This window comes from Meriones unguiculatus, chromosome 14 (genome assembly GCF_030254825.1).
Source record: "Meriones unguiculatus strain TT.TT164.6M chromosome 14, Bangor_MerUng_6.1, whole genome shotgun sequence".
NCBI classification, from domain to species: Eukaryota; Metazoa; Chordata; class Mammalia; order Rodentia; family Muridae; genus Meriones; species Meriones unguiculatus.
In genome coordinates, this window is record NC_083361.1 from 33,300,266 (window position 1) to 33,444,444 (window position 144,179).

Here is a 144,179-nt window from a genome sequence, read left to right on the forward strand (position 1 = left end):
CTTGTTTCTTTGCCGTACAGTTCGATATATCACTTTTCAGTTTTCCTGTATTCCTAATTGAGCGAGCGACACACATTTGATTCTGTTTAAAAGTAGTGCTTTGCTTTTCTGTTATTTTGTTTGAAATTTCTTCCTGTGCTGTACAGTGCGTTATATCACTTTTCAGTTTTCCTTTTATAATAATTGAACAGGCGACACGTATGTGAATTAGTTTACAAAGTTGTGTTTGGCGTTTCTGTTCTTTCGATGGAAACTTGTTTCTTTGCCGTACAGTTCAATATATCACTTTACAGTTTTCCTGAATTCTAAATTGAGCGAGCGACACACACGTGATTTATATTACAAAGTAGTGTTTGCATTTCTGTTCTTTCGATGGAAACTTGTTTCATTGCAGTACCGTGTGATATATCACTTTTCAGTTTTCCTGTATTTCTAATTGACCAAGCGACACACATGTTATTTAATTTTTAAAGTAGTGCTTTGCTTCTCTGTTATTTTGTTTGAAACTTGTTCCTGTGCTGTACAGTGCGTTATATCACTTTTCCGTTTTCCTGTAATAATAATTGAACAAGCAACACGTATGTGAATTAGTTTACAAAGTTGTGCTTTGCGTTTCTGTTCTTTCGATAGAAACATGTTTCTTTGCCATATAGTTCAATATATCACTTTTCAGTTATCTTGTATTCCTAATTGAGCGAGTGACACACATATGATTCATTTTACAAACTAGTGCTTTGCGTTTACGTTCTTTCGTTGGAAACTTGTTCCTGTGCTGTACAGTGCATTATATCACTTTTCAGGTTTCCTGTTATAATAATTGAAAAGGTGACACGTATGTGAATTAGTTTACAAAGTTGTGCTTTGCGTTTCTGTTCTTTCAATGGAAAATTGTTTCTTTGCCGTACAGTTTGATATATCCCTTTTCAGTTTTCCTGTATTCCTAATTGAGCGAGCGACACACATGTGATTCCATTTGAAAGTACTACTTTGCTATTCTGTTCTTTCGTTGGAAACTTGTTCCTGTGCTGTACAGTGTGTTATCTCACTTTTCAGTTTTCCTGTATTCCTAATTGAGCGAGCAACACACACGTGATTTAGGTTACATAGTTTTGTTTGCATTTCTGTTCTATTTTTGGAAACTTGTTCCTGTGCTGTACAGTGCGATATATCACTTGTCAGTTTTCCTGTATTCCTAATTGAGAGTGCGTCACACATGTGATTTAGTTTACCCAGTATTGCTTTGTGTTTACGTTCTTTCATTGGAAACTTGTTCCTGATAAGAACAAGTTAGGGTTCGGTAAGGGTTAAGTTTAGGGTTAGGGTTAGGGTTAGGGTAGGGTTAGGGTTAGGGTTAGGGTTAGGGTTAGGGTTAGGGTTAGGGTTTAGGGTTAGGGTTAGGGTTAGGGTTCGAGGGTTAGGGTTAGGGTTATATCACTTTTCAGTTTTCCTGTTATAATAATTGAAAAGGCGACACACGTATGCTTTGAATTAGATTACAAACTTGTGCTTTGCGTTTTTCTTCTTTCGTTGGAAACTTGTTCCTGTGCTGTACAGTATGAAATATCACTTTTCATTTTTCCTGTATTCCTAATTGAGCAAGCGACAACATGAGATTTAGTTTTCAAAGTAGTGCTTTGCTTTTCTATTCTTTTGTTCAAAACTTGTTCCTGTGCTGTACAGTGCGATATATCACTTTTCAGTTTTCCTGTATTCCTAATTGAGTGAGTGACACACATGTGATTCATTTTACAAAGTAATGCTTTGCGTTTATTTTCTTTCATTGGAAACTCGTTCCTTTTAGGAAACTTGTTCCTGTTAGGAACAAGTTAGGGTTAGGGTTAGGGTTAGGGTTAAGGTAGGGTTAGGGTGTTAGGGTTAGGGTTAGGGGGTTCGGGTTAGGGTTCGGGTTAGGGGTTAAGGTTAGTGTTAGTGTTAGGGTTAGGAATAGGGTTAGGGTTATATCACTTTTCAGTTTTCCTGTTATAATAATTGAACAGGAGACACGTATGCGAATTAGTTTACAAAGTAGTGCTTTGCTTTTCTGTTCTTTCATTGGAAACTTGTTCCGGTGCTGTACAGTGCGACATATCACTTTTCGGTTTTCCTGTATTCCTAATTGAGCGAGTGACACACATGGGATTCATTTTACAAAGTAGTGCTTTGTGTTTACGTTCTTTCGTTGGAAACTTGTTCCTGTTAGGTAAATTATTCCTGTTAGGAACAAGTTAGGGTTAGGGTTAGGGTTAGGGTTAGGTGTTAGGGTTAGGGTTAGGGTTACCGCGTTAGGGTTAGGGTTAGGGTTAGGGTATGGTGCGTTAGGGTTAGGGTTAGGGTTAGGTTTATATCACTTTTCAGTTTTCCTGTTATAATAATTGAAAAGGCGACAGGTATGTGAATTAGTTTACAAAGTTATGCTTTGCGTTTCTGTTCTTTCATTGGAAACTTGTTCCTTTGCTCTACAGTGCGTTATATCACTTTTAAGTTTTCCTGTTATAATCATTGAACAGGAAACACGTATGTGAATTAGTTTACAATGTTTTGCTTTGCGTTTCTGTTCTTTCGATGGAAACATGTTTCTTTGCCATATAGTTCAATATATCACTTTTCAGATTTCCTGTATTCCTAATTGATTGAGTGACACACATAGGAATCATTTTAAAAAGTATTGCTTTGTGTTTACGTTCTTTCGTTGGAAACTTGTTCCTGTTAGTAATCTTGCTCCTTTTAGGAACAAGTTAGGGTTAGGGTTAGGGTTAGGGTTAGGGTAGGGTTAGGGTTAGGGTTAGGGTTAGGGGTTAGGGTTAGGGTTAGGGTTAGGGTTAGGGTTAGGGTTATATCACTTTTCAGTTTTCCTGTTAAAATAATTGGAAAGGCGACACGTATGTGAATTAGTTTACAAAGTTGTGCTTTGCGTTTCTGTTCTTTCAATGGAAACTTGTTTCTTTGCCGTACAGTGCGAGATAACACTATTCAGTTTTCCTGTATTCCTAATTGAGCGAGAGACACACATGTGATTCCCTTTAAAATTATTGCTTTGCTTTTCTCTTCTTTCATTGGAAAATTGTTCCTGTGCTGTACGGTGCGATATTTCAGTTTTCCTGTATTCCTAATTGAACAAGCATTACACATGTGATTTAGTTTACAAAATGGTGCTTTGGCTTTACGTTCTTTCGTTGGAAACTTGTTCCTGTTAGGAAGAAGTTAGGCTTAGGGTTAGGGTTAGGGTTAGGTTTAAGGTAGGGTTAGGGTTAGGGTTAGGGTTAGGGTTAGGATTATATCACTTTTTAGTTTTCTTGTTATAATTGAAAAGGCGACACGTATGTGAATTAGTTTACAAAGTTGTGCTTTGCGTTTCTGTTCTTTCAATGTAAACTTGTTTCTTTGCCGTACAGTTCGATATATCACTTTTCAGTTTTCCTGTATTCCTAATTGAGCGAGCGACACACATTTGATTCTGTTTAAAAGTAGTGCTTTGCTTTTCTGTTATTTTGTTTGAAATTTCTTCCTGTGCTGTACAGTGCGTTATATCACTTTTCAGTTTTCCTTTTATAATAATTGAACAGGCGACACGTATGTGAATTAGTTTACAAAGTTGTGTTTGGCGTTTCTGTTCTTTCGATGGAAACTTGTTTCTTTGCCGTACAGTTCAATATATCACTTTACAGTTTTCCTGAATTCTAAATTGAGCGAGCGACACACACGTGATTTATATTACAAAGTAGTGTTTGCATTTCTGTTCTTTCGATGGAAACTTGTTTCATTGCAGTACCGTGTGATATATCACTTTTCAGTTTTCCTGTATTTCTAATTGACCAAGCGACACACATGTTATTTAATTTTTAAAGTAGTGCTTTGCTTCTCTGTTATTTTGTTTGAAACTTGTTCCTGTGCTGTACAGTGCGTTATATCACTTTTCCGTTTTCCTGTAATAATAATTGAACAAGCAACACGTATGTGAATTAGTTTACAAAGTTGTGCTTTGCGTTTCTGTTCTTTCGATAGAAACATGTTTCTTTGCCATATAGTTCAATATATCACTTTTCAGTTATCTTGTATTCCTAATTGAGCGAGTGACACACATATGATTCATTTTACAAACTAGTGCTTTGCGTTTACGTTCTTTCGTTGGAAACTTGTTCCTGTGCAGTACAGTGCATTATATCACTTTTCAGGTTTCCTGTTATAATAATTGAAAAGGTGACACGTATGTGAATTAGTTTACAAAGTTGTGCTTTGCGTTTCTGTTCTTTCAATGGAAAATTGTTTCTTTGCCGTACAGTTTGATATATCCCTTTTCAGTTTTCCTGTATTCCTAATTGAGCGAGCGACACACATGTGATTCCATTTGAAAGTACTACTTTGCTATTCTGTTCTTTCGTTGGAAACTTGTTCCTGTGCTGTACAGTGTGTTATCTCACTTTTCAGTTTTCCTGTATTCCTAATTGAGCGAGCAACACACACGTGATTTAGGTTACATAGTTTTGTTTGCATTTCTGTTCTATTTTTGGAAACTTGTTCCTGTGCTGTACAGTGCGATATATCACTTGTCAGTTTTCCTGTATTCCTAATTGAGAGTGCGTCACACGTGTGATTTAGTTTACCCAGTATTGCTTTGTGTTTACGTTCTTTCATTGGAAACTTGTTCCTGATAAGAACAAGTTAGGGTTCGGTAAGGGTTAAGTTTAGGGTTAGGGTTAGGGTTAGGGTAGGGTTAGGGTTAAGGTTAGGGTTAGGGTTAGGGTTTAGGGTTAGGGTTAGGGTTAGGGTTCGAGGGTTAGGGTTAGGGTTATATCACTTTTCAGTTTTCCTGTTATAATAATTGAAAAGGCGACACACGTATGCTTTGAATTAGATTACAAACTTGTGCTTTGCGTTTTTCTTCTTTCGTTGGAAACTTGTTCCTGTGCTGTACAGTATGAAATATCACTTTTCATTTTTCCTGTATTCCTAATTGAGCAAGCGACAACATGAGATTTAGTTTTCAAAGTAGTGCTTTGCTTTTCTACTCTTTTGTTCAAAACTTGTTCCTGTGCTGTACAGTGCGATATATCACTTTTCAGTTTTCCTGTATTCCTAATTGAGTGAGTGACACACATGTGATTCATTTTACAAAGTAATGCTTTGCGTTTATTTTCTTTCATTGGAAACTCGTTCCTTTTAGGAAACTTGTTCCTGTTAGGAACAAGTTAGGGTTAGGGTTAGGGTTAGGGTTAAGGTAGGGTTAGGGTGTTAGGGTTAGGGTTAGGGTTAGGGTTAGGGGGTTAGGGTTAGGGTTCGGGTTAGGGGTTAAGTTTAGTGTTAGTGTTAGGGTTAGGAATAGGGTTAGGGTTATATCACTTTTCAGTTTTCCTGTTATAATAATTGAACAGGAGACACGTATGCGAATTAGTTTACAAAGTAGTGCTTTGCTTCTCTGTTCTTTCATTGGAAACTTGTTCCGGTGCTGTACAGTGCGACATATCACTTTTCGGTTTTCCTGTATTCCTAATTGAGCGAGTGACACACATGGGATTCATTTTACAAAGTAGTGCTTTGCGTGTACGTTCTTTCGTTGGAAACTTGTTCCTGTTAGGTAAATTATTCCTGTTAGGAACAAGTTAGGGTTAGGGTTAGGGTTAGGGTTAGGTGTTAGGGTTAGGGTTAGGGTTAGGGTATGGTGCGTTAGGGTTAGGGTTAGGGTTAGGTTTATATCACTTTTCAGTTTTCCTGTTATAATAATTGAAAAGGCGACAGGTATGTGAATTAGTTTACAAAGTTATGCTTTGCGTTTCTGTTCTTTCATTGGAAACTTGTTCCTTTGCTCTACAGTGTGTTATATCACTTTTAAGTTTTCCTGGTATAATCATTGAACAGGAAACACGTATGTGAATTAGTTTACAATGTTTTGCTTTGCGTTTCTGTTCTTTCGATAGAAACATGTTTCTTTGCCATATAGTTCAATATATCACTTTTCAGATTTCCTGTATTCCTTATTGATTGAGTGACACACATAGGAATCATTTTACAAAGTATTGCTTTGTGTTTACGTTCTTTCGTTGGAAACTTGTTCCTGTTAGTAATCTTGCTCCTTTTAGGAACAAGTTAGGGTTAGGGTTAGGGTTAGGGTAGGGTTAGGGTTAGGGTTAGGGTTAGGGGTTAGGGTTAGGGTTAGGGTTAGGGTTAGGGTTAGGGTTAGGGTTAGGGTTATATCACTTTTCAGTTTTCCAGTTAAAATAATTGGAAAGGCGACACGTATGTGAATTAGTTTACAAAGTTGTGCTTTGCGTTTCTGTTCTTTCAATGGAAACTTGTTTCTTTGCCGTACAGTGCGAGATAACACTATTCAGTTTTCCTGTATTCTTAATTGAGCGAGAGACACACATGTGATTCCCTTTAAAATTATTGCTTTGCTTTTCTCTTCTTTCATTGGAAAATTGTTCCTGTGCTGTACGGTGCGATATTTCAGTTTTCCTGTATTCCTAATTGAACAAGCATTACACATGTGATTTAGTTTACAAAATGGTGCTTTGGCTTTACGTTCTTTCGTTGGAAACTTGTTCCTGTTAGGAAGAAGTTAGGCTTAGGGTTAGGGTTAGGGTTAGGTTTAAGGTAGGGTTAGGGTTAGGGTTAGGGTTAGGATTATATCACTTTTTAGTTTTCTTGTTATAATTGAAAAGGCGACACGTATGTGAATTAGTTTACAAAGTTGTGCTTTGCGTTTCTGTTCTTTCAATGGAAACTTCTTTCTTTGCCGTATAGTGAGAGATAACACTTTTCAGTTTTCCTGTATTCCTAATTGAGCGTGAGACACACACATGTGTTTCCGTTTAAAAGTAGTGCTTTGCTTTTTTGTTCTTTATTTGGAAAAATTTTCCTGTGCTGTACAGTGTGATATATCACATTTCATTTTTCCTGTATTCCTAATTGAGCAAGCATCACACATGTGATTTAGTTTGCAAAACAGTGCTTTGATTTACATTCTTTCGTTGGAAACTTGTTCCTGTTAGGAAGAAGTTAGGCTTAGGGTTAGGGTTAGGTTTACGGTTAGGGTTAGGGTAAGCATAGGGTTAGGGTTAGGTTAGGGTTAGGGTTAGGGTTAGGTTTAGAGGGTTAGGGTTACGGTTAGCATTAGGGTTATATCACTTTTCCTGTTATAATAATTGAACAGGCGACACATATGTGAATTAGTTTACAAAGTTGTGCTTTGCGTTTCGGTTCTTTCGATGGAAACTTGTTTTGGTGCTGTATAGTGCGAGATAACAATTTTTAGTTTTCCTATATTCCTAATTGAGCGAGCAGCACACATGTGATTCCGTTTAAAAGTAGTGCTTTGCTTTTCTGTCCTTTCGTTGGAAACTTGTTCCTGTGATGTACAGTGCGACATATCACTTTATAGTTTTCCTGTATTCCTAATTGAGCGCGCGACACACATGTGATTTAGTTTAAAAAGTAGTGGTTTGCGTTTCTGTTCTTCTATTGGAAACTTGTTACTCTGTTGTACAGTGTGACATATCACTTTTCAGTTTTCCTGTTATAATAATTGAACGGGCGACAAGTATGTGAATTAGTTTACAAAGTTGTGCTTTGCTTTTCTGTTCTTTCGATGGAAACTTGTTTTTGTGCCGTACAGTGCGAGATAACACTCTTCAGTTTTCCTGTATTCCTAATTGAGCGATTGACACACATATGATTCCGTTTAAAATTAGTGCTTTGCTCTTCTGTTCTCTCCTTGGAAACTTGTTCCTGTGCTGTACAGTGTGATATATCACTTTTAAGTTTTCCTGTATTCCTAATTGAGCGAGCGACACGCATGTGATTTAGTTTACAAAGTAGTGCTTTGCATTTCTGTTCTTCTGTTGGAAACTTGTTCCTGTGCTGTACAGTGTGATATATCACTTTTCAGTTTTCCTGTTATAATAATTAAACGGGCAACACGTATGTGAATTATTTTACAAAGTAGTGCTTTGCATTTCTGTTCTTCTGTTGGAAACTTGTTTCTGTGCTGTACTGTGTGATATATCACTGTTCAGTTTTCCTGTTATAATAATTGAATGGATGACATGTATGTGAATTAGATTAGAAAGTTGTGCTTTGCTTTTCTGTTCTATCGATGGAAACTTGTTCCTGTGCTGTACAATGCGTTATATCACTTTTCAGTTTTCCTGTTATACTATTTGAACAGGCGACACGTATGTGAATTAGTTTACAAAGTAGTGCTTTGCTTTTCTGTTCTTCTGTTGGAAACTTGTTCCTGTGCTGTACAGTGTGATATATCACTTTTCAGTTTTCCTGTATTCCTAATTCAGGGAGCGACACACATGTGATTCAGTTTTCAAAGTAGTGCTTTGCTTTTCTGTTCTTTCGTTCAAAACTTGTTCCTGTGCTGTACAGTGCGTTATATCACTTTTCAGTTTTCCTGTTATAATAATTGAACATGCGACACTTATGTGAATTAGTTAACATAGTTGTGCTTTGCGTTTCTGTTCTTTCGATGGAAACTTGTTTTTGTGATGTACAGTGCGAGATAACACTTTTCAGTTTTCCTGTATTCCTAATTGAGCGAGCGACACGCATGTGATTTACATTAAAAAGTAGTGCTTTGTGTTTCTGTTCTTCTGTTGGAAACTTGTTCCTGTGCTGTACATTGTGATATACCACTTTTCAGTTTTCCTGTATTCATAATTGAGCGAGCGACACATATGTGATTTAGTTTTTAAAGTAGTGCTTTGCTTTTCTGTTCTTTCGTTCGAAACTTGTTCCTTTGATGTACAGTGCGATATAGCACTTTTTAGTGTTCCTGTATTCCTAATTGAGCGAGCGACACACATGTGATTTAGTTTAAAAAGTAGTGGTTTGCGTTACTCTTCCTTTGTTGGAAACTTGTTCCTGTGATGTACAGTGTGATATATCACTTTTCAGTTTTCCTGTTATAATAATTGAACAGGCAACACGTATGTGAATTAGTTTACAAAGTTGTGCTTTGCGTTTCTGTACTTTCGATGGAAACTTGTTTCTGTGCTGTACAGTGCGAGATAACACTTTTCAGTTTTCCTGTATTCCTAACTGAGCGAGCAATACACATGTGATTCCATTTAAAAGTAGTGCTTTGCTTTTCTCTTCTTTCGTTGAAAACTTGTTCTTGTGATGTACAGTGCGATATATCACTTTTCAGTTTTCCTGTATTACTAATTGAGCGTGTGACACAGATGTGATTCAGTTTACAAAGTAGTGCTTTGCGTTGACGTTCTTTCGTTGGAAAGTTGTTCCTTTTTATGAACAAGTTAGGGTTCGGGTTAGGGTTAGGGTTAGGGTAGGGTTAGGGTTATTGTTAGGGTTAGGGTTAGGGTTAGGGTTAGGGTTAGGGTTAGGGTTAGGGGGTTACGGTTACGGTTACGGTTAGGGTTAGGGTTATATCATTTTTCAGTTTTCCTGTATTCCTAATTGACCTAGCAACACACATGTGATTCCATGTAAAAGTAGTGCTTTGCTTTTCTGTTCTTTCGTTGGAAACTTGTTCCTGTGCTATACAGTGTGATATATCACTTTTCAGTTTTTCTGTATTTTAATTGAGCGAGAGACACATATGTGATTCCATTTAAAAGTAGTGCTTTGCTTTTCCGTTCTTTCATTGGAAAATTTTTCCTGTGTTGTACAGTGCGATATATCACTTTTCAGTTTTCCTGTATTCCTAATTGAGTGAGCGACACACATGTGATTTAGTTTACAAAGTAGTGCTTTGCGTTTCTGTTCTTCGGTTGGAAACTTGTTTCTGTGCTGTACAGTGTGATATATCAATTTTCAGTTTTCCTGTATTTCTAATTGGGTGAGCGACACACATGTGATTTAGTTTTCAAAGTAGTGCTTTGCATTTCTGTTCTGTTTTTCGAAACTTGTTCCTGTGCTCTACAGTGCGTTATATCACTTTTCAGTTTTCCTGTTATAATAATTGAACAGGCGACACGTATGTGAATTAGTTTACAAAATTGTGCTTTGCATTTCTGTTCTTTCAATGGAAACTTCTTTCTTTGCCGTACACTGCGAGATAACACTTTTCAGTTTTCCTGTATTCCTAATTTAGCGATTGACACACATGTGATTTAGTTTTCAAAATAGTGCTTTGTTTTTCTATTCTTTCGTTCGAAACTTTTTCCTGTGCGGTACAGTGCGTTCTATCACTTTTCAGTTTTCGTGTTATAATAATAGAACAGGTGACATTTTTGTGAATTAGTTTACAAAGTAGTGTTGGGCTTTTCTGTTCTTTCATTGGAAACTTGTTCGTGTGCTGTACAGTGCGATATATCACATTTCATTTTTCCTGTATTCCTAATTGAGCGAGCGACGCGCATGTGATTTAGTTTACAAAGTAGTGCTTTGCCTTTCTGTTCTTCTGTTGGAAACTTGTTTCTGTGCTGTACAGTGTGATATATCACTTTTCAGTTTTCCTGTTTTAATAATTGAACGGGCGACACGTATGTGAATTAGTTTACAAAGTTGTGCTTTGCTTTTCTGTTCTTTCGATGGAAACTTCTTTCTTTGCCGTACAGTGCGAGATAACACTTTTCAGTTTTCCTGTATTCCTAATTGAACGAGAGACACACATGTGATTCCGTTTAAAATTAGTGCTTTGCTTTTCTGTTCTTTGCTGGAAAATTGTTGCTGTGCTGTACAGTGCGATATATCACATTTCAGTTTTCCTGTATTCCTAATTGAGCAAGCCTCACACATGTGATTTAGTTTACAAAATAGTGCTTTGCCTTTACGTTCTTTCGTTGGAAACTTGTTCCTGTTAGGAAGAAGTTAGGCTTAGGGTTAGGGTTAGGGTTAGGGTTAGGGTTAGGGTTAGGGTTAGGGTTAGGGTTAGCTTTTTTGTTAGGTGTTAGGGTTAGGGTTAGGGTTAGGGTTAGGTTTAGTGGGTTAGAGTTACGGTTAGCATTAGTGTTATATCACTTTTCAGTTTGCATGTTATAATAATTGAACAGGCGACACGTATGTGAATTAATTTACAAAGTAGTGCTTTACTTTTCTGTTCTTTCGTTGGAAAATTCTTCCTGTGCTGTACAGTGCGTTATTTCACTTTTCAGGTTTCCTGTTATTACAATTGAACAGGCGAAACGTGTGTGAATTAGTTTACAAAGTTGTGCTTTGTGTTTCTGTTCTTTCGATTGCAACTTTTTTCTATGCTGTACAGTGTGAGATACAACTTTTCAGTTCTCCTGTATTCCTAATTGAGCGAGTGACACACATGTAATTTAGTTTACAAAGTAGTGCTTTGGGTTTATGTTTTTCGTTGGAAACTTGTTCCTTGGGGTTAGGGTTAGGGTTAGGGTTACGTTAGGGGGTTAGGTTTAGTGGGTTAGGGTTAGGGTTAGGGTTAGGTTTAGGGTTAGGGTTAGGGTTAGGGTTTGGGTCCTATCACTTTTCAGTTTTCCTGTTATAATAATTGAACAGGCAACACGTATGTGAATTAGTTTACAAAGTTGTGCTTTGTGTTTCTGTTCTTTTGATGGAAACATGTTTCTGTGCCATACAGTGCGAGATACTACTTTTCAGTTTTCCTGTATTCCTAATTGAGCGATCGACACACATGTGATTACGTTTAAAACATAGTGCTTTGTTTTTCTGTTCTTTCGTTGACAACTTGTTCTTGTGTTGTACAGTGCGTTATATCACTTTTCTGTTTTCCTGTTATAATAATTGAACAGGCAACACGTATGTGAATTATTTTCCAAAGTTGTGCTTCGCGTTTCTGTTCTTTTGATGGAAACTTGTTTCTGTGCCGTACAGTGCGAGATTACTCTTTTCAGTTTTCCTGTATTCCTAATTGAGCGAGCGACAGACATATGATTCCGTTCAAAAATAGTGGTTTGCTTTTCTGTTCTTTCTTTGGAAACTTGTTCCTCTGATGTACAGTGCGAGATAACACTTTTCAGTTTTCCTGTATTCCTCATTGAGGGAGCGACACACATATGATTCCTTTTAAAAAGAGTGATTTGCTTTTCTGTTCTTTGGTTGGAAACTTGTTACTGTGCTGTACAGTGTGATATATCACTTTTCAGTCATCCTGTATTCCTAATTGAGCAAGTGACACACATGTGATTCAGTTTACAAAGTAGTGCTTTGCGTTTACATTCTTTCGTTGAAAAATTATTCCTGTTAGGAACGAGTTAGGGTTAGGGTTAGGTTTATGGTTAGGTTTAGGATTAGGGTTATGGGTTAGGGTTAGGGTTAGGGTTAGGGTTAGGGTTAGGATGTTAGGGTTAGGGTTAGGGTTAAGGTTATATCACTTTTCAGTTTTCCTGTTACAATAATTGAACAGGTGACACGTACGTGAATTAGTTTACAAATTGTGCTTTGCGTTTCTGTTCTTTCGATGGAAAATTGTTTATTTGACTTACAGTTCGATATATCACTTTTCAGTTTTCCAGTATTCCTAATTGAGCGAGTGACACACATGTGATTCCATTTAAAATTAGTGCTTTGCTTTTTTGTTCTTTCGTTGGAAACTTGTTCCTGTGCTGTACAGCGCGTTATATCACTTTTCAGTTTTCCTGTTATAATAATTGAACAGGTGACACGTATGTGAATTAGTTTACAAACTAGTGCTTTGCGTTTCTGTTCTTTTGTTGGAAACTTGTTTCTGTGCTGTACAGTGTGATATATCACTTTTCTGTTTTCCTGTATTCCTAATTGAGCGAGCGACACACATGTGATTTAGTTTTCAAAGTAGTGCTTTGCTGTTCTATTCTTTCGTTCAATACTTGTTCCTAAGCTGTACAGTGCGTTATATCACTTTTCCGTTTTCCTGTTATAATAATTGTACAGGCGACATGTATGTGAATTAGTTTACAAAGTAGTGCTTTGCGTTTCTTTTCTTTCTAAGGAAACGTGTTTCTGTGCCTTGCAGTGTGAGATAACACTTTTCAGTTTTGTTGTATTCCTAATTGAGCGAGCGACACACATGTGATTCCGTTTAAACGTAGTGCTTTGCTTTTCTGTTCTTTCGTTGGAAACTTGTTCCTGTTAGGAACAATTTAGGGTTAGGGTTAGGGTTATGTTAGGGTTAGGGTATGGTTAGGGTTAGGGTTAGGTTTAGGGATTAGGGTTAAGTTTAGGGTTAGGGTTAGGGGGTTAGTGTTAGGGTTAGGGTTATATCACTTTTCAGTCTTCCTGTATTCCTAATTGAGCGAGTGACACACATGTGATTTAATTTACAAAGTAGTGCTTTGCTTTTATGTTCTTTCTTTCGAAACTTGTTCCTGAGGGTTAGGGTTAGGGTTAGGGTTAGGGTTAGAGTTATTTCACTTTTCAGTTTTCCTGGTAACATAATTGTACACGCGACACGTATGTGAATTAGTTAACAAAGTTGTGCTTTGCGTTTCTTTTCTTTCGATGGAAACTTTTTTCTATGCCGTACAGTGTGAGATACTTTTCAGTTCTCCTGTTTTCCTAATTGAGCGAGTGACACAGATGTGATTTACTTTACAAAGTAGTGCTTTGGGTTTCTGTTTTTCGTTTGAAACTTGTTCCTTACGGTTAGGGTTAGGGTTAGGGTTAGGGGTTAGGGTTAGGATTAGGTTAGTGGGTTAGGGTTAGGGGGTTATGTTTATGTTTAGGGTTAGGATCCTATCACTTTTCAGTTTTCCTGTTATAATAATTGAACAGGCGACACGTATGTGAATTAGTTTACAAAGTTGTGCTTTGCGTTTCTGTTCTTTTGATGGAAACTTGTTTCTGTGCCATACAGTGTGAGATAATACTTTTCAGTTTTCCTGTATTCCTAATTGAGCAATCGACACACATGTGATTACGTTTAAAAGTAGTGCTTTGCTTTTCTTTTCTTTCGTTGGAAACTTGTTCTTATGCTGTACAGTGTGATATATCACTTTTCAGTTTTCCTGTATTCCTAATTGAGCGAGCGACGCACATCTGATTTAGTTTGCAAAGTAGTGCTTTGCTTTTCTCTTCTTTCGTTTGAAACTTGTTCCTGAGCTGTACAGTGTGTTATATCACTTTTCAGTTTTCCTGTTATAATAATTGAACAGGCGACATGTATGTGAATTAGTTTACAACGTAGTGCTTTCTTTTTCTGTTCTTTCGTTGGAAACTTGGTCCTGTGCTGTACAGTGCGTTATATCACTTTTCAGTTTTCCTGTTATAATAATTGAGCAGGCGACACGTATGTGAATTAGTTTACAAAGTAGTGCTTTGATTTTCTGTTCTTTCGATGGAAACTTGTTCCTGTGCTGTACAGTGCGATATATCACTTTTCAGTTTTCCTGTATTTCTAATTTAGCGAGTGACACACATGTGATTTAGTTTGCAATGTAGTGCTTTCTGCTTATTTTCTTTTGTTGGAAAATTGTTCCTCTTAGGAACAAGTGAGGGTTAGGGTTAGGCTTATGGTTAGGGTTAGGGTTAGGGTAGGGTTAGGGTTTGGGTTAGGGTTAGGGTTAGGGTTATATCACTTTTCAGTTTTCCTGTTATAATAATTGAACAGACGACACGTATGTGAATTATTTTACAAATTTGTCCTTTGCTTTTATGTTTTTTCGTTGGAAACTTGTTCCTGTGCTATACAGTGTATTATAACACTTTTCAGTTTTCCTGTTATTTTTATTGAACGGGCGACACGTATGTGAATTAGTTTACAAAGTTGTGCTTTACGTTTCTTTTGATGGAAAGTTGTTTCTGTGCCGTACAGTGCGAGATAACACTTTTCAGTTTTCCTGTATTCCTAATTGATTGAACGACACACATGTGATTACGTTTAAAAGTAGTGCTTTGCCACAATTTTCCACCAGGAAGAATCTGATATTCCCTTGATTGCTTCCTGTAATCCTTTCCTTACATTCCTCACTATATATGCTGCGGATTGCTACAACTGTTGGATCTAACAAGTTGCTCACCCACACCTTTGTGTGTAAGCAGTGGACAAACAATAGTTTCTTTAACAAACACATCATATTCTATGGTTTTATTAATGTTTGTTGTCTTCCGTAATTTTTCAAGTTGTTTGTAAAATGTATGGGAAAATACATTGTATTACATGTATATATGTACAAATGTTCTTTTTTTTTTTTTTCAATGCAGTTTATTCAGGAACATTGAACAATCCTCGGACCCCGGGAAAAGCCAGCCCACAGCTTAAATAGCCTCTGGGTAGCCAACCCAGGCGTGCCACGGGGGCAATGCAGATAGGTCCACATACATGGAAGCAAGCCAGATCCTCAGCCTTAGCCAAATGTGGAGTTGTTCGTGACAGAGAGCACTCACCATCGGGAAGGTGGAAGGCGGAAACCAGCTCCAACTTGAAGGCATAGCATTCCGCAGCTCTCTACAGTTCCCCCTTTTTGTTTTAGACGCATCAGGCAAGAGTAGAGGTCTGATCTCTGATATTAGAAATAAATTGGGACTTTGTACAGATGTTCATTTAGGTGTCATCCACCCAAAGAGCATCGGACCCGTCCGATACCTTTTTCTCAGAGGCAGGACCTGGGGCATCAACCCGCATGCAATCAGACATGCTCTTCTCTGGGTCCAAAGCGGCTGACCCTGAGTGCAGTGCTTAGCCTCGCATCCTGAGCGTATCATTTTAGCTTTTTATGGTATCCAACCATGCATAGGGAGAATGTCCTGTTTCAATGGCTGTAAAGGCCTGAATGATCATGGCTGCATCACACTGTTGTGAGACTCTAATCTTGCATATATACCACAGGCAAACCAAGGAGACCAACACCAGAAGGCCTGCTAACACTCCCATGCCCGCCCATTCCTTCAGATGATTCATGGCTGCAGCAATCCATGTTGATAATCCTGTGGCTAGTCCTGCGTCCACTCTGGTAGAATTTACTGTGACAATGGCCACTCTCAGCTGCTCCATCGTAGTATCGAATTCTCCAGTCCAATTACCTAAAATATAGCTCGACAATTGTTTAGACAGATTTGCAGCGCAGGAAAAATTCTCATGTTGTATGCTAGTGACACAAAGTCCAGCATACTTTCATTGACAGCCAGGTTGAGCGATTTGCCATAGGGTATCAATTTGCTCCTGCAAGAGGTCAATCCTCTGATTGAACACCATCAAGCTTCCTTTTAGTTGAGCATTAATTCCTTTATGTAGAACTAAGGCATGAGTTACATTGGCTAAATGATTATTCAGGGTCTGAACAGTCTGCCCAGTTAGGGTTAGGGTTAGGGTTAGGGGTTAGGTTTAGGGATAGGGTTAGGATTAGGTTTAGGGTTAGGGTGTTAGGGTGAGGGTTAGGGTTAGTGTTATATCACTTTTCAGTTTTCCTGTTATAATAATTGAACAGGTGACACATATGTGAATTATTTTACAAAGTTGTGCATTGCATTTCTGTTCTTTCAATGAAAAGTTGTTTCTTTGCCGTACAGTTCGATATATCACTTTTCAGTTTTCCTGTATTCCTAATTGATCGAGCGACACACATGTGATTTAGTTTAAAATTAGTTGTTTGTGTGTCTGTTCTTCTGTTGGAAACTTGATTGTGTGCTGTACAGTGCGATATATCACTTTTCAGTTTTCCTGTATTCCTAATTGAGCGAGCGACACACAAGTGATTTAGTTTACAAAGTATTGCTTTGGTTTTCTGTTCTTTCGTTGGAAACTTGTTCCTGTGCTGTACAGTGCGTTATATCACTTTTTAGTTTTCCTGTTATAATAATTGAACGGGCGACACGTATGTGAATTAGTTTACAAAGTTGTGCTTTGCGTTTCTGTTCTTTCGATGGAAATTTGTTTCTGTGCTGTACAGTGCGAGATAACACATTTCAGTCTTCCTGCATTCCTAATTGAGCGAGCGACACACATGTGAATACGTTTAAAAGTAGTGCTTTGCCACAATTTTCCAACAGGAAGAATCTGATATTTTTTGACTGCTTCCTGTAATCCTTTCCTTACTTTCCTCACTGTATATGCTGCGGATTGCTACAAATGCTGGAACTAACAAGTTGCTCACCCACACATTTGTGTGTAATCAGTGGAAAAACAATAGTTTCTTTAATTAACACATCATATTCTATGGTTTTATTAATGTTTGTTGTCTTCCGTAATTTTTCAAATTGTTTGTAAAATGTATGGGAGAATACATTGTATTACATGTATATATGTACAAATGTTCTTCATCCAACCAAAAAAGCACTCAGATTTTAATTTGAATTGTTAACCTAAACAAGTTATTTTACACTAAAAAAAAAGTAGTACTTTGGTTTTCTTTTCTTTCGTTGGAAACTTGTTCCTGTGCTGTACAGTGAGATATATCACTTTTCAGTTTTCCTGTATTCCTAATTGAGCGAGTGACACACATGTGATTTAGTTTACAAAGTAGTGGTTTGGGTTTATGTTCTTTTGTTGGAAACTTGTTCCGTAGGGTTAGGGTTAGGGTTAGGGCTAGGGTTAGGGTTAGGGTAGGGTTAGGGTTAGGGTTAGGGTTAGGGGTTAGGGGTTAGGGGTTAGGATTAGGGTTACGGTTAGGGTTAGGGTTAGGGATAGGGTTAGGGTTAGGGTTAGTGTCCTATCACTTTTCAGTTTTCCTGTTATAATAAGTGAACAGGCGACACGTATGTGATTTAGTTTACAAAGCTGTGCTTTGCGTTTTTGTTCTTTTGATGGAAACTTGTTTCTGTGCCGTACAGTGCGAGATAACACTTTTCAGTTTTCCTGTATTCCTAATTGAGCGAGCGACACACGTGATTCCGTTTAAAAGTAGTGCTTTGCTCTTCTGTTCTTTCCTTGGAAACTTGTTCCTGTGCTCTACAGTGCGATATATCTCTTTTCAGTTTTCCTGTATTCCTAATTGAGCGAGCGACGCACATGTGATTTAGTTTACAAAGTAGTGCTTTGCTTTTCTGTTCTTACGTTGGAAACTTGTTCCTTTGCTGTACAGTGCGTTATATCACTTTTCAGTTTTCCTGTTATAATAATTGAACTGGCGACAAGGAAAAGAATTAGTTTACATAGTAGTGCTTTGCATTTCTGTTCTTTCGTTGGAAACTTGTTCATGTGCTATACAGTGCGATATATCACTTTTCAGTTTTCCTGTATTCCTAATTGTGCGAGCGACACACATGTGATTTAGTTTACAAAGTAGTGCTTTGCGTTTATGTTCTTATCTTGGAAACTTGTTCCTGTGCTGTACAGTGGGTTATATCACTTTTCAGTTTTCCTGTTTTTTTATTATTTTTTTATTAATTTTTTGTTCTGTAGAAGTAAATTTTAATGGCCAGTTAATTACATCACTGCATTTTTATTGCAATATAGTACTCATTTAAGCACTTAAAAATGGAAGGTGTACAAAGATTAAATAAAGACATGATGAACTAACTAAATATTTGTTTTTTATATAAAAAAAGGTGACAACCACACTGTTTACATGTAATACTGTTTTAACATAACAGTTAAACTGGCAAGTCTACAACAGAAGTCATCTGCAGTTAAACAGGAACCAAATTGAAGAGGATCATGTTAAAAACAAAACTGTTGGGACAAAACAGGCTGATATTTTAAGTAGCAACATATCCACTCATCTCCTGAGTATTTCAACTTTTACAATACACATTAAGAATGGATTTCTTTCATCAACGCTATTAAATTCAAACTGTCTGATGTGTATGCATTTTGCAAGTTTCACTGATTGAATGCTTGCACAGGAGGAGGGTTCAGAACAGCTCCCAACTTGCAGTTTACATCACCCACATGCTAACATAAACACAACTTGATTCATTTCTTTCCCTCCTTCTCCCGCCAACAAAGAAAGCAGGATTTTTAGTTTCTTTTAGGTAATTGTTTTAAGGGATTTATGGTAACCAATCTGAACATCTGAAATTCAGTAATATATCTTAGACAACTAAGAGGTTAAAGGATGGAAAATATTTTCTCCAAAACTCAGTTAGAAAATCATCTGTGTCATGCTGTAAACCAGGTACCAATATAATTGAACAGGCGACACGTACCTGAATTAGTTTACAAAGTTATGCTTTGCGTTTCTGTTCTTTCGATGAAAACTTGTTTCTTTGCCGTACAGTTCGATATATCACTTTTCAGTTTTCCTGTATTCCTAATTGAGCGAACGACACACATGTGATTTAGTTTACAAATTAGTGCTTTGCTTTTCTGTTCTTTTGTTCGAAACTTGTTCCTGTGCTTTACAGTGCGTTATATCACTTTTCTGTTTTCCTGTTATAATAATTGAACAGGCGACACGTATGTGAATTAGTTTACAAAGTTGTGCTTTGCGTTTCTGTTCTTTCGATGGAAACTGTTTCTGTGCCGTACAGTGCAAGATAACACTTTTCAGTTTTCCTGTATTCCTAATTGAGCGAGTGACTCACATGTGATTACGTTTAAAAGTAGTGCTTTGCCACAATTTTCCACCAGAAAGAATCTGATATTCCCTTGACTGCTTCCTGTAATCCTTTTATTACATTCCTCACTGTATATGCTGTGGATTGCTACAACTGCTGGATCTAACAAGTTGCTCACCTACACCTTTGTGTGTAAGCAGTGGAAAAACAATAGTTTCTTTAACAAATACATCATATTGTATGGTTTTATTAATGTTTGTTGTCTTCAGTAATTTTTCAAGTTGTTTTTAAAATGTACGGGAAAATACATTGTATTACATGTATATATGTACAAATGTTCTTCATCCAACAAAAAAAATCACTCAGATTTTAATTTGAATTGTTAACCGAAACAAGTTATTTTACACTAAAAAAAAAGGTAGTGCTTTGTTTTTCTTTTCTTTCATTGGAAACTTGTTCCTGTGCTGTACAGTGCGATATATCACTTTTACGTTTTCCTGTTATAATACTTAAACAGGTGACAAGTATGTGAATTAGTTTACAAGTAGTGCTTTGCTTTTCTATTCTTTTTTTGGAAACTTGTTCCTGTGCTGTACAGTGCGATATATCACTTTTTAGTTTTCCTGTATTCCTAATTGAGCGAGTGACACACCTGTGATTTAGTTTACAAAATAGTGGTTTGCTTTTCTGTTCTTTCATTGGAAACTTGTTCCTGTGCTGTACAGTGCGTTATATCACTTTTAAGTTTTCCTGTATTCCTAATTGAGCGAGCGACACACATATGATTTAATTTACAAAGTATTGCTTTGCGTTTCTGTTCTTTCATTCGAAGCTTGTTCCTGTGCTGTTCAGTGTGATATATCACTTTTCAGTTTTCTTGTTATAATAATTGAATGGGCGACACGTATGTGAATTAGTTTACAAAGTTGTGCTTTGCATTTCTGTTCTTTCGATGGAAACTTGTTTCTGTGCTGTATAGTGCGAGATAACACTTTTCAGTTTTCCTGTACTGCTAATTGAGTGAGCAACACACATGTGATTCAGTTTACAAAGTAGTGCTTTGCTTTTCTGTTCTTTCATGGAAACTTGTTCCTGTGCTGTACAGTGCGATATATCACTTTTCATTTTTCCTGTATTCCTAATTGAGCGATCGACACACATGTGATATAGTTTACAAAGTAGTGTTTTGGGTTTCTGTTCTTTTGATGGAAACTTCTTTCTGTGCTGTAAAGTGTGATATCACTTTTCAGTTTTCCTGTTATAATAATTGAACAGGCGACACGTATGTGAATTAGTTTACAAAGTAGTGCTTTCCTTTTCTGTTCTTTCGTTGGAAACTTGGTCCTGTGCTGTACAGTGCATTATATCACTTTTCAGTTTTCCTGTTATAATAGTTGAACAGGCGACACGTACGTGAATTAGTTTACAAAGTAGTGCTTTGCATTTCTGTTCTTTCATTGGAAATTTGTTCCTGTGCTGAACACTGCGATATATCACTTTTCAGTTTTCCTGTATTCCTAATTGAGCGAGCGACACACATGTGATTTAGTTTACAAAGTAGTGCTTTGTGTTTATGTTCTTTCCTTGGAAACTTGTTCCTGTTAGGAACAAGTTAGGGTTAGGGTTAGGGTTAGGGTTAGGGGTTAGGGTTAGGCTTAGGGTTAGGGTTAGGGTTAGGGTTAGGGGGTTAGGGTTAGGGTTAGGGTTAGGGTTAGGGTTAGGGTTAGGGTCCTATCACTTTTCAGTTTTCCTGTTATAATAATTGAATAGGCGACACGTTTGTGAATTATTTTACAAAGTTGTGCTTTGCGTTTCTGTTCTTTCAATGAAAACTTGTTTCTTTGCCGTACAGTTCGATATATCACTTTTCAGTTTTCCTTATTCCTAATTGAGCGAGCGACACACATGTGATTCCCTTTAAAAGTAGTGCTTTGCTTTTCTGTTCTTTGTTGGAAACTTGTTTCTGTGCTGTACAGTGTGATATATCACTTTTCTGTTTTCCTGTTATAATAATTGTCCAGGCGACACGTATGTGAATTAGTTTACAAAGTTGTGCTTTGCGTTTCTGTTCTTTCGATGGGACCACCAGCACTCAGTAATTTTTCAGTTAATTCTCTCTGTCCTAATACATTTCAGTCAGCATAAACCAGTGTTTCTCACCTTGTTTGGGTGATGGTGGTCTTAGGGCATCTAGAAAGACACATTTCTTAAAAAGAGCTGTAGGGGCACGTTGGCACTGGCTCACACCTTAATCCCAGGGTTCGGAGGGAAGAGGCAAGCAGATCTCAGAGTCTGAGGCCAGCCTGATTTACAGAGAGGATTCCAAGACAGCTAGGGCTCCACAGAGAAATACGATCTTGGGAGAGAAGAAAAAACAAAACAAAACAAAACAAAACAAAACAAAACAAAAAACTTTAGTGAAAGCACTGTATCGCAGAGTTTGTCCTGCTTATATGTGTATAGCTTTAATTTCCACACACTTGATTCTATAGATTATCTAATGTCTATCACCTTTAAATGATAAAAAGGCATCGTGCTGGTCTTTTAAATAGCAAGCTGTTGTGTAGGAAGCAAGAGTCGGTTTATAAATCTGTACTTAAGATCTTCAAAGTTCTCAGGCTTGTATGGGGAAAAATATGCAAAGTGGACAGACCCTATTTTGAACAGGAAAAACTGATAGTTTATTTTTTCCTAAGTAAAAACCTTCATGAAATGTAGTATAAGAATGAGATGTCATTTATGGAGAGGGAGCAAGAGGGGCTGAAGAAATGACTGACTGGTTAAGATCACTGCTCTTCAGAGGGTAGAGATGGAGTCCCAGCCCACATGGCAGCTCACAGCATTCTCTAACTCTACTTCCAGTGGATCTGATGCCCTCTTCTGGCCTTTGTGGTCACCAGGCAAACACTCATGCACATAAATAAAAAATATTTCAAATAATAAAATAAAAGAGGAGATGGGAATGCTGTTCTCTTGTCAGAAATGGTACTCAAATACCTCAGCAGGACATGGTGACGGACACTGATGTAGTTTACCTTTCCAGCTGAATGACTTATATCATTCCAGCATGTAGACACCGACTGCAGTTTAAAATTATTACCAGAAAAGGTTTTCAGGGTCTCTTATCCTGGTGTAGAAATCTTTCTAAGTAGGATGCTGTTCCTTATCTGCAATCCACAGACAGCACTGCTCAGCTAACCTCCGCTGCCATCAGAGAGCACTGAATGTCTGGTGCTTTATAGGAAGACTCTAAATTCTCTGGTGAAAAGAGTCGCCTTGGTGTCTTTCAGAGAAAACGCCTCAATTCTTAAAATTGTGCCTGGCCTTGGTTGATCCACAGCCCTGTCAATCCAGATGTGACTGTTTCTAAGAGTTTGTTCCTTCAGGATGGAAGGAATGGAGGGAGGGAGGAAGGAGGGAAAGTAAGGAGGAGTGAGGAAAGACCACAAAGAGGAAGGCCACAGTGAGCCTAACAGGGAACAACCTTACTGGGCTTCTGAGTGTCCCAAAGGTCCACATATACCCAGGGACAGCGTCCTTCTAACATGACTTAAAAATAGGCTACCTCTGCCAAGTCTTCACTGACATTGCTAAAACTAACATGCGGAAGCAGCTTGGTTTCTCTATGGCTTAATCCCATTAAGTTTGGGGGAAATGGTGATAATAAAAGACATGGTTTGCCTCAGAGCACTGGTTGGGACTGTGTCTTTTCTCTTGAGGCTCTAGAGCCCTACACTGAAGCTCAACAGTAGTCAGTTTTGGTTGTTCCTGCTCTGGGGAACAGAAGGAAGCCATCATCCTTCCAAGCTGAGCTTGTGAGACTGACACCACTGGGGCCTGAAGCCCCACCTGCCCTATCTTCTCTGTCCTGGGGCCTGAAGTCCCCCCCACACCACTGTCTGTGCACTGCTCTGGGGCCTGAAGCCACCCCTGTCTGCTCTGCCCTGGGGCCAACCACATTACAAACTTGGTTTGGGGAATCACTGCATTCATCCTATTGGCTAATTGATGCACAAAGAACAAATCTAATATAATTGCCATAACAAAGCCATTATGCTTGGCCAAAGACCAGCCTCTTAAAGGAAACCTAACCATCCAGACATCCAGGTGCCCAGTTTGCAACTGCTACTTATGCATCGTCTTGTGGAGGATTCAGTGACTCTGTTCTTTGTGGGCTGGTGATGTGGCGAGGGAGCTGTTTCTCTGAGCCTCATTTCTCTGAGCCAGTTCTATTCCTTCCTAACAGTTCAGGACCCTGTCAGCTGTTCTCAGTTGTTCTCACAAGCCTCCATCTGTGTCATCACCTGTGTTGTGGTTTAGAACCACAGGCCAACCTGTTGGCCATAGAGGTAGTCTCCTCTTACACCCTGTGTTTGCGTCAGCTTTCACGCCTCCACTCTAGCAGAAGTGTTAAAGGACTGACCTCCATACTGCTACTGCTCGTTGTCATCAAAGTCCCAAGAAGGAGGATTCCATTTATCCCTAGCCTTCCAGGCCCAGGGTTCTTAAAGGGTCAGTGGGTTTCTAAGGGAGCACTAGGGACTGAGAAGAATGGAAGTGAAGGCTTTCATGACAACTACTAAGGCATTGCCGGTGTGCCTAAGCCCATCTAAACGGTGGTCCCTGGAAAGTGGGATACTTTTGGCAGTGTGGTATCATCCAAGCTCTTTCTAAAGGGCAGATGAGATGTGAGAGGACAAACCCCGCCAACTGCTTTTCTTTGGAAGGCCTGTACTCTTTTCATGTCTTGCTTCATAGTCAGCCTTCAGGGCGGCCTGCCCTAGCCTCCTTTCAGACGCAGAGTCCCACACCTCTTGTCATCATGCCACACAGTCCCTTTGCCCGTCCCACAGTGGGCATCTCATCCTTCTGCGTGCTTCCTGGTAAACCCCTCAGGACAAAGGCAGGGCTGAAAATGACAGTTGAATGAGTGGGTTGGGAAAATTAATGGTAACTGAGACCTGTGGAGGGGATAGTCAGGAGCAGAGGCTTACAGGGTTGGGGTGTCGGTGGATATGCTCCTAAATCCGCAGGTCTGCATAGTTGTCTGCAGTGATAGATATGTATCCACAAACATTTGCGCCAAAGGGGGAGGCTGCAGCTGTTGGCAGACTCCGAGAGTGTAGGGAGCTTACAAGAATTAGATTTTATGTATAAATACACATTTACAGAGGGAGAGAGATGTGGGAAACAAAGGGTGGGAAACAAAAATTGTGAGACAAAAAGGGAACCTTATATAGAGAAGCAGAGTAAAGGAGAAGAGAGGAAGAATATGAGAGCGGGGCTGGAGAGATGGCTCAGTGGCAAAGATTCTCTCTACTCTTCCAAAGGTTCTGAGTTCAGTTCTCAGCACCCACATGGCAGCTTTCACCTGTCTGATCCCTCTTCTGGTGTACTCATATACATAAAATACACAAATAAATAAATCTTAAAAATGTATATATGAAAGAAGGCAAGTGGGGTGGGGCTCTCACTCTGGAACAAATTCTTTACACTGGTGCTATACAAGACCTTGCAGTAGCCACTGCCAGTAGCCTGATGAGTAGCCAGGCATGATCGCCCGTCACAAAAGGAGGGTGTCCTGGCCAACTGTAATTTAGGGTAAGTGGAATGAAATGCTCCCAGAGACGTTGCAATAGAGCCATTTGTTTGTGCAGAGGAAGGGAGAGTGCACGCTGAAGAGGAAGGAAGGGAAGGCATAGGTGGCTTCCTGTGGTAGGGTCCCATTTTCTTTTATCCTTAGTACATGGGCCAGGCTTGGGGGTGAGCAGGTGAACACTCAGATAAGAAATGAGTGCGAGTGAAGCCACTGATCTAGGAAAACAGGAGAGCACCTGACTGCAAGACAGTCACAAACACAAACCAGGAAGGAGCCCCCAAGAGGCAAAAAGACTCAGTAGAGAAACAACTGGGTCCAAAAGAGATTGGGGAAAGACAATCACAGTATGCTGAAGTCTTGAGGCAAAAAATAAATGCCTCTGTTGTCTGTAAATATTCCTCAGCTGACACCTCTACGCATGCTGACAAAGCAGTGCTTGCCCTGGACAGAGGCTGTGCTGGGGTGAACCGGTGGGGTCCAGACACTGCACTGCTGTTGCTGTTCTGAGATCCCTGAGATTATGAACTCACAGAACACAAAGAAGCTCGAAGTGTGTGTGTGTGTGTGTGTGTGTGTGTGTGTGTTGCCTGGTCCCATCTTGCCTTGTTCTGGAGTTAGCAGGAAAGCTTTCCCACTTTTAAAAAGAGCACTACCTCTATGGCCAACAGGTTGGCCTGTGGTTCTAAACCCATAGCACAGGTGGAGACACAAATGGAGGCTTGCGAGAACAGCCGAGAACAGCCGACAGGGTTTGGGAGAAGAACTAATTAGAGCCCTATTCTTGCCTGCAGGAACTCTTTAGCAAGCACTTTTCAGGAAAGCTGGATGTGGCTGAGTTTATCCAGTGTTGGCCATCACTCTAAACTGGGCCACGGTGCTGGCCTTGACTGTCTTCCTAGAGTGACTGACCATGGGGTGTCCCTGGAGTTCAGCAAGGGACATGGAAGTCTGCCGCAGGGGTCTCTGAGGGATGGTATCTGCCCAAGGGGACCTCTACTGGGAGAATCCACCTTCATTCTTATTTTGTTGGCTGGGATTAGAACATTTCTACAATATTTTAGGTATTTCTGATAGGATTGATCCTAAACAAGAATGTAAAGCAGGGAAATTTAACCCTTGCTATCACCTTCACCTGGCATTTCCTCTTCTCTTTAGTTGTCTTTATTTCCCTGTTTTTCCCAGTTACACTGATGTACCTAGAACTCCAGAAAGTTCCAGAACTTTCTGACAAAATCTATGTTTTTAAACGTTTTCACCATGCTGAAGTGCCCAAAGTAAAATTGATTAACAATGTCATGATCTAAACAATGACTTCATCTTGCTCTTCCTAAATACAAAGTACCTTTGATGAGTGAGGCCCTCGAACCTTTCCTTTGCATCTTCACTTCCACTTACTCAGTCCTTCAGTCAAATCTCTTTTTCTTCTATCATATTTCACAGAAGTCTATCTCAGCCTGAGATTGCAAAGTTATTATAATCCAAAACTCTAACAGCACCTGCCTTCCCTCTCAGAGCTACTTGGATCTTCAGAGAATGAGTGAGCCCATAGCCACGCAGTGTGGAGAAAACAGTGCTGCACAGGTTGAGAGGACTGATAGGGTCTGCCAGAGGGAAGATAATGACATACACATGGCCACCTTCACCCCAGTTCCTGAAATAATGACTCTGAGACCTTATTATTTATGAACAAATGCTTAGACCAAAAGTTTGGGCTCAATCCTGACCAGCTCAGAACTTATAACTTATTTTACCCATTTATTTTTTCTTTTCTTTTCTTTTCTTTTCTTTTTTTTTTTTTTTTTTTTTTTTTTTTTTTTTTTTTTTTTTTTTTTTTTTTTTTTTGTTTGTCAAGACAGATTTTGCTGTGTAGCCCTGGCTGTCCTATACTCACTTTGTAGACCAGGCTGGCTTCAAGCTCACAGAGATTCACCGGCTTCTGCCTCCTCAAGAACTGCGATACAGCAGGGGCAAAGGCCACTGTGCCCAGCTTGTTTATGCTATTATATGTGTGCGGCATGGCTGGTTACCTCACCTTACAGTCCAGGACGAATCTACCTCTGACTCTATCCTAGCATTCATCTCTCTCTGCAAGAACTCCAACTTCCTGTTTCCTACCTCAGCTTTTTATAGACAGGCAATGCTTTCATGCAGTACATAAGAGATTCTCTCTCCACGTGCATTCACAGGCTGGCGGGTGTCTGTCTTCCTCGAGGGGCCAGGGTTGTAACCACAATAGGCCCTACTTGTCTCTGAGCCTAGGGGTGGTCAGTCATCTAATGTGTGAGAGGTCCTGAGAATAGCAACCATTCCTGGCATGTTAGGAATACAACCTCAGTCCTGCCCCTCCCCCAAGCATGGCTCAAATATTAACACAACTGCTGAGAGCTCCTTTACAGTTATAACACATCAGAGGCAGCAGGATGGGCTTTTCTGCCAGTTGGCACTACCGAGGGTGTCGTTGGTGGAGAGCAAGTTTGAGGGCCTGGCTTCTACCACGGACTTCACATCCTGTCCTGTAAAAGGCTCAGGGACAGACAGCGCTCCAGCAGAGCAAAGGGCCCTTCCCCTTACTCCAGCATCTGACTCTTGATAGAGCTACTGTTGGCTTGAACTGTTTCCATATCACAACCCGGCTGCTTCTTTCCCTAGGCTATCTACAAAATGGTTTCCTCTGTCATGAAAATGCCTGAAGATGAATCAACCCCAGAAAAAAGGACAGAGAAGATCTTCCACCAGATGGACACCAATAGAGATGGTAAGAGGCTAAAGGACTTTGCTTGGGTCAAGCTTCTGGTGGAGTCTGGGCAGGGTGGCTCTATAAAAGGACCAAATGTCAACCACAGGGACCTTATGCACAGTGATATGTGACAACCACCTATGCTGGGCAGGGAGGAATAGAAGTGGGTAGACCCTGAAGCTGGTCCCAGTCTAGAGCAAAGGCCTTATTTTCTAGGCCTTCTAGCTTTCTCCTAAGTTAGCATTCCCCAGAATAGAATGGGTCCTGTGGAGCAGAAATAAAAGGACCCAAGAAGCCACTGAGGTAGGATGGGCCTTTTCTAGAAGTCTGGATCCTTGTGGCCAATAGGCCAGAGTATGGGGATGTGCCTGCTGTTTCTTAAAGACCCCAACAGCTTTTATCCCAGCCTGCCTAAGTGATCTTATGAGCAGACTCTACGATGCTGCGTCCAAGTGAAAGCTCAGGTAGTAGGAAGCAGGTTGGAGTGGTCTGCTGGTTCCACTGGGTGAGGGTGCTGCCTGGATGCAGCCAGCAGGTGCACAAACCAAAGAGCGCTTGGTGACACAGGAGGACCACAAGTCTGAAGCTATCTGCAAAATCAAATAAATAGATATGGTTTCTGCATGTTGGGCTACCAAGTAAGATACAGGATCCCCAGGCAATTGAGAAATAATGACTTCTTTATAGCATCTCTCTCTGTGCAATATTTGGGACATACGTATGCTAAGTAATTGATCGTTATTCAACTGAAATTTAAAGTTATTTTAGAATCATTATTTTTATTGCCAAATCTTGAAATGCTATTCAGAAATAGTTCCTGAGTTTACAGTGCTAAGTCAAGGCCTACCATTGATGACCCAATGCTGCCAAAAGCTTCACAGCTCTTTAAACAAACATGTATTTCTTTATTATTTACATGCATGTATGTTTGTACCTGCACACATGTGTGAGTTTATATGCATCACACGCATGCAGAAATCTGCAGAGATCATAAGAGGATATACAGTTCCCTGGAACTGGAGCTGCAGGTGGTTGTGATCTACTCAACATGAATGCTGGAAATCAAACTGGTCCTCTGCTCTTGACTGCAGAGCCATCTCTCCAGCCAACTCATTTTTAAAACATAAAACTCATTTTAATATTACAGTGTAGAATTTTGCAAGTATTATTACATGACATGTATGAGTGTGCCATGGTGCACACACGCAGAAGACATGTTTATGAAGTTTGTTTTCCCCCACTTTCCTTTACATAGTTTCCAGGAATCAAATTCAGGTCATCAGGTTTACGCATCACATACTTCTATTCACTGAGACAGCTCACTGGCCCCAGACCCTCACACCTGATGTTTAATAATTCTAGTGAGCTGTGTACAAATAGACCAGGTCCTTCGTGGTGTGTATGATAGCATGTTCTGCATAGAATAAGCCTCCTTTTCCCCCCATACGTGGGGCGCCAGCTCCCTGAGAATCTTGGTTTGGTGGCACAGCCAGCTTGTTCACTGCTAGAAGTTGCCTCCATGAAGCTGCTTGACATCCTCTGAGAGCTGTTTTCCCTCATGTGCTCCGATTCACAGCACATAGTTTGTTTCACAAGTTTAAACAAACATGGGATTGTTTTTATGATATTGAACCACAGGTTTTGGTCATCTGGGGAACATGATGGCTTTAAGACCCAGCCTCTTCCTTAGAGGAGGACTAAATGATGGGGGGAAAGACACTTCTGGATATCTGGCTCAAGGCAATGGCAGAGCCTCTCCACTGGGACTGTTTCTACGGGATCAAAGAGCTCTGCCTGGGCCCTTGCCCAATGCACAGCCGACTACTACTGCCCTGGGCTTTGATAAGGAAAGATTTGTTTAAACAAGGAAAGCTATGGGGATGGAGGCAGTGAGGGCAGGAGGGCAGGGACTGCCAAGCACCCGAAAAACACACTGCTTCAGCTCAGGGCTTGGCTTCAGTGCTTCGGGCATGAGCCTCCTGTCCCTCCTCACTTGGAGCAGAGCCGGCGTGGTGTGAAGCCTGCTGCCACCAGAGTCTCCTTAGATAAGGGTCTTTGCATCCCACTGCTGGCCTCTGCCATGAAAAGTCTGCACCTACAAGCAAGTCAATCTGGGAGTCTGTGCAAGAGGCAGAGTTCATATGGGGTACCAAATGCTCTACAGCTTGTGGTGCCTGATGCCTGTGCTTGTGCCTGCAGCTTTAAAGTGTTTAGAAGATGCTGCTTCCAATCCCACCCCCTCATTCTCATCCTGCAGGGGCTGAGCAGGTAGCACGGAAGAGCAGCTAAGGAGGTACTGAAGTGCACAGGCCTGGAGGAGCCTGGCAGCCTCGTATCTGTCTTTGGAAAAACAGATGGGGCTAAGTCTGCAGGGAAGGAGAGAGGGCAAAGTTAGGTAGTTAGGTAACGGCTCCCAACAGTTCTATTTCCAACTATCAGTCAATGAGTCACTTCAATCAAACGGTCACCACGGAAGTGCCAGGAATGAGGAAAGCCACCCCCACCCCCATTTCTCCAAAGTGATAGTGACAGAGACCTTTACTGGTGGAAAGTTGAGGAGGAAGGATACTGAAGATCCAGGAAATTGAGGAGCCTGAGGTAAAAAAAGGAAGCTTGGGCTACACAGTAGAGTCCATATAAAAAAAAAGAAAGAAAGCCGTCTGGTGAGAGATCCAGGTTTTTGGCTTCCTTCTCAAGCTGCCTGGGTTGACAGAAGTGTATCACCTTCTGTCTAGAACACACTCTTTTATCCTCCTGACTTTGGATGATGGTGGTGCTATCCTCAAAAGTTGTTAAAAAAACCTACACATCAAAACAAAGCGACCACCTACAGATTGGGAAAGAATCTTCACCAACCCTTTATCTGACAGAGGTCTCATATCCAGTATATATAAAGAACTAAAGAAGCTGAAAAGCAGCAAACCAAGTAATCCACTTAAAAAATGGGGAACAGAGCTAAACAGAGAATTCTCTGGAGAGGAATACCGAATGGCAGAGAAGCACTTAAAGAAATGCTCAACCTCACTAGCCATTAGGGAAATGCAAATCAAAACAACCCTGAGATTTCACCTTACACCCATGAGAATGGCCAAGATCAAAAACTCAAGTGACAACACATGCTGGAGAGGTTGTGGAGAAAGGGGAACCCTTCTCCACTGTTGGTGGGAATGTAAACTTGTACAACCACTCTGGAAATCAATCTGGCGCTTTCTCAGACAACTAGGAATAGCGCTTCCTCAAGATCCAGCCATACCACTCCTGGGCATATATCCAAAAGAGGCTCAAGTACACAAAAAGGACATTTGTTCAACCATGTTTGTAGCAGCTTTATTTGTAATAGCCAGAAGCTGGAAACAACCCAGATGCCCCTCAACTGAAGAATGGATGCAGAAATTGTGGTACATCTACACAATGGAATATTACTCAGCAATGAAAAATAAGGAAATCATGAAATTTGCAGGTAAATGGTGGGATCTGGAAAGAATCATCCTGAGTGAGTTGTCCCAGAAGCAAAAAGACACACATGGTATATACTCACTCATATAGACATACAACATAGGACAAACCCACTAAAACCTGTGCATCTAAAGAAACTAAGCAAGAGAGAGGACCCTAACTAAAATGTCCAATCCCCATCCAGAAAGGCAAAGAGGATGGACATCAGAAGAAGAAGAAAACAGGAAACAACCTAGGAACCTACCACAGAGGGCCTCTGAAAGCCTCTGCCCTTCAGACTATCAAAGCAGATGCTGAGCCTGATGGGCAACTGTTGGGCAGAGTGAATGGAATTTTAGGTAAGAACTGGGAAATAGTAAGAGCTGGAGAGGACAGGGTCTCACAAGGAGAGCAACAGAACAAGAAAATTTGAACACAGGGAACTTCCCAGAGACTCATACTCCAACCAAGACTATTCATGGAGATAACCCAGAACCCCTGTACAGATGTAGCCCAGGGCAGCTCAGAGTCCAATTGGGTTACATAGTAATGTGAAGAGGGACTGCCTCTGATGTAATCTGATTGGCCTGCTCTTTGATCACCTCCCTCTGGCGGGGAGCAGCCTTACCAGGCCATAGTAGAGGACAATGCAGCCACTTTTGATGTGAACTGACAGACTAAGATCAGAAAGGAGAGGAGAACCTCCCCTTTTAGTGGACTTGGGGAGTGGCATGCAAGCAGAGGGAGGAGGAAGGGTGGGATTGGGAGGGGAGGAGGGAGGGGCTTATGAGGGGATGCAGAATGAATAAAGTGTAATTGATGAAAAATTAAAAAAAATAAAGTTGTACTACAAAGTTATAACAATAAAAAAATCATGAAAAAAAAACCTACACTCCTGCTCTGCCCACTGGGAGCGGGGTGGGGGGAGGAGTCTTCTCCAAACCAGAATACAGAAGTACACAGGGGCTGAAGGGCCTGAGCCTGGCACACGCAAACGAGCTAGGGCTACTCAGTCCTCAGAAGCTGAGCATGAGCACAGGGGCTCGAGGAGTGGGGTGAGGCCCCGGTATAGGTAGAGGCAGAAGAGCCACTAGGGCAAAGATTCAGGTCAGGGTAAGCCACTACCCTCCCCAGGCCCTGGGTCCTGTCCTGGAGGTCTTGTTAAATGGCCCTGTGCACTGAGCGAGGTGGGGGAATGCCATGGTAAACAGAGAATTGGGGTCCCTGCCTCATGGTCTCCTGGCTTCTGGTGGGTGAAGCTGTGGGCTTCTGCTGTGCCCAGTGTGCAGTGCAAAGGACTACAGGCCGTCACTCACTGGTCCTCTTGCCTTCTAGGAAAACTCTCCCTGGAAGAATTCATCCGAGGGGCCAAAAGCGATCCATCCATAGTGCGTCTCCTGCAGTGTGACCCCAGCAGCGCCGGCCAGTTCTGAGCCCCGCACCCTAAGGACTCTACAGCTGCCTGGGTCTCTCCCAGTTGGCTTTTAAACTTATTTTATTTGTATTTTTTTGCCAAACAATATTGATGGTGAAGCTGTCCCCTCTTCAGTCAGACGCGCTCTGCTGTGACACCCTTGCCCCTTGCTTCTTTCGTCGTGGACATGAATGCCCAGAGCGCTTGTGGAGAGCATGAACAGACTTCGTGGTGTTCCCTGTTGGATGACTTTTTAATCATCATTACTTTTTCCCCTTTGATTCTAATGTATCTGTCTTAAAACCCAAGACTGGTGGGGCCAGAGAAAAGAATTCCATTCTGCCCCTGAGATCCTTCAGAAAGCTTTGAGGGGCTTTGTTTGAAAGACAAAACTCCTAATCTGGGTGTGTTGTCATGCATGCCCTCAGGGCTATGGCAGGCACCCTGAGGCTAGGTTTTCTAACAGCAGGTTACCCCCTGGGGTAAAGCTATTAAAGCCAGCTGGGACATTCCCCTCCACCCCAGCAGGCTGTAGTTTCCAAGCTGTGAACATTACAAGGTAAATTAACAAAGATGGGGAAAGATGACTCAGCGGTTCTCCCACCCCACAGGTTTACAGAGGTGAGCTAATATGAGGTCCTTTGAAAAATCAAACACAGATGGTAACATTCTAAAACCAGACCCATCTTGCTACCTACTTGTGATTTATAAAAAGACTGCTGTATATAAAATATTGGGTACTGCAGACCAAATTAAGTGTTTTGCCTTGTAAATGCATGTTTAGTGAGCGCTAATGCAATCTTACTACAGAAGACTTGTTTTAGCAGTTTATTGTGAAGCCAACTACAACGAATGTCAGTGTCTTGTTTTAAAGTCCTGTCTTTGCACAAATGTACCAGTCAACAAGTGTATTTTATATACTCCATAAAATTACAAAAGAATGATGACAAGGGCCTGCAAAACCTGCACTCCCGGTGCAGGGTCCGTACCGCTCCCTCCCCCAAAGTGACTCACAGACTGCGGTTCCATGCAAAAGCAAGAGGCAGTTTATTCCGATCGCGATGGGGGTCATCCCTTCAAAGCAGGAGATGACCCCGAGCATACAAAGCACAGAGTTTTTATTTCAGGCCTTTACATTGATTAGTTAGCAGAAAAGATAGCAGTTATGTGGTTGGCAGCTGTAGCGGGGAACTCATAGCTTCAAGGACAGTCCTCCCCTAAATTGCCTGACTTGCTCTTTCTTTTTAGCTGGCCCTTATTCAAGATCCAGTTGTTTTTCTTTCTAATTTGGGATGGTCCCATTTCTCAGGCCCAGCTTTGATTTCGAATGGTTTTACAGAGTCAAGGTGGCCAGAGGAAGGCAGTTTCCAAGCATCTTGTCCACCAGCAGCTCTGAGAAGGGGCCAAGGTCCAGCAGCGCACTGGCAGGTGCAGGTGTGCTGTCTTTCTAAGCAGATGAATGTTCCATAGACTCGGAAAAGCAGATTGGTCCTAACAGTGTAACCTACATCCTCAGTGGGGGAGCCACGCCTAGAATCTTCTTTTTCTGCCCCCGGGTATCTTTCATGTGTGGGCTAGCCAGGCAGTTCACCCACCCACTGTAGGTGCCGGCTAGGGAGCCTGCAGTGTCTGAGGCCACCATGGGTCCCAACAGCACTCCCTTTCACTGTGTTATTTGAATCTAGCAAAGCTGAGTTGTTGCTTGGGCTGGTCACCTCATATACACTACTTTGAAATAAGGGTTGGAAGCAAAACTTCTGGCTACAGGCAACCAAAGCCTCACACACAGTGGCATCAACAAGGCCCAGACACTCAAGGATGTTGGTGGCAGAGCCTGCCTAAGAGGAGTCAGGAAGGTCTCTGCTGCCTGTAGCCACTTCCTGTAGAACAAAGCCGCAAAAAGTTAAACATAGCTATAAGAAATGATGCCCAGGCAATTCTTGCTGGCCGAAGGTCCCCCCCCCCATGGCGATACTCTTAACTGGCAGAAGTTCAAACTTTAATGGTGTCTCCATAGGTTGAAATTTTGTGACCTAGATTTTGTAATCTTAATTTTTCCTAGTGTCATTTCCTTACCTTTTGTAGCAAGGCTTGCCAAATGATAAAGTCTGTTTTTGGAAAGCAAAATTAACCCAAGTTGGGATGGAAACCAGAGGTGGCCTCCAGCTCTTCAGAATTCAAGAGCCAGATGCACAGGTTATGAACCCTGTGGTCCCCAGAAGGCCTGGAGAGCTCCAGACCAGCTAGACACACAGACATAACAGACCTATCTGTATGTTTCCTCCTCTTCTCCACCTCTCCCAGGAAGGCATTGGGTGTCATTTTATGCATGCATGTTTGACCAACGAACGTCACAGCATCAGGAGGGCCGAGTGTCTGAAGACATCTGTCACTCCTGTGGCCAGGCAGTGTTTGTGCTGTGTTCAGGGGCCTCTGGTGGAGGTAGAGCCTGTTTTGTTCCAAGTAAAGGAAGTCTGTGCTGTCCACAGGACTGGAGGACATTTCAGAGTGCGTGACTGTTCATACCTCGCTCAGGATGGAGAAGGGGCAGTGTGGTACTCCCCAGGGGGATTTTCTGGAAATGGATTTAATTATATATATATATATATATATATATATATATATATATATATATATGTCATATTATGTGAAGTGGTCCCATTCTCAGTTGATTGTATAGCTCTTGCCTGGCATTAAAGCATGTTTATTATTTAATATCATTGTCTGGAGCATGAGATTTTTTTCTTACTAAGCTGCCTCAGCTGACAGTGTGTGTCAGTGTGTGTGACAGTGTGGAAGCTTGTGTCTTCCAGGTTTGAGGGTGGAAGAGTTTGAAAGCAGTTCTGGTCCATGTGTGGCTTCCTTACTTCCTTCTCAGCTTGGCCTTCACTCCCTCCCACTTTGTGCTTCTCCAAACATGAAGCACCAAAGCAAAACTCAGAAAAACTCCTCAGTAGGATCAGGGAAGCACTCAGGAAGCAAAGCAGGCAGATCTGTAAGTTCAAGGCCAGGCTGGTCTATGTAGTGAGTTCTAGAACACCCAAGGGTACACAAAGAAATCCTGTCTCAAAAACCAACCAAACTAAAAATACAACAGCAATATAATCCTTTCCCTTCCCACTCTGTTGGAGATTTAGTGGGAGAGATAACTAAATGTTCCCCCAAAGCCATCACATCAAGCTTTTCTCGTCTTGTTCCTATCACTGGCCTTGACTACAGCCCCAAAGGCTAATGCTGTATGAACAAGAGCTACTAACTTGCTCCCTAGATTAGGAGGTACAATAGGCTCCTCACAGGCCAGCTAGACCTTTGGGGTGCAGATGTGGAGGAGACTCTTTTCCTCCTCCACAGTTAGTCTCTGTGTGTAAGCAATATCTGAAACATAACACGTGATGATGAGGTGATGATGGGAATGTGGCCAGAGCCCTGAGGAGCCTGTATACCTACAACTCAACCATTTCCCCACTTTTGTAGCATCAATATGCCTGTTGCCTAGGACTTTCTGTACTGAGTGTTAACGTGTGGTGCATAGTTCCAGACCTTCCTCGCGTGCAGAGATAGTGACCATCAGGAGCTAACTAGGGGGCAGCTTGGAGCACCCAGGCCATGGGAAGGCTTAGCTCTATGAATTTCCAGGGAATATTTGATATTTTAGTATTTCTCTGTGACAAACAGTAAAAACACTCTAAGGTACAATGCAGCTGGACTTGCCAACCCCACTTAGTTAAATATTCCCTCCTATGCCCAAGATTGGGCCCATGGACATTCTAACACGGGTGGGGCTTGGGGTAGGGAGTAGGGACAGGGAAGAGACTCAACCCCTCCCTGAGGAGGAAGGGGAGACATTTTCCTTAGCGGTGTAACTTGGTGTAACAGTGATACTAAGTTGCCCATGCCCATGCTCTAAATAACTTTCTCCCCATGCTCACATAAGCAACTCTAAACTCATTGAGTCTACACACACACACACACACACACACACACACACACACACGGTGCACATGGAAACATGGGAGACATGTGAAAGGAGCCTGGTTAGGAAAACTGAAGGGATCAGCAAGAGTGGAAGGGGAACAAACCAGAGTAATGAGGTATGAAAATGACCAAATCATACATGTGTGTAAATATCTAAATTAGTATATGCTAATAAAATCCTCACCAGTACACACCACCTCCAGGAAGACAGGCAAATGGCCAGTCAGACCTCTCGCTGAACCTCAATAGCAACATCTCATCATTTGGCTGGATTCATACTGAGTGTTTGATGGGGCCGCCAGTCAGCATAAGTGTGGCAGGCTTGGCAGTGTATGTGTGAGCTAGAGAGGCCTTGTTAGCAAAGGAGATGGCCGGAGGGGAATACCTAACTCAGGATCAAATACCACTATAAACACTTCATGGCGAATGGGAAATGTTCTTTCCCAAGTACCACGTGATGGATACTGATGCCCAATGAACATGGGTGGTGCTCACCCTTGGTGTCTTTTCACATTTCTCTTCTCTGCCTCTGGCTCATCAGAGGCCCCCACCGTCTTTCCTCAAATTCTTGACTTCCCAGTATTAACCATGGACCCATTTAGAGTTGCTTAGGAGTACAGAGCTGAAGAACCCTTTGGGATAGATGGAATATGTCACCAAAAATCTCCCCCAGTTTGGGGAGCTTGGGGAGGGTGGAGGAGGGGATAAGCACAGTTCACTGATGTCCACAGGGAAAGGAAGATGTGATAACACTCACATCCCCCCAAACGACCCATTCAGGCAGGTATGAAGAACAATCAGACCCAAAGATGAGGAAGGACATGGGTAGCAATAAAAAAAGACCATGGCCCATTTCTAATTACATGATCTTTCCAGAACTTTCCGTAATAAACACTCTCCATCCACCCCAGGCCTGTTTTTCCCTAGCACTGATCTGAGCACAAAGGGCAGGGATCCCATTGGGGGTGAGGCCAGGGAAGGCTTTTTTGAGGCAAGATTTTAGTACTGTGCCTTAGAGAAGGGTGCTGTAGAAAATGCTAGCATTCTGCCTCTTGGAATGGCTGCTCCTGGAGATCATTGACGATACCAGCTGGAGCAGTGTGAATGCTGCATAATGAGGTGGCTGGCACAGGAGCCCCAGTATGGGTTTTCAAGGGTCAGAGAGTGTGGAGACGGAACTGAAGTAGGAGCCGTGCGGTTTCAGCCTCTCCGTAGCGGTTGGCACAGATCTAATGAAGCAGAAATAACCACAAAGTGCCAGAGAGAAGGGAGTGGAAAGAACCCACCTGAGAGGCCAGTCAAGGGCAGCTGTGCTGGCAGCCACCCTGGAGGCCTCTTGTTGCCCTTTGGCCCTCTTCTTTTGCAAGCCTGGCATAAGGAGGAGGGAGAGCACTGGTAGGCAAGTCTCCACTGTATGAAGGACTGAAGGGGCAGGGACAGCCAAGACCCCAGGCTGGTGACTCTTCCCCACACCAGCAGCCACTGCCCAGAAAGCAGCAGACACAGCTGTTTGACTCATATTGTGAATATTTATTTTTTTTCTTCTTAAAAATGTACAAAAAATAAAATAACATATTTATAGTTTATAGATTCCCCTCTCCCATTTACAAAACTATTAAGTTACATTTACTCTTTTTTTATGTGGGAGTAGATTGTATACAAATCAGTCTCCCCTTGTTTGTCTTTCAGAAAGGGCCATTCTTAGAATTTGGCACAAACCCTCTTTTCCTGTTGCATGAAAAATAAATGTTTTAACTCATTTCATGCTTCCCAGGTTTCTGCTTTGGGACATGCCTTAGTCTTTTAGGAACTGATTTCAAGATGGCAGCCCATTGTATATTTTTGTTGTTGTTGGTTCCAATTTCTAAACACTGAGGAAGTTTCAGTGGGGACGTAGAATGAAAACACCTGCTTCATGTGTTCCCCAACCTTTTATGGATTACAAAAAAAAAAGTTTGGGTGCGGTTAATTCGGGGACAAAGGAAAGACAAGCTTTTCTATCTTGCTATTTTTGTTCAGGAAATGATGCTCAGCAAAGCTCTGCTAATGCAGCGAGGGATGGGTGCAGAGAAGTCCACCAACAGACACTCCTGGACCTGCTGCTGTACCCCTATTTGTGGTCCTGGCTTCATGTCCCTTGTTCTGGCTACCACAAGGACTGTAGTGACTCAGGACAAAGGCAAAGCCATCTCCAGCTGGTCCTCTGCCTCGGGGGAGATGGGCAGTTTTCCAGAAACCGGAGAGAAGAGCTGGGAGCCTGTCAGATCACTACAGATCTGTCTCCCTGGAATCCTGAGCCACCCTAAGGTCTGCCATTCATGTTTGGAGCTAACCCCAAGTGCTGTAGCATGGGAAGCGCATAGAGCATATGTTTCCAACACTGAGTTTGTCTGCCTTAGATCAGAGCCCTGCTAGTACCCTAGAGGGTCCCCAAGCTGCTGGTTCAGCAAGTGATGTGGGGTGGAGCAGAGGACTAAGCAGAGCCGAGCCCAGGATACAAACCTTTGGCAACACAGAGGGATTCGGAGCCCAGTGGGCTCTCAGAAAGGTGCCCCTGCTATTATTTGGATCCTCTTGGTCACAGCACCTACTCTCCAGCCCATTCCTCTGCAGCTTTGGGTAGCTAGGCTAGAGTCAGCCTCGGCTGCTCGGGCTCTCAGGGGAAGGTGGGGTAAGAAGGCAGGAGCTGGAGAACAGAGCCTCCAGGTAAGACATCAAAGTGCTTCATAGACAAATTTGGACCTTTCCATGGAAGCTGCCCCATTATCCAGGCTTTGGGGTGGGATGTGCCTGACTATCCGAACTAGTGCTCAGCCCACAGTGTAACAAAAAAATCCCCAAGCTACCAACCTGTCCTCAAAGAGAACTGAGGCCCACCATGGGGCATGCTGTTCAGGAAAGCCGTTTTCTCTTGCCCTCCCAAGGGTCAGGAGAGGAGGAAACAGCCTTAGCTCTCCAGTGTGCCTCTCAAAGCCAGTCTCAGAAGTTCCAGAAATCCCACGCTTTCCACAGCCAGGGTGGACAGCCTCACCTCTTCCCATCTTCAGAAGCCAGAGGAAGCAATGTCTGCTGGTCGCAGCCCAGCCGAGCTGCTGGCTCGCTTCGCAAAGCTGCAGCTGAGTTTGCAAAGGGGCCACTTGAGATGAAGGACATGCTTGTAAACTCTGAGGCACTACTGTGTCCATCCCTTGTAAGCCAAGCAGTTCTGCAGCAGGGCCCAGGGATAGGACCCCAGTGCAAACCCTTGCGGAAACTTTGCGTAAGCTTGAAGGTGTCTCACTCCAGTGCTAAAGAAGGCGCTGACAGCATGATCTTTCCTGAACAGCTCAAAGGACACTCTTAGACAACAGATCACCATGAGACAAAATGTGATGGCCTCAAGGGAGAGTCATGTCTGAGGGGAGAGGGCTCCATTTGGGGAAACAAGGCCTCAGCATGGCTCAGTGGAGAGTCCGTCTTGGCATTCACCAGTCACATGATACCTTAAAGGCCTCTTTCCTAGCCTCCTCTCAGATAGAGCAGAATGCTCTGAGTCCAGGTATGTCTCCTCCAGGGCAACAGCTGTAAACATGCCCACACACCACAGGTAAAATATATTATTGCAATATTATGTACAAATTATGTACATGGCTGTCAATCATACTTTGTGCTCCTTATTACTGACATGGTAGCTGAATGTCTTCCTGAACAAGGCCCAGTGGCTATTTGCTGAGATCCCCTGGAGGTATTTAAGCAAAATGACCTTCCTCAGAGCAACCTGAAGGTTCCAGGCCAGAAAATGGGTGTCCTCTTTACCCCACCCATGACGACTGTGCCAAGAAGCAGCTCATCTTGTCCATCCACTCAAGAAATGGGGAGAGGTAAGAAAAAAGGCATTGCAGTTCCCCAGGCTCTTCGAGATGAATGGACTAGCTGTGTTTCCCTTGAAGGGGGAACTCTGGAGGTCTCAGGTGGAGCTATCAGTAACTTGTAGAGTCCTGGAGGGCCTGGACTCCAGGCTCTTGGGGAAAAAATGGACAATAAATAAGGGCCTGACAGGCTTAAAGAACTTGGCCGAGGGATACAGGCTTCAGCTCCAAGCAAGTAGAAGAGTTGACTGTTGGTCTGTTGGTGGGCCTTGGGCCCTGCCCCCTTCCAAGCAGTCTTGTAACAGTCACTTGAGATGGGTGAGATGGGTCTCCAGGTTGTAGGGCAGCGAGCCCACCTCTCCCAGGAAGGAGTGCACCGGAAGCTCCTGTCAAGGGGACTTGGGCCCAGCGCTCAGATCTCCATAAGCGTGATCTTGAAGCCTTCCACCATGCTCTCCATGTTGAGGATGAAGGTGTCCTCATTTGAATAGTGTTCAATGATGTTGTCATCCATGTTCACCAGGATGCTGCCGAAATTGGGTGAGATGGGGTGGGGTAAGAAACAAAGCCAGTGAACAGAGGGCTTTATGCAAGAGCAGCCTTCAAGCTACTGACTAATCACATTCTTAGACCCCTCTGTATTTTCATTACAAACCTCAACTGCCCTTGGCTGAACACACATGTACAGTAAAAGTTACATATGACTCTACAGCAACTATAAAGGCAAGTTTTATCAGCAGCGCTTTGCAAGTAAGAAACAACTCAGTAAGGTCAATGGCTCTCCAACTTCACCCAGCCAATGAACGCCTGAGCTGGGTCTAAAGCTGGCTTTGCCTCACCCCAAGCTACTTCACCTCTTCCTGGCTGCCTACTCCATGGCGGTTTGGTTTCAAGAAAACCAACTTCCAGAGTCTATCTGTGTTTTTTTTTATATAAATTTTGTTTTTGTCTTATATTTGAGTGTTTTGCCTGAATGCATCTCTGTGTACGGTATGTGTGCATGGTACCCTCAGAGTTCTGAAGACCAATTTAATCCCCTGGACTAGAATTGCAGGTAGTTGTGAGATGCCATGTAGGTGCTGAGAATGAAACCAGGGTCCTGTGGAAGAGCCACACACGCTCTTAACCAGTAAAGTGTCCCTCCAGCACCTCTATCTGTGACTGAGAAGTGCCTGAGCCTGTCTCACTCTTGTTAGCCAAAGAGGTTTCCATTTGAGAAAGAATGACTCTCTGAATCACTTTATAGTGGTGTCATCAGGGATGCTGCCATACCTTCAGTTTGTTCTTTTACAGAATTAAAAGGCACCCACGCTTAGTGGGCTGATGTTGGGATAAAAGCCTTATGCATAGGCCTTCACAGGCCCAGTGCTGAAAGGCAGTGCTATCAGCAGTGTGTTTGTCCACACTGAAGCTCTCTAGCCAGCAAGACTTGAGGCTTCACTCAAAGTGGTATCCCCAGCCTACTGCACTGATCTTGGAAAGAACTGCAGCACACATTCACCGAGTGTCTAACAGGAGTTCAAGTTTGATGCTCCGTCAGCCAAAGACTGCAAAATCAGAAAGCCCGAGAACCCAGGCCATATTTTCTTTATGAAAAGGGTCCAGAAGAGTTTTATGGTACCTACTCCCAAAGAGGAAGCCTTAGAAAGGTCTTAAGAGGGGCAGAGGAGAGGGAAGCACTTGATCCTTGAGGCCATTGAAGCGGCCCACCTCCCTGCAGGCATTGAATATGCTTTCTGTTTACTGAAAGTGAGACCTGGGGCAAATACTTAAGCAGGCCCTGGGCTTCATTCCTCCTCAGTGAGCCTGTGAGGAGGAAATGGAGCAGGGAACCCAGAGGCTCCTCACCACCCAACCAGGAAGGACTAACTGTTCACTGTTCCTTACCATGTGGGCGAGCAGCCTGACGCCCATTTGAGATTTCATTAATGATTACCTTGAAATAATTTCCTTTAGCCTCCGCTAATTTTTGTCCGTACTGTGTCACTCAGAAGCCAATGTGAAGAGCTACATGTAGTTCTGCAACGTCATTTTCCCCGATGTCCCACCACCTCTAGACCACTCCCGCCCATGTGAGGCTGTCAGTAGATGAAAGCACCTCGGGTGACATGTTAGAAATGCACTGTGGGTCTCACTGCCTGAACTGCTAGCATCGTGGGCCACGGATGTGACAACAGGTAAAGCTATATTAAAAATGTACCTTGCAGACAGGGCAGCTATCTGAGTTAGCTTTTTTCTTACCCCTATTTGCTCTTCCTATAAAGCTTTGTGATTTTCTCCACTGGCAGCCCATACTTCTCAGACAGCTGAAACATGAATAACAGGAAAGTGGTCAGCAGAGAGCAGGGACACACTGGGAAGCACAACATTCCAGCTCAGACCTCACATCTGAGCACAGCACAGTCCCCTAATGAGACACGTCAGGAAATCTCATGATGAACACTTTCCCTGCACTAACTGCTGAGACCATTCAGCCCAAGCCACTGGCTTTATAGATTAGCAAAATGAGGCATAGAGAAGTGAATGGATCTCCAATCCACTTTAGCAGCCACAGGGTCACAGCTCACTAACTATGGCCCTGACTAGTTTCACCAAGTCATTATTTCCTCTGCCCTTAGAAGGAAGAGAAATGCAGCTCATACTTCACAGTGTGTCAGAGCCCATGTCTAGTGCCATCCCAATTTTGATTCTCCCTTTGGATAGATCTTAAATCACTCAGCAAAACAATCTTGATAAAAGTGGCATTTCCGATCCCTTGGAAAAAAAAACATCTACTCACAATGTTGGATTAAATAGGTAGCCATGCATCAAAACACATTTCAACTGAGCCACTTGCAGTGGTTCACCCCTGTGAGCCCAGCCCTGAGGTCAGCATGAGCGATGGAATGCTCTCCAGACCAACCTCAAGAGGTAGTGAGAGAAAAAGTTCAGGTGGATAAAAGATTTATATATGAAAGATGAGACCACTGAGACCATGAAAGCACAGGAAAAGATAAACATGAGTTCATTCTTCAGATAGCCATCATCCTAAGTACAGTTTTTCCGGGAGACATGACACCTGCAAAACAAGCCTGAATAGTAATAACTGTGGAATTCTGAAATATCAGTAGCTCAAACATACCACAAAGAAAAATAATATGCTGGGAAGCATTTTAAAATACAAACAATATATATAGAGCAAACTGCTTCATTAAAAAGAACTCGATGGGGAACAGGGCAGAGAAGAAAGAAAAAAAACAGAAAAATTATATACAAGAAGAATATAATCAGGCAATAAGCATATGAAAACTGCACTGAACTTTTATTTAAAAATTTCAAATGAAAATAATGATAGGATAATACTTTTAATTTAACTATCAAAAATGCAAATGAGCCAGGTGCCATGGCACACCCCTATAATTCCAGCACTATGGAAGGCAGAGGCAGGTGGATCTGTGAGTTGGAGGCCAGCCTGGTCTACAAAGTGAGTCCAGGACAGAAATCCTGTCTTGGAAAACCAAGCGGGGGTGGGGGGAAGGAGGGGAATGAGAGATCCAGCAGGTTTAAACATTTTCTGCTTTTGGTTTACAGCTCTGATGGATCTGATGCCCTCTTTTGGCCTCCATATGTACCTGCACACACGGCAGACAAATGACACATTAAAAATTAATCTAAAAAATCTAAAACGAAACAAAACTGAAGTCATAATCTAATGTTGGTCAGAGCATGAGGAAACAGCAGTGTTCAGATTCTATATAAGGAATAGTGACCCTCAGCCTCCTGGAAAAGAAGTTTGACAGAAGCATAGTTTTTAAAAGTGAATATGAGCCATTGACATCATGTCTAGTAATCGGACATACAGAAATACTCTCATGCTCAAACATGTTTGGAACATACCTGTTCATAACAGAGGAAAGTCATAATAAATATGCATTAAATATCTTGACATTTTCTTCACTTACACTTTAAAAATTGCTAGCATATTAGAGGGGAAAATCAGTGAAAATTTGTCAATATAGTATAATCTTATCTGAATTTTTAATGTTTACATATATTTAAATGTATATAAAATATTTAAATAACATAGCAATCTATTAATGATAGCTACATTGATAAATGGTCAGATTCAAGCTCCCTTTTACTTTGTATAATTCCACAGTGCTTATTTTTATGATTGTGTCATTTTTGTAAGTACAAAGTGGCAAGATGTATTCGAGAAAGATCTACTCCAAATATGTGCCATGCCCTCGCTAGTGGCTCACAGGTAAGGTTGGGACCCAGACTTAGGAAGTGCAGCACAGGCTAGAAAAGGGCTGCAGAACCCTAGGGGAGAGCTGAGATCCTGAGAAAAGTTTGTTCCAGAGAACCCTAGGTTCCTGCCTTTCCATCCCTACCACAGAGCAGAAAGACCTCTTCACCATATGTACACTCAGAAGCAAGACAGAGAGGCAGGGTGATAAAGACAGACTAGACAAGTATCCTCTTGCCTGCGTGGGGCACATCACTGGTGGTCCTGATGAGGTTTCCCCACAGCCACAATAAGGCCCAATGAACAAAAGTTAACAAAACAAAACAACACACTTGTTGGCCAGTGGGATGGCTCAGTGGGTAAAGGCCCTCACCACCAAGGCTGGCCAGGTGAGTTCAACTCCAGAAACACAAGGTGGAAGGCAAGAACCTTGACTCTTGCAAGTTGTTTACTGACTTCCACATGAACGTGCAAATAAATAGAAAAGGCAACATTTCTCACAAGAGCCTGGAGGCAGCAAAGAAAACAGGCCTTGTGTTAGAAGGGCCTGTTTGCAGAAAATGTAAATGAGAAGCAGATGAGTAGCAGCTGGAGAGGCAAAAGCTAAGGGAAATGAATGGACACAGGAAGTCTCAAAAACACACATGCATGGTGGAAGACTTAATTCAGAATTGGAGAAATTTAGCAGATAAATTACAATGACGCGGTTGGTCTAGTTTATATAATAGTAAATGCATATACACATACATACTGAATTTCCCAAAGATACTCTGGCATATAATGTGTAACAAAGACAATTGAACCATAATTCAATAAAATGAGAAATAAAAAGTTGAGAAGTTAATAAAAAATGTTAAGACTCTCAGGAATACTTTACAATGCCTCTACTCTCTTCTCTCTTCCTCCCATTGAGGTCCCTACACCATCTGGCAAGCCCCTTGGTGTCCTATTTGCATATGCAAATAAAAGGGAGCCACTTCCATTTTAGACAGGTTGATAAGAGTGCTTTCCTAGTATACACAAGGCTAGATTTGAGCCCCAAGATCACATAAACTGGGTGTGAAGGGTATCTGTACAATCTCAGCACTGCAGGTGGAGCATATGTTCAAGGTCAACCTCCCCTGCATAGCAAGTTTTGAAGGCAGCCTGGGACACATGAGACCCAGAAAGAGATGGAAGAAGGGAGAGGGAAGAGGGAGAGAGAGAGGAACCCAGTATGGTGAGCTAGCTCTGTCTTTTGAGCTCTGAACTGAATTCAGTTCTTGCTGAAATGGCAAGGCTCTCAAGAGTGACCTCACTTCCTTACTCATTCCCTGGGGATCTAGAACCACTCAGTGAACAGAACTAGTTCTCAGAAACTCCTTGAGAGCAGCCTGCTTCCACATTATTTCCTGATTACTTCCTCAGCATAGTTGGCCAGAGCCACAGCAAGACGATGCACAGAACTCGGATAGGACAACATACATACACCCATACTTAAATTAGCCTCAAACCAGAACCTTTCTATGCCTTTCCCACACAGCAACTAGCTTGTTTTTTGGTGGTGGGGATCACGGATATTTTTTGGTGCATCAGCATTCGGCCTGCAGGGTGGAAAGCTGGCTCAGCGGCCAAGAGCACTTGTTCTTCTTGCAAAGGACTCGGGTTCTATTTCCACAAGGATGTTCACTACTTCCTCATCAGTAGGGACAGATGTGCACAGACATACACACAAAATAATGAATCTTTAAAGATTTCTGCTTCAGTTTGTTTATGTAGTGGATTACAATGATGGATTTCCGTATGTTGAACCACCCTTGCATGCCTGGCATGAAGCCTACTTGGTCATGGTGGATGATATCTTTGATGTGTTCTTGGATTCGGTTTGCAAGTATTTTATTGAGTATTTTTGCGACAATGTTCATAAGAGAGATAGGCCTAAAGTTCTCTTTTTTTGTTGGGTCTTTGTGTGGTTTAGGTATTAAGGTGACTGTGGCTTCATAGAATGAGTTTGGTAGTGTTCCTTCTGTTTCTATTTTGTGGAATAGCTTGAGGAGAATTGGAGTTAGCACTTCTTTGAAGGTCTTGTAGAATTCTGTGCTGAAGCCATCTGGTCCAGGGCTTTCTTTGGAGGGGAGACTGTTAATGACTCTGAAGGAGAAAAACCACATGATCATCTCCTTAGACGCCGAAAAAGCATTTGACAACGTCCAACACCCATTCATGTTTAAAGTCTTGGAGAGATCAGGGATACAAGGCACATACCTAAACATAGTAAAGGCAATATATAGCAAGCCTATAGCTAACATCAAACTCAATGGAGAGAAACTTAAATCAATCCCACTGAAATCAGGAACAAGACAAGGCTGTCCATTGTCCCCATATCTCTTCAACGTAGTACTTGAAGTCCTAGCCAGAGCAATAAAACAACTAAAGGAGATCAAGGGGATACAAATCGGAAAGGAAGAGGTCAAAGTGTCACTATTTGCAGATGATATGATAGTATACATGAGCGACCCCAAAAATTCAACCAGAGAACTCCTTCAGCTGATAAACACCTTCAGCAAAGTGGCAGGATACAAAATCAACTCAAAAAAATCAGAAGCCCTCCTATATACCAAAGACAAAAAGGCTGAGAAAGAAATTAGGGAAACAACACCCTTCACAATAGCCACTAATAACATAAAGTACCTTGGTGTGACTCTAACCAAGCAAGTGAAAGACCTGTTTGAGAAAAACTTCAAGTCTCTGAAGAAAGAACTCTAAGAAGATATCAGAAGATGGAAAAATCTCCCGTGCTCATGGATTGGTAGGATTAACATTGTGAAAATGGCCATACTGCCAAAAGCAATCTACAGATTCAATGCAATTTCCATCAAAATACCAACTCAATTCTTTACAGACCTTGAAAAAAAGATTCTCAGCTTCATATGGAGAAACGAAAAACCCAGAATCTCCAAAACGATCCTGTACGACAACAGATCATCTGGAGGTATCTCCATTCCTGATCTCAAGCTGTACTACAGGGCAACAGTAATAAAAACTGCATGGTATTGGCATAGAAACAGAAAGGAGGATCAATGGAACCGCATAGAAGACCCAGAAATAAATCCACACACCTATGAATACTCGATATTTGACAAAGAAGCCAATTCCATTCAATGGAAAAAAGACAGCATCTTCAACAAATGGTGCTGGACCAACTGGATGTCTACATGCAGAAAAATGAAAATAGATCCATATTTATCACCCTGCACAAAACTAAAGTCAAATTGGATCAAGGACCTCAACATAAAACCAGATACCCTAAATCAATTGGAAAAAAAAGTGGGGAACAGCCTAGAACTCATTGGCACAGGAGACAACTTCCTGAACAGAACACCAACAGCACAGGCTCTAAGAGCAACAATCAATAAATGGGACCTCATGAAACTGAAAAGTTTCTGTAAAGCAAAGGATACCGTCATCAAAACAAAATGACTGCCTACAGATTGGGAAAGAATCTTCACTAACCCTTTATCTGACAGAGGACTAATATCCAGTATATACAAAGAACTAAAGAAGCTGAAAAGCAGCAATCCAAGTAATCCAATTAAAAAATGGGGAACAGAGCTAAACAGAGAATTCTCGACAGAGGAATATCGAATGGCAGAAAAACACTTAAAGAAATGCTCATCCTCATTAGCCATCAGGGAAATGCAAATCAAAACAACCCTGAGATATCACCTTACACCCATCAGAATGGCCAAGATGAAAAACTCAAGCGATTACACATGCTGGAGAGGTTGTGGAGAAAGGGGAACCCTCCTCCACTGCTGGTGGGAATGTAAACTGGTACAACCACTCTGGAAAGCTATCTGGCGCTTTCTAAGACAAATAGGAATATTGCTTCCTCCAGACCCAGCTATACCACTGCTAGGTATATACCCAAAGTTTGTTCAAGTACACAAAAAGGACACTTGCTCAACCATGTTTATAGCAGCCAGAACCTGGAAACAACCCAGATGTCCATCAACGGTGGAATGGGTACAGAAATTGTAGTATTTTTATACAATCCATTGTATGAGTAGTATTCCAATACTACTCAGCAATCAAAAAGGAGGAAATCATGAAATTTGCAGGCAAATGGTGGGATCTAGAAAAGATCATTCTGAGTGAAATATCCCAGAAGGAGAAAGACAAATATGGGATATACTCACTTATATAGACCTATAAGATATGATAAACATAATGAAATCTATACACCTAAAAAAGATAATCAATTGAGCAGACATGGGTTAAGATGATCAATCCTCGTTTAGAAACACAGATGGGATGTGCATTGAACGTATGACAGGAGTCTACTGAGCGCATCTGAAAGACTCTAACTAGCAGTGTTTTCAAAGCAAAGACCCATGACCAAACCTTTGGCAGAGTACAGGGAATCATAAGAAAGAAGGGGAGTTAGTCTGATGGGGAAAGGATAGGAGCTCCACAAGGACCAAATATATCTGGGCACAGGGTCTTTTCTGAGACTGACATTCAACCAAGGACCATGTATGGATATAACCTAGAACCTCCACTCAGATGTAGCCTGTGGTAGCTCAGTAACCAATTGGTTTCCCAAAGTGAGGGGAACAGGGACTATTTCTAACAGGAACTCAATGACTGGCTCTTTGGTCTCCCCACCCCCGAAGGGAGGAGCAGTCCTGTTAGGCCACAAGAGGAGGGCTTTGCAGCCAGTCCTGAAGATACCTGATAAAACAGGATCAGATGAATGGGGAGGAGGTCCCCCCTATCAGTGGACTTGGAAAGGGGCATGGTGGAGATGAGGGAGGGAAGGAGGGACTGGGAGGGAATGAGAGATCGGGACACGGCTGGGATACAGAGTTAATAAAATGTAACTGATAAAAAATAAAAAAAATAAAAATAAAAAGATTTCTGTATGCATTTCACAGTATGGGCTGCACTCACCCACCGCACTGGGTGCTACTCATCTTATCCCTACATCATATATGATGCACTATCCTACATCACAGACACTTTCTACCATCTTGGTGACTGCCTTTCATAATGCCATTGCTTTTCTTTGTAATTCTGTTTTATTTTAGATACTTAAAAGCACTCTCAAAGAGTCAATGGATTTGAAATTTCAAAAGGCACCCATGGCACAAAAAAGTAGGAATAGCATTCCTTTCTGTGCATAGTGCTTGCTGCATGTGTACGTGTGCTGGGGGTAAGGGGAGGGGGAGGATGGAGTCCCCAGTATTTTCACCTAATTATTCTCACTCAGTTGCCTTCTAAGATTTGGCTTTGGTTAGTGTCACTTGCAATTTCTTTTTAATTTTCAAGTGAAAAAGTTTGCTTATTCAACAGCAGTAGTCTCATGTCTGTTCAGTCGCCCTTTTTTCTAAAAGAAAAAGGAATCCATTCCTGGCTCCTCTTTTCAGTAATTAGGCTCTCCACTCTCCAAAGCATGTACTCCGCAAAGGGCTGATCAATCAACTGTCTATCCCGCCTCTTTCCCAGATGCTTATTATCGATTCTTGCTTTCCCTTTACTCTTTGTGTGACTGGCATTGTTTATTCTTCTTTTATGTAAACATATGGACATCTGCCTAGCTAGACTTGAGTTGATGGAGAGCTTAGGGTGGTGCCACCATTTGGGGTAGAGCTTGGTAAAAGAGGCACCTATGTCTTCCAGCCTCATTTTGTAAAATGGTGATGATGCTATTTCCATGCCATGTTCATAGGAGTATGACAATAATTAAAAGGAGCCTGTAGCACTCAGCATGGTGGGACATACTCTGCGAATAGCAAACATTTGCAACAAACATTGTGCCCAAGGCCTGAGGATATGCAACTGACAGCAAGAGACAAACCCCTCGGGACTGCATATTCTACTGGAGAAAAGAAGGAAGGAACACCCAACCAATATTAGGTATGCCAGGAGGTCTGGCTTCTTTCCTCTTGCAGTAGCAAAACATTCTGACCATCAGCAACTTGAGGACAAAGTTTATTTCCTCTTATACCTCAAATACCAGTCTGTTACTGAGAAGCTAAAAAACTCAAGCAGGAAGTAAAGCAGAAAGGCAGAAAGGAAAGCTGCTAACTGGTTTTCTGACTGGCTCTTGCTCAGCCGTCTAGAGACAGTGCTGACTCAGCAGGCTGGGTCTTCCCACATCATTCATCAATCAAGACAATTTTTCACAGAAATGGCCAAAAGCCAGTCTGTCTCAGGCAATTCTTCAACTGAGGGTCCCTTGTCCTAGGTGACTCTAGGTCATGTCAAGTTGACAATAAAAACTGATCAAGACACCAGGTTGAAATAAAATAAAGCAGGTGGAGGCACACAGAGAAGAGGTGTTATTTATGTGAGTGGTCTGACAGGCCCCACAAGCTGGGGGTGAGCAGCCCCAACATCGTGATATGAAAGAAGAGCATCCTGGCAGAGGGGACAGCATGTGCAAGAGCCCTGAGGTCTGAGTGGCTTCACTGACCTCCAGAACAAGCTCCGAGGTTCTGTGGTCAATGTTCACTCTTCATAAGGTTACTGTGTGGTGGTTTCAGGAATGGCCCCCCTAGACTAGTGTGTGTGAATGCTTGGCCCACAGGAAGTAGCACAGTTAGGAGGTATGATCTTTTGCTTGCTGCTGTGTATGCTTGTGGTAAGAGCCAGGCAAGCTCTGAAACAGTCTCAAGAAACAGCAAGCCCACACACCTCAGTGGTTAAGTGGTTAAAGTGCCTGCCACACAGCATGGGGACCTGAGTCTGGATGTCCAAACTGCACGTTTAGCCAGATGCTACAGTGCACACCTGCAATGGCCGAGCTCCCATGGACTTGCAGCAGGTGCTACAGCAGAGACTGAGCCTGTCTCAATCAGGGGGAAGCTGAAGTGACCTCAGTGTTGTCCTCTGACCTCCACACATGACACAGCCCATGCTCACTGATGAAAACACATGTGCACACACATACACACAAACACCAGTTTTTTTAAAGTGAGCATACCACCTTCTAGCTAACCGAGCTTCTGCACCCATCATGTGGCATGGCTCACAGGCTGTAGGACATCCATGTGGGCTACAGAAAGTCACCACCTCGGAACTGTTCATGAATCTGTCTGATATGGTACCTTCTGATTCAAATACCAGTTCACACCTGAAGGAAGGGTGGAAACACAGTTGTATTTTTTTTAGGTGACAGAGTCACATTTCATCACTGTCAATAATTATTTTCTCTTTTTAAAAAGTGAAAGACTACTTTAAAAACAAAACCAGAAAAAACGAGGGCACGTATGACATGAAAGAAGAAAAGAGACTGAAGGAGGTTGCCAGAGGTTGGGGACAAGAGGTGGGAAGACTGAGGGAGGAGAGTGTACTAAAACTCACTTCGTTCAAAAATGTTTTAATCTAATGTCTTGTATGCTAATGACAAAACTGCAATAAAATAAGTAAAAGGGAACATATATCCAAGTAACAGAGTCATGGCTGAAGACAGGGAATACTGACCACTCCACTGTACTCTTGACATGTTTACATATGTGGATTCATTTCACACAAGCACATATCACCCATATTTATGCCACTAACGATATGGACATCTATACAGTCTGCCCTCGATAACTGCAGGCAGCACCCACAGGGTTAAGTGACTAAAGATCAAAAGTATTTTATAAAAGTTGTGCTTGTGCTGAATATGTATAGACATTTTTTGCCATTACTTCTTAAACAATGCTATCTACACAGCTTTTACATTCATCAGGTAGTGTAACTAGGGATGGTTTAAAGCAGATGGAGGATTGCCGAAGTTGCGTAGGAATATGCTATTTTATATAAAACACATGGACTTGAGTACTCATGAAGTTTAGTATTATGGAAAGTTGTGAAACAAATTCTAGATATGGAGAGATGATGTATAAATTTATGTATTCATTTTATGCACACATATTACAATATATAGGAATACACATACATTACACATGCATATTATATACCCATGTACATATTTATTATAACATACAAACATGTACTGGTAAATGTGAGTATAATAAAATATCCTGGTTCTCGGTGGATCCACATTCCAGTCAGTGTTTTCATACCTCACACAGAGACACAAATCAACTCAGGATAGAATTACATTAGCTGGAGAAATGGCTCAGTGGTTAAGAGCACTGCCTGTTCTTCCGGACGTGAGTTCAATTCCCAACACCCACATGGCAGTTTACAACTGACTGTAATCCAGCTCCAAGTGACTTGACACACTTACACAGACATATATGCAGGCAAAACACCAATGCACATAAAACAAATAAATCATTTTTAAAAATAGAACTACATCAGTAAGCTCTAGTGTTCTTCAAAAGACACCATCTCCATCACACGCTGATGGTCCCCTTCGACAGAGCCTGTGGTCTTGACACCCCTAAGGTCAATGAACTTGGTTTGTAGATCACTACCAGCCCACTTGTGGACCCTGAAAAGGCTCTTCTTGACCACCTTTCCCACTTGTAACACTCCAGAAGCAAGCAGGTAGTTTGTGTTAAACGTTAAGGAAACTTTTTGTTCCAGAGTTGAAAGGAAGATGAAGCCAGAATTGCCTGAAGACTATGACTAAAGCCATGGAGGGAACCTGAAGTTTCCAAGGCTTGCAGCTCTCTCTACCCATTCCCCTGCCTCACCCCCATTTACCATCTACCAAAACAACACAGGAGTTGAAGGGAGGCTGAAAAGTTAGAAAAGTTGCTGTAGAGTAGGTGAAGTGACCTTTTGTTCCACAGTGGTCCAGTGTGAACACATCTTCAGGGTACTTATGAAAGTAGACAGAGGTTACAGAAGGAAAAAAAGACACCAAGGACCAAAGCAGGATCCCAGCATAGCACAGCAGTTCAAACCTGTTCTAGATCTGTGGTATCCATTCCTCAGGCTGTTCTAGGAGTTGGTTAAATACGGATTCCTACAAGGCCTCGTGGTATATGCTTACAGTCCCATAATCCCTGTGTTCAGAAAGGTGAGGCAAGAATCCAGGTCAGCCTGAATCTTCAGCAACATTGCCTCTTCAGCAGGAAGGACTAAGAATGTGCATTGAAATAACCTCTAGATACTCCTATAAACACTTATTTTATCTGCTCTTAAAAACCAGACTAAGGTGTGGAAGTGGACAATGATGTTCAGAGAAATCTGACTATTTTACATTATTTTGTAGACCATTTATCCATCCTTCAGCAATTTCAAGGTCATTAAAAAATCTTGGTTCATCCCTTCTAGGCTTTTTGTAGTATCTGTTCTTTCTAATCAGTTTAAAATTCAGAGCCCATGATGGTGGTGACACAGCCTTTAGTCCTGGCACTACCGGGGCAGAAGCAGGTGGATCTCTGAATTATATAGGCCAGCCTTGCTTATACAGTCAGTGAATTGCAGGTCAGCTGGGGCTACACAGTAAGACCCTGTCTCAAAACAAAACAAACAACAACAAAAATCATAGTTCATTAGAAGTTCCATAGTCTTTCTTTGCTTCTGGATTTGTTTCTGCTCTGAGTAGAATAGAAATCAATAGTCCCCACAAGTCACGACAAACAAAAAGCTGCCAAGCCTCCTCCTGCGCCTTCTGGAGAGTGACAGTGCTGCTCTGCTCAGAATGACCAGGGTCATGAAATGCCAGAGTGGGAGCAGTATGAAACCCACCGTGGCCACATTCTTCTAATTTTTTTCTGATTACTACTCAGAACTGTAGATAGACACTCACAATACATTCACAATATCACACAGCTGTTCTCTCAAGTTCCAAAACTTTCTCATCACTTCCACAGGAAATGCACTAGTGTAGATCTTCCTTCTGCTCCCCAACCCATGGCAAACTTGCCTGCTTTCTCTCTCCCAGAAGTCATTGATTCTGGACATTACTGATAAATTGAATCGTGTAATAGAGGACATTTTGTGTCTTCCTGCCAGTTTTACTCTGTATATACTCCTAAAGAATTGGAAACAGATGTCCAAACAGAAAGTAGCCTGTGAGCATTCACAGCAGGGCATTCTCAGGAGCACCCCAAGAAGGAAAAGCACATGGACCTGTTAGCTGAATGAATGAAAAAAAAAATGAAGTATGTTGTGTTCATACAGTGAATGATTACTCTGCCAGTAAAGAGAAGGAAGCGCTGGTTTGTAGCATGTTCTAGCATGGACACACACCAGGGAAAAGTACAAATGAAAGTGATCTCAGGCCATTGCGTTGTGTGGTCTACACATAGGAACTTCCTCACGTACTGCAGTGTTCAGCCATAAGCCCAAATATCCCATCCGATGCATTTCTCAGACCAGCAGCCCCCAGGAGAGGTGAGAGGCAGCGCTGGTCCCCATCACTGTCACAGCCTATCCCCTACTGCACAGCTGTCTCTGAAACTGCTCATACTGAGGCACAGTCAAAGCTGGGTGAACAGCGTGTGAATAAAACACAGCTTTCCCTAGGTCGTGCTGCTAACCCTGGCCTAGGGCAGCGGAGAGAAGGGGAGAATCATCTCAAACCACTGCAGTTCTGCAGCAGATCTTTCCCCATAACCAACATGTCCTCTCTCCACTTTGGAATACGCTACCCAAGCCAACAAGGCACCATACATTTTTTGGTTTGTGTTTATTTGGACACTATATGCACCTAATTTGGTTTTATTAAAACAGATAAATGAAAGCCCCATGTTATCCTTCCTCCAAAGCATCTGACTGGGATGATTAGTCTGGAACCAATAGGAATTTGGCTGTTATTCCAAAAGTCTGTCTTAACACGCTGATAGGCTGACACAGACATGGATATTTACAAAGAACTCGACTCTTCACTTTCTTTCTGATTCTGGAGCCACCTAAGTTCTGCCCAGGTGGCAGGGCAGGGACTCTGGAGGCTGAGGGGGCTGTGGCTTACCACTTCCATCAGGCCCTTCACTGTGGGCGATCTCAGCATCAGGGCGTCGAACACTTCATCACTCTCCTTCCACACGTACAAAAGCACTGCAAGAGAAGGTGACAGCCAGCGTGACTCCTGTCACATGGGAGTCTCAAGCTGACACCACCTGCTCTGCCAACAGGCCAATGACTACTGGGATGTACCAGCTCTGACACCTAGATCCACACTTTAGTTTCTCAAGAAAGGCACACAGTCTCCTCATGACTACTGTTCCCTGTGCTCATTCAGTGAATACCACTGAAGGCTCCTGGGTGCCATAGGCTGTATATACCAAGAGCTGAGGTTGAGGCAGAGAGCTAATAGACCCCATTCTCTGCCTTTAGGGAGTTTATGGTCCATTAGGAGAGACAGGCAGGTACCAGATGACCTAGACGCCATTGTGAGAGCCATAAAGAAAGAGCCAAAAAGAGGATGCTTTCCAGACAGCTCCTACCATGGTGAGGTGAGGGAGAAGGCTAAGATACTCAAGTATCTCTGAGTTGTGAAGAGCATAGAAGCACCAAATCTAGAAAGGAATGACACCAGGAGAAGAGAAGGTCAGGCAGACATTCTCCTGCACAGGCTTGGAAGGGTACCAGGGTAGCACCTAGGACAGTCCAGGAAGAACTTAGGATGCAGAGAATCACAGATTTGGGTGCAAGTCCAGCTCAGCCCCTGCTGTGACCCTAATGACTTAATCTTTCCCTGTCTGGATAATCTGTGAAGTAGGACACTAGCATCCAGCACATAGGTGCCTGCTGCCAGTTCTGGGAAATAAGGTCCATGTGGTAGGCTTCATCTAGGCCCAGCACACAGAGAGGCTCAGTCTTCAACCTACAGAAGCAACCAGGAAGTAGGTGTGGCCCCTGTGCCCTCCAGCGAGGGCATAGCTTTTCCTTTCACTTCTCTGTAAGAGCTCTGAACTGGGGAGTGTGCAGGCTAAGATGGGCAGGCACTGCCGATCTCAGCAATGTAAATGGACCTCGGGAGGCTAAGATGCACCTGTGGGGTCCCACAAACATGGTCACCCTTGCTTCTGCTTCCCCTGACCACTGAGTCCTCCTCCTGTGCCCACCACTCCAGCAATCATGCTGAAAGGGCAGCTCCCAGAAAACAAAAACAAACAAAACAAACAAACAAACAAACAAAAAACTGGCCACTGTCATTCAGGTGCAGTCCGGCATTCCAGAGGGCTACTCTTTTTATCCTCTGGCAGCATCGTAACTTCCCACCCAAGGGAAGAAAAAGCTGAAACCCCTCATCTGTCCACACTAGGGAAAACTGCCCCAGGCAAAAACAATAACAGCAAAACACTGGTGAGCCTACATCTCAACTATCATCTTAAATCCACCTAGCTACCATCACCATCAGCAGAAAAACAAAGGCAGGACTGGGAAATGAAATCAGCCAAATCCAAACTCCATGTCTCCCTCCCCCTCCATCCCAAAGGCTTTCTTAAAGCTGTGCATATAAAGACCACATTGACAGGGGTTCTGCCCAAACTCCCTTCTGTGGCCTGTGAATGTTCAGGTAGATTGCGGTGACTGTGGTAACGGGAGGAGAGGCAGAGGAAGGAGAGAGGCAGACTTGGGCACTGGTGCCTTCTTTATCAAACATCAAAACAGAAGTGCCGAATAAATATGCAGACTGACTGCACTTCCTACAAGTTTACAACTTTAGTCCCTTGAAGCAATCCTGCATCACTTCCATGTCAGTTAAGCTGCCAAGGAGGCAATGTGAACAGTGTGAGAAAAATACTTAGAATGCGGACCCTGGCTACATCCAGATAAGGAAGAGTAAACCCAAGAGGAAGACATACTGGCAGCTATTACTTGATGGAAATTCTGTAACTTCTTGAAGCTCTCAACAACAGAAAGAGAGGGAAAGAGCAACTTCCATCAGGATGACCCTAGAGAGATTACATTCTATTAAAATTAGCACTACTAATAAATAGCCTCAGCTTGAACCATTGCTTTTCCTGTTGCTCAGGGGTGGCTGGTAAGAGCTCAGGTGCTTCATTTTGTTCTGTTTTGTTGAGCAGGTGGGGCAGTCTCAGCCTTCCCCTGTCAGGCTTGCTGACAGCTAGCCTAGAGGCCATACTGGGCTCCAGACCGTTAGAGGGCTTGCCCACAGAGCCAGTTTTCATTAGATTTATTCTGGGGTGTACCAATGGCAACAATCCTGCCAACCACAATAGGAACCAGCACTGAACATCCCAGACATCACACAGCCAAAGGCAGGCAGCCTCTTGTGGAGCCCCAAAATGACTCTGACCCAGTTACCCTGACAAGTGGCTGCAAAGGAAAAACAACCTGTAAGGATGGCTTTGCTGTTAACTGTCACCATTCTTCTTGAGCGACTTCTGACAAGTAGGAGCTGCCACTAACCCTCAATACCCGAGCCAAGCACCTGCTCAGAGCAAGGGGCCCAGTGATGTCTCCATCCTTCTCCAAAGAGAAGCTCTTGGAGGTAGCGTGGAGGTGGTTCTTACCGCTGGTAGGTTACAGCGCCCTCTGTGTCTGAATTCAAAGTTTCAGAAGCCATACCTTAACTTTTACTTATAGGCCAATACAATTTGTAGTGGCAATTTTGGTGGCAGTTTCACAAGCTTTGAAAAATAGTTATTGGACCAGCTACCAGGCTGTAAATATAATTCCACACACCAGTGTGACTCCTGGTTTCCCTATGACTCTGCCCTATTCTTAAGTAAAGTCAGGGAGGAAAAGACACCAAGGAATGGAGGTGAAAACAAGTGATGGTGAACTGGGAGCCACCATCTCATATGGGCTTTCCCAACCTGTTGTTGTTAATTGTTTTATCTATTGAATATCTCTGAATCACTGGTTCATGAGACGCACTCACAGAGCCAATGTCCTCTGAACTATGTATTTCCCTGCTGGAGGAGTTGGGAGCCACATAACCGTTCCTTCAAGGCCTGTAATGGAAAAGCCTGTAACCTCCCATATGAGGGAAACCCCACCAGGATTGGGAATGGTTCAGTCTCAGGGAGTGAGTTCTTGACAAGACACTCCCTAACCTTCACACCAGTGGCACACAGGAAGGAGAGATACCTCGCTTTACGTTTTCTTCTTTAATCTGCTGCTTAGAGGGTGTCAGACCAAACTCCTCTTCCATGGGCCTGAACATCCGTTTAACAAGGACGCTGCTGCTGGAGAAGACAGGCAGAAATGGTTAAATACATCAGAGAGTGTCACACCACAGGGTACTAACCTGTCCTCCCCTGCAGGCTCTACACCACCATCCCCACTGAGGGAGAAAGATGGAGCCACAAAAGGGAGGTTGCTAAGCCTGCCTCTCCTTTTCTGTTCAGAAGGTCAGGACCACGGAAAAGCTGATGGCACCCAAGTTGCAGCAGCCTCTCACATCCACGGTGAGCTCCCGACAGGAGACAACACAGGCCACTTCAACAGACCTCTCTTGAAGACTGTCCTGGCTTCCTACAGTTCTCCCTTTCCTGGTTGCCACAGTGAAGGTTCAACCCACTCCACTGAGACCAGAACATTCTCTCTGGAGTCAGTTCTGCATTTGCTTTCAAAGTTCTTATGCTTTCCAGACAGACTAAGGGAATTAGAAGAGAAATCAGAAAAGTGGAGATTTACAATTCTTTAGTCTCAGGCGTAGATGCAGACTTGTAGAAAATGATCATTTCTCTGGAGACTAGCCCATGAGGCAGTGTCTAGCAATCACTTAGCAGAATGGTTAGGACAGGACTTCAGCAGTCAGACCACCTCGATGGATTTTAAATCCCTGCTTTGTAGTTTATTACTGTACAAATTTGGCATGTTGCTCAACTTCCCTGCTCCTCAGTCTCCTAAAAGGAGGCTGTTGACTTAGAAATAATAATATTTGAGGAACTAGAAGTATTAATTACACCAAATTGATCAGTATACACTATTTACACTGTCAAGTGATCGTACCACACCAGATAAATAAGTACAAATATTATGTTCAAATAAAAATTAATTACTTTAATACAATTTAAAAGGAGGCTGGGGAGGTGGTTCAGCAATAAAGGCTGTACACTGCTCTTGCAGAGGACCAGAGTTAGGTTCCTAGCACCATGGCAGGGGGCTAAGCTTTCTGTCCTCCAGCTCCAAGGGATCCAATGCATCTGACCTCCACTAACACCTGCACATGCGTGTACATACGCACATGCAATGCACACATGGTTTAAAAAATAATAAAAATGCTATATTTATAGGAGGCTCTCTACAGGAGGCTCCCAGGAGAATTCTATGAGTGTCGGGGACTGAGGGGAAGCACCACCAAAGTACTAGATGAAGACAATGAAGATGCTGATGATCACAGGCTGAGGGCAAGAACAGAGAAGACTAGATTTTCCACCCAGAGCAAACAGCTCGCTACCTCCTGGTCTCACATAGGAGATGGACACAGTAATTAACCCCAGTCCTGCGGGTAACACAAAACTGTGACTCCTGCCTGAGTGAGCTTCCTGCCACCAGAGAGCCATTCAACACTTCCCAAGTCGGGTTGGTAGGGACCCAGCTTATAAAAGCACATGCACACTACCTGGGACAGTCTGAAAACATTCCTATCCATGTTGGAAGCGTATATCACTAAAACCAACGGTACTTAATTTACCTCCAAAGGGAGCATCAGCCAACTGAGTTTCTTAACACACATCTCCGCCTTGCTCACTTACGTCCCAAGCACTCTGAGGCAGCTGGATAAGAACAATCTTAGCCCTTGTGTCCACAATGACAGAAGGCTCAAATGTGTTATCAGCCTTGCACACTGTGATCCAGCTAATAGGAAAAAAGGCTATTCGCATGTGCCACCTTCAAGGGAACCATCTCATGAAAGAGCTACCCAAGAAATCTGAGATGCTTTTGAGGATAGCCTATCAAGAGCCATCTTATTTTATTTCCTCTATGTCAAACAGTAGAAACAGCTAAGGAAAAAACTACGACTCAGGTCTCACCTGAAGGCAGTAAAGAACTTTTAGGACACTGCTGCCTCTGCCTTGCCCTTGCTGCTTTGTCATAAAAGCAGGCATGATACTGTCTCCTTTTGGAACTGACCAAGAACTTAGAACTGTAATAGTAGTGACCATGAACTAGTGACCATGAACTTAGAACTAGAAGATTAAAAAAAAATCCATACACATAGCAGCCAGGCACCATTAGGTTAATAACTGGTAAATTGCCTGAAATGTTATCAGATACCTTCTCATGCTGTGTGAGTCAAGCTGCTTCACAAAGTAAGATTCATTTATATTTTTCCAGTTCAGTTGACTTTTGAGAACAACTTAATCCAAGCCACAGCAGGCTTTGTCATTAAAATAGTATCTCAGATAAACCACATTTCTCTTGGGAGGCCAAACACTTTCAAATCTATAAACCCAGTAGGAGTCAGTAAGTTTTCTATGTTATGAATCCAGTAGTTTCATTTATTTTTCAAAGCAAAACCAAACAAGGCAGCTATGACTTGCCCGCATTCTAATGAGAAGAATGCAGGCTGAAGGCCTTCTTGTGCCCAGCTCAGTGACACTATATAATCATTTTCAAAGGATCAGAGAGCAACAGAGCAGAGCTTTCCCTGACATCATCTCCATCACGAGGCCATCAGTTAGAAAAACCCAGGGCCAGCAGCACACTCAGCCATAGGCTTGTGGGGTTAATCACAAGGAAAACAAGACCCTTGGAAGCAACAAACAATATTAAGATTCATCCAAAAAATCCTGAGAAATGTTAGGTCTGATGCAAGAGCTACAAAGCTACCAGGACTTATGGTGAAACTTCTGGAGAGCACAAGGCACAGACACGCTCTGCGGGGTATTCTCCAGCCTCTTTAACTACCGCAAACAGTGAAGCTAACTCAAAATCACAAGCTTGGCCTGATCCATCTTCCTGATGGCTGCTGTGACAATGCCACTGAAGTCAGTACCTCCTCAGGGCTAGATGAGCACACACGGTGTCCTCAGAGCTCAGAGATCTGTCTGCCCTGCCAGGAGAGCTCATGAGGTGAAACAAGGTTAGGCCTTGGTAAAGACCAGAAAGCTTACACAATAGGATATGCCCAGCCCCCACCCCTGTGCCTTCCCCTCAGCCATGGGTCTAGAATTGAGGAAACGGGGCAATGGAGGCACATTGGTGAGTGCTGGGAATTATGGGTAGGCACTGGCTCAACCTGTGCTTCTATCATGTACCAGCTAGACAACTTTGAAGAAGTTTCCAAATTTCTCAAGGCCTTTTTCCTCACTGTTAATGGCAGATAATAGGAAATCTGGGAGATAACAGGAAATCTCCCAGATTTCCTATTATGAAAAGAATACACATAAAAGCATTCAGAACCTAGCCAAGGTATCCAGGGAGTGCTATTACTTTAACATATAGCAATAGCCAAGGACCCAGCATGCATTAACACAGAGGCACTAACCTGCCCACATTGCTCAATCAGAGATGTACAGGACATGGCTGTCCTTGGAATGGATGACTACGCAACAACACAGGCAATTCTTATGGAGAGACCAGTGGAGTTACAGGTAGGTCACTGGCCACTTAGCTTGCAAAAGACAGGCTGATGGGTCTGCACAATCACTTCACACTCTCCTAAAGTTCCCCTTTATAACACTCCCTGTGAACTTTATCTCAGGAATACCACTAAGCAAAATGCCAAATGCTGGGGATGTAAGAGAGAGAGCCTTCTACAGCACCCTCAGTATAGACCTGAGGACATGGAGGTTAGGGACAGGAAGGCTGGATGAGGCTTCATGTGGATAAACAACAGTCCAGAGGGTGGACTTGGCTTCCTGAGCTCAAGCCAACATTCTTTTCATGACGCCATGCTGTCTCTTTATAAAATATGTGATTTAAAGATTAGAATTCATAGATCTAATCACTTGTTTGTTCCAACCAACTGAAATCTGATTATTTCTGTCCCAAGATAAAAAGAACAAACTACCCATTTCTGTTTTTGAAATGGGAGTTTTTATTTTCTAGACAGACTGGGCTAGCCAAAACGTTTGATCCTCCTGCCTCAGATCCCTGATTTCTGGGACTAAAGGCATGAGCCACTATGCTTGTCTTTCTAATCAATACTTAAAGGATTTACAACTGATTTTAGAGATTTGGTCCTGGACAAGTTCCAGTCCTAAGCAGCCTGAGGGTTATTTAATTTAATTCCTTTGAGAGTGTCTTCCTCTGAGACGGAAGGTGGCAAACTTTGTCTGAAAAGGGCCCAGCAGCAAAGGTTTTTCAGATTCTTACTGTAACACTCAATTCTGCTGCTGTATCACCAAAGAAACCATAGAGAACACATGAAGGAACTAATACAGCTGTGTTCCAGAAAAACATTCCTTGCAGAGGCTCGGGTGTACTTCATATCACCGATCATATAATGCCAGTCTTCACTGGAGGTTTTTAAACTATTGAAACCATCTTAGTCTGTAGACCATTCAAAATGGGTGATTGAGGCTGTGTGGCGTACACACCTTTAACCCCAGCACTCAGGAGGAAGATCTCTGTGAGCTCAAGGCCAGCCTGGCCTACATGGTGTGTTCCAGGCAGCTAGGGCTACAGACTGAGACCCTGCCCACCCCCACCACCACCAAAAGAAGATCTGGCCCTTGGTCTGTCACTTGAAAACTTCTGCTTCAGCCAGAATATCAGCTATACTTCCTTCACCAATTATGAAGTGTCTTACATAGGAATGGAAAAGTTTGACTATGGTTTGTAGGAAATTTATCTTGGGATGTTAGGTATACACAACTAATGCAAACAATAAGCATAAAATACGTATTAAGGAATGAATGTGGTTTTAGCCTGCTTTAAGAGAAAAATATAGCATTGAGCTTATAAGAGAGTTCCCAACATAATCTGCAATTCAGGAGGTTCTAAACACATGTATTCAGAAAACAAAAGCAAATAAAAACAAAACAAAACCAACTTAGTGGTCAGGCTGGAGAACTATGAGGTTAAAAGCACTGGCTGCTCTTCCAGAGGACCTGGGTTTAATTCCCAGCATCCATAGCACAGTTCATAATCATCTGTAACTCCAGTTCCAGGGATTCAATGCCATTTTCTGGCCTTCATGGGCAATAGGCATGCAACTGGTACACAAACCTACACAGAGGCAAAATGCTCCTTTTTTGCTGTTGTTGTATAAATTTAGTAGTCTCCCATGAGAGAAATTAAGATATTAAAAGATAAAATTATATTTTAACTAAGAACAGTTTCAGGGAAGAACAGAAGTTTGAATGTTGAGGGTGGAAAAGGCTTATCCAGAAAGCAGAGCAGGAGTGAATGGACAGAAGTTGAACACTGTTATCAGAGAGAACGTGCTATGACAATCTCAACTGTTAACCAATATGAAATGAGAGACCCTAAGAAGATTTGTAAAACACACTCTTGGGTATGTTTGTCAGGATGTTTCCAAAAAGAATTAATTAACCAGAGAAGATCATACTAAGCATTGGCAGTGTCATTCAAGAGACTGGAAGCCTAAATGACATTCTCTAACTGGCAGAGGCCACAGAGGAACAACTCTGGCATCTGCCCCTGCCTCTGCCCTATGTTGTTCCAAAAGAATAAGCCAAAGTACAGTTTTCCTCCTTTAAACTCTAAAAGCTGAAACCACCCAGCTCTTAGAAATAATATAATGAGCTTCCTCATATGCAGAGAGCATTCGTCACTGGCAATATTCAAATAGAAGGCAGCTCAACACCTACCCCGTGAGAATGTGCTACCAACATTACTGTGTCCTAGAAGAGTCATCTCGTGACCTTAAAACAGCCCTTTCATACCTGCAAGCTTCTGAGTATATAAAATGAGTTAAGGAAAGAAACTACACTGAAGAGTTAGCTGCCCCTAAACATTTATAGGTGGGCATATATTCTCTGCAAAGATGGGGCCAGAGAGACACATCTGGAAGATACAGAAGACAACTTCCTACCCCAAACCCACAGGGCAGTGAACAGGTTCTCAACCTACTCAGGCCCCATTCAACACCTTGAGTAAGGCTTCAGGAGCTGTTTGTGTCTCGGGCAGTTTTGAAAGCAGGAAAGGCTTTTACACTCTCAACCAGATCTTGTGCTGAGATGAAACGATGGGAAGCAAGAGCTATCAGAAAGATTTCAACAAACAGTGCACTAGAAGGGATGGGCCACATTTGCAAAATTACCATTTAGTCAAAGGCAGATCACAGGGAGAAAGGGAAGGCACAGAAGATGGGCTTGCAGGAAAAGGTGACCACCTGTTGCCCCTCTCTCCATTCTAGGTCACAGCACACGGGAAGGTCCCATCTCCTGCCCAGGGCGGCCCAGGCTGGGAAGGTGCATTGCCACCCCACAAACAAACATTATGTGCTTAGAATGAAGGACTGCTCTTACCCTTCTCGTTTGTCATCTGTGTTGTAATACACCTGTGGGGAAAACGAGAGGCTCATGTCAGACAGGATAAAACAGAAATCTGAATGAGTTGTCTGACTGTACAAACTATCTGTGAAGAGGAAAAAAGATACATTTGATTAGCAATGGTGTGTGTGTTAGATTTTATAAAGTAAATTCAGAAATGTGACTATTTCTAGCTTAAGCTGGTCTGATCTGATCAGATTACTCTGGCTCTCTGCCAAATGTTGCTCCTGACAATAAGAAAATCTGTTGGTAAGATCTAAACACATTCTTTAGAAAGGCTGTGCTGGCTCCTGCGTGTTTGTTCGTCAAAGGGGGCTTACCCTGGTTTCCCATCACCACAGAAATGTAAGGGTAAACTGTCAGCAAAGAAACTGGTGGACAAATATTTAACTGGGATGCCTATTTCACATATCAAATCTGGCCAGCATCCCTCAGGACCTGTGGCTCCTCTCAACATACCTCACCCCAACCCCTACCCTACACTCCTCTCTTGGCTGGACTTCCTGTTCCAACAGCATGTAACTCAGCCATTTTGGCTTTCTTTGCCTCTTGAACCTGGTGGCAGCTCTTGGCTTCTCTCTTACTTCTCTTTCCTTGCCCGTTTAGTCAGCTGGCCATGTTCAGCCTGGACTCCTCCCTCTGCCTGCTTTGTCCTTTACATATACAATAAAAATCTCCACACTTTAAGGGTAGCCACATCCTCCTCTTTTTATTTCAGTTTTTCATTCATTAACTCTCTTCATGCTCTAAAGGTCATGTGGCAAAAGGAAGATCTCCAAGGACAAGTGTCATTAGGAACGAGCAGTGGCAAGCACAATCAGAATTAGAGAAACTGAAGTATCCTGCAGACAGTGCCAGACAGTGGTGGCACATGCAGGCAACCATCTCTCTCTCTCACACACAGCCTTGCTGGCTATCTTTTCTGGACAAGATACAATATTCATATTCTTTCCTCTTATATATTGGTTCCTATGTAATAAGACAAGATAGAAATGTTAAAATGAATTTTAGTAGAAATGTACTCCATGCAAAAAGTATGAATATATTTATTATCATATTATATCATGAACCAAGAAACAAATAAACACACACACTCATGCATATGCACACATGCAACCCCCCACACACACCATGATCCTCTGGTTGTACAGCTGCCTTGTCACTATATAAAACATTCTCCAGAAAAAGGAGAAGCTGCAAGATTGAGAAATCAGGCTGATGTCAAGTCCCAGCACTTAGAATGCGAGGGGACTTGAGTTTGTCATAATGCTCCTATTTCTCAAAACAATCCTTTCAGCTAAGGATTCTGGATTCAAAAGAAAACAAAACGAGGCAAAATTAAAGTCCCAATTAGTATGGCCAAAACAAACTCGGGCTGATGCTAAGAAACATCTTCTCTTTCTTCTCCAGTTTTCATTTCTCCCTTGGGAGAAGTAACCTTAAAGAGTAAAGGAAATAACATCAGCATCACCCGAGAACTCTGGAAACCTTCCCTTATAGAGGACCGGTCTTCAGTTAGTACAGGAAAAACCGTGAGCAAGCTCCAGTTCATCTCCGTCAGCACTGGAGTGCTAGACCCAGCACACCAGTACCCTACTTTTAGTTTTTATTGAACAAAATCATAATTAATTCTCCTGTGGATGCATAGTTTTCATCATGAAATTTCAGTGTCTGCATAATCTTCCACAAAACTAAGCTGTCATAATGATTTAATTATTGAATATTTATTTGATTTCCAATCCTTCATTTCATTTGTAGATATAACCATAGGACTTGGCTATTGTGTTCTTGAAGGAAGATATAACATTCTTTTTCCTTCAGATGACTAATGATTTATCCACTCAATGAGAACTACTAATTTGCTAAGGAAAAAATTGTTGACAAGATCTTAATTTCTCTCCTCTGGGCAAATGTATGTATGAAATGTATGAAACAGTTTTACCTCTCACCACTAGGTGGCGATATGTGCACTGACTGAGTCTGCTTCACAGACACCACAACTTGAACAGGCAGATGAGGAGCTTTCTCCTGTCCTGTTGTCAACAATGTTCTAATAACAGCTCACACCTTTCTTTGCCTTAGCATGCCAGGCTTTCCTCCCAAGACAATGTTTTCTGTAAAAACCTACTTTTTGTGTTGCCATTCCCCTGCTGCTTGAGTTTATTTTTGTGGCCTGTTCTGCGTACACACCAGCACACCCTGAGGAGGGCAGTAGGAGGCTGTGAGCAAAAGTAGTACCTGTCCAGTCCTCTGCAGGTTGGCAAAGTGAACATCTGGTATGAAGAGCACGGGCTGCGAGTGCAGGTCAGGCATGGTTTTGAAGTACGTGATGTCACTTTTCTTCTGTAAAGGTATGGCGGCCAGCTTCCCGTCAGAGGCTGCACGAAACCACAACAACCACAGAACAGGGCTATGCACACATGAACACTGTCAGCCAAGTCCATGATCCTCCCCCAAAGCTTTCCCAGCAGCCTAGATTATGCTTCAAATGCCCTTCCCCAGGCCCAAATAAACAAAAAGAGCATGGGATTCTGGGAAGTACAATGAGGGTAGAAGGCTCTTCCACTTCCAGCTGTCCTGTGTGTACCGTGGAGGACTTCTGTTTGCTTTCCATATCAACGCTGCCCCTGTCTGCACTGTAGGGGCAAAGCAGGCCATACCTGGAGCCTTCGTACCTTCCCCTGTAGCCAGTTTCTTCTGTCTCTTCAAAGGACCCTGCTGTCTACAATTAGCATTGGGGAGGGGTTGACTTACAGTTGTTGCACTGGGTTTGGGAGGCCTGGCCCTTCCCTTTCTTCCTATTCTGCTTTCTCTCTTCATCTCGGATTTTTCTTTCTGCTCCCTGATGGGGAAAACAGAGACCAAGCAAGGTATGTTTTCAGAGCATAAAAGAATATTCTCATTTTCTTTCTCTCTCTCACACACAGCATGAAGATGGGAAGAGGAAGCCAGGAAGCCTCCTGCCTCAGCGAAATGAGAACACTCACAGATCTTCATGCTACATTCTGACCTGTAAGGCCAGCTCATCGGATTGCTGCCTCTTCCTGTCTCATGCCTACTCCATGAACTTGGCTTTTGAATCCATGGGGAAAGAACAGGCTGAGTTCTCTGGCCCAGTGTCACCTGCTGGGTAGCTCAGTGCTATTAATAGAACAGCCTAAGCACTGGCCCATGGCATCCGCTCCTAGGCACAGACAGCTTTCAGGCAAGTGCCACTTCCCAGGGCAAGTTTTCCTCTGCCTATGGTTATGAATTTTTTCAAAAATCATCACAGGAAGAAATAAAGGGGGCATTTTTGTAGCCACACAAAGATGCGGGATCACTCTGCACATGAAATTATTGTATTTCCCTGTATGCTTGGAGATGGTGCTCACTCTACCACTTGGAGAAACATGCATTCACTCACTTCTGTGCTCCTGTTCTTTGTAATTTGACTTCTTATTAGCCAAATTCAAGGCCTTCTCCTGCTCCACTACCTGATCAGCTGCCCATGGTGTCAGCATCATTTGCTGTTCATATTTCTTTTTGGCCATTTCTTAACCTATTTTCCTCTCCTGATCCCAGAAAGGCATCCAGCACAGCTTCCTCCATTCTGGCTTCAGCAGAATTCAAGTAGACCATGAATTCACAATGCCCTACACAGGTGACATTCACAGGACACCAAGCCAAACCTGCTTCCTAGGTCCATGTTAACAGTCTCTTTTCTTGCAGTCTGTTTAGGAAACAGTGACACACACCACAAAAAGCACCCAGTAATCTGCACCCTTCAGACAAACCAAATATACTTTTGGTCACACTGACTCTTACTGGTCTTACTGACTCAGAGCAGAAAGCCAGACAAGACTAGGATACAGTGGGGACTTGGGTTCAGCAAGAGCACCATGGCTTTGGAGGGAGTTCTTGAAGGATGGGCCACTGCTGTTTTCCATAGATGGGACTCAGACAATCACAATGCACCTTTCATACCAAAAACTACCAAAGAACTAGCGGTTCTTATGCTATTTTACATTAAATTTTGAGGTGTCATTGATACTTACAGGTCATGGAAATCCACAGCAAGAGGGACAACATAGAGAAATATAGATACATCGGCTACAAAAAAACTCATCAAAATAACCCAGATTTTTGTAGAGCCTTTGTGTTTAAACAAAGAGAAATCAATTCTAAATGCCCCCAATAACACCTTGCTCAAACCAACTTCAAGTTTGGAGTGGGAAATGGCAACATTTTTTCTTAGATGCATGCAGAGCACTTTGCCATGTGTTGGAAGCTATGTGTAATTCAGTATTCCATACAAATATGTATTATCTACTCCTATAAATTATAGTTCACTCAAGACACATCCCAAAATTATACAAATTATTTTTTCATTGTCAAATTTTGTGTTATTTTTAAGTATTAGTGTCATGTGAAAAACACTCATCATGCTGAATATTGCCCTGGTTAGTTTGTTGTGTTTTTGTTTTGTTTTATTTGTTTGTTGATCAACTTGACACAGGCTAAAGTCATAGGAGAGAATCTCAACTGAGAAAATGCCTGTGGAGCATTTTCTTGATGGATGAGAAAAGGCCCAGCCTGCTGGCAGTGGTGTCGGCTGTGGCACAGGCTCCTGGATCTAAGAAAGCAAGCTGAGCAAGCCGGGGAGAGGGGGTGTGCAGGAGCAGGGCAAGTCAGTAAGCAGCTCTCCTCCATAACCACTGCCTCAGTTCCTGCCTCCAGGTTCCTGCTGTGAGCCCCTTCCCTGCCTTCACTCTGTGATGTGCCCTGGAAGAATAAGAGGAAACAAGCCTACTCTCCCACCTGCTGCTTTTGGTCATGGGCTTTATCCCAGTGCTAGACGGCTAACTCAGACAGATAGTGCAATGACCTGAATGAGAACATTCTCCAGAGCCTGGTATGCAAACACTTGGTCCCCAGTTGGTGGTGATGCCTGGGAAGCTGGCAGGCTCATTGGAGAAAGTGCATCACTGGGGGTGGGCTTAAGAGAGTTTAAAACCTCACTCCACTTTCTCTCTCTGCACTATGCCTGCATCTCATCTTCCTGCTCCTACTTTCATGCTCACTTTCACACTGCTATGCCTCACCTGCCATGATAAACTCAACCCTCTGGACCCATATGGCATTTTATCTTAGCACGAGAAAAGTAACCAATAAAAATGGGTACAGCCCAAGAAATTTTACTTTTAAAGAATGGTTTTATTTGTGCTATTTCTGAGAATAGCCAAGAAAGAATTGTTTAAGAATTATCTAGGAGAGGGGCAAGATGGCGGCGCCGGGAGGACTCTCATTCTGAGCAGCAGCACAGCAGGATCAGCACAGTGAACAGCAATCAGAACTCTCGGCCATAAAACACAGTCATTGTGTTTCCCAGGTGAGAGGATACCCCACGGTGGGGGATTCAATCAGCTTTTAACTCACCCGGCTAAACCGCGGAAGAGATCCCGGTTCCGCCAGATGCTTGGCTGCCGGCCGCCAGCCCCAGCCCCAGCCCAGAGCCACAAGCCAGTGTCTCTGGTCACGGTCCCAGACTGAACCTTGGGCACCACACTATCAGAGACTGGAATTTTCAGTCGAGAGATAACCCCAGGGTACAGGAAACGATTGGGACCGGCCTTAGGTCACCCAGACATCCCCTGGAAAAGACTCGGGCGGGTTCCACGGGCACCCCAGGAGCCAGCCCGGAGCCAGAGCCGGGGACCCAGGTTCCGGCACAGAGCCCTGCCTGCCTGCGTGCCTGATTCGCCGCCGGAGATAGAAACAGCGGGTCTGATCTCAGAGCACTCAGCTCACCCCCAACCTGAAAAGGTCCCCGGAAAATTACCCATCTGAGGGAGGCACTCAGGCTCCCAAAAGCCGCAAAGGCAGACACAGGCAGTTTCTGCGCACCAGACAGCTGGCAGAGACTGAGCCGCCATCACACAGCTGTGCTCCAGGCACAGGCAAATTTCTGTGGCCAGCCAGCTGGCGGACACTGAGCAGTGTGCGCCAGGGCAAAAAAAGACACTAGGAGTCCGTGTCTCCAGAGAATCCACGGGGAAGGAAGGAAACTGTACTGATCTAAATCACCCAATCCTTCCCTAGAAAAAGTCTAGCAGTCTAGTGGGGCCGAGGCGCCAGCACTCAGCTGTGCTCCAGACACAAGCACAAACAGTTGAGGCGCGCCTGATGTCCAACTGGGTCACAGCAGCTGATCATTAAATTTACAACAAGAAACCCAGAAACAGGGCAGCTGCCCTCAGGACTTCCCTGGGTGAGAGGAGAACCCTCTCGACTAACAAAGACCACAGTTACCACTCAGGTCTATATCCCTGAGGTGAGTAACTCCTGAAAAAACACCAGCCATCCAGGGACTATACCCCAAAAGCTGAGAAGACATCCTTCAGGAAAATCCAGCTTTCTGCAAAGGGGATTCTCTCCCCCACAGGATCCCCAGGAACCACCAGAAAATAACCCCAAACTCCTAAGATAACACAATGGGTAGAGGCCAGCGTAAAAGCTCAAGCAACAAAAGACAGAGCAATATGGCATCTCCAGAACCCAGTTACCCAGGGGCAAGTAGCCCTGGACACCCCACCATAACTGAAATCCAAGAAGATGACCTAACAAGTATGCTCATGAAGATGATAACAGAGGAAACAAATAAGATTCGTAAAGACATAGAGGAAGATAAACTCAAACAGAATATTGCCATCCGTAAAGAAATAGAGGAAGCTGCAGCCAAACAGTTTATGGCCTTTAGAAAGGAAATGCTTAAAACACTGAATGAAATGAAAGAAACAGAGTTGAAGGAACTAAAAGAAAAACAGGAAAGTACAATCAGACAGGTGAAGGAAGTAAACAAAACAACTCAAGACCTGAAGATAGAATTGGAAAAATTAAAGAAAACACAAATGGAAGAAATAATGGAAAGGAAGAATCTAGGGAAGAAAACAGGAACTACAGAGGTAAGCATAACCAACAGACTACAAGAGATGGAAGAAAGAATCTCAGGTGTAGAAGATACAATGGAAGAAATCGATGTATCTGTCAAAGAAAATGTTAAATCTGAAAAATTCCTGACACAGACCGTCCAAGAAATGCAAGACAATATGAAAAGACAAAACCTAAGAATAATAGGTATAGAGGAAAAAGAAGACTCCCTTCTCCAAGGCCCAGAAAATATTTTCAACAAAATCATTGAAGAAAATTTCCCCAAGCTAAAGGAGAGGCCAATTAGAATACATGAGGCCTACAGAACACCCAGCAAATTTGACCAGAAAAGAAAATCCTCCCGCCACATAATAATCAAAACAGTAAGTATACAGACCAAAGAAAAAATACTAAAAGCTGCAAGGGAAAAAGGCCAAGTAACATATAATGGCAAACCCATTAGAATCACACCTGACTTTTCAACAGAGACTATGAAAGCCAGAAGGGCCTGGACAGATATCATGCAGACCCTAAGAGAACACAGATGTCAGCCCAGGCTACTATACCCAGCAAAACTCTCAGTCCTCATAGATGGAGAAAACAAGATATTCAATGACAAAAACAAATTTCAACAATACCTACAAACAAATCCAGCATTACAGAAGACACTGGAAGGGAAAATACAACCCAAGAAAGCTAGCTACATTCAAGAAAACACAGGAAATAAATAACCTCACTTCAGTAAAACAAAAAGCAACCAAACACACAACCTGATGACCACAGCCAACATCAAAATCAAGAGATCTAACAGCCACTGGTCATTAATCTCTCTCAACATCAATGGACTCAACTCTCCAAAAAAAAGACACAGATTAACAGAATGGATACGTAAACAAAACCCAGCAATCTGTTGCATACAAGAAACACACCTAAGACACAAAGATAGACATTACCTGAGGGTAAAGGGTTGGAAGACGACTTTCCAAGCAAACGGACCCAAGAAGCAAGCAGGAGTAGCCATTCTAATATCTGATAAAATAGACTTTCAACCAAAATTAATCAAAAGAGATGGGGAAGGACACTTCATACTCATCAAGGGAAAAATCCACCAGGAAGACATCACAATACTGAACATATATGCCCCAAATACAAGGGCACCCACATTTGTGAAAGAAACATTGATAAAATTTAAAGCACATATAGATCCACACACATTAATAGTGGGAGACTTCAACACCCCACTCTCAACAAAGGACAGGTCAACCAAACAGAAATTAAACAAAGAAACAATGTCTCTGACAGAGGTCATGAATCAAATGGACCTAACAGACATTTACAGAACTTTACACCCAAACAAAAAAGAATTTACCTTCTTCTCAGCACCTCATGGAACCTTCTCCAAAATAGACCACATAGTGGGTCACAAAGCAAGCCTCAACAAATACAAGAAGATTGAAATAATCCCATGTATCTTGTCTGATCACCATGGAATAAAGCTGGACCTCAACAATAACAGAAATAACAAAAAGCCTACACACACATGGAAACTGAACAACTTGTTACTAAATGACAGCTGGGTCAGGGAAGAAATAAAGAAAGAAATTAAAGTCTTTCTAGAAATCAATGAAAATGAAGACACAACATACCCCAACTTATGGGACACAATGAAAGCAGTGCTAAGAGGAAAGTTCATAGCACTAAGTGCCTTCAAAAAGAAATTCGAGACAGCTCATTCAAGCACCCTAATGGCTCACTTAAAAACCCTAGAAAAAGAAGAAGCAGACACACCAAGAAGGAGTAGACGGCTGGAAATAATCAAACTCAGGGCTGAAATCAATCAATTGGAAACAAATAAAACAATTCAAAGAATCAATGAAACCAAGAGCTGGTTCTTTGAGAAAATCAACAAGATCGACAAACCCTTAGCCAGGCTAACTAAAAGGCAGAGAGACACCACCCAAATCAACAAAATCAGAAATGAAAAGGGGGATATAACTACAGACACTGAGGAAATCCAAACAATCATTAGGACTTACTTCAAAAGTCTATATGCCACAAAATTTGAAAATCTAAATGAAATGGACAATTTTCTTGATCGATTTGACTTACCAAAGCTGAACCAGGACCAGGTAAATCAACTAAATAGACCTATATCCCCCAAAGAAATAGAGGCGGTCATCAAAAGTCTCCCATCCAAAAAAAGCCCAGGACCAGATGGCTTCAGCGCAGAATTCTATCAGACCTTCAAAGAAGAGCTAACACCAATTCTCTTCAAACTATTCCACAAAATAGAAACAGAAGGAATATTACCAAATTCATTCTATGAAGCCACAGTCACCTTGGTACCTAAACCTCACAAAGACTCAACAAAGAAAGAGAATTTCCGGCCAATCTCCCTTATGAACATTGATGCAAAAATACTTAATAAAATACTTGCAAACCGAATCCAAGAACACATCAAAGATATTATCCACTATGACCAAGTAGGCTTCATCCCAGGTATGCAGGGGTGGTTCAATATACGGAAATCCATCAATGTGATCCACCATATTAACAAACTGAAAGAAAAAAACCACATGATAATCTCCCTAGATGCTGAAAAAGCCTTTGACAAAATCCAACATCCATTCATGTTCAAAGTATTGGAGAGATCAGGGATACAAGGCACATATCTAAACATAGTAAAGGCGATATACAGCAAGCCTATAGCCAACATCAAACTGAATGGAGAGAAACTTAAAGCAATCCCACTGAAATCAGGGACAAGACAAGGCTGCCCACTCTCTCCATATCTCTTCAACATAGTGTTGGAAGTCCTTGCTAGAGCAATAAGACAGTTGAAAGAGATCAAGGGGATACAAATTGGAAAGGAAGAAGTCAAATTATCACTATTTGCAGATGATATGATAGTATACGTGAGTGACCCCAAAAACTCTACCAGGGAACTCCTACAGCTGATAAACACCTTCAGCAAAGTGGCAGGATACAAAATTAACTCAAAAAAATCAGTAGCCCTCCTGTATACAAAAGACAAAAGGGCTGAGAAAGAAATTAAGGAAACAACACCCTTCACAATAGCCACAAATGACATAAGGTACCTCGGAGTAACCCTAACCAAGGAAATCAAAGACTTGTATGAAAAAAATTTCAAATCTCTGAAGAAAGAATTAGAAGAAGATATGAGAAGATGGAAAGATCTCCCATGCTCATGGCTTGGTAGGATTAACATAGTAAAAATGGCCATCTTACCAAAAGCAATCTACAGATTCAATGCAATGCCCATCAAATTACCAACACAATTCTTTACAGACCTGGAAAGGAAAATTCTCAACTTCATATGGAATAACAAGAAACCCAGAATTGCTAAAACAATCCTCTACAATAAAAGATCTTCTGGAGGTATCTCCATCCCTGATCTTAAGTTGTACTATAGAGCAACAGTTTTAAAAACTGCATGGTACTGGCATAGAAACAGAATGGTGGATCAATGGAACCGAACAGAGGACCCAGAAATAAACCCACACACTTATGGACACCTGATCTTTGACAAAGACGCCAAAACCATACAATGGAAAAAAGATAGCATCTTCAACAAATGGTGCTGGTCTAACTGGATGTCTACATGTAGAAAAATGAAAATAGATCCATACTTGTCACCCTGCACAAAACTGAAGTCCAAGTGGATCAAAGACCTCAACATAAAACCAGACACATTAAATCGGCTTGAAAAAAAAGTGGGAAATACCCTAGAACTCATTGGTACAGGGGGAAACTTCCTGAACAGAACACCAACAGCACAGACTCTAAGAGCAACAACCAATAAATGGGACCTCATGAAACTGAAAAGCTTCTGTAAAGCAAAGGACACCGTCATCAAAACAAAGCGACCACCTACAGATTGGGAAAGAATCTTCACCAACCCTTTATCTGACAGAGGACTCATATCCAGTATATATAAAGAACTAAAGAAGCTGAAAAGCAGCAAACCAAGTAATCCACTTAAAAAATGGGGAACAGAGCTAAACAGAGAATTCTCTGTAGAGGAATACCGAATGGCAGAGAAGCACTTAAAGAAATGCTCAACCTCATTAGCCATTAGGGAAATGCAAATCAAAACAACCCTGAGATTTCACCTTACACCCATGAGAATGGCCAAGATCAAAAACTCAAGTGACAACACATGCTGGAGAGGTTGTGGAGAAAGGGGAACCCTTCTCCACTGCTGGTGGGAATGTAAACTTGTACAACCACTCTGGAAATCAATCTGGCGCTTTCTCAGACAACTAGGAATAGCGCTTCCTCAAGATCCAGCCATACCACTACTGGGCATATATCCAAAAGAGGCTCAAGTACACAAAAAGGACATTTGCTCAACCATGTTTGTAGCAGCTTTATTTGTAATAGCCAGAAGCTGGAAACAACCCAGATGCCCCTCAACTGAAGAATGGATGCAGAAATTGTGGTACATCTACACAATGGAATATTACTCAGCAATGAAAAATAAGGAAATCATGAAATTCGCAGGTAAATGGTGGGATCTGGAAAGGATCATCCTGAGTGAGTTGTCCCAGAAGCAAAAAGACACACATGGTATATACTCACTCATATAGACATACAACATAGGACAAACCCACTAAAACCTGTGCATCTAAAGAAACTAAGCAAGAGAGAGGACCCTAACTAAAACGTCCAATCCCCATCCAGAAAGGCAAAGAGGATGGACATCAGAAGAAGAAGAAAACAGGAAACAACCTAGGAACCTACCACAGAGGGCCTCTGAAAGCCTCTGCCCTTCAGACTATCAAAGCAGATGCTGAGCCTGACGGGCAACTGTTGGGCAGAGTGAACGGAATTTTAGGTAAGAACTGGGAAATAGTAAGAGCTGGAGAGGACAGGGTCTCCACAAGGAGAGCAACAGAACAAGAAAATTTGAACATAGGGAACTTCCCAGTGACTCATACTCCAACCAAGGACTATTCATGGAGATAACCTAGAACCCCTGCACAGATGTAGCCCAGGGCAGTTCAGAGTCCAATTGGGTTACATAGTAATGTGAAGAGGGACTGCCTCTGACATAATCTGATTGGCCTGCTCTTTGATCACCTCCCTCTGGGGGGGGGGGTTTGCAGCCTTACCAGGCCACAGTAGAGGACAATACAGCCACTTTTGATGTGAACTGACAGACTAAGATCAGAAAGGAGAGGAGAACTTCCCCTATTAGTGGACTTGGGGAGTGGCATGCAAGCAGAGGGAGGAGGGAGGGTGGGATTGGGATGGGAGGAGGGAGGGGCATATAGGGGGATGCAGAATGAATAAAGTGTAATTGATGAAAAATTTAAGAAAAAAAGGGAAAAAAATAATTTAAGAACCTTAAATGACTTTCAAAATGGGAGGAAAACATGGAGTTAGTCAATTGGCATGGAGCACGTCTCGCCCCTGGGGGCAATGGTCTCCTGAACCTACTCAGACCTCGGACACCACCACTGCTAGTTCTAGAACTGACGCAGGATGTTCCAACGAGGGGTTAAGGCTTCTCATAATATTTCCTATAAGCCCACACCTGTTTGTCTATATCCCCCATTTTTATTCATTATTAGCCAGATAGAGCCAAGTAATTGTGGTAATGATACTCGCTTTTTTTTAAACCCCAATGCTAGTAAAGTTAGGTATGCCCTGGTTACTCGCATGCCTCACTGGATGCCTATGCCCATTGATGCCTCTCATGCTATGACTCTCTTCAGACAGAAAAGGGATCTTGGAACTACAGCCACCATTGTTACTACCATCTCATTGACGGCTGTTGGAGCTACCACCAGGGCATTAGCCATGAGTCATACTGGGCAGACTGCTCAGACCCTGAATAATTATTTAGCCAATGTAGCTCATGCCTTAGTTGTACATAAAGGAATTAATGCTCAACTAAAAGGAAGCTTGATGGTGTTCAATCAGAGGATTGACCTCTTGCAGGAGCAAATTGATACCCTATGGCAAATCGCTCAACCTGGCTGTCAATGAAAGTATGCTGGACTTTGTGTCACTAGCATACAACATGAGAATTTTGCCTGCGCTGCAAATCTGTCTAAACAATTGTCGAGCTATATTTTAGGTAATTGGACTGGAGAATTCGATACTACGATGGAGCAGCTGAGAGTGGCCATTGTCACAGTAAATTCTACCGGAGTGGACGCAGGACTAGCCACAGGATTATCAACATGGATTGCTGCAGCCATGAATCATCTGAAGGAATGGGCGGGCATGGGAGTGTTAGCAGGCCTTCTGGTGTTTGTCTCCTTGGTTTGCCTGTGGTATATATGCAAGATTAGAGTCTCACAACAGTGTGATGCAGCCATGATCATTCAGGCCTTTACAGCCATTGAAGCAAGACATTCTCCCCAAGCATGGTTGGATACCATAAAAAGCTAAAATGATACGCTCAGGATGCGAGGCTAAGCACTGCACTCAGGGTCAGCCGCTTTGGACCCAGAGAAGAGCATGTCTGATTGCATGCGGGTTGATGCCCCAGGTCCCGCCTCTGAGAAAAAGGTATCGGACGGGTCCAATGCTCTTTGGGTGGATGACACCTAAATGAACATCTGTACAAAGTCCCAATTTATTTCTAATATCAGAGATCAGACCTCTACTCTTGCCTGATGCGTCTAAAACAAAAAGGGGGAACTGTAGAGAGCTGCAGAATGCTATGCCTTAAAGATGGAGCTGGTTTCTGCCTTCCACCTTCCCGATGGTGAGTGCTCTCTGTCAGGAACAACTCCACATTTGGCTAAGGCCGAGGATCTGGCTTGCTTCCATGTATGTGGACCTATCTGCATTGCCCCCGTGGCATGCCTGGGTTGGCTACCCAGAGGCTATTTAAGCTGTGGGCTGGCTTTCCCCGGGGTCCGAGGATTGTTCAATGTTCCTGAATAAACTGCATTGAAAAAAAAAAAAAAAAAAAAAGAAAAAAAGAATTATCTATATCATCCTCCTCTTCAGGAAAACAGCAAACAGCGGATGGTGCAGAATACCTCTGGTCCAGCCTTGGAAGGCCACAACAGCTTCTGCAGAGGACTTGGCAGTATCCTTGGGGACTGAGGTTATAATAGATGCTGTGAGGCTTCTGGAGGTAAAGCCAAAGACAAGGAGTGGATCCCTGTCACCAAGCTGGGCCACCTGGTCAAGGACTTGAAAATCGAGTTCCTGGAGACAATTTACCTCTTCTCCCCACCCATTAAGGAATCCTAGACCATCAGCTTTTTCCTGAGAGCATCCCCAAAAGATGAGATTCTGAAGATCGTGCCAGGGTAGATGCTGCATTGAGGACCTAGTTCAAGGCTTTAGTTGCTATTGGGGACTAGAATAGTTATGTTGGCCCTGGTATTAAGTGGTCCAAGGATATAGCCAATCAAAACCCGAGGGGTGATCATCTTGGCCAAGCTTTCCACTCTTTCTGTATGGAAAGGCTAGTTGGGGAACAAGATTGGCAAGCCCCACATTGTTCCATGCAGAGTGACAGGAAGCTGTGGTTCCACACTGCTGAGTCCCCCCCAACCGAGAGGCACTGGCATCATCTCTGCTCCTGTGTCCAGAAAGCTGCTAAGTATGGCCAGTATTAATGACCGCCAACATCAGACAGGGCTGCACTGCCACCCTGGGCAACTCCATCAAGGCCACCTTTCATGCCATCTCCAAGTCCTACAGCTTCTTGATCCTGGAACCTCTGGGAAAGACTGTGTTCATCAAATAACCTCATCAGGAATTCATGGACCACCTTGAGAAAACCCTCACCAGAGTTCAGAGGACCTAGGCTCCAGCTGTGGCTACCACATATGGGGTTTTATACAAGATCATAAAATGAATTAAGCGTATTTTTGGAAAAAAATTATATATGTGCAGTATAGTTTTCAGAAACTAGAAACACATTATACACTCTTGGGGAACTGTCATTTTCATTTCTAAATAAAGCTGTGATTTCAGTAAGACCCAAAAAAGCACTACACATTCAGTACAGACAGATCTGCCTCCACCAAGATCTTGCATCACTTTATTTCCTAGGAGTACTTGTCGCCAAAACTTCCAGAAAGCATTACTTCTACACTTAGGGAAGAAGTCCATTTCATTTAAGAGGGCAAATTTGATGCAGCTGATGCAATTACAGTTAACCCATCCGCAAGGTCCTAAGACTCTTCTTCATGTGTTTCTTGACATTCCCCACTCCTTAACACTGCAATATACAGAAACCTATGTCATCACTCACTGCTTAAAAAAATGCCAATCCATCATGCTTCATTAGGGCATTTAAAACAGGAACTATTAGGAATGTGACCTTTCTTTTTTTTTTTTTTAGTTTAAATATAGAGATTTAATACATTGTATTTGATATGTTTAGTGCATAATGATTTTCTCCTAATTGCATTTATTAAATAAGATATACAGATGTAAAAAATATAGGTATTCCACAATGTATACAAGCATACATGCCTTTGTTTTATAATTAGAATAATAGCATTTTTAGTTCTCAAATCAAAAAATGCTCAATCACTCTTACCCTCTAGATAATGTGACCTTTCTTATTGGCAAAGCGTACATGAGAGTGATCCATTCTGGGTTTTCAATGTTTAAAATCATAGCCATACAAGTAAATGGTTTTTCCAACCACGTTTTCCTAGCCTAAGGCCCCGCCATGTGACTTCAAAAACAAAGCTTTGGGGCAGGTAGGGAACGTACACATTCCCCTTCTCATCCTTTCTCACTGAAAGGAAAAATAACTGAATGAAAATAGGTTTGTTTTTTTTTTTTAATTGGCAAACAACTGGTATAATGAGCCCATTTTATCCCTTAAAGCCTCTTTTCCTCTAGGACATAGGCTCACAACCACAGTGCAATACTCTCCTCCCTACAAGTTTGGGGTTTTGTGTGTGTGTTTGTTTAGTTTTGGGTTTTTTGAATGATCAGTAGTCACTCTCACATTCAGTGTATAAAGTTAGTTATTGATTCAAGGAGTCTGAACTGAGACAGATCTATGTCTGGACCCAGCTCCTCTGCTGCGTGAGTCCAGCCAAGTGCCTTTGACCCATGTGTATGTACTCACTGAGTGTTGCGTCAAATGGCCTCTGGGCTCTGGAGGCTACCTAACTGTCCCTCGGTTCTATAAGGGCTATACAGCTGTGCCTACAGTGCAATTCCAGTGGCTTTTATTATCTTCTCTTAACCATTTCCTCTCTGCTGTCACTTCTCTTGGCTCACAGGGACACATTCCTCCCTGTGCTATTTCATTGCTATAACAGGCAATTTAAAACAGACTGGTGTGAATGAAGGGTAGCATGGAATTAGCTACGGGCCTCTTTTCATTTCACTTCTCCATCATCTAATCTGAAGTAGTCACCAGTGCATACCTATAAGCAGCCAGTGAGATTACACCGTCTTTGTTACCTCACTTGTATGTATGTGTGTTGTGTGCAAGTGTCCTTCAGTGTGTTCTGAGGCCAGAGAAGCATTTGGAATGTCCTCCTCTATTATGCCCTGACTTATTGCCTTGAGACAGGTCTCTCATTGAACCTAAAGTTTGACATTTAAGCTACAGTGAGTGGCTGGACACCCACATGCCTCAGAAACAATCCCAATGTTACAGGCACATGCAATACGCCCAGATTTTTATACTAGTGGTAAGGATTCAAATTTAAGGCCTTGTGCTTACATAAAAAGTACTCTTATCCACTGAGCCATTTCCCTGCAGTTTATTGAGCTTTTCAGTAGTCATCCTATGGCCACACTGATGGCTACATGATGGCTACATGTCTGCACTCTCCGATTTACAGATAACTGTGTGCCCTCCATCAGCATATCACCTGTGCTTTCACATTCCATGTCTAGAGTTTATTCTCTACTAGATTTACGGAGAAGGAATATTCACCAGAATTGGGATGTTATATTGTCGTTTATGTTTTATTTGAAGTTTGTGTTTTTCTATATTCTTTACATTGGAGTTAATTGGGTAGAAAAAAAAGTCCTTGGTTTACTTTATTCTATTCAGATAACTATTTTCTCCTGATATAGTATTACTGTTGAAATTTTTGATGATAAAAATATCCCTATTCACTTCTAATTATGTATTTTCCTTTAATTAAATGCCCAAAGAATAGTTTTCATCTTTTCAAAGTCTGATAGCTATGCTTTCTTTTTTTAACCCCCTGAGACAGAGTCTCACTGGCTGTCTTGGAACACACTACATAGACACGGCTGGTCAAACTTACAGACACACACCTGCCTCTGCCTCCCTAGTGCTGGGTTAAAAGGTGTGTGCCACTCTGCCCATCTGATAGCTGTTGTTTCATATTGTTTTCCTGAGCCAGTTCCCCCAGCACGGTATAAACACTCTCCCATTGTTCTGATGTACCATTTTTGCATTTGTTGTATTCTGTTGCTTGGGAGTTTGTTGTTTTTTTTCTTGGTTTGTTCTTCTCAATGACCACTGTTCTACAAATATTCGGCCATCTCTAGCTCTTGTCTGTGGTATGTTCACTCCTCTCTTTCATAATTTCCTTCTATTCTGTGCTGTTTTCCCACCTGCACCTCCTTATGACCTGTCACTGGCCTAGCCACTAGCTGCTTCTCGTACATTATGGAAGACTTCTGCTTCTATTGCAAGTTCTTGCCTGAGCTCAAGCATAGGTCTATTCTTCATATACATGGTTTTCAAGCTTCCTGTTAGCAAGATTCATTGGCTCACTTTGAGATATTGGGCTATTTTTCATCTGCTGGGTGGTAGTAGCTTCATGATGTTCATTCACTGTTCATAAGGAAGTTGGTCTGACCTTAATCTTGTTTTTAATGAAATGCATTTTTTGGGGGGGCCTATTTTCTGAGTCACTTTGGGCAACATGAGAAGCCAGGACAGTTCTCCCCTGAGGCTTGTAACCTACAATCCCTCTTCTTAAATGTTCACACAGTAATACAAAGAAGCGCACTGTTATTGTTGCTTTAAGGTTTATTCATTTTATTTTGGAGAGTGTTTTGTTTGCACATGTGTACATGCACCACATGAGTGCCTGGTGCCCACAGAGGCCAGAAGAGGGTAGCAGATCCCTTGGAACTGGAGTTGCCAATGGCTGTAAAGCTGTCAGTTACTGGAAACTGAATCTGAGTCCTTTTCAAGAGCAGCAAGTGTTCTTTAGGACTGAGCCAGCCCCTAGTCTTCTGTTTTATAAGATGGCCTACTCTGTATATAAATACAGAGTATAGATAGACATTTCTGTGTGCTTTCTATTGTTACAATAAAGACCACGGCAAAAGCAACCTGGAGAGCAAAGGGCTTACTTCCTCTTACAGGTGCAGGCCATCACTGAGGGAGAAAAACTCAAGGCAGGAACCTGGAGGCAGGAACAGAATCAGAGACCATGAAGAAATGTCTCGTACTGGCTTGCTCTTCAAGATTTGCTCAGTTTGCTTTCTTATATACCCAGGATCTCCTGCCCAGGGCTAGCAAGCTAAGCTCTTAGTAAGCTAAGCCCTTCCACATCACCCATCAATCAAGAAAATGCTCCTTAGACTTACACACATGCCAATCTGCTAGAGGAATTTTCTCGGTTGGCCCTTCTCTTACGAGAAAACTCTCCAGCTGTGTGGCAAAAACTAACCAGGAGAGTGTCCCTTCCTATCTTAATTTTCTTTTGTGCTTTTCTTTCCTGGCCACCTGTTTGCGCACTCCAGCAGCTGATTTTACTCTTACCAGTTTTGCCCAGAACAGGGTTTTCCCCTTAGATTAGGGCTTTACATTGTAACTTCTCATGCAAAACAACATAGCAATGTCAGTCCCTTTGCACACACCAGCCAGCTAGGGTCTTTAGAATTTTTTCCCCCAGCCCACCTCACACCCTGTCCTCAGAAGGCCCCTTGGTGCTTTCCAATGAGTACCTTAGGCTCCGTTACTTGCCCTCACAGAGGCTGACCTCACACAGGCTGTCAAATGATCAGTACACGTGCTCACACCTGTGACCATCTCTTGTACCTGACCTTCAGGGTTAAAGCTTTCTTATTCTAACTATTCTGTTAAAGTTTATAGTAACAATCATGGAGACGAAAGCACTGTGTGCTGTGTAAGAAATGACGAACTTATTTTGTAGGCAAGGTTTCTAGTCCTGAAAGTTCTAGATGAGGCCCCATGCAACTCAACAAATGGCCAAGATTGCAATGTGTGTTCTACAGTAGTGTCTACACCCAGCGGATATTCCAGATCTGTCATCTCAGCTGCACGCTCGGACCAAAGCACAGTATGCTACAAACCGAAGGTTCCCTCACTTCACCCGACATATGCTGAAGCGAAGCCCTTAACGCTGGTGAGGTGATGAGGCTGATCCCTGATGTGACAGTGTCCCGTGAAATGACACAGGAGAGCTCTTCTCTTTTTCTTCCATGTGAGCACAAGGAAAGAACATGCCTACCGGCAGCCAGGAAGTCCCTCACAGGGACTGAACTCATAGTGCTGAGGTTTCCGTAGAAAGTACATTTCTATTGCTCACACCACCTAGCCTCAGGTATTTTGTTTTATCAGACTGAGAGAACTAAGCCCCAGGGCAATGCCAGTCATTAAATTAATGGTAAAAATACTGAAAACAGCAAGAGCCAAGACAAAGGACAGTGCATTGGTGACTCCCTAAATATCTAACAGGACTTGAGAATAAAAGACTGCCATGTCTCTGTGGTTGGCTGAGAACAGTGACAAGGGAGAAATGTCATTAAAAAGAACATCTAGCCATAACAGAACCTTTCTGACAAATTTGTCTTTACTCACCTTGTCGCAGAAGACCTTGATCTGGCAGTACGCTCTGTGGACGGGTTTATTGCTGCAGTTATTGTAACTTTATGTGTCAATCTGAATCATCAAAGGAAGTCCTTTCACGCCCTTCTGGGAGTGAAATCTGTACTCAAGCAATTCACTGTGTTGAAAATCTGAAGGAGGCAGAAAAAGAAGAAAGTTCACAAACTGCCATGCAGAGGACCTTCAAAGAGGGAGGCAGGCAGGCATGTGAAGTGAAAATCCTACACAAACCTATAAGGACAACTGATAACTGTTCAATACTCTCCCATAGAATCCTGCCAGATGCACAAAACATTATATGGCTGTAAACTTCTAAACAATTTGCTTTGATATTTGAACTTGAAATAGACAATTTAAATGACTGTCTAGAAAGCACATCACTATAAATGAGTTAACTAGGTTATTTTCTTGGTATATTAAAATCGCCACTTCTGGGGCTACAGAAATGTATCAGCAGTTAAGAGCACTTGCTATTCTTGCAGAGGACTAGGGTTTGATTTCCAGGACCCACACGGTGGTGCACAACTGTTGTAACTCCAGTTCCAGCGGATCTGACACCGTCTTCTGGCTTCTATATGCTCCTGGATGCACGTGGTACACATACATACACTCAGGCACACCCACATACTAAATTAGTCAATTAATCTAAGAAGTTGACACTTCTAGTTATAACTTTCCCTAACCTCTGACCTGCAGGATAAAAAATAATAATAATTAGAGGCGGGAGGGGCAAGATGGCGGCTCCGGGAGGACTCTCATTCTGAGCAGCAGCACAGCAGGATCAGCACAGTGACCAGCAATCAGAACTCTCGGCCATAAACCACGGTCATTGTGTTTCCCAGGTGAGAGGATACCCCACGGTGGGGGATTCAATCAGCTTTTAACTCACCCGGCTAAACCGCGGAAGAGATCCCGGTTCCGCCAGATGCTTGGCTGCCGGCCGCCAGCCCCAGCCCCAGCGCAGAGCCACAAGCCAGTGTCTCTGGTCACGGTCCCAGACTGAACCGTGGGCACCACACTATCAGAGACTGGAATTTTCAGGCGAGAGATAACCCCAGGAAACAGGAAACGATTGGGACCGGCCTTAGGTCACCCAGACATCCCCTGGAAAAGACTCGGCGGGTTCCACGGGCACCCCAGGAGCCAGCCCGGAGCCAGAGCCGGGGACCCAGGTTCCGGCACAGAGCCCTGCCTGCCTGCGCACCTCATTCGCCGCCGGACATAGAAACGGCGGGTCTGATCTCAGAGCACTCAGCTCACCCCCAACCTGAAAAGGTCCCCGGAAAATTACCCATCTGAGGGAGGCACTCAGGCTCCCAAAAGCCGCAAAGGCAGACACAGGCAGTTTCTGCGCACCAGACAGCTGGCAGAGACTGAGCCGCCATCACACAGCTGTGCTCCAGGCACAGGCAGTTACTGCGGCCAGCCAGCTGGCGGACACTGAGCAGTGTGCACCAGGGCAAAAAAAGACACTGGGAGTCCCTGTCTCCAGAGAATCTACGGGGAAGGAAGGAAACTACTGACCTAAATCACCCAATCCTTCCCTAGAAAAAGTCTAGCAGTCTAGTGGGGCCGAGGCGCCAGCACTCAGCTGTGCTCCAGACACAGGCACAAACAGTTGAGGCGCGCCTGGTGTCCAACTGGGTCACAGCAGCTGATCATTAAATTTACAACAAGAAACCCAGAAACAGGGCAGCTGCCCTCAGGACTTCCCTGGGTGAGAGGAGAACCCTCTTGACTAACAAAGACCACAGTTCCACTCAGGTCTATATCCCTAAGGTGAGCAACTCCTGAAAAAACACCAGCCATCCAGGGACTATACCCAAAAAGCTGAGAAGACATCCTTCAGGAAAAACCAGCTTTCTGCAAAGGGGATTCTCTCCACCACAGGATCCCCCAGGAACCATCAAAAAATAACCCCAAACACCTAAGATAACACAATGGGTAGAGGCCAGCGTAAAAGCTCAAACAACAAAAGACAGAGCAATATGGCATCTCCAGAACCCAGTTACCCAGGGGCAAGTAGCCCTGGATATCCCACCATAACTGAAATCCAAGAAGATGACCTAACAAGTATGCTCATGAAGATGATAACAGAGGAAACAAATAAGATTCGTAAAGACATAGAGGAAGATAAACTCAAACAGAATATTGCCATCCGTAAAGAAATAGAGGAAGCTGCAACCAAACAGTTTATGGCCTTTAGAAAGGAAATGCTTAAAACACTGAATGAAATGATAGAAACAGAGTTGAAGGAACTAAAAGAAAAACAGGAAAGTACAATCAGACAGGTGAAGGAAGTAAACAAAACAACTCAAGACCTGAAGATAGAATTGGAAAAATTAAAGAAAACACAAATGGAAGAAATAATGGAAAGGAAGAATCTAGGGAAGAAAACAGGAACTACAGAGATAAGCATAACCAACAGACTACAAGAGATGGAAGAAAGAATCTCAGGTGTAGAAGATACAATGGAAGAAATCGATGTATCTGTCAAAGAAAATGTTAAATCCAAAAAATTCCTGACACAGACCATCCAAGAAATGCAAGACAATATGAAAAGACAAAACCTAAGAATAATAGGTATAGAGGAAAAAGAAGACTCCCTTCTCCAAGGCCCAGAAAATATTTTCAACAAAATCATTGAAGAAAATTTCCCCAAGCTAAAGGAGAGGCCAATTAGAATACATGAGGCCTACAGAACACCCAACAAATTTGACCAGAAAAGAAAATCCTCCCGCCACATAATAATCAAAACAGTAAGTATACAGAACAAAGAAAAAATACTAAAAGCTGCAAGGGAAAAAGGCCAAGTAACATATAATGGCAAACCCATTAGAATCACACCTGACTTTTCAACAGAGACTATGAAAGCCAGAAGGGCCTGGATGGATATCATGCAGACCCTAAGAGAACACAGATGTCAGCCAAGGCTACTATACCCCGCAAAACTCTCAGTCCTCATAGATGGAGAAAACAAGATATTCAATGACAAAAACAAATTTCAACAATACCTACAAACAAATCCAGCATTACAGAAGACACTGGAAGGGAAAATACAACCCAAGAAAGCTAGCTTCATTCAAGAAAACACAGGAAATAAATAACCCCACTACAGTAAACAAATAAAGTAACAAAAAGCAACAAAGCACACAACCGTATGACCACAGCCAACATCAAATTCAAAGGATCTAACAGCCTCTGGTCATTACTCTCTCTCAATATCAATGGACTTAATTCTCCAATAAAAAGACACAGACTAACAGAATGGATGCGTAAACAAAACCCAGCAATCTGTTGTATACAAAAAACACACCTAAGTCACAAAGATAGACATTATCTGAGGGTAAAGGGATGGAAGACGGCTTTTCAAGCAAATGGATGCAAGAAGCAAGCAGGAGTAGCCATTCTAATATCTGATAAAATAGTCTTTCAACCAAAATTAATCAAAAGAGATGGGGAAGGACACTTCATACTCATCAAGAGAAAATTCCACCAGGAAGACATCACAATCCTGAACATCTATGCCCCAAATACAAGGGCACCCACATTTGTGAAAGAAACATTGATAAAATTTAAAGCACATATAGATCCCCACACATTAATAGTGGGAGACTTTAACACCCCACTCTCAACAAAGGACAGGTCAACAAAACAGAAATTAAACAAAGAAACAATGTCTCTGACAGAGGTCATGAATCAAATGGACCTAACAGACATTTACAGAACTTTACACCGAAACACAAAAGAATTTACCTTCTTCTCAGGACCTCATGGAACCTTCTCCAAAATAGACCACATAGTGGGTCACAAAGCAAGCCTCAACAGATACAAGAAGATTGAAATAATCCCATGTATCTTGTCTGATCACCATGGAATAAAGCTGGACCTCAACAATAACAGAAATAACAAAAAGCCTACACACACATGGAAACTGAACAACTTGTTACTAAATGACAGCTGGGTCAGGGAAGAAATAAAGAAAGAAATTAAAGTCTTTCTAGAAATCAATGAAAATGAAGACACAACATACCCGAACTTGTGGGACACAATGAATGAAAGCAGTGCTAAGAGGAAAGTTCATAGCACTAAGTGCCTTCAAGAAGAAATTCGAGACAGCTCATTCAAGCACCCTAATGGCTCACTTAAAAACCCTAGAAAAAGAAGAAGCAGACACACCAAGAAGGAGTAGACGGCTGGAAATAATCAAACGCAGGGCTGAAATCAATCAATTGGAAACAAATAAAACAATTCAAAGAATCAATGAAACCAAGAGCTGGTTCTTTGAGAAAATCAACAAGATCGACAAACCCTTAGCCAGGTTAACTAAAAGGCAGAGAGACACCACCCAAATCAACAAAATCAGAAATGAAAAGGGGGATATAACTACAGACACTGAGGAAATCCAAACAATCATTAGGACTTACTTCAAAAGTCTATATGCCACAAAATTTGAAAATCTAAATGAAATGGACAATTTTCTTGATCGATTTGACTTACCAAAGCTGAATCAGGACCAGGTAAATCAACTAAATAGTCCTATATCCCCCAAAGAAATAGAAGCTGTCATCAAAAGTCTCCCATCCAAAAAAAGCCCAGGACCAGATGGCTTCAGCACAGAATTCTACCAGACCTTCAAAGAAGAGCTAACACCAATTCTCTTCAAACTATTCCACAAAATAGAAACAGAAGGAATATTACCAAATTCATTCTATGAAGCCACAGTCACCTTGGTACCTAAACCTCACAAAGACTCAACAAAGAAAGAGAATTTCCGGCCAATTTCCCTTATGAACATTGATGCAAAAATACTTAATAAAATACTTGCAAACCGAATCCAAGAACACATCAAAGACATTATCCACTATGTCCAAGTAGGCTTCATCCCAGGTATGCAGGGGTGGTTCAATATACGGAAATCCATCAATGTGATCCACCATAATAACAAACTGAAACAAAAAAAACCACATGATAATCTCCCTAGATGCTGAAAAAGCCTTTGAAAAAATCCAACATCCATTCATGTTCAAAGTATTGGAGAGATCAGGGATACAAGGCACATATCTAAACATAGTAAAGGCGATATACAGCAAGCCTATAGCCAACATCAAACTGAACGGAGAGAAACTTAAAGCAATCCCACTGAAATCAGGGACAAGACAAGGCTGCCCACTCTCTCCATATCTCTTCAACATAGTGCTGGAAGTCCTTGCTAGAGCAATAAGACAGTTGAAGGAGATCAAGGGGATACAAATTGGAAAGGAAGAAGTCAAATTATCACTATTTGCAGATGATATGATAGTATACGTGAGTGACCCCAAAAACTCTACCAGGGAACTCCTACAGCTGATAAACACCTTCAGCAAAGTGGCCGGATACAAAATTAACTCAAAAAAATCAGTAGCCCTCCTGTATACAAAAGACAAAAGGGCTGAGAAAGAAATTAGGGAAACAACACCCTTCACAATAGCCACAAATGACATAAGGTACCTCGGAGTAACCCTAACCAAAGAAGTCAAAGGCTTGTATGAAAAAAATTTCAAATCTCTGAAGAAAGAATTAGAAGAAGATATGAGAAAATGGAAAGATCTCCCATGCTCATGGCTTGGCAAGATTAACATAGTAAAAATGGCCATCTTACCAAAAGCAATCTACAGATTCAATGCAATGCCCATCAAATTACCAACACAATTCTTTACAGACCTGGAAAGAAAAATTCTCAACTTCATCTGGAATAACAAGAAACCCAGAATTGCTAAAACAATCCTCTACCATAAAAGATCTTCCGGAGGTATCTCCATCCCTGATCTTAAGTTGTACTATAGAGCAACAGTTTTAAAAACTGCATGGTACTGGCATGGAAACAGAATGGTGGATCAATGGAACCGAACAGAGGACCCAGAAATAAACCCACACACTTATGGACACCTGATTTTTGACAAAGACGCCAAAACCATACAATGGAAAAAAGATAGCATCTTCAACAAATGGTGCTGGTCCAACTGGATGTCTACATGTAGAAAAATGAAAATAGATCCATACTTATCACCCTGCACAAAACTGAAGTCCAAGTGGATCAAAGACCTCAACATAAAACCTGACACATTAAATCGGCTTGAAAAAAAATTGGGAAATACCCTAGAACTCATTGGTACAGGGGAAAACTTCCTGAACAGAACACCAACAGCACAGGCTCTAAGAGCAACAGTCAATAAATGGGACCTCATGAAACTGAAAAGCTTCTGCAAAGCAAAGGACACCGTCATCAAAACAAAGCGACCACCTACAGATTGGGAAAGAATCTTCACCAACCCTTTATCTGACAGAGGACTCATATCCAGTATATATAAAGAACTAAAGAAGCTGAAAAGCAGCAAACCAAGTAATCCACTTAAAAAATGGGGAACAGAGCTAAACAGAGAATTCTCTGGAGAGGAATACCGAATGGCAGAGAAGCACTTAAAGAAATGCTCAACCTCACTAGCCATTAGGGAAATGCAAATCAAAACAACCCTGAGATTTCACCTTACACCCATGAGAATGGCCAAGATCAAAAACTCAAGTGACAACACATGCTGGAGAGGTTGTGGAGAAAGGGGAACCCTTCTCCACTGCTGGTGGGAATGTAAACTTGTACAACCACTCTGGAAATCAATCTGGCGCTTTCTCAGACAACTAGGAATAGCGCTTCCTCAAGATCCAGCCATACCACTCCTGGGCATATATCCAAAAGAGGCTCAAGTACACAAAAAGGACATTTGTTCAACCATGTTTGTAGCAGCTTTATTTGTAATAGCCAGAAGCTGGAAACAACCCAGATGCCCCTCAACTGAAGAATGGATGCAGAAATTGTGGTACATCTACACAATGGAATATTACTCAGCAATGAAAATTAAGGAAATCATGAAATTCGCAGGTAAATGGTGGGATCTGGAAAGGATCATCCTGAGTGAGTTGTCCCAGAAGCAAAAAGACACACATGGTATATACTCACTCATATAGACATACAACATAGGACAAACCCACTAAAACCTGTGCATCTAAAGAAACTAAGCAAGAGAGAGGACCCTAACTAAAATGTCCAATCCCCATCCGGAAAGGCAAAGAGGATGGACATCAGAAGAAGAAGAAAACAGGAAACAACCTAGGAACCTGCCACAGAGGGCCTCTGAAAGCCTCTGCCCTTCAGACTATCAAAGCAGATGCTGAGCCTGATGGGCAACTGTTGGGCAGAGTGAATGGAATTTTAGATAAGAACTGGGAAATAGTAAGAGCTGGAGAGGACAGGGTCTCCACAAGGAGAGCAACAGAACAGGAAAATTTGAACACAGGGAACTTCCCAGAGACTCATACTCCAACCAAGGACTATTCATGGAGATAACCCAGAACCCCTGTACAGATGTAGCCCAGGGCAGCTCAGAGTCCAATTGGGTTACATAGTAATGTGAAGAGGGACTGCCTCTGACATAATCTGATTGGCCTGCTCTTTGATCACCTCCCCCTGGGGGGGAGCAGCCTTACCAGGCCATAGTAGAGGACAATGCAGCCACTTTTGATGTGAACTTACAGACTAAGATCAGAAAGGAGAGGAGAACCTCCCCTATTAGTGAACTTGGGGAGTGGCATGCAAGCAGAGGGAGGAGGGAGGGTGGGATTGGGAGGGGAGGAGGGAGGGGCTTATGGGGGATGCAGAATGAATAAAGTGTAATTGATGAAAAATTTAAAAAAAAGGGAAAAAATAATTTAAGAACCTTAAATGACTTTCAAAAGTGGAGGAAAACATGGAGTTAGTCAATTGGCATGGAGCACGTCTCGCCCCTGGAGGCAATAGAATCCTGAACCTACTCAGACCACGGACACCACCACTGCTAGTTCTAGAACTGACGCAGGATGTTCCAAAGAGGGGGTTAAGGCTTCTCATAATATTTCCTATAAGCCCACACCTGTTTGTCTATATCCCCCATTTTTATTCATTATTAGCCAGATAGAGCCAAGTAATTGTGGTGATGATACTTGCTTTTTTGCCCAATGCTGGAATGCTAGTACATTTAGGTATGCCCTGGTTACTCGCATGCCTCACTGCGTGCCTGTGCCCGTTAATGCCCCTCACCCTATGACTCTCTTCAGACAGAAAAGGGATCTTGGAACTACAGCCAACATTGTTACTACCATCTCATTGGCGGCTGTTGGAGCTACCACCGCACCAGGGCATTAGCCATGAGTCATACTGGGCAGACTGCTCAGACCCTGAACAATCATTTAGCCAATGTAGCTCATGCCTTAGTTGTACATAAAGGAATTAATGCTCAACTAAAAGGAAGCTTGATGGTGTTCAATCAGAGGATTGACCTCGTGCAGGAGCAAATTGAGACCCTATGGCAAATCGCTCAACTTGGCTGTCAATGAAAATATGCTGGACTTTGAGTCACTAGCATATAACATGAGAATTTTTCCTGTGCTGCAAATCTGTCTAAACAATTGTCGAGCTATATTTTAGGTAATTGGACTGGAGAATTCGATACTACGATGGAGCAGCTGAGAGTGGCCATTGTCACAGTAAATTCTACCAGAGTGGACGCAGGACTAGCCACAGGATTATCATCATGGATTGCTGCAGCCATGAATCATCTGAAGGAATGGGTGGGCATGGGAGCGTTAGCGGGCCTTCTGGTGTTGGTCTCCTTGGTTTGCCTGTGGTATATATGCAAGATTAGAGTCTCACAACAGTGTGATGTAGCCTTGATCATTCAGGCCTTTACAGCCATTGAAGCAGGACATTCTCCCCAAGCATGGCTGGATACCATAAAAAGCTAAAATGTTACTCTCAGGATGCGAGGCTAAGTACTGCACTCAGGGTCAGCCGCTTTGGACCCACAGAAGAGCATGTCTGCTTGCATGCGGGTTGATGCCCCAGGTGCCGCCTCTGAGAAAAAGGTATCGGATGGGTCTGATGCTCTTTGGGTGGATGACACCTAAACGAACATCAGTACAAAGTCCCAATTTATTTCTAATATCAGAGATCAGACCTCTACTCTTGCCTGATGCATCTAAAACAAAAAGGGGGAACTGTAGAGAGCTGCGGAATGCTATGCCTTCAAGTTGGAGCTGGTTTCCGCCTTCCACCTTCCCGATGGTGAGTGCTCTCTGTCAGGAACAATTCCACATTTGGCTAAGGCTGAGGATCTGGCTTGCTTCCATGTATGTGGACCTATCTGCATTGCCCACGTGGCACGCCTGGGTTGGCTACCCAGAGGCTATTTAAGCTGTGGGCTGGCTTTCCCCAGGGTCCGAGGATTGTTCAAGGTTTCTGAATAAACTGCATTGAAAAAAAAAAAGACTTAAGACAAAGAAACTTAATAAAAAAAATAATAATTAGATAACTATTCGTTTTTAATAGAATAACATTGAAACCCAGTTATGTTTTGTAAAACTTCCTTCCTTGACTGTGGAGCGTGAGGTCTGTCTGGAATAATTTCTTATTATTTAATATGACCTGGCACCTAATACAATGCCTAGCAAAGAACTCACTAAGCATTATATAACTGAACTTACAGGAATCCCACCAGATTGCAAGTCAAAAGCCCCGACTTCAGCCTCTAGTAGCATTAACCAGCTAAGGGGCCTCATACATGTCACTCAATACTTGCCATGTTCAATGGTCCTGTTAAAGTGCCTGCAAGCCCTCTCCCTGAAAAAGAAAATCTAAATGCTAACCTACTCCACATTCGTGAGGAGCTGGCAAAGGCAAGGAACGAAACAGGAGGGATTAAATAACAGCATAAACCTCCTCCTGTTAACAGGAAGTGGTGGCACACACCTGTAATCCAGCAGTCAGGGAGCTGAGTCAGGAGGATCATGAGGACCAGTGCAACCTGGGAATTATAGCAAGATTCTGAACAAACTAAATCCTCATCTTATAACATGTGGCATCAGGAAGTGCAATAGAAAAACTTTTAAAACCTTCAAGCTAAAAAACAAACAAACAAACAAAAAAATATATAATAGAAATGACATGATGCCAACAGGACAGAAACTCTAATCAGTTTTTGAGAGTTCTATTTGATTAACAGAATAAAAAACAAGTTTCACTGTAAAGGATTGGTAAAGATAGAGGATGAGTGTAAATGAGCTAAAAATGACCCTGTTCTACATAATGGTGGGTCACAGCCAAAAGATGGCATTTTCATAGTTTGCATCTACAATTCCCCCAGAGATGAGTGCTGTTAGAGGCTATGAAAGCTTTAGGAAGTGGCCTGGCTGGGAACTCTGTCTCTGGGTCCTATGTTATATAGCCAGCCCCTGGCTCTTGGCATGCTCTCTGCCTTCAGGTCCACCTTGATCTGAACAGCCTCTGCCACACACTCCTACCATGATGCCTCCCACCCACAATGCACTGGGACCTTCTGAAACTCTGGGAAAAGAAAGAAAAACAAAACACCTTTCTTCCACTAAGCTGTTTCTAACAGGTGCTCTGGTCATTGTGACACAAACTAATATAGACACTATGTAATAGCGATTTTTATTGGAATGAGCAAAGAACACTGACAAGAACTAGGAGGAAGGGTGGTAGGGACAGGGTGGACCGGGACATATATTATTATGTGTAACACAAAGTTTCAAAAGTGTTATCCCATCAAAAGTGGGCTTTTGATGGATGTCAAAACCTTTGTGCCTCTGTGAAAGTGCCTAGAGTTGCCCTGAAGGAAAATGAAGGCCACAGAGTTCTTCCTAGGTACCGGGCTGATCTGTTTGATACCCTGTAGACTTTTAGTAATTTACACCACCAGGCATCTAATTGTCAGTGCTTCACCTCTTCACACATCCTTTTACCTGTGAGCTCCTCCTTATGCCCATCAGGGGTATCTAAGGACATTTGACAAGTTTCAATGATGTGCTAATTACAACAACTTTGCCAGCTGTGCCACTAGCTCCCACCTTTCTAGCCAAAACCCGAAAACAAATACTAAAGGTACTCTGTCTCACTGTACGTCTAGAGATCTAATGTGTGGGTACTCTGAGAGACATTGGATTTGTGTTAAAGAAATGTTTTCCCATCTGTTTGTCTTTGAGACAGGGTCCCCTTGGCAGCTCAAGGTCACCTGAAACTTGAAGCTCCCTCTTTAGCCCAGGCTAGTATTAAACTTGTGGTGATCCTCCTGATTAAGGCTCTCTAGAGCTGGAATTACAGGCATGGTGTACAATAAATTTTAGCGGCTTTGTACACAGACACAGGCATAGGTGCGTGCGCACAGGAAGGGAAAGAATAACTGTATAATACATAGTTTAATTTCCCTACTTTGCTCTTTATATACCCTGTAATATCATGTTATATATTATAAAAATAAAGAAAAGATACTTTTAAATATATACATTCCTTTCACTCATTCATTCTTTTCATTCATTTATTCAGTCTATAAGTATCCATGGAAGCACACAGTGAAGCACACAATGCATTAAATGGTGTAGGATCTTAGAAAGAGACAGAAGCTAACAATTCAAGGAGAATGCAACCAGTGCTCAGCAATGACCATCATACAGTGGTCGAGTACAAGAGAGGTGTGAGCAGAGGTCCCGCAGAACAAAGTCCTCAGCCTGGAGGAAACTAGTGAAACATAAGCCACAGATCCTCTAGATTTGAGCAGGGGCCTCACAGAATCTAAAGAAGCCTGGAGGCAGGGGGGTGAAATCAACTGAAGATGCAAATGCCTGAGTAATGAAGACTATGGCAGGCAGGATGCATCTTCCAAACTTCCAGCGTAGAAATATTCTGTCCATAACAGTCACAGTAACAGAAAATGCTACCTTCGAGAGTCCCTAAATGACAGAGAAATTTTATTTAACATTCACTTAAGCAGCAAATGTTTTCAAACATCTTAAGTTTCCTGAGGCTCCAGCAACACAAATATGCAAGCTCTGTGCCCTGCAACCACAGAAGGCAGGGGTGAGATGGGGTGAGAGATACGTGCTGGTGTCTTAAAGATTACAATAGCAACGTGACCACTGATGTGATGGTCAAGAAGGAGGCGTCCTTTTCTAGGCACACTTGACTTGTTCTATTGCTGCCAATGGGATGATCTAGGCCATAATGCAGTTTTGTATCAGCAAACAAAATGCTCACTCTGCTGAATTAGGTTGCCCTAATTCTGGCCCTGCATTTCACAAAGATCTCCCTGATGTAATCCACCATCACTCCAGACTCCATCTATAGGTCTGCCTAGTAGAAGAGAAGACAATGTTCTGGTGGATATTTCCTACATGACTGGCTTGCTAATTTGCATGTCATTCACTGAGGGTCAATGATAGCTAGGAAGAAAAGCTAATTATGGTCTGTCATCTCCAAGTCTGACCTAAGAGAGCTAGAGCAACAGATCATGACTATTTACAAGGACCACTTAAGTAGCCTAGTCATCTAGAGCCAATGAGATAACGGATGCTCACTGGCAATAAATAGACTCAGTCATCCTTGGAGGAGCCATAAAAGTCAATCACCCTGTACACAAGGTCCTTAAAAGCCAATAGAGTTCAACAGGGAGATATTTAGATTTAATGCTCTTAAAAGAGAAAGGTCTCCACAGAAGGCCCAGAGTGGCTCAGACTCAAGGCAGCCTGATCCCATAAAAGATAAACCTCAGGAGCCTGCCTTCTGTGCTGGCATCTCTCGGGTCAGTCCAGCATGCAGGGTGCTGTGCTGGGCTCAGCAGCGCTTCCTTCTCCTGGCCACCTCCTGGAAAGCAGTTTCAGGGTTTGATGGCATCAATCACAGCCTGGCTGTGCCACACTCAAAATCCAAATGGTTGAACTTTAACGGAAGTGAGGGTGGGGCGGCACAGAAGGCTGTTAACTGAAACCTTGGCCGAGGAGCTGATAAGCATTTGCTTCTTTTTGCAAACCCAACCATGTCCCACAGCTCCACCAGCAGTAGGCAAACACAAGAGCAACTTTCCCCTAAGTTGACCTACAAAGAACCCAACGTAAATGTGTTGCAGAGCTGAGGACAATGCATGATTTCACCCCCTGAATGTTCATCTAAATGTCAAGCACAGAAAGTTATTTCTAGCTTCAACAGGAGCTCAGGCTATGCAAAGAGCAGATGGATCCGGTACATAGCTGACCTGTCCCTGAGTTACACACAATTGTGTGGCCTCTGCTTACATCCTTCCCAAACCTCAGGTGGATTCCTCTAATTCTAGAAGCACACTTTTCCTTCTTCAGGAAGACTAATTAAATCTTGTGCAGTCAGGCAAATAATAGACACCATTTCAATTTCCTCACATGTTCAGAGTGAAGCAGATAATTTTTTAGACACCTTCCCCAGAAAAAGCAGTCTAAAGCATGTGACTTTTTAAAAATAAAATCACTTGTTACATGTGAGTGACAATTCCCCTTTTGTGGCTTCGAACATAAAAGTGACTTTGCTGAGGTCTCACTGTGCCAGCTGCACACCAGGCAAATAAGACAGTTTATTAAAATAAACACAGCAGGGAGCTTCAGAGCCAACCCATGATCTCATTGTTAATATCCACTGTTTCTTGGGCTTTCTAATAGAAACAGTCAACCCTATCTTTAATTGATTTAATTTAGAAAGCAATTTAAGATTTAAAACTAAATCCTCACAACCATGATTCAGTGTCATGGATTTATTTGACTTCATACAAATTGAATTTTGTACTTGTACTATCTTTCTGGCTAAAGGCTATTTATATATTAGTGTATTTCCTAATACTCAGGATCCTAAAGAACTCATCTAAAGAATCACACAGGTTTATTGCAATAACCACAGGTAGGGTGTGCACCAAGAAGTAAGTTTAACACTAGAACCCATTCTCCTTTCATAAATATTATATAAATAAGTAAGTGTGTTGGTGCCAATTTCCTCTTTTTTCTTCTTTCTCCCTCTCCTCCCCTCCTTCTTTCCCTTTCTCCCTCTCTCCTCCTCCCACCCCTCCTCCTTCTTCTCTCCCCTTCTCCTTCCTTAGACAGGATCTCACTATGTGGCTCTAGCTGTCCTGGAACACACTAGATAGATAGTTCTCTGTCCTGAACTCAGAGATCCTCCTGCCTCTGCCTCTGCCTCTGCCTCTGCCTCTGCCTCTGCCTCTGCCTCCCAGGTGCTGGGATTAGTTCTTGGTTCTTATTAAAGACCTTTAGATAGCTTCCTTACATTTTGTCATTTTTCTTCCACATGAGTGCAGATGGAATGACAAATGAAACAGGCAAAAAAGTAAGAGTAAACTCTAGCCAAGCAAGAACATAATAAAATGTGAGCTATCGCTCACTTCACGCTGTGACTCAGCCAGCAGTAACAAGCATCCTCCTGTGCTGGCAGTGTGCTCAGAGGTGAGGATAGCAAGGCAAGACCAGCCCCCACACCTGCTCTCAGGCCCCTTTGCTGTTTTGTTCAGGATTTCCTGAAGCCTCCGATTATACAGCACTTGTAGATATGATTACTGTATTTCTTTTTTTTTTTTTTGTTTGCTTTATCTTTCATTCTTACAATGTATTTATTTTTTACACATGCTACAAGTGCGTCTGAATACACACAGATGAACATTTGAGTTGCTCTCACATTCTACCCTGCCATGGTTTTTCTGTTTTTCCACCACCAGTGTGTTTTCTGTTGTTGTTTTCAGAGCACGTCAAATCTGGTCCATTTCAGGGCACTTTGGTCTGCTGTCTCTGCAGATCCACACTGGACGACTGGACGACTACCCCGCCCCCTTTGAGACTTCAGTTCAATACTAACTCTTCAGACACACAAGCCAGAGTTACTTTTCTCTCCTTCCCATCCAGAGGCATACTTGACTGCATTTCTCTTTTCTGTTTTCTTCATACACTGAATAGTATTTGAATTTAATGTGTTTAGTTACCTGTTCCATGAGGGCAAAAGCCCAAAAGGCCATTTCTCTGTCTCAGGTCAGCTTCATTCTGCCAGGCTTAGGTTCCTCATCAAGTATTTACTCAATGAGTTAAGAAACATAATTTTTTTCCAAATATGCATTTTTCCTTTATGCACAATCGTGCTTTCATAATAGTACCTAGAAGCTGAGACTGACAGAGTAGCTGAAGTTGTCAAGACCACACAGTGGGTCACTGCTGACCGGATATACCCTCTGAAGCTACCTGACAGCGCGTCTGCGTGCCCATTTACCTACCTAGTGACTGAGGTAGCAGTATAGCTACGATAAGACCAACAACATACTCAGCATGATTGTCTGTCTGTCCGTCCAGCTAACCACCTCCCTATCCACACATGCTCACACCCTTGGAAGGGCTACAGATGAGAAGCACAGAGGCTCTCTAACAGCAGGCCCTGCTCCCCGGACAAGAGCACTGCTCATGCCCAGTTCTAGTCAGTGTTGTGGAACAATACAAACCATACTTGCTATGAGAACTTGCAAAGAAGTAAAGAGCTTAACTGGGAAGGCTCCCTGTAGGAATCAGGGGTGAGAACAAAGGCTGCGGGATGTGGAGATCCCTGGAATCAGCATCGAAGCTGCCCTGGGGCCCGTGTGTCATGGGTCAAGTGGGACAAGTAGGTGTGGGCCACAGTACCCAGTAAGAGGCCCAGTGAGACCTGAGAAAAGCAGTGGGGCTCCGGAGTGGCAGGGTTCACACCCTTCCAGAGTAGGTGAGAGAAACATTAAAAATGTAAGACGAACCTGGGCCAGGCAGGCTGGTAGTGAAAGGGCACAGGGCTCCCCAGGGAGCCGGAGGCTTTGGCTACAGCCTCCAAAGCAAGTGGTAAGTGGGGTCACCTGCAGTGAGGGGGTTAGAAGATGCCAGCTTTCTCTACAGATGAGAGCAGGGTGAAAGTCTTGAACAAAAACAGAGAGAACGAAAGAATGAAAAAAAGAAAGAAAGAGAAGGGGAGAGGGAGGGAAGGAAGGAAGGAAGGAAGGAAGGAAGGAAGGAAGGAAGGAAGGAAGGAAGAAGCAGAAGGAAGCTCCTTCAGCCAGCCCTCCTTCTTGCAGACCCTGTCTTTTGAGAAGCTCTAATAATCCCCACTTTGGTGCTATGGTATTTAAATGAGGCCATACTTTTCAACCGGAAAGGAGCCATGCAAGCAAAAGTAAGGAGCTTCCCCAACCTCGCCACCCACCACACAACCCACAGCCAACCTCCATGATGCTCATCTTTGTAACTGTTCTTCCTCAGAGCCAGAGCAGTCAAGCAGGCCATCCCTGTGCACTGCTCAGGTAGATCTACTGCACCACAGGGGCCCCCAACCCTGCTCTTTCAGGGGGACACTACCCTATCCTGGCCAGATTTTTCCTCAGGGAGTTTGTAAAGCCAACCTCAGATGACTCCAGTTTATAAGCCTCAATGATTAAACAAACATTAAATCAAGGTAAATTTATTTTTAAAATATCAAATCCGCTGACTGGTGGTGCATGCCTTTAATCCCAGCACTGGGACGCAGAGGAAGGTGGGATTTTTATTTCAAGGACATCCCAGTCTAAATAGTGAGTTCCAAGACAGCCAGAACAACACAGAGAAACCCTGTTTCACCAAAAAAAAATCATTAAGTCTACTTCTCCACAGAACTTAGCAGGAGGTATGTCTAGGCCAGAGACTCCATTCATCTCCAATTTTCACTGTTCAGCTCTGCCACCCCATTGGATCTTACACAGCAGCATACTAGGATGAGGAGGGCCTTGGACACTGCCTAACAGTGACTGCTTCACACATTGACAAGCTCCCTGTTGTGGGAATTTAAGTGTAAATTCAGTCAACTTTTTGGTGGTTTTGCTTTCTTGTCCTCTCTTTCTCTCTATCACACCCTCTCTGGATAGGGCCTCATATATCCCTGGTATGTGTGTGGCTGGTGATCAAAACCTGGGCTTTGCACATACTAGGTGAGCAGCCTAGCAACTTAGCCACATCCCCAGATCTAAAAACTTTGTAATGCTCCAATCCAATACAAAACTCAAAAGGCACCAAAAGCAAAACTGCAAACACTCTCCCGCCCTTGCTCCCCAGTCAAGTACCTCAGTGTACTATGCAAATGTGAGTTCTGTCCTATTCTGCAAAGGGCAGAAGAGAACACATATTCCCAATTCTCACTTTTCCCACATAATGATGAAATCTGATAGCTGTGTCTCTTTAAAAATGCTTACATATAGAATGAGAAATCCCCCCCAATTAGGCTGTTTCCAGCTTTTAGTTTATAACCAATGCCACTGTGAATGTCTGTGTGGTTTTTGTATACAACTGTACACAGGAACATAAATTTGCTGCTTAAGTTGTTTTCTCCAGCTGAAAGTGGAGAAGAAAAAGCCATGCCTCAGTGGTTCCTGCCTATGATACCAGTGCTGGGAGGTGGAGGCAAGAGTCTTGGAAGTTCACCTTAGTTCCAGGCCTGTCTTAGCTTCTCTGAGAGCAGGACCTGTGCCTGGCCAGGAATCCCATCTCTCAAAACTGGTATCTCATCTGCTGCCTCAAATACACCCTTGTCTCCCTGGCCGTGAGAGTGGAGATGTCCCTTCACAGTCCTCCCAACATAGACCAGCACTATGGAAGGACTGTGCTCAGCCTAGACTTGCTTGGCTCTGTTGTGCATTTGCTGTGTTACTGAGGTAAGCTACTAACTTCAACTCACTCCTCAGATGAAAGCTGTCACCTGCTTAGAAACACGAATAATTGGATAATACGTATAAAGGCCTAGCAGGGTGCCTGATATATAGTAATTGCTGAACAAATATTAGTCATTGTGCGCACAGGCACACACCATTATGTCATGAAATCCAAGTGTGTAATCCAATTCTCTGCACAACACAATAGTTTATAGCTGGGAAGTTCAGAGCTGTAAGTAGAATGCAGGGCAGAGACCATGGCTGCTCCACACTAACAAAAGATCAACTGATATCTTCGGTGAGATGCCATCCAAAGATTACTCCTTGTTCACAAGCATTAGCTCCAGTTTTCCTGTCAGCCCTTACCTTATAAAAGGAACAAAGGCAAGGCTTTGTTTAAGTTCAATACCACAGACTCCAGCAAATGTTTATCTTTCCCTTTTAAAGCTCCCTCCACCCACACCACGCCCCAGCAAACACATAAAAACGCCATTTGCCCTGCTCAGCTGTGTGTAACTCAATCCTTCTGAGACCTCTCCCAGGAGCCTTTCCCAGTGCTCTCTTTACTTTTGAGACCATGGGATGCTCTATAATATTCTCTATCAGATAACCTGCTTAAAATCGGCCTAAGTTAAGCAAAATACTAACTTAGTCTAAGTGAATGGTAACTTCTGCACAAATGGCTTTATCTTTTAACTGCTGTAGAAGCTCCCTAAGAAAAGGCATCAACTTCCTGTTGATGCTGTGGGGTAGGGAACCAGCAAAGTTATGAACCTTGCTCACCCGGAACTATGGCATCCTTTAGGCAGTCCATTCGCTCTCTCTGTGCATTCTAAAAACCAATGTTTGCACATCTTGTCCCCTCCTCTGGTGTCCAGGAGTTCAAGGAAGAGTTCAAGGGAGAGTCCATTTAGAATCATGCCCTAGGAAGGTACACCATGACTACCAAATTTAGATTTTTGTAAATTACTTTTCAGATTTATGCATTTTATTCTATGAACAGAAGTGTTTTGCGTGTGTGTGCGTGGTGTGTGTATGTGGTGTGTGTGTGTATGTATGTATGTATGTATACCATTTGCATGGCCCAGGCTCTATGAGTTTAGAAGCATCAGACCCTTCAAAGCTGGAGTCACAGATGGTTGTGAGCCACCATGTGAGTGCTGGAAATAGAACTTGGGTCCTCTACAAGACTAGTGCTCTTAACCACTAAGTCATCTCCAGACTCAGAAGTTTAGCTTTCTAAGAGCCCTGTACTTGGCACAGAGCACCAATAAAGCAGGGTGTGATTGCACAAGCCTGTAATTCCAGCACTGGGCAATGGTGGCAGGATTATCAAGAGATCACAGTCAGCCTCTGCTACATGAAAGCTTGACTCAACAACAGCACCTGTTAGACATCTCAGATGAAAAAAGAAATACTGGAAAAGAGACAGCTAGATGAGGCTGGAAAAATGATTCAGCAATTAAGTGCATTCAGTGCTCTTCCAGAGGATCCAAACTTGGTTCCTAGCACCCATGTTTGGAAGTTTACAACTGCCTATAACTCCAGTTCAAGGGGAATCTGACAGCCTCTTTTGGCCTCTATGGGAAATGCATACAAACACACACACCCAAATAAAAATTAAAATGAAAAAATGAAAGAGGAGGAGGAAGAAAAGAAATAGCAAACCTGAGACATGATAGGTACTGAGTTTAAGGATAGCTTTTAATTAGCATAATCTCACTCACCTAAAGTAACTATAAAGTTGTACAAGATTAAAAAATTCTGTTCTCCCCAATTCACTGCTTTCTTGTAGTGAAATGTCACTGCCATCACAGACCTGCTCTGTTAACAAGCTGTCTCTTAAACTCAGAGGGACTGTACTGTCCATTCCTGGCTCACATGCAGGGACTGGGCAGGGCTTGCTCACCACTAGCTGAACCTTGAGAGAGGAGCACCTGAAGGAAGAAACCAACACACAGGAGGAGAGACAAGGGAAGTTGCTCTACAGGACACAGGTCCTCAGATCTCTACACACTGACTCTGCCTACTTGCCCTATAGTACAGGTGCTGCTAGGCACTGCTTCCCATTGGCTTTTGTCTTCCTCAGAGACAGATTTACAGATGGATGAAGACCTCTTATCTTCAGTTGTCATCAGCCAGCCATCTCAACAACCACTCCTCAAAAAACAGCCTCAGCTTTAGATGACATCTTTTAAATGTTAGAGCAAACTCAGATACTTAACATTAATTAGAAGTAGACTAGTAAGGAAGCAGGGCTCAGGGGAAATGTCAGCACGCTATGGCCACAATCGCCTGATGGGTTTCTACAAGTACAAGCTTACAGACAACTTTTTATTCTAAATCCTCTCTCTCTCTCCATTCCTCCTCCTCCTCCTCTCTCTCCTGTGGGGTGTGTGTGAAGGTCGGAACAACTTGCAGTGTGTTTGCTTATTTGATTGCTTAAGTTGCACATACCTTCATCTTCTCTGAAAATAATCTCCATCTTAGTTTTGTTTGTGTGTTACATGCTAGGCCTCTTGCATGGTTTTGAACAAAAGGAAAAGAACAAAAAGTCTCTACTATTCATGACAGGAAAAAAGTATAAAAGAAAAACACAAGCCCATAAATGTGAAAATAAATTTCAGGATACCAGAGAAAGAATTAGAGAGGTGAGTAGATAGAGAATAAATGTGTAAAGGTAGAAAGAACCCAGTTAAATACCTCAGAACTGCAGTCTTGGGGAATGCTGCTCTTTAGTGTGTACAGAGTAGAAAAACCCACTAATGTTAGGCTATTCAGAGCACGCATGTGTGAGTGGGCACATACACACACATTCAGCAGAGATTGTTGATGTCAAGTTAGTCTACACACATACAAGCACTCAGCTGAAGAGAGCAAAATATCTGAAGTAGTAGCTACGTCCATTCTGGTCAATGGTTTGGGGTTTTGTTATTGTTGGTGGTGGTAGTTCTTTTTGGTTTTCCAAGACAGGGTTTCTCTGTGTAGTCCTGGCTATCCTGAAACTCACTATGTGGACCAGGCTGGACTCAAACCACAGAGATCCACCTGGCCTCTGCCTCCTGAGTGATGGGATTAACAATGGTTTTTATGATACAAACAAGTAATGCTCCAGGGCATAAGGATAAGGAAAGCTCTGGGCTCTGAAGTGTTAAAACAGCACACCAGCTTTTCTGGGGACCGGCTGCTGTGGGGCTGAGGATGTTAAACATGGGGCCTGTGGCCAAGCAGGAAGAGTCATTTAATCCGCTTTGCTGAGGAGGTGAAGCTGATGCCCATCTTCCCTCCTGGGCCCATGTAAGTTGCACTCTGCAATTATTGGAAAAGGAAAATTATAGCACTTTTTTTTTTGGTCTCATTGTAATGGATGATTTGCTTCCATGAGGATGGGTAGGACAGGAGCCTGAGGGTAGCATCCACCCTTCCATCTACCTAATCTTGCAGGACTGGGATGCAAATTAGAAGTTGAGGTGCAAAGAAATGTCCTCCATGACATCTCTTAGCCCTGTACATCCAGTTGCATCCTAAACATCTGTTGATACAGACGTGTTTCTGAAACTCTCTTCCTGAGACTGGAAGAATATTCACTGGTAATCTAATAATAAAGGGATGAGTGGGACACATCAAGTCCTTAATTGCAGCTAGTGGAAGGTATTCAGGCAAACAAGACAGACAGCATCAAACAGGAAGCCTTGTTCTACCCTGACAGGCAGAGACGCTAAATCCAAAGGCAGCAAAGAATACCCTACTATGCCAGCTTAATATTACTGAATTATTTTAGGTTGCTTTTGTTTGTTTGTTTCAAGGTGGGGTTTCACCATTTAGCCCTGGCTCTCCTGGAACTAGCTCTGTAAACCAGGATGTCCTCAAACTCATAAATATATCGGTCTGCCTCTACCTCCCCAGTACTGGGATTAAAGGCATGTACCACCACAGCCTGGCAGGTTTTTCTTTAAGACTTGTCAAAAGAAAGGCCAACAAGATGTCTTAGCGGGCAAAAGTACTTGCCACACAAGCTTGGCAATCTGAGACCTGTTCCCACAACCTAGATAGGGAGTTAGGGATACTGGTGTGTCTGTAATCCCACAGTCCTCCTGAGAGATGGGACGCAGAGACAGGAAGTTTATGTCCTCCTGCCTGGACTGTGGAGGGTGACAGAGACAAGAGACCCTGACTCAGAGCAAGGTACAAAGAGAGATACAACTCTGGGAAAGTGTCCTCTGAGCTCTACATGCATGTCCTCACTCCTGTGCACCCAGGCTCACACAGAGAGACACATTAATAATAATAATAGACAGTAAACAAAAATTTTTCTAAAGAAAGATGTAATAGACTCGTCTTTAGTGGTGGTGAAGGAGAAATATTTTTTAATTCTTTATTAATTACACTTTATTTATTTTGTATCCCCCCTGTGGTTCCCTCCCTCCTCCCATCCCAATTCCTCCCTTCCTCCCCCCTCTGCATGCATGCCCCTCCCCAAGTCCACTCTTAGGGGAGGTCTTCTTTTCCTTCCTTCTGATCCTATTCTATTAGGTCTCATCAGGAGTGACTGCATTGTCTTCTTCTGTGGCCTGGTAAGGCTGCTCCCCACTCAGGAGGAGATGATCAAAGAGCAGGCCAATCAGTTCATGTCAGAGACAGTCCCTGTTCCTATTACTATGGAACCCCACTTGGCCACTGAACTGCCATGGGGTATTATCTGTGTAGGGGTCTTAGGTTATCTCCATGCATGGTCCTTGGTTGGAGTATATCTCAGGAAAGACCTCTGTGCTCAGATTTTTTGGTTCTGTTGCTCTCCTTGTGGAGCTCCTGTCCTCTCCAGATCTTACTGTCTCCCACTTCCTTCATAAGATTCCCTGCACTCTGCCCAAAGGTTGGCAATAAGTCTCAGTATCTGCTTTGATAGTGTACAGGGCAGAGCCTTTCAGAGGTCTCTTTTCTCCTTCTGATGTTCATCCTCTTTGCCTTTCTGGATAGGGATTGCACTCATATAGACATATAATATAGGATAAACCTACTAAAATCTGTACACCTAAAGAAACTAATCAAGAGGGAGGACTTTTGCTATGCTCAATCCCTATTGAGAAATATTTTTTACTGAATTAAGATTCTTCCAAAATATTGCCTGCAGAGGGATTTTTTTTTTAAAGACTGGGGAGGGGGTGACCTCCCTCATCCTAGCATTTGCTAGAGTAGGAAGGCGCAAACACAAAACAAAGGGTGTAGTGTGCTGGTCTCCTAATATGGTAACAAAGCAAAGAGTGCAAGGAATTCTGCAGCACTCTAACGCTCACGCTGGTCTCCTGTATGGTCTCCATGACAGACATCCTAGCACTCAGGGACTAGGTTAACCTTGGAATCACTATGGAAAAGAGAGCAACACTGAAGAGGCAGGGGGCATTTGAACTCTCCCTGGAAACCTGAGAAAGAGCTGCAGTTAGGGCTGCACCGTGTGGGTGATGTCACCGTCACAGAGATGCTCTGAACCAGTACTCCAAGCTCACTACTCTTGAATGACTCAACAGTCTTGTGTGAAAAATCACCATCTTGGAGATTTGTGCTTGGCAAACCTGATTTCTAGTACCAATGTTTGACTTTAAAGAGAAACTTAAAATCGGAATGCCCTGCAGGTGAGAGTCATGTGAGAAAGTAAGGCTCAGAAGCTGTCCCATCATAACCCTCTGGGTGGGACCTCAGGCATCTGTGGAGTGTTTACCCTGACTCCCCACCATTCCACAGCTCAGCAAATAAAACTGAGGAAGGGGACATGAGATGCTGGAAGCTGGCAATGCCTGTAATACCAGAATTTGGAAGGCTGAGACAGGAGGATTGCTGTGAGTTCTGAGCCAGTCTGGGCCACACAGCTTGGCTTAAAAACCACCCCTGTCCCCAGAAAAAATAAACACAAATGCTGGAAACTCTGGTGCCAGGTCTAGGCCACAGCTGTACCTCACTGCAGGTGCCTTCTGCTGCACTGGCCAGGACCCATGCCCATCTGTGGGGACAGTGGGGACACTCAGAACTCCACCATCTACACACCAAGAACCTGAGACAATGCACAGTGCATGGTCCTCCAGACTGCACAGACCCCGAGGGGAACAGGTCCTGTCCAAGACTGTTTAGGCTGCTTGAGTCACCTAACAGAAAGCCACTGTGGTACAACCGGAAAAAAGGGCTCTGAGAGGTGGAACCTTGCAGCCACTAGGCCTGAAGCAGGCAGCCATCTTGGGACCATGGCCAGAGCCTGGGACCACCACAGAACTTGAGCACATTCCTGGCCAAATGTTGTTCCCATTACTAAAGGAAGCTAAATGACTCAGTGTTGGTGTCCTCTCCTTTCTCCTGCTTGCTCCAGAGGAAAGACAGATGCAGAGCTAAGAGGCAGGGCTGCGTAAGGTCCTCAGAAGCAGAGCACTTGCCTAGCACATGGGAAGTCCTGGGGTCAATTTTAAGGACCACACAGGAGTGTGCGCACACACAAACAATAAACACAACATTAGAAGAGGGGCTAAAGAGAAGGCCCAGTGGGTAAAGTACTTGGCACATACACATGAGAAACATTTTAAATCTCATTGTGTTGCTACCTCCCAACAGTGGAAGCTAGCAAAGACCTGAACCTCGGGTGGATGCCATAGTGTGTAAAAATTCAAATGTATACCCAGGGCTGGGCAGAGAAAGTTCCAGAACAGAGTAGCACTAGGATAATGTCACTCATCATGAAAGCCACTTACAACCTTGCAAACTTAGGCCCAGTGCCTCTAGAATTCTTAATTATCAAAATAATTCAAAAACCTGCATCTAATAATAATAATAATAATAATAATAACAATAATAATAATGATAACAATAACAATAGTGATGATGATGATAATGATGAAGCCTGGTATTATAGTTTAGGCCTATAATCCCATACCCCAGAAGGCAGCACAGGGAGACCCTATCTCCAAAAAAATGTTACAAACAAACTAAAAACTCTTTATTTTTAAACATGGGTGAAAATGTTAAAATTTAGAATAATTCATAAATGCACAATATTAACACATGTGCTTTGTGGACCATAGGTCTGTGTTTTCTGGTCACCAAAAAAAAAAATCCCAAACATCCTGTGATATAGACTGAGCTGCTGAGACCCCCTCCTGAAGCCTGCAGATATCTGTTGGGTATAAACGTAACAGCAACCCCTGAAAAGAAAACATTTTCTGTATGATATCACCAATCCTCCCTGTTTAGCTGACAGTCTTTCCCACAACTGCTATCCTAGTGTTTCTTTTGCAGTCTACTTACTATAAAATCAGTAATAACCATTTGTAACATTAAAAAGCTTACTTATCACTTAAAACAAAAGACATTCAGTAAAAATAGGTATTAAGGAAATAAAACAAACACTGCTGCAGGAAGTATCATAAAATATTGTCCAAGACCATTTGCCAATGTCTACAGAAAACCAGTATGTGTGCCTAGAAGTATACCTGTGCACATATGTGCAAACTCACATACAGACAGGCACACATGTGCACACTCATGCACACAGACATACATGTATCCATCCATGCATACATAAAGTGAGCACTTGTATATGGCAAGTGAGTGGTGTAGAATGAACTGCCTGCAAGATCAGCTAGTGTAGCCCCAAATCAACTATTCCATCAGCTTCCATGGAGCCTGTCTCTTGGGATGTCCACTTCTCTTTCAAAGGTCCCTACTGAAACAGCCCTTAACTCACTTGTCTCTACCATCCATTATAGCAGACTGTAATACTGAAAATACGGAGAGGACTGTGGTGCATGTTTAGAGCTAGCTTTAACACTCTAGGACATCTTCTGTGGCAAAATCCTATTTTTCTTCTCAGTAACCATAAAGTGGATATGGTCTCCCCCTGGTCACACTGCTGATTGGTTACTAGATCCCTTGCTGGATCGATATGCCCCAAAGCCTAGTAAGATGCCTGTAGAGACATTTGTTTTGACTGCCAGAGATTCCAGCACATCCCAGTACTGTGCCCTAAGACAAACCCGCTTTGTGCAATAGTCTAGCCTCAAAGAGAAACAGAAAGAGCAGGGGCCAGCACAGGCTAAAGAAAGATAGGCGGCAGGAGCCGTGGAATGGCGCAGACAACCTCAGTAAGCTGTGACAGTCTCAGGAGTGGGGAGAGAGTTGAAGAGGTCTCAGGCAGCCAAGAGCACATGGTGTGTGCAGGCATGCCAGAGACACATTTTGCCTGAAGTTCTGTGTGAAGCATCTTGTAGTAGGGCCTGTTCCTTTCTCTGGAACATTCTCCAGGCTGCACGGCTGACTTGTCACTGAATGCCCATTTGGGTCAGCTTTCTTGGGCCTAAAGCCAGTTTCACCTACATTGTCTTATACATGAGTGGAATGAGACACTGAGCAATTCATTTTCTTCTGGAAAGCCTGCTTGCAAACTCCCAGCCAGTTTCCTCTCTCACCCAGCCTTCCCGCTGAGGACAATGAAGCATTGACAGCCTTGTTTACATTGACCTCCTCCTGAGATGAAAGACAAAGTCTTCTAACACTCTTCAGCCGGTACACAGGTACACAACTGAAGCAGAACACAAGCTTAGGTTTTATCTGAAACATCCTTTAAGTGCAAAATGAGGCTGAAGAATAAGACACTGAGACCCAGAATGAGCTTTGGGGCCTTCAAAACAGACCTGTGGCTAGAGAGCAAACAGGGCTATCTGTGGAAACACTTCCTTATCCAAACCAAGGTAGGGCAGGCATCTGTCCTTGATGTCTGTTTGTCAGAGACATTACTTACCCCTGCACGTCTCAGCTACATTTACACCCAAAGAAACAGAAGAGGGTCAGTCAACAAAGAAGTGTTTCAAAGTCATCGTGGTGAAGGTGGTTGGAAGCCCTACTTCTGGAGCTCTGCTCCTTCACCTACTGAAGCTGTATGTCGCTCACTGTGAAGATACAAGCTTCCTGATGGTGGCATAGAGAAGCCGGGGGCTTACGAGACTCCAAGTGTTAGATGCAAGTTCTAGACTGGAACATATGGCCTGAAGAACTGAGGAGGAGCAACATGGCGGCTCATCACATTTTTTCACACCCCACAACAAAAGGACAAAGGCATGAATCCTCTAAAAGGGAATATAGCAGGGCCCCAGTGCTTGGGAGGAAGAGGCAGTTGAATCTTTGTGAATTCAAGGCTGGCCTGGTCTACAAAGAGAGTTCCAGGAGAACCAAGGCTGTTACACAGAGAAACTCAGTCTTTAAAAACCAAAATAGACAGACAGATACATACATACATACAGATACATAGATAGATACAGAGATGATAGATAAACAAATAACTAAATAAATAAATAAAATAAGAAAGGGACCATGCTCATTTTCTTCTTTTTGACTCAAGTTTCTAGGAAAACACTACACAGGGTTTTGAACAAGAGTCTTCATTCATTAAGAGCCATGGTAGGTTTCACTAACCTTTGCCTCTTCATTCACATCCCAGGTGAAGGAAACAGCATTGTACGCGATCTCTTCAATGTTTCCAATGGTGTTGAAGCTCTCCTTGTAGTCAGCTATGACAGTGAAAGAGAAAAAGGGCTTAGCAGTGTGGTAGCCAGGAGGAGAGGCACAGGCCTCCAATCCCTGCACTTGGGAGGTAAAGACAAGAGGATCTAGAGTTCCGGGTCATCCTTGTAACAGAGACCAGCCTTGGCCAGTACATGAGACCCTGGCTCAAAACACTCACACGCCACACACATACATATGCACCCATGCACGCACACATGCTTGTACACTAAAGTAAGAGTCCCTCGATGACACATTATTTGTCAATGGTAAAGTTTTGAATTTGCCTATTTTGCAATGTGACAAACTACATATTTCTGCTTACAGAATTCTACGGCTGAAAAAAATTTACTCACGTCTTTGTATTAAGAGTAAATCTATGTGAACCATGTCTTTATCTGATTTGATTATTAGGTCTTTTTTTTCTGTTCACTTTCCTACTTCCCACTTTTTTGACAGCCATCCCCTGCTCCCCCCATACACACACAGGGACAATTTTTAGAAGCAAAATATTCTGCCAGTCAGGTGATGTCACTAAAGGAACTGCAGTAGAGTGAAGGCTTTCCATGAGCAGTGATGGTGATAAAGATCAACCACACGCTAAGCACACACTACACTGAGGCACCCCCATGCCAAAGAAGGGCATTTCTAAAACTTATCTTAGTACTCCAGAGCGTTGCGTTAATCTCACTTGGCTGTCATCACCTGACCACTTTGGGCTCTGTCCTATGGTCACTCCTTACACAATATGTTATCTATTCCCTTATAGTATGTGTCTATTCCCTCATACAGTATGTAGTGATTCCCTTATAGAGTAGGTATCTATTCCCTTATGGTATGTAGCTATTCCCTGTCATCCCATTAGACTCCCTATGGAGTCAATAGAGATCAGCATGGGTGCTGTGTACTGTTATGGGCATGTTGGGCTACACAGAAAAGCCCAATTTGCTTATCTCCAATGATGAAACTGGTACCTCAGCACTGCAGGAAGATTCCTTATTGCTGGGAGCGGAATGGTGCAGGAAAACCCACCTCATGCTCTCCAGACTCCCTGGGATAGGCTGGCTGGTCTAGCCTCAGGGTGAATTCTATTTCCCCCTCTTTCTCGGATCACCTCTGCTTTCTATGATCCCTGAGGGGTTCAAAGCAGTTTGCTGAATGCTGTGTCTTCATTTCATCTACCCTACATGCAAATATGTGCCCACATGCACCTAGCCAGCCTAGAATTTTCTTGTGGAGAGTGCTAACTTATTTCCTTTTCACTCACTCCAGTGGTCTTGCCTAGAGAAACCTCAAAGCAAGATGTTTCTTTTCTTTTTTGGCATTGTTTTGTTTCTCTGTGCCTTGAGACACAGTTCCACAAGTATAACCCAAGCTGGTTAAACTTGTCCTGAATGCTGAGATTACAGGTTTGAGCTGTCATATCCAACTCCAAACCTTTATATTTTAAACAAAGCACATAAACTTTTAGCATAAAAGTATGTATATTCAACATAGGAAAGTCAGAGACCATGAATAAATAAAAAAATTTAAGGACAACCACAGTCTACTAACCCACAATTAACTGCCTTTAAACTTTATCTATGTGCTCTTATCTCTCATCTAGCTCCTTTTCTCCAAACATGTAGATATTTTTATACAGTGATTAATAAACATCTTTTTCATTGCTATATTGTTTTGCTTGGCTCATCTCTGGTTTCTTCCATATGTAAAACCTTCTGTAAAATTATACGATTGTATCAGACCATGTGTCATGGCTTTATTCTTATTGGTCACTCAGCTGACAGCTGACAGTCTGCTGCCCTACCCCAGTGTTTCACTTCTTTGTACAGCTAAATTTCATTTAAATTTAATTATATTTTATTAAAGTAAATTCTCAGTGCCAGAAGTATAGCTTGCTGGTAGAGCAAGGGCTAGGAGAAGTTGGGTTCAACAGCTAGCATTAAAACAAAAGACATTTTAAAAAAGCATATTTCCGGAAATAAGTTTTTTTGTTTCTTACTTTGTTTTGTTCTGTTGAAACAAGGTCTCACTGTGTATTCCTGGCTAGCCTGGAACTCACAGAGATTGCCTGCTGCTACCTCTCAAGTGCTGAGGTTAGGGATCTGAGCCACTAGACCCAGCTATAATTTTAAGGCTGATTAATTTTGCCACACTGATCCAGGGAGGAACAATTTACACTTAGGGCAATTATGTCTTTTCTTCTCAGATTGTCTTTTTTCCAAACTAATATTCAAAACATTATTTTAATCTGAAATTCCTTGATTGCTAAAGGCGTTGAATAGTCATTCTTGTTCTCTGGGTATTTGCATTTCTTCTTATTATTTTTATTTTTGTAAGTTCATTCATTTATTTTGGCTTTTCTAATTTTATTCTTGATCCACTTTTCTCTTAGGGTAGTCATGATTTTAAAATAAATACTCAAAGGTAAATGAGGGGGAAAATCAAAAGAAAAGAACATTACCCCTTACAGTTTCTAAAAAGGCTTTATGTTTGGGACGATCACGAATGCACACCTGTGCTTTCTGCAGGCTTCCTCTATGAGAGAGAGAAGAAAGCCAAATTTAAATTTGAATTCCATGATTTCTTCATTAATCCCTTGCAAGATAATCTTATAGTTGTTTGAGTAAAGAGCAGATAAGATCAGCTGTAAAAAAGAAATGTCACATCTAGAAGTTAAGACAAGAAAGGTGCTTAGATGGACACTGTGGAGTCCTACATCACAAGGCTTCATTTTTCCAATTTTAATTTCCCCCAAAAAGGGCTGAAAAAAAGAAAAATAATTTCATACCACTTGTCATATAGAAACACACCAGAGTCTTCTAATATGGCACTCAACCAATAAATATGGCAACCAAAATGCTCATTCTGTGCCAGGAAATGTCCTCACTAGGCCCCTAGTCTTATAGCTCTTGCAATATAGAAAATAGAACACAACTAAATACATAAACATAAACAAACATGATAATTATTCTAAATTTGCCTGATTTTTCAAAGAAGTCTTGAATGTTCTTTTCTCTGTTTCTTACCCAACAAAAACAGAAAAATAGGATGAAGGAGTTCTTATTAATTATGATAATTTACACTCAAAAGGACAATCACTAAATGCTCAGCTAGTAAGTCATGTCGAAATAAGTGGAATCACGGGGAGGAGTAATTCTAATGAAACTGATCCCATTGATGCCATGGTGCCAGCCATAAAGCCACATCTCCAGTCTGAGGTTATCATGTCCTGAACATCCAAGTCAGGCCAAGTAGTATGGAAATATACAGCCACAGACATCATCCAGGGTGTGTCAGGATGTCCCAGAGCAGTATGGTAATTCATGGATTCTCGGGGTTTAAAGACTATCTGAGAAGCACATTTTCAAATGTTGGAGGCCAGCATAGGGCTTTGGTGAGACATAGGCCACTGCCAGATATTCTCAGTCATGAGCATGGAGTGAGGCCAAGACTACATTTCTGCCAACTCTCACGTGGGGCTGGTGGGGTTCCTACACTTGAGAAGTCTTGACTCTGTTGTAAAATGGAATGGATCTTTTGGGTACTTCTGGTTTTCACCACCATGATCTTAGAAAGCACATTAGTTGGCGGTGCACGACTATAATCCCAGCACTCAGGGAGACAGAAGCAGGTGGATCTCTAGGCGATCAAGCCCAGCCTGGTCTACAAAGAGTCCAGGACAGCCAACGATACACAGAAAAACCCTGTTTGGGAAAAAGTAAAAAGAAAAAAAAATATATACATTAGTCTTTATTTATGAGGTCCATGTAATGGTCTATTCTTCCCCACCAAAAAAACAAAAACAAAAACAAAAAAAAACCTTTTTTTTCTTGATGAACAGACACAAGGCTATACAATGGCGGAGGACTTATCTAACCAGGAACACTTAGACTCACTCCAAGAGGTCTATCCTTGTACCTAGAGTGGACTCAAAGATATTGTTTCCTTCTGATAAAACCACTGTCATCTCTTGGCAGTCAGACCCAAAGACTCCTGGAATGATAACTGTGGTCTAGTTAAGAACATACATGTTCATGCTGGACAGGCCTTGTGCCAATGATGAGGTCTGTTTTTGGAATAATTCCTGAGGTAGCAATCAGCATGTTTTCTCATAGGGAGAAGCCAAACTGTTTATGGAAGTCAAAAAATCTGGTAACTAATTAACTATGATTTGAATTCAGTTCTGTCTGATACCAACAGCCACATTTTTAACTGCAATTTCAACCATAAATCATCAGCAGATATTGAAGCACATACTTCAATGGCAACTGCTTTATGAGGTGCTGAGGGAATGTATGGTGAAGGAGGAAAGGAAACTGGGCATTTGGGGACTGTGGGAAGTTACTTATAAAGGAAGGCAGGAATAGGGTACTTTGGCAGGGAATGCTGAAATGTTTTCTTCAACAAGAAAATATTTTTAGAACTTGCTAGCATGAGAAGGCTGAGTGAGAAGGTCAAGCTAGCCCATCTAAGAAAACCAAAGACACTGGTGCTGTGGAAAAATGATGAGTATGCCCACATATTCGCTTTCTTTACTCATTTCTTGCAAGTTATATTTCACATAGAAATTATGGGATGCAACTATTTTTAATTTTGAAGAAGGTATGATGGTGAGTGAATCCTTTTGCTATCTTTTGCTTTTATCTTTTGCAGATAATCAGTGGTCTGTAATTGGGTGTCTTGTTTTAATTCAGACTTTTGAAGGCTGAGGCTCCTGCACCTTAATTGAGCTTCATGTGCTTGGAGAATTATAACTACCACCTTTAATCATTATATGTATATTGTTGGAGATTAAACAGTATGGTATAATTAATACAGAAGATGGCACTCTTCTAGAAGCTGTAGATTCTGTCTGGACTAGTGAAATAATGAAGGTGGAATGCTAGAGATGAATCTGGGAACTGTGCCAATTCTGTGCACAGCCACATCAGCCTCATCAGACGCTGTGAGAATGTGGCATGGTTGATATGTTTGGGAGCTATGATTCAACAGGCCCATGCTCAGGGTGATAGATACAGGAAGGAAGCTTTTAGCTGGGCATATGACCTCTTCTCCATGACCCTCAGTGAGTTACCTCTGACATCAGAGACAATATCTAAAGAATGTACAGCTGCTTCTCCATTGTGGACAACAGTCATACTGACCCACCTGTCCCAAAACATCTGTGTGCCACATCTGCAAGCCTGGGCAGGTCAACTCACAAAGGAGAGGGGCTTGTCTGAGCAACACTCAACTCTGATTTGAAAAAGATGGAAGAAACACAAACCTTTCTAAACGTGTTAAGATTTTTCTCCCTGCTCTTCTAAATCAAAAAGCAGCATTTGAAAGCTTGTGTGACTCATGTAAGAATTTTCCAACAAGCTCATTATCTTCTTCAGAGTACTCTAACAAGTGATGAGTAACTTGGGTGTCCTTGAGTATGTTGACACTTGAGCTGGCTCTTGACAATCACCGAATCATTTCATCACTTGCTCATGGTCCCTTAAAAGCCATGTGTGAGGTAGGCCCTGGGTTGAATACACACAATACTGCAGAAACCCCTAAACCTTTGCCTGTAAGCCGCGCCTCTCAGAGTAAGAAACACATAAGCACATTACATACCTCTCCAATTCTACCACTTGGTGTGTGTCTTAGTCTGTTTTCTGTTAGTGTAACTAAATACCACATGCTTTAGTACATTGCTTAAAAGCTTGTGGCTTTCAAGAATGAGAAGCCCAAAAGAAGAGCCTGTAAGAGCCTCCTTACTACATCATCATAGGGTGGATGACACATGGTAACAGAGGGAAGAAGGCAGCTCAGAGGCTTTATTGTCTTACAGCATCAGAGAAGCACTATATACTCATGACCTCATCTAACTATCCCCACCTCAAACACAATAGCACAGAGGTCAGAGGCTGGGTTTCTAAAGCATGAGCCTACAACCCAAAACACTACCACCTTACTAGGTGACAAAGAGCCAAGCTGTGACCAGCACCTACAAAGGTCTGTCTACACACCAATCCAAACCCCTTTGGCTTTTTGTGACATGAAATCTTTCAAGTGTGCACCTTTTCAATACACACTCCAAATTGTTTATGGGTAAAATTATGAATATATAATGTGACCAACACTGAGTGACTATCTGAATTTTAAATTTTAAAGGTTTTATTTATTTATTGTATATGAGTGCTCTATTTGCATGTATATGGGCATGCCAGAAGAAGGCATCAGATTCCAGTATATAGATGGTTGTGAGCCACCATGTGGTTGCTGGGAATTGAACTTAGGACCTCTGGAAGAGCAGACATGCTTTTAAAAGCTGAGCCATCACACCAGCCCCTTCCCCCCACCCCCCAGTGTTCTTAAACTGTAGCAATCAATTATGTCATTGCTATCTACTCTCCATAACTTATTATAATAGCCTTCCTGGTATGATTGAAAATGACATCCTTTCTAGGATTCTCTTTGCACTAAACCTAATGTTTATCTTGTGTTTGGTCTCATTTTTTAGGGCAGGAACTATATAGGACAAAGTTACAGATTTCAGACTATAACAATATTAAAAGAAAAAACATTTTATATTATAGATTATTATTATCTTCCATGCTTTCTTTTCTTAATATCATTTGAAGGTCTAGTCCTGGGGCCAGAGAGTGGGCTCAGTAGATAAAGCAGAAAGACTGATTTTGGATCATACATGCATGCATGCACACACGAGTACACACACACACACACACACACACATCTTTACCTGCAAACTTGAACATCAGTGATAGTTCACATCTTGTGCACAAACATATAACTGCACATACATATGAGCCTTTTATATACCATGGGTTACAAGAACACACCTAAACTTGGCTGGATATAAAACTTCCCACTGGTCTCTACGACTCAGAGAGTTTTAACTTTATAACTATTTTGTTGCTAGTCTACAACATTAAGCTGTGGACCACACAACAGACCCTGGTACTTTGAGTGTTTTCTGAAAGAATAAAGATAAAAATTGTGCTTTGGTGATAATTTATACTTCTACATGATGGGAACTGATTGTTCTTTCGATGGAAACTTGTTTCTGTGCCATACAGTGTGAGATAACACTTTTTAGTTTTCCTGTATTCCTAATTGAGCAAGCAACACACATGTGATTTAGTTTACAAAGTAGTGCTTTGCGTTTCTGTTCTTTTGCTAGAAAATTGTTCCTGTGCTGTACAGTGCGTTATATCACTTTAGGAACAAGTTAGGGTTAGGGTTAGGTTTAGGGTAGGGTTAGGGTTAGGGTTAGGGTTAGGGTTAGGGTTAGGGGTTAGGGTTAGGGTTAGGGTTAGGGTTAGGGGGTTAGGTTTAGGGTTAGGGTTAGGGATAGGGTTAGGGTTACGGTTATATCACTTTTCAGTTATCCTGTTATAAGAATTGAACAGGCAACACGTATTTGAATTAGTTTACAAACTTGTGCTTTGCGTTTCTGTTCTTTCGATGAAAACTTGTTTCTTTGCCGTACAGTTCGATATATAACTTTTCAGTTTTCCTGTATTCCTAGTTGAGGGAACCACACACATGTGATTAAGTTTAAAAAGTAGTGCTTTGCGTTTCTGTTCTTTTGCTAGAAAATTGTTCCTGTGCTGTACAGTGTGTTATATCACTTTTCAGTTTTCCTGTTATAATAATTGAACACGCGACAGGTTAGTAAATTACTTTACAAAGTAGAGCTTTGCTTTTCTGTTCTTTCGTTGGAAACTTGTTCCTGTGCTGTACAGTGCGATATATCACTTTTCAGTTTTCCTGTATTCCTAATTGAGTGAGCGACACACATGTGATTTAGTTTACAAAGTAGTGCTTTGCATTTCTGTTTTTCTGTTGGAAACTTGTTTCTGTGCTGTACAGTGTGATATATCACTTTTCAGTTTTCCTGTTATAATAATTGAACGGGCGACACGTATGTGAATTAGTTTACAAAGTTGTGCTTTGCATTTCTGTTCTTTCGATGGAAACATGTTTCTTTGCCTTACAGTTCGATATATCACTTTTCAGTTTTCCTGTATTCTTAATTGAGCGAGCGACACACATGTGATTTAGTTTACAAATTAGTGCTTTGCGTTTATGTTCTTTCTTTGGAAACTTGTTCCTGTGCTGTACAGTGCGACATAGCACTTTTCACTTTTCCTGTATTCCTAATTGAGCGAGAGACACACATGTGCTTTAGTTTACAAAGTAGTGCTTTCGGTTATGTTCTTTCGTTGGAAAGTTGTTCCTGTTAGGAATAAGTTAGGGTTAGGGTTAGGTTTAGGGTAGGGTTAGGGTTAGGGTTAGGGTAAGGGGTTAAGGTTAGCGTTAGGGTTAGGGTTAAGGGGTTAGGGTTAGTGTTAGGGTTATCGTTAGGGTAAGGGTTATATCTCTTTTCAGTTTTCCTGTTATAATTATTGAAGAGGCAACACTTATGTGAATTACTTTACAAATTTGTGCTTTGTGTTTCTGTTCTTAAGATGAAAAGTTGTTTCTTTGCCGTACAGTTTGATATATCACTTTTCAGTTTTCCTGTATTCCTAATTGAGTGAGTGACACACATGTGATTTAGTTTACAAAGTAGTGCTTTGCGTTTCTGTTCTTTTTAAAACTCATTTCTGTGCTGTACAGTGTGATATATCACTTTTTGGTTTTCCTATTATAATAATTGAACGGGCGACACGTATGTGAATTAGTTCACAAAGTTGTGCTTTGGCTTTCTGTTCTTTCGATGGAAACTTGTTTCTGTGCCGTACAGTGCAATATATCACTTTTCAGTTTTCCTGTATTCCTAAATGAGCGAGTGACACACATGTGATTTAGTTAACAAAGTAGTGCTTTGCGTTTATGTTCTTTCTTTGGAAACTTCTTCCTGTTAGGAATAATTTAGGGTTAGGGTTAGGGTTAGGGTTTGGCTAGGGTTAGGGTTAGGGTTAGGGTTAGGGTTAGGGTTAGGGTTAGGGGTTAGTGTTAGGGTTAAGTTTAGGGTTAGGGTTAGGGTGTTAGGGTTAGGGTTAGAGTTTCATCACTTTTCAGTTTTCCTGTTATAATAATTGAACAGGCGACACGTATGTGATTTAGTTTACAAAGTTGTGCTTTGCATTTCTGTTCTTTCGATGGAAACTTGTTTCTGTTCTGTACAGTGCGAGATAACACTTTTCAGTTTTCCTGTATTCCTAATTGAGCAAGCAACAATCCCTGGGATTCCGTTTAGAAATAGTGCTTTGCTTTTCTGTTCTTTCGTTCGAAACCTGTTCCTGTGCTGTACAGTGCGATATATCACTTTTAAGTTTTCCTGTATTCCTAATTGAGTGAGTGACACACATGTGATTTGGTTTACAAAGTACTGCTTTGCGTTTATGTTCTTTCTTTGGAAACTTGTTCCTGTTAGGAATAATTTAGGTTTAGGGATAGGGTTAGGGTTAGGGTTAGGGTTAGGGTAGGGTTAGGGTTAGCGTAAGGGTTAGAGTTAAGGTTAGGGTTAGGGGTTAGGGTTAGGGTTAGGTTTAGGGTTAGGGTGTTAGGGTTAGAGTTAGAGTTTTATCACTTTTCAGTTTTCCTGTTATAACAATTGAACAAGCGACACATATGTAAATTAGTTTACAAAGTTGTGCTTTGCGTTTCTGTTCTTCTGTTGGAAACTTGTTCCTGTGCTGTACAGTGTGATATATCACTTTTCAGTTTTCCTGTTATAATAGTTGAACAGGCGACACATATGTGTATTAGTTTACAAGTTGTGCTTTGCGTTTCTGTTCTTTCGATGGATACTTGTTTCTGTGCCGTGCAGTGAGAGATAACAATTTTCAGTTTTCCCGTATTCCTAATTGAGCAAGCGACACACATGTGATTTAGTTTACAATGTAGTGCTTTGCATTTATGTTCTTTCTTTGGAAACTTGTTCCTGTTAGGAATAAGTTAGGGTTAGGTTTAGGGTGAGTGTTAGGGTTAGGGTTAGGGTTAGGGTTAGGGTTAGGTTTAGGGTTAGGGTTAGGGTATTAGTGATAGGGTTAGAGTTTTATCACTTTTCAGTTTTCCTCTTATAATAATTGAACAGGTGACACATATGTGAATTAGTTTACAAAGTTGTGCTTTGCCTTTCTGTTCTTCTGTTGGAAACATGTTTCGGTGCTGTACAGTGTGATATATCACTTTTCAGTTTTCCAGTATTCCTAATTGAACGAGCGACACACATGTGATTTAGTTTACAGAGTAGTACTTTGCGTTTCTCTTTTCTGTTGGAAACTTGTTTCTATGCTGTACAATGTGATACATCACTTTTCAGTTTTCCTGTTATAATAATTGAACGGGCGACACGTATGTGAATTAGTTTACAAAGTTGTGCTTTGCGTTTCTGTTTTTTCGATGGAAACTTGTTTCTGTGCCGTACAGTGCGAGATAACACTTTTCAGTTTTCCTGTATTCCAAATTGAGCGAGCAACACACATGTGATTCCGTTTAAAAATACCTCTTTGCTTTTCTGTTCTTTTTTTCGAAACTTGTTCCTGTGCTGTACAGTGTGATATATCACTTTTCAGTTTTCCTGTTAAAATAATTGAACTGGCGACACGTATGTGAATTGGTTTACAAAGTTGTGCTTTGCGTTTCTCTTCTGTTGGAAACTTGTTTCTTTGCTGTACAGTGTGGTATATCACTTTTCAGTTTTCCTGTATTCCTAATTGAGCAAGCAACACACATGTGAATTAGTTTACAAGGTAGTGCTTTGCTTTTCTGTCTTTCGTTCGAAACTTGTTCCTGTGCTATACAGTGCATTACATCACTTTTTAGTTTTCATGTTATAATGATTGAACAGGCGACACGTATGTGAATTAGTTTACAAAGCAGTGCTTTGCTTTTCTGTTCTTTCGTTGGAAACTTGTTCCTGTGCTGTATAGTGCGTTATATCACATTTCAGTTTTCCTGTTATAATAATTGAACAGGCGACACGTATGTGAATTAGTTTAAAATTTAGTGCTTTGCTTTTCTGTTCTTTCTTTGGTAACTTGATCCTGTGCAGTACAGCGCGATATATTACTTTTCTGTTTTCCAGTATTCCTAATTGAGCGAGAGACACATGTGATTTAGTTTAGATAGTAGTGCTTTCTGTTTATGTTCTTTCCTTGGAAAATTGTTCCTATTAGGAACAAGATAGTGTTAGGGTTAGAGTTAGGGTTAGAGTTAGGGTTAGGGTTAGGTTTAGGGTTAGGGTAGGGTTAGGGTTAGGTTTAGGGCGTTTGGGTTAGGTGTAGGGTTAGGGTTAGTGGTATATCACTTTTCAGTTTTCCTATTATAATAATTGAACAGGCGACACGTATGTGAGTTAGTTTACAAAGTAGTACTTTGATTTTCTGTTTTTTCATTGGAAACTGTTCCTGTGCTGTAGAGAGTGTTATATCACTTTTCAGTATTCCTGTTATAATAATTGAAAAGGCAACACGTATGTGAATTAGTTTACCAAGTAGTTCTTTGCTTTTCTGTTCTTTCGTTGGAAACTTTTTTCCTGTGCTGTACAGTGTGATATATCACTTTTCACTTTTCTTGTATTCCTAACTGAGCGAGCGACACACATGTGATTTAGTTTACAAAGTAGTGCTTTGCGTTTATGTTCTTTCCTTGGAAACTTGTTCCTTTTAGGAACAAGATAGGGTTATGATTAGGGTTAAGGTTAGGGTTAGGGTTAGGGGTTACGGTTAAGGTTAGTATTAGAATTAGGGGGTTAGGGTTAGGTTTGTTGTTAAGGTTATATCACTTATCAGTTTTCCTGTTATAATAATTGAACAGGCGACATGTATTTGAATTAGTTTACAAAGTTGTGCTTTGCGTTTCTGTTCTTTCGGTGGAAACTTGATTCTGTGCCATACAGTCCGAGATAACACTTTTCAGTTTTCCTTTATTCCTAATTGAGCGAGCGACACACATGTGATTCCATTTAAACGTGGTGCTTTGCTTTTCGGTTCTTCTGTTGGAAACTTGTTCCTGTGCTGTACAGTGCGATATATCACTTTTCAGTTTTCCTATATTCCTAATTGAGCGAGCAACACACATGTGATTTAGCTTGCAAAGTAGTGCTTTTCTTTTCTGTTCTTTCATTGGAAATTTGTATCTGTGATGTACAGTGCGATATATCATTTTTCAGTTTTCCTGTATTCCTAATTAAGCAAGTGACACAAATGTGATTTACTTTACAAAGAAGTGCTTTCCTTTTATGTTCTTTTTTTGGAAACTTGTTCCTGTTAGGAACAAATTAAGGTTAGGAATAGGGTTAGGGTTAGGGTTAAGGTTAGTTTTAGGGTTAGGTTTAGGGCGTTAGTGTTACGTGTAGGGTTAGGGTTAATGTCATATCACTTTTCAGTTTTCCTGTTATAATAATTGAACAGGCGACACATATGTGAATTAGTTTACAAAGTTGTGCTTTGCGTTTCTGTTCTTTCAATGGAAACTTCTTTCTGTGCTGTACAATGCGAGATAACATTTTTCAGTTTTCCTGTATTCGTAATTTTTGAGTGACACGCATGTGATTCCGTTTAAAAGTAGTGCTTTGTTTTCTGTTCTTTCATTCGAAACTAGTTCCTGTTCTGTATAGTGCGATCTATCACTTTTTAGTTTTCCTGTATTCCTAATTGAGCAAGCGACACACATGTGATTTAGTTTACAGAGTAGTGCTTTGATTTTCTGTTCTTTCGTTCGAAACTTATTCCTGTTCTGTACAGTGTGTTACATCACTTTTCAGTTTTCCTGTTATAATAATTGAACAGACGACACGTATGTGAATTTGTGTACAAAGTACTGCTTTGCTTTTCTGTTCTTTCTTTGGAAAATTGTTCCTGTGCTGTACAGTGCGTTATATCACGTTTCAGTTTTCCTGTTATAATAATTAAACAGGCGACACCTATGTGAATTAGTTTACAAAGTAGTGCTTTGCTTTTCTGTTCTTTCATTGGTAATTTGTTCCTGTGCTGTACAGTGCGATATATCACTTTTCATTTTTCCAGTATTCCTAATTGAGGGAGCGACACACATGTGATTTAGTTTACAAAGTAGTGCTTTCCGTTTATGTTCTTTCATTGGAAACTTGTTCCTGTGAAGAACAAGTTAGGGTTAGGGTTAGGATTAGGATTAGGGTTAGTGTTAGTGTTAGGGATAGGGTTAGGGTTTGGCGTAGGGTTAGGGGTAGGGTTAGCGTTAGGATTTAGGGTTAGGGTTAAGGTTATGGTTAGGGCGTTAGGGTTAGCTCTAGGTTTAGGGTTAGTGTTTAATCACTTTTCAGTTTTCCCGTTATAATAATTGAACAGGCGACACGTATGTGAAATTAGTTTACAAAGTTGTGCTTTGCGTTTCTGTTCTTTTGATGAAAACTTGTTTCTTTGCCGTACAGTTCGATATATCACTTTTCAGTTTTCCTGTATTCCTAATAGAGGAAGCGACACCCATGTGATTTAGTTTACAAAGTAGTGCTTTGCATTTCTGTTCTTCTGTTAGAAACTTGTTTCTGTGCTGTACAGTGTGATATATCACTTTTCAGTTTTCCTGTTATAATAATTAAACGGGCGACACGTATGTGAATTATTTTACAAAGTTGTGCTTTGCGTTTCTGTTCTTTCGATGGAAACTTGTTTCTGTGCAGTACAATGCGAGATAACACTTTTGAGTTTTCCTGTATTCCTAATTGAGCGAGCGACACACATGTGATTCCGTTTAAAAGTAGTGCTTTGCTTTTCTGTTCTTTCATTCTAAACTTGTTCCTGTGCTGTACAGTGCGATATATCACTTTTCATTTTTCCTGTATTCCTAATAGAGCAAGTGACACACATGTGATTTAGTTTACAAAGTAGTGCTTTCCGTTTATGTTCTTTCGTTGGAAACTTGTTCCTGTTAGGAACAAGTTATGGTTAGGTTTAGGGTTAGGGTAGGGTAGGGTTAGGGTTAGTGCATTAGTGTTAGGAATAGGGTTAGGGTTAGTGTTACATCACTTTTCAGTTTTCCTGTTCTTTGTTGGGAGCTTGTTCCTGTGCTGTACAGTGCGATATATCACTTTTCAGTTTTCCTGTACTCCTAATTTTTGAGTGACACGCATGTGATTCCTTTTAAAAGTAGTGCTTTGCTTTTCTGTTCTTTCGTTCGAAACTTATTCCTGTTCTGTACAGTGTGTTACATCACTTTTCAGTTTTCCTGTTATAATAATTGAACAGATGACACATATGTGAATTAGTTTACAAAGTACTGCTTTGCTTTTCTGTTCTTTCATTGGTAATTTGTTCTTGTGCTGTACAGTGCGATATATCACTTTTCACTTTTCCAGTATTCCTAATTGAGCGAGCGACACACATGTGATTTAGTTTACAAAGTAGTGCTTTCCGTTTATGTTCTTTCATCGGAAACTTGTTCCTGTTAAGAACAAGTTAGGGTTAGGGTTACGATTAGGGTTAGGGTTAGGGTTAGGGTTAGGTTTAGGGGTAGGTGTAGGGTTAGGGGTAGGGTTAGCGTCAGGGGTTAGGGTTAGGGTTAAGGTTAGGGTTAGGGCATTAGGGTTAGCTGTAGGGTTAGGGTTAGTGTTATATCACTTTTCGGTTTTCCTGTTATAATAATTGAACAGGCGACACGTATGTGAAATTAGTTTACAAAGTTGTGCTTTGCGTTTCTGTTCTTTTGATGAAAACTTGTTTCTTTGCCCTACAGTTCGATATATCACTTTTCAGTTTTCTTGTATTCCTAATTGAGGAAGCGACACACATGTGATTTAGTTTACAAAGTAGTTCTTCACGTTTCTGTTCTTCTGTTGGAAACTTGTTTCTTTGCTGTACAGTGCATTACATCACTTTTCAGTTTTCCTGTTATAATAATTGAACAGGCGACACGTAGGTGAATTAGATTACAAAATAGTGCTTTGCTTCTCTGTTCTTTCGTTGGAAACTTGTTTCTGTGCTGTACAGTGCGAGATAACACTTTTCAGTTTTCCTGTATTCCTACTTGAGCGAGCGACAGACATGTGATTCTGTTTAAAAGTACTGTTTTGCTTTTCTGTTCTTTCGTTGGAAACTTGTATCTGTGCTGTACAGTGCGATATATCATTTTTCAGTTGTCCTGTATTCCTAATTAAGCAAGTTACACACAGGTGATTTAGTTTATAAAGAAGTGCTTTCCTTTTATGTTCTTTTATTGGAAACTTGTTCCTGTTAGGAACAAATTAAGGTTAGGGTAGGGTTAGTGTTAGGGTTAGGGGTTAGGGTTAAGTTTAGGGTTAGGGTTAGGTTTAGGGCGTTAGTGTTATGTGTAGGGTTAGGGTTAGTGTTATATCACTTTTCAGTTTTACTGTTATGATAATTGAACAGGCGACACATACGTGAATTAGTTTACAAAGTTGTGCTTTGCGTTTCTGTTCTTTCAATGGAAACTTCTTTCTGTGCTGTATAATGCGAGATAACATTTTTCAGTTTTCCTGTATTCCTAATTTTGAGTGGCACGCATGTGATTCCGTTTAAAAGTAGTGCTTTGCTTTTCTGTTCTTTCATTCGAAACTAGTTTCTCTTCTGTATAGTGCGATATATCACTTTTCAGTTTTCCTGTATTCCTAATTGAGCAAGCGACACACATGTGATTTAGTTTACAGAGTAGTGCTTTGATTATCTGTTCTTTCGTTCGAAACTTATTTCTGTTCTGTACAGTGCGTTATATCACGTTTCAGTTTTCCTGTTATAATAATTGAACAGGCGACACATATGTGAATTAGTTTACAAAGTAGTGCTTTGCTTTTCTGTTCTTTCATTGGTAATTTGTTCCTGTGCTGTACAGTGCGATATTTCACTTTTCACTTTTCCAGTATTCCTAATTGAGCGAGCGACACACATGTGATTTAGTTTACAAAGTAGTGCTTTCCGTTTATCTTCTTTCATTGGAAACTTTTTCCTGTTAAGAACAAGTTAGTGTTAGGGTTAGGATTAGGGTTAGGGTTAGTGTTAGGGTTAGGGGTAGGGTTAGCGTTAGGCTTTAGGGTTAGGGTTAAGGTTATGGTTAGGGCTTTAGTGTTAGCTGTAGGTTGAGGGTTAGTGTTATATCACTTTTCAGTTTTCCTGTTTTAATAATTGAACAGGCGACACGTATGTGAAATTAGTTTACAAAGTTGTGCTTTGCGTTTCTGTTCTTATGATGAAATCTGGTTTCTTTGCCCTACAGTTCGATATATCACTTTTCAGTTTTCCTGTATTCCTAATAGAGGAAGCGACACACATGTGATTTATTTTACAAAGTAGTGCTTTGCGTTTCTTTTCTTCTGTTAGAAACTTGTTTCTGTGCTGTACAGTGTGATATATCACTTTTCAGTTTTCCTGTTATAATAATTGAACGGGCGACACATATGTGAATTATTTTACAAAATTGTGCTTTGCGTTTCTTTTCTTTCGATGGAAAATTGTTTGTGTGCAGTACAATGCGAGATAACACTTTTCAGTTTCCCTGTATTCCTAAATGAGCGAGGGACACACATGTGATTCCGTTTAAAAGTAGTGCTTTGCTTTACTGTTCTTTCATTGGAAACAAGTTCCTCTTCTGTTCAGTGCGATATAACACTTTTCAGTTTTCCTGTTATAATAATTGAACGGGCAACACGTATGTGAAATAGTTTACAAAGTTGTGCTTTGCATTTCTGTTCTTTCGATGGAAACTTGTTTCTGTGCTGTACAGTGCGAGATAACACTTTTGAGTTTTCCTGTATTCCTAATTGAGCGAGCGACACACATGTGATTCCGTTTAAAAGTAGTGCTTTGCTTTTCTGTTCTTTCATTCTAAACTTGTTCCTGTGCTGTACAGTGCGATATATCACTTTTCAGTTTTCCTGTATTCCTAATTGAGCAAGTGACACACATGTGATTTAGTTTACAAAGTAGTGCTTTCCGTTTATGTTCTTTCGTTGGAAACTTGTTCCTGTTAGGAATAAGTTATGGTTAGGTTTATGGTTAGGGTAGGATAGGGTTAGGGTTAGTGCATTAGTGTTAGGAATAGGGTTAGGGTTAGTGTTATATAACTTTTCAATTTTCATGTTCTTTTGTTGGGAGCTTGTTCCTGTGCTGTACAGTGCGATATATCACTTTTCAGTTTTCCTGTATTCCTAATTGAGCAAGCGACACACATGTGATTTAGTTTACAAAGAAGTGCTTTCCTTTTATGTTCCTTTGTTGGAAACTTGTTCCTGTTAGGAACAAATTAGTGATAGGAATAGGGTTAGGGTTAGGGTTAGGGTTAGGGTTAGGGTTAGGGCAGGGGTAGGGTTAGGGTAGGGGTAGGGTTAGGGGTTAGGGGTTAGGCTTAAGGTTAGGGTTAGGGTTAGGGTTAGGGCCTTAGTGTTACGTGTAGGGTTAGGGTTAGTGTTATATCACTTTTCAGTTTTCCTGTTATAATAATTGAACAGGCGACACATATGTGAATTAGTTTACAAAGTTGTGCTTTGCATTTCTGTTCTTTCAATGGAAACTTCTTTCTGTGCTGTACAATGCGAGATAACATTTTTCAGTTTTCCTGTATTCCTAGTTTTTGAGTGACACGCATGTGATTCCGTTTTAAAGTAGTGCTTTGCTTTTCTGTTCTTTCATTCGAAACTATTTCCTGTTCTGTATAGTGCGATATATCACTTTTCAGTTTTCCTGTATTCCTAATTGAGCAAGCGACACATGTGATTTAGTTTACAGAGTAGTGCTTTGATTTTCTGTTCTTTCATTCTAAACTTGTTCCTGTGCTGTACAGTGCGATATATCACTTTTCAGTTTTCCTGTATTCCTAATTGAGCAAGCGACACACATGTGATGTAGTTTACAAAGAAGTGCTTTCCTTTTATGTTCCTTTGTTGGAAACTTGTTCCTGTTAGGAACAAATTAGGGATAGGAATAGGGTTAGGGTTAGGGTTAGGGTTAGGGTTAGGGTTAGGGTAGGGTTAGGGTTAGGGTTATGGCGTTAGTGTTACGTGTAGGGTTAGGGTTAGTGTTATATCACTTTTCAGTTTTCCTGTTATAATAATTGAACAGGCGACACATAAGTGAATTACTTTACAAAGTTGTGCTTTGCGTTTCTGTTCTTTTAATGGAAACTTCTTTCTGTGCTGTATAATGCGAGATAACATTTTTCAGTTTTCCTGTATTCCTAGTTTTTGAGTGACACTCATGTGATTTCTTTTTAAAGTAGTGCTTTGCTTTTCTGTTCTTTCATTCGAAACTAGTTCCTGTTGTGTATAGTGCGATATATCACTTTTCAGTTTTCCTGTATTCCTAATTGAGCAAGCGACACATGTGATTTAGTTTACAGAGTAGTGCTTTGATTTTCTGTTCTTTCGTTCGAAACTTATTCCTGTTCTGTACAGTGTGTTACATCACTTTTCAGTTTTCCTGATATAATAATTGAACAGACGACACATATGTGAATTAGTTTACAAAGTACTGCTTTGCTTTTCTGTTCTTTCATTGGTAATTTGTTCCTGTGCTGTACAGTGCGATATATCACTTTTCACTTTTCCAGTATTCCTAATTGAGCGAGCGACACACATGTGATTTAGTTTACAAAGTAGTGCTTTCCGTTTATGTTCTTTCATTGGAAGCTTGTTCCTGTTAAGAACAAGTTAGGGTTAGGGTTACGATTAGGGTTAGGGTTAGGGTTAGGGTTATGGTTAGGGGTAGGCGTAGGGCTAGGGTTAGGGGTAGGGTTAGCGTTAGGGGTTAGGGTTAGGGTTAGGGTTAAGGTTAGGGTTAGGGCGTTAGGGTTAGCTGTAGGGTTAGGGTTAGTGTTATATCACTTTTCGGTTTTCCTGTTATAATAATTGAACAGGCGACACGTATGTGAAATTAGTTTACAAAGTTGTGCTTTGCGTTTCTGTTCTTTTGATGAAAACTTGTTTCCTTGCCGTACAGTTTGATATATCACTTTTCAGTTTTCTTGTATTCCTAATTGAGGAAGCGACACACATGTGATTTAGTTTACAAAGTAGTGCTTCACGTTTCTGTTCTTCTGTTGGAAACTTGTTTCTGTGCTGTACAGTGTGATATACCACTTTTCAGTTTTCCTGTTATAATAATTGAACGGGCGACACTTATGTGAAATAGTTTACAACGTTTTGCTTTGCGTTTCTGTTCTTTCGATGGAAATTTGTTTCTGTGCTGTAAAGTGCGAGATAACACTTTTGAGTTTTCCTGTATTCCTAATTGAGCGAGCGATACACATGTAATTTCGTTTAAAAGTAGTGCTTTGCTTTTCTGTTCTTTCATTCTAAACTTGTTCCTGTGCGGTACAGTGCGATATATCACTTTTCAGTTTTCCTGTATTCGTAATTGAGCAAGTGATACACATGTGATTTAGTTTACAAAGTAGTGCTTTCCATTTATGTTTTTTCGTTGGAAACTTGTTCCTGTTAGGAACAAGTTATGGTCAGGTTTAGGGTTAGGGTAGGGGAGGGTTAGGGTTATTGCATTAGTGTTAGGAATAGGGTTCGGGTTAGTGTTATATCACTTTTCAGTTTTCCTGTTCTTTTGTTGGGAGCTTGTTCCTGTGCTGTACAGTGCGATATATCACTTTTCAGTTTTCCTCTATTCCTAATTGAGCAAGCGACACACATGTGATTTAATTTACAAAGTAGTTCTTCACGTTTCTGTTCTTCTGTTGGAAACTTATTTCTTTGCTGTACAGTGCATTACATCACTTTTCAGTTTTCCTGTTATAATAATTGAACAGGCGACACGTAGGTGAATTAGATTACAAAATAGTGCTTTGCTTCTCTGTTCTTTCGTTGGAAACTTGTTTCTGTGCTGTACAGTGCGAGATAACACTTTTCAGTTTTCCTGTATTCCTACTTGAGCGAGCGACAGACATGTGATTCCGTTTAAAAGTAGTGCTTTGCTTTTCTGTTCTTTCGTTGGAAACTTGTATCTGTGCTGTACAGTGCGATATATCATTTTTCAGTTTTCCTGTATTCCTAATTAAGCAAGTGACACATGTGATTTAGTTTATAAAGAAGTGCTTTCCTTTTATGTTCTTTTGTTGGAAACTTGTTCCTGTTAGGAACAAATTAAGGTTAGGGTAGGGTTAGTGTTAGGGTTAGGGGTTAGGGTTAAGGTTAGGGTTAGGGCGTTAGGGTTAGCTCTAGGTTTAGGGTTAGTGTTTTATCACTTTTCAGTTTTCCTGTTATAATAATTGAACAGGCGACACGTATGTGAAATTAGTGTAGAATGTTGTGCTTTGCGTTTCTGTTCTTTTGATGAAAACTTGTTTCTTTGCCGTACAGTTCGATATATCACTTTTCAGTTTTCCTGTATTCCTAATAGAGGAAGCGATACACATGTGAATTAGTTTACAAAGTAGTGCTTTGCGTTTCTGTTCTTCTGTTAGAAACTTGTTTCTGTGCTGTACAGTGTGATATATCACTTTTCAGTTTTCCTGTTATAATAATTGAACGGGCGACACGTATGTGAATTATTTTACAAAGTTGTGCTTTGCATTTCTGTTCTTTCGATGGAAACTTGTTTCTGTGCAGTACAATGCGAGATAACACTTTTCAGTTTTCCTGTTATAATAATTGAACGGGCGACACTTATGTGAAATAGTTTACAATGTTTTGCTCTGCGTTTCTGTTCTTTCGATGGAAATTTGTTTCTGTGTTGTAAAGTGCGAGATAACACTTTTGTGTTTTCCTGTATTCCTAATTGAGCGAGCGACACACATGTGATTCCGTTTAAAAGTAGTGATTTGCTTTTCTGTTCTTTCATTCTAAACTTGTTCCTGTGCGGTACAGTGCGATATATCACTTTTCAGTTTTCCTGTATTCCTAATTGAGCAAGTGACACACATGTGATTTAGTTTACAATGTAGTGCTTTCCATTTATGTTTTTTCGTTGGAAACTTGTTCCTGTTAGGACACTTGTTCCTGTTAGAAACAAGTTAGGGTTAGGTTTAGGGTTAGGGTAGGGTTAGGGTAAGTGTTAGGGTTAGGGTTAGAGTTAGGGGTTATGTTTAGGGTTAGGGTAGGGTTAGGGTTAGGGTTAGGGCATTAGTGTTAGGAATAGGGTTAGGGTTAGTGTTATATCACTTTTCAGTTTTCCTGTTATAATAATTGAACAGGCGAAACGTATGTGAATTAGTTTACAAAGTTGTGCTTTTCGTTTCTGTTCTTTTGATGAAAACTTGTTTCTTTGCAGTAGAGTTCCATATATCACTTTTCAGTTTTCCCGTATTCCTAATTGAGCGAGCGACATGCATGTGATTTAGTTTACAAAGTAGGGCTTTGCGTTTCTGTTCTTCTGTTGGAAAATTGTTTCTGTGCTGTACAGTTTGATATATCACTTTTAAGTTTTCTTGTTATAATAATTGAACGGGCGACATGTATGTGAATTATTTTACAAAGTTGTGCTTTGTGTTTCTGTTCTTTCGTTAAAAATTGTTCCTGTGCTGTACAGTGCGATATATAACTTTTCACTGTTCCTATATTCCTAATTGAGCGAGCAACACACGTGATTTAGTTTACAAAGTAGTGCTTTGCTTTTCTGTTCTTTCGTTTGAAACTTGTTCCTGTGCTTTACAGTGCGTTATATAACTTTTCAGTTTTCCTGTTATAATAATTGAACATGCGACACGTATGTGAATTAGTTTACAAAGTAGTGCTTTCCTTTTCTGTTCTTTCGATGGAAACTTGTTTCTGTGCCGTGCAGTGCGAGATAACACTTTTCAGTTTTCCTGTATTCCTAATTGAGCGAGCGACACACATGTGATTCCGTTTAAAAGTACTGCTTTGCTTTTCTGTTCTTTCGTTGGAAACTTGTTCCTGTGCTGTACAGTGTGATCTATCACATTTCATTTTTCCTCTATTCCTATTTGAGCGAGTGACACACATGTGATTTAGTTTACAAAGTAGTGCTTTGCGTTTACATTCTTTCTTTGGAAACTTGTTCCTCTTAGGAACAAGTTATTGTTAGGGTTAGGGTTAGGGTTAGGGTTAGGGTTAGGGTACGGTTAGGGTTAGGGTTAGGGTTACGGTTAGGGTTAGGGCGTTATGGTTAGTTGTAGCGTTAGGGTTAGTGTTACATCACTTTTCCATTTTCCTGTTATAATAATTGAACAGGCGACACGTATGTGAATTAGTTTACAAAGTAGTTCTTTGCTTTTCTGTTCTTTCGTTGGAAAATTTTTCCTGTGCTGTACAGTGCGATATATCACTTTTCAGTTTTCCTGTATTCCTAAATGACCGAGTGACACACATGTGATTTAGTTTACAAAGTAGTGCTTTGTGTTTCTGTTCTTTCAATGGAAACTTGTTTCAGTGCCGTACAGTGCGAGATAACACTTTTCAGTTTTCCAGTATTTATACTTGAGCGAGGGACACACATGTGATTCCGTTTAAAAGTTGTGCTTTGCTTTTCTGTTCTTCTGTTGGAAACTTGTTCCTGTGCTGTACAGTGTGACATATCACTTTTCAGTTTTCCTGTTATAATAATTGAACGGGCGACACGTATGTGAATTAGTTTACAAAGTTGTGCTTTCCTTTTCTGTTCTTTCGATGGAAACTTGTTCCTGTGCTGTACAGTGCGATATATCACTTTTCATTTTTCTTGTGTTCCTATTTGAGCGAGTGACACACATGTGATTTAGTTTACAAAGTAGTGCTTTGCGTTTATGTTCTTTCTTTGGAAACTTGTTCCTGTTAGGAACAAGTTAGGTTTAGGGTTAGGGTTAGGGTTAGGTTAGGGTTAGGTTTAGGTTTAGGGTTCGATTTAGGGTTATGGATAGGGGTCAGGGTTAGGGTTATGGTTAGGGGTTAGGGTTAGGGTTATTGTTATGGTGTTTTGGTTAGGTGTAGGATTAGGTTTAGGGTTATATCAGTTTTCAGTTTTCCTGTTATAATAATTGAACAGGCGACACCTATGTGAATTAGTTTACAAAGTTGTGCTTTGTTTTTCTGTTCTTTCAATGAAAACTTGTTTCTTTGCCGTACAGTTCCATATATCACTTTTCATGTATTCCTAATTGAGTGAGCGACACGCATGACATTGAGTTTACAAAGTAGGGCTTTGCGTTTCTGTTCTTCTGTTGGTAAATTGTTTCTGTGCTGTACAGTGTGATATATCACTTTTTTTTTCTTTTTTTCCCCCCATAAGCCCCTCCATCCTCCCCTCCCTATCCCACCCTCCCTCCTCCCTTTGCTTGCATGCCACTCCGCAAGTCCACTAATAGGGGAGGTTCTCCTCTCCTTTCTGATCTTTGTCTGTCAGTTCACATCAAAAGTGGCTGCATTGTCCTCTACTATGGCCTGGTAAGGCTGCTCCCCCCCAGACGCAGGTGATCACAGAGCAGGCCAATCAGATTATGTCAGAGGCAGTTCCTCTTCACATTACTATGTAACCCAATTGGACTCTCAACTGCCCTGGGCTACGTCTGCAGGGGTTCTGGGTTATCTCCATGAATAGTCCTTGGTTGGAGTATGAGTCTCTGGGAAGTTCCCTGTGTTCAAATTTTCTTGTTCTGTTGCTTTCCTTGTGGAGACCCTGTCCTCTCCAGCTCTTACTATTTCCCAGTTCTTACCTAAAATTCCATTCACTCTGCCCAACAGTTGCCCATCAGGCTCAGCATCTGCTTTGATAGTCTGAAGGGCAAAGGCTTTCAGAGGCCCTCTGTGGTAGGTTCCTAGGTTGTTTCCTGTTTTCTTCTTCTTCTGATGTCCATCCTCTTTGCCTTTCCCTGATGGGGATTGGACATTTTAGTTAGGGTCCTCTCTCTTGCTTAGTTTCTTTAGATGCACAGGTTTTAGTGTGTTTGTCCTATGTTGTATGTCTATATGAGTGAGTATATACCATGTGTGTCTTTTTACTTCTGGGACAACTCACTCAGGATGATCCTTTCCAGATCCCACCATTTACCTGCGAATTTCATGATTTCCTTATTTTTCATTGCTGAGTAATATTCCATTCTGTAGATGTACCACAATTTCTGCATCCATTCTTCAGTTGAGGGGCATCTGGGTTGTTTCCAGCTTCTGGCTATTACAAATAAAGCTGCTACAATCATGGTTGAGCAAATGTCCTTTTTGTGTACTTGAGCCTTTTTTGGATATATGCCCAGTAGTGGTATGGCTGGATCTTGAGGAAGCACTATTCCTAGTTGTCTGAGAAAGCGCCAGATTGATTTCCAGAGTGGTTGTACAAGTTTACATTCCCACCAGCAGTGGAGAAGGGTTCCCCTTTCTCCACAACCTCTCCAGCATGTGTTGTCACTTGAGTTTTTGATCTTGGCCATTCTCATGGGTGTAAGGTGAAATCTCAGGGTTGTTTTGATTTGCATTTCCCTAATGGCTAGTGAGGTTGAGCATTTCTTTAAGTGCTTCTCTGCCATTCGATATTCTTCTACAGAGAATTCTCTGCTTAGCTCTGTTCCCCTTTTTTTAAGTGGATTACTTGGTTTGCTGCTTTTCAGCTTCTTTAGTTCTTTATATATACTGGATATGAGTCCTCTGTCAGATAAAGGGTTGGTGAAGATTCTTTCCCAATCTGTAGGTGGTCGCTTTGTTTTGATGACGGTGTCCTTTGCTTTACAGAAGCTTTTCAGTTTCATGAGGTCCCATTTATTGGTTTTTGCTCTTAGAGCCTGTGCTGTTGGTGTTCTGTTCAGGAAGTTTTCCCTTGTACCAATGAGTTCTAGGGTCTTTCCCACTTTTTTTTCAAGCCAATTTAATGTGTCTGGTTTTATGTTGAGGTCTTTGATCCACTTGGACTTCAGTTTTGTGCAGGGTGACAAGTATGGATCTATTTTCATTTTTCTACATGTAGACATCCAGTTAGACCAGCACCATTTGTTGAAGATGCTATCTTTTTTCCCTGGTATGGTTTTGGCGTCTTTGTCAAAAATCAGGTGTCCATAAGTGTGTGGGTTTATTTCTGGGTCCTCTGTTCGGTTCCATTGATCCACCATTCTGTTTCTATGCCAGTATCATGCAGTTTTTAAAACTGTTGCACTATAGTACAACTTAATATCTGGGATGGAGATACCTCCGGAAGATCTTTTATTGTAGAGGATTGTTTTAGCAATTCTGGGTTTCTTGTTATTCCAGATGAAGTTGAGAATTATTCTTTCCAGGTCTGTAAAGAATTGTGTTGGTAATTTGATGGGCATTGCATTGAATCAGGTTTTAAGTGCTCGAGAGTCATTTCCTTGGAAGCCAGTTTTTACATACTTCTTAAACATTTTACTGGAAGCGGGTTTTTTAAGGGCTCTGGAATCATTTCGTTGCAAGCGGGTTTTTAAGTGCTCTGGAGTCTTTTCGTTGAAAGCGGGTTATTAAGTGAACTGGAGTCATTTCGTTGGAAGCGGTTCTTTATGTGCTCTGGAGTCATTTATTTGGAAGCAGGTTTGAAAGTGCTCTGGAGACATTTGTTGGAAGCAGGTTTTTAATTGCTCTGGAGTCTTTTCATTCGAAGCAGATTATTAAGTGAACTGAAGTCATTTCGTTGGAAGAGGGTTTTTAAATACTCTGGAGCTATTTTATTGGAAGCAGATTTTTTTGTTCTATGAGGTCAGTTCATTAAAAGCGAGTTATTATATACTGTGTAGACATTTCGTTGGAAGCAAGTTTTTTAATTGCTCTGGATTCATTTTGTTGGAAGTGGGTTTTTAAGTGCTCTGTAGTCATTTCGCTACAAGCGGGTTTTTACATACTTCTAAGATATTTCACTGGAAGCAGGTTTTTAAGTGCTCTGGAATCTTTTAGTTGGAAGTGGGTTATTAAGTGTACTGGAGTCATTTCATTGGAAGCAGGTTTTTAAGTGCTCTGGAGTCATTTTGTTGGAAGCAAGTCATAAGTGCTCTGGAGTTGTTCTTTGGAAGCGGGTTTTTAAGTGCTCTGGAGTCATTTCGTTGGAAGCGGGTTTTTACATCTTCTCAGACATTTCACTGGAAGTGGGTTTTTTTAAGTGCTCTGGAGTCATTTTGTTGCAAGCCGGTTTTTAAGTGCTCTGGAGTCTTTTAGTTGGAAGCATGTTAATAAATGAACTGGAGTCATTTCGTTGGAAGCAGGTTTTGAAGTGCTCAGGAGTCTTTTTGTTGGAAGTGAGTTATTAAGTGAATTGGAATAATTTCATTGGAAGCGGATTTTTGCTACAAGCGGCTCTTTACATACTTCTCAGACATTTCACTGGAAGTGGCTTTTTTAAGTGCTCTGAAGTCATATTGTTGCACGAGTGTTTTTAACAGCTCTGGAGTGTTTTCGTTGGAAGCGGGTTATTAAGTGAACTAGAGTCATTTCGTTGGAACCGGATTTTTAAGTGCTCTGGAGTCATTTTGTTGGAAGCGGGTTTTTAACTGATCTGGAATTATTTCTTTGGAAGCAGGTCATAAGTGTTCTGGAATTGTTCTTTGGAAGCAGGTTTTTAAGTGCTCAGGAGTTATTTCGTTGGAGGCGGGTTTTTAAGTGCTCCAGAGTCATTTCGTTTGAAGCGGGTTCTTAAAGGCTGTAGAGTCATTTCATTGTAAACAGGTTTTTAAGTGCTCTGGAGTCTTTTCGTTGGAAGCAGGTTACTAAGTGAACTGGAGTCATTTCATTGGAAGCGGGTTTTTAAGTGATCTGGAGTCATTTAAGTGGAAGTGGGTTTTTAAGGGCTCTGGGGTCATTTCGTTGCAAACGGGTTTTACATACTTCTCAGCCATTTCACTGGAGGCGGGTTTTTTAAGGGCTCTGGAGTCATTTCATTGCAAGCGAATTTTTAAGTGCTCTTGAGTCTTTTCGTTCGAAGCTGATTTTTGTGTGCTCTGAGGTCAGTTCGTTTAAAGCGAGTTATTATATACTGTGTAGACATTTCGTTGGATGTGGGTTTTAAGTGCTCTGGAGTCATTTCCTTGGAAGCGGGTTTTTAATTGCTCTGGAGTCTTTTCATTCGAAGCAGATTATTAAGTGAACTGAAGTCATTTCGTTGGAAGAGGGTTTTTAAATACTCTGGAGCTATTTTATTGGAAGCAGATTTTTTTGTTCTATGAGGTCAGTTCATTAAAAGCGAGTTATTATATACTGTGTAGACATTTCGTTGGAAGCAAGTTTTTTAATTGCTCTGGATTCATTTTGTTGGAAGTGGGTTTTTAAGTGCTCTGTAGTCATTTCGCTACAAGCGGGTTTTTACATACTTCTAAGACATTTCACTGGAAGCAGGTTTTTAAGTGCTCTGGAATCTTTTAGTTGGAAGTGGGTTATTAAGTGTACTGCAGTCATTTCATTGGAAGCAGGTTTTTAAGTGCTCTGGAGTCATTTTGTTGGAAGCAAGTCATAAGTGCTCTGGAGTTGTTCTTTGGAAGCGGGTTTTTAAGTGCTCTGGAGTCATTTCGTTGGAAGCGGGTTTTTACATCTTCTCAGACATTTCACTGGAAGTGGGTATTTTTAAGTGCTCTGGAGTCATTTTGTTGCAAGCCGGTTTTTAAGTGCTCTGGAGTCTTTTAGTTGGAAGCATGTTAATAAATGAACTGGAGTCATTTCGTTGGAAGCAGGTTTTGAAGTGCTCAGGAGTCTTTTTGTTGGAAGTGAGTTATTAAGTGAATTGGAATAATTTCATTGGAAGCGGATTTTTGCTACAAGCGGCTCTTTACATACTTCTCAGACATTTCACTGGAAGTGGCTTTTTTAAGTGCTCTGAAGTCATATTGTTGCACGAGTGTTTTTAACAGCTCTGGAGTGTTTTCGTTGGAAGCGGGTTATTAAGTGAACTAGAGTCATTTCGTTGGAACCGGATTTTTAAGTGCTCTGGAGTCATTTTGTTGGAAGCGGGTTTTTAACTGATCTGGAATTATTTCTTTGGAAGCAGGTCATAAGTGTTCTGGAATTGTTCTTTGGAAGCAGGTTTTTAAGTGCTCAGGAGTTATTTCGTTGGAGGCGGGTTTTTAAGTGCTCCAGAGTCATTTCGTTTGAAGCGGGTTCTTAAAGGCTGTAGAGTCATTTCATTGTAAACAGGTTTTTAAGTGCTCTGGAGTCTTTTCGTTGGAAGCAGGTTACTAAGTGAACTGGAGTCATTTCAATGGAAGCGGGTTTTTAAGTGATCTGGAGTCATTTAAGTGGAAGTGGGTTTTTAAGGGCTCTGGGGTCATTTCGTTGCAAACGGGTTTTACATACTTCTCAGCCATTTCACTGGAGGCGGGTTTTTTAAGGGCTCTGGAGTCATTTCATTGCAAGCGAATTTTTACGTGCTCTTGAGTCTTTTCGTTCGAAGCTGATTTTTGTGTGCTCTGAGGTCAGTTCGTTTAAAGCGAGTTATTATATACTGTGTAGACATTTCGTTGGATGTGGGTTTTAAGTGCTCTGGAGTCATTTCCTTGGAAGCGGGTTTTTAATTGCTCTGGAGTCATTTATTCAGAAGCGGGTTTTTATTTGCTCTGGAGTCATTTCGTTGCCTTCGGGTTTTTACATACTTCTCAGAAATTTCACTAGAAGCGGGTTTTTAAAGTACTGTGTACTCATTTCTTTGGGAGCAGGTTTTTAAGTGCTCTGGAGTCATTTCGTTGGAAGCGGGTTTTTAAGTGCTCTGGAGTCTTTTCGTTGGAAGGAGGTTATTAAGTAAACTGGAGTCATTTCGTTGGAAACGGTTTTTTAAGTGCTCTGTAGTCATTTCATTGGAATCAGATTTTTGTGTGCTCTGAGGTCAGTTCATTTAAAGCGAGTTATATACTGTGTGGACATTTCATTGCAAGCGGGTTTTTAAGTGCTCTGAAGTCCGTTCCTTGGAAGCGGGTTTTTAAATGCTCTAGAGTCAATTTTGTTGCATGTGGGTTTTTACATACTTCTCAGACATTTCACTGGAAGTGGGTTTTTTAAGTGCTCTGGGGTCATTTTATATGCAAGCGGATTTTTAAGTCCTCTGGAGTCTTTTCGTTGGAAGCGGGTTATTATGTGAACTGGAGTCATTTCGTTGGAAGCGGGTTTTTAAGTGCTCTGGAGTCATTTTCTTGGAAGCTGGTTTTTAATTGCTCAGGAGTCATTTATTCAGAAGCAGGTTTTTAATTGCTCTGGATACATTTCATTGGAAGCGGGTTTTTAAGTGCACTCGAGTAGTTTTTTTGCAAGCGGGTTTTTACATACTTCTCAGACATTTCACTGGAAGCGGGTTTTTAAAGTGCTGTGGGCTCATTTCTTTGGGAGCAGGTTTTTAAGTGCTCAGGTGTCATTTCGTTGGAAGCGGGTTTTTAAGTGCTCTGGAGTCATTTCATTGGAAGCTGTTTTTTCAGTGCTCTGGAGTCATTTCGTTGCAAGCCGGTTTTTACATACTTCTCAGACATTTCACTGGAAGTGGGTTTTTTAAGTGCTCTGGGGTCATTTCTTTGGAAGCAGGTTTTTAAGTGCTGGGGAGTCATCACGTTGGAAGCGTGTTTTTAAGTGCTCTGGAGTCATTTCGTTGGAAGCAGGTTTTTAAGTGCTCTTGAGTTATTTCATTGGAAGCGGGTCATAAGTGCTCTGGAGTTATTTCTTTGGAAGCGGGTCATAAGTGTTCTGGAGTTGTTCATTGGAAGCGGGTTTTTAAGTGCTCTGGAGTCATTTTGTTACAAGCGGGTTTTTACTTACTTCTCAGACATTTCACTGGAAGTGGGTTTTTTAAGTGCACTGGAGTCATTTTTTGGCAAGCGAGTTTCGAAGTGCTCTGGAGTCTTTTTGTTGGAAGTGGGTTATTAAGTGAACTGGAGTCATTTAGTTGGAAGTGGGTTTTTAAGTGCTCTGGAGTCATTTTGTTGGAAGCATATTTTTAAGTGCAAAGGAGTTATTTCTTTGGAAGTGGGTCATTAGTGTTCTGGAGTTGTTCTTTGAAAGCAGGTTTTTAAGTGCTCAGGAGTTATTTCGTTGGAGGCGGGTTTTTAAGTGCTCCAGAGTCATTTCGTTTGAAGCGGGTTCTTAAAGGCTGTAGAGTCATTTCATTGTAAACAGGTTTTTAAGTGCTCTGGAGTCTTTTCGTTGGAAGCAGGTTACTAAGTGAACTGGAGTCATTTCATTGGAAGCGGGTTTTTAAGTGATCTGGAGTCATTTAAGTGGAAGTGGGTTTTTAAGGGCTCTGGGGTCATTTCGTTGCAAACGGGTTTTACATACTTCTCAGCCATTTCACTGGAGGCGGGTTTTTTAAGGGCTCTGGAGTCATTTCATTGCAAGCGAATTTTTAAGTGCTCTTGAGTCTTTTCGTTCGAAGCTGATTTTTGTGTGCTCTGAGGTCAGTTCGTTTAAAGCGAGTTATTATATACTGTGTAGACATTTCGTTGGATGTGGGTTTTAAGTGCTCTGGAGTCATTTCCTTGGAAGCGGGTTTTTAATTGCTCTGGAGTCTTTTCATTCGAAGCAGATTATTAAGTGAACTGAAGTCATTTCGTTGGAAGAGGGTTTTTAAATACTCTGGAGCTATTTTATTGGAAGCAGATTTTTTTGTTCTATGAGGTCAGTTCATTAAAAGCGAGTTATTATATACTGTGTAGACATTTCGTTGGAAGCAAGTTTTTTAATTGCTCTGGATTCATTTTGTTGGAAGTGGGTTTTTAAGTGCTCTGTAGTCATTTCGCTACAAGCGGGTTTTTACATACTTCTAAGACATTTCACTGGAAGCAGGTTTTTAAGTGCTCTGGAATCTTTTAGTTGGAAGTGGGTTATTAAGTGTACTGCAGTCATTTCATTGGAAGCAGGTTTTTAAGTGCTCTGGAGTCATTTTGTTGGAAGCAAGTCATAAGTGCTCTGGAGTTGTTCTTTGGAAGCGGGTTTTTAAGTGCTCTGGAGTCATTTCGTTGGAAGCGGGTTTTTACATCTTCTCAGACATTTCACTGGAAGTGGGTTTTTTTAAGTGCTCTGGAGTCATTTTGTTGCAAGCCGGTTTTTAAGTGCTCTGGAGTCTTTTAGTTGGAAGCATGTTAATAAATGAACTGGAGTCATTTCGTTGGAAGCAGGTTTTGAAGTGCTCAGGAGTCTTTTTGTTGGAAGTGAGTTATTAAGTGAATTGGAATAATTTCATTGGAAGCGGATTTTTGCTACAAGCGGCTCTTTACATACTTCTCAGACATTTCACTGGAAGTGGCTTTTTTAAGTGCTCTGAAGTCATATTGTTGCATGAGTGTTTTTAACAGCTCTGGAGTGTTTTCGTTGGAAGCGGGTTATTAAGTGAACTAGAGTCATTTCGTTGGAACCGGATTTTTAAGTGCTCTGGAGTCATTTTGTTGGAAGCGGGTTTTTAACTGATCTGGAATTATTTCTTTGGAAGCAGGTCATAAGTGTTCTGGAATTGTTCTTTGGAAGCAGGTTTTTAAGTGCTCAGGAGTTATTTCGTTGGAGGCGGGTTTTTAAGTGCTCCAGAGTCATTTCGTTTGAAGCGGGTTCTTAAAGGCTGTAGAGTCATTTCATTGTAAACAGGTTTTTAAGTGCTCTGGAGTCTTTTCGTTGGAAGCAGGTTACTAAGTGAACTGGAGTCATTTCATTGGAAGCGGGTTTTTAAGTGATCTGGAGTCATTTAAGTGGAAGTGGGTTTTTAAGGGCTCTGGGGTCATTTCGTTGCAAACGGGTTTTACATACTTCTCAGCCATTTCACTGGAGGCGGGTTTTTTAAGGGCTCTGGAGTCATTTCATTGCAAGCGAATTTTTAAGTGCTCTTGAGTCTTTTCGTTCGAAGCTGATTTTTGTGTGCTCTGAGGTCAGTTCGTTTAAAGCGAGTTATTATATACTGTGTAGACATTTCGTTGGATGTGGGTTTTAAGTGCTCTGGAGTCATTTCCTTGGAAGCGGGTTTTTAATTGCTCTGGAGTCTTTTCATTCGAAGCAGATTATTAAGTGAACTGAAGTCATTTCGTTGGAAGAGGGTTTTTAAATACTCTGGAGCTATTTTATTGGAAGCAGATTTTTTTGTTCTATGAGGTCAGTTCATTAAAAGCGAGTTATTATATACTGTGTAGACATTTCGTTGGAAGCAAGTTTTTTAATTGCTCTGGATTCATTTTGTTGGAAGTGGGTTTTTAAGTGCTCTGTAGTCATTTCGCTACAAGCGGGTTTTTACATACTTCTAAGACATTTCACTGGAAGCAGGTTTTTAAGTGCTCTGGAATCTTTTAGTTGGAAGTGGGTTATTAAGTGTACTGCAGTCATTTCATTGGAAGCAGGTTTTTAAGTGCTCTGGAGTCATTTTGTTGGAAGCAAGTCATAAGTGCTCTGGAGTTGTTCTTTGGAAGCGGGTTTTTAAGTGCTCTGGAGTCATTTCGTTGGAAGCGGGTTTTTACATCTTCTCAGACATTTCACTGGAAGTGGGTTTTTTTAAGTGCTCTGGAGTCATTTTGTTGCAAGCCGGTTTTTAAGTGCTCTGGAGTCTTTTAGTTGGAAGCATGTTAATAAATGAACTGGAGTCATTTCGTTGGAAGCAGGTTTTGAAGTGCTCAGGAGTCTTTTTGTTGGAAGTGAGTTATTAAGTGAATTGGAATAATTTCATTGGAAGCGGATTTTTGCTACAAGCGGCTCTTTACATACTTCTCAGACATTTCACTGGAAGTGGCTTTTTTAAGTGCTCTGAAGTCATATTGTTGCATGAGTGTTTTTAACAGCTCTGGAGTGTTTTCGTT

The 144,179-nt window shown here is 41.9% G+C and overlaps 1 pseudogene; it reads right to left on the reverse strand.

Annotated features, from left to right (window-relative positions):
* Positions 1 to 40,676: 40,676 nt before the first annotated feature.
* Positions 40,677 to 116,785, reverse strand: LOC132646976 (grainyhead-like protein 2 homolog; annotated as a pseudogene).
* Positions 116,786 to 144,179: the final 27,394 nt, after the last annotated feature.